General features: G+C 40.2%; 2 protein-coding genes across 4 annotated transcripts; one reads left to right on the top strand and one right to left on the bottom strand.

Moving 5' to 3' along the window:
- Nucleotides 1-4,703: 4,703 nt before the first annotated feature.
- ZC3H12D (zinc finger CCCH-type containing 12D) lies at nucleotides 4,704-20,063 on the top strand. The gene is made up of 6 exons (XM_074818724.1): nucleotides 4,704-4,741; nucleotides 8,613-9,052; nucleotides 14,078-14,217; nucleotides 15,225-15,459; nucleotides 17,090-17,196; nucleotides 17,812-20,063. Exons 2-6 carry the CDS (start codon nucleotides 8,682-8,684, stop codon nucleotides 18,858-18,860), a joined length of 1,902 nt encoding a protein of 633 aa, XP_074674825.1. The 5' UTR covers nucleotides 4,704-4,741; nucleotides 8,613-8,681; the 3' UTR covers nucleotides 18,861-20,063.
- A 13,766-nt stretch (nucleotides 20,064-33,829) lies between these two features.
- TAB2 (TGF-beta activated kinase 1 (MAP3K7) binding protein 2) lies at nucleotides 33,830-102,725 on the bottom strand. 3 transcript variants are annotated; one of them, XM_074818721.1, is made up of 8 exons: nucleotides 102,344-102,723; nucleotides 57,107-57,182; nucleotides 54,392-54,581; nucleotides 47,518-49,030; nucleotides 40,249-40,409; nucleotides 39,498-39,591; nucleotides 38,103-38,183; nucleotides 33,830-35,879 (listed from the first exon to the last, which is right to left on the bottom strand). In XM_074818721.1, exons 3-8 carry the CDS (start codon nucleotides 54,491-54,493, stop codon nucleotides 35,734-35,736), a joined length of 2,097 nt encoding a protein of 698 aa, XP_074674822.1. In that variant the 5' UTR covers nucleotides 54,494-54,581; nucleotides 57,107-57,182; nucleotides 102,344-102,723; the 3' UTR covers nucleotides 33,830-35,733. The 3 variants fall into 3 exon arrangements, with proteins under 3 accessions (XP_074674822.1, XP_074674821.1, XP_074674824.1); XM_074818720.1 differs by lacking the exon at nucleotides 57,107-57,182; XM_074818723.1 differs by lacking the exons at nucleotides 39,498-39,591; nucleotides 57,107-57,182 and having other exon boundaries at nucleotides 102,344-102,725.
- Between the last annotated feature and the right edge of the window lie 453 nt (nucleotides 102,726-103,178).

Here is a 103,178-nt window from a genome sequence, read left to right as displayed (position 1 = left end):
AGAAAACAAAACAGTACAAAAAACCCCACCTTCCTCTATAATGTTGAGAATAACATTGAAAATGTTGCACCAGAAAGATCAGTTTCTTCACTTTCACATAGCTGGAGCCTGTTTGAAGGGGAACTGTTCATGCTTTAGGCTCTCTGTTCAGACGTTAAAGGTTTAAAAAACAGCTCCTTAGAGTTTTCTGTTGGATTCTCTTATCTCTAACAACTACAAAATACGATGTAGACTCTGTAAACTGTTGTATTCCATGGAAGTTAAAGACCTATTTTTGTAGTCATGCATTGCAGTTCCTTTAGTTCTCTGTAGCTCTCTGTAGACTTGCGGTGGGCTTGACCAAAACCATGTTATGAATGGGGTCTGGCCTCAAAGCACTAAAGGCAAGTGAGAAAGGCTAGGGTTTTGCAACAGAGATCTCCCTTTAATCCCACAGACGTAACACATCAGTGGAAGCAGCATAAGGGTTGTATACAAGTGGCTGGCATTCCAGGATGGGTGACACAGTAAGCAGTTGCCCAAAACCATTCATGATAACCCTGCGTTCATCCTCGTGTGTGCTCTCCCTGATGGTTGTCAGCCGCCTTGTTGATGGCTTCCTGTTTCTTTTCTCAAAGATCATGAGTGTGTTCATGAAACTCCCTGAGCATAAACCCAGGTTGTGCTCCAGGTGGGTTAGGAACCTAGCAACATGTAATTGTTCTTCATCAAAATCCTGTTTTGGCACGATGACTTGGTGTGTTTGCTCTTCCTTTGGGATGTGTGCCCATGGAGTTGTTCTGTGTAGCCCCATGCATGGATGGAAGAGTGTGCAGTGTGTCTCTGGTTCTGGGCTGCCAAGAATCTACTCTCTGTAGGTAAAGCTGACCACTTGTCAAAAAAACCCCAAACAACCACCCAAACAACAACAACAAAAAAGCATCAAAGCACACACACACCCCCCCCCCCCTTAGTTATTTGGACAAACATTTTAATTGCACATTTAAGAAGTTACATTCAACATTTTCAAGAAGTTCAGAAGCATTTCTGAATCTGTTGCTGCTCTTATCTTTTTTCATCTCACCCTCCTATAGCCTGATGTTTTCATGTAAAATATGTATGTTAACAGGATTACAGGTTTTGCTTGTAAGCTTCCTAGAGCATGGATAATGTCTCTTAGCAATCACCTGATGCATATGCAGGAATAGCATTTGAAAAATGTTAAATTACACTAAGGTTTATGTAAAAACTTGCTACAGGGCAGTATTTTTGTGTAAAACTCTTGGTGTGGTTACTGACAGAATGTGTTTTTTTTTAAGTGAGCAAGCCAGTATCATCTTGGTTAAATGTGGTAGCTATGTTAAAAGGCATCAGTAAACCGTATTAAGCTTTAGGTCTTCCAAGCGTACGATAAATCATTGAAGCTGAAAGACAGTTCCAAGAGCTTTCTGAAATTTTAAACTGAACAGCAGTAAACTTTTGAACTTGAAACTTGGTTGGGACTTTCTGATTGTAAAAGGTACTTTTTATTATAAGCCCAGTGGAAAACACTTGAGTAATAGCAGTATCTTTTAATATAAAAGGCAGAGGAAAAATATATTTTAGGCAAAACCAAGTTGGGATCCGGCTACATCAGATTAAGATGGGATTGTAATTTTCCAGGAAGTAAAAGAAGTTACCCTTGGCTGTACTATTGAAATCAGTTGTTCTCTGTTCTCTCTGTTCTGTGACCAGATGGAGTGCTCACTGCTGTGGCACAGTTTTGGGGAGGGAGGAAAGGTGGTCATTTTGCTGAGCATGTAAAAACACCTCTTCCAAAGATACTGGCTCTTGACCAGCCTGAATACAGGATTGCCCATCAATAACTGATTCAGCACTCTAGCAGGACCTGATAAGTTAGTGATATAAATTCTGGGGGGTGAACACCTGTCTCCAAGTCAAAATTTCCAGTCTCCAAGAAGGAGAGAATTTCACTGGCAGAAAACATCTAGCCTTTGTCTAACAGTGCATAAAAATCATATTTAAAATAGGGAGTGTGGCTCGTACTGTGTAACGGTGACTTGTTCTTCACGAACCAGGAGATTGGATAGAGGGAGTATGGCTTGAGGGTCTGAGCCAAGCCATGCTGAAGGCAGTAGGGAGATATTCTCGCTTGAGGCAGGATGGGGAATGTATTAGTTCCAGGAACTGTTTAAAATATTCCTGGCAATAGACCTGCATTTGATTAAGCACTTGCTCTATCCTGACAGTCTTCTGCTGGTTAGGGGCAAAAGATTTTTCACAGTGATACAGGCCACTATGCTTGTTTGGTTTTCCTAGCAGGTGAACTTTTTCAGATGAGGAAGACTATAATAACACTTTTCTCTGGTGCTGATGCAATAAATGAGTTTTCTTTAGCAAAGCAAATAGCTCACTGGGGCACGTAGACCAAAACAGCTGTGGTGTTCCACACTGCCAGTTTCAAGAGAATGTTTTTTCCATAGAAAAGTCTAGCACCATCAGCAAAGTGGTTTTGTACAGGGAGCCTCCTTGAAAGTCAAGCTTGGTCCTCTCCGTAGCCTCCAGGAGCTGCCACAACGAGGGTGTCTTGCTTTGAGGTTGGTGATGATTCTTTCTGGTGAAGGTCTAGGTGTTTCACAAACCAGTAAATCCTCAGTCTTCAGCTCAACATAGGAACATCCAGTAGTGGGGGGATCTTCCCCTCTGAAAACTTCTCCCACTGCAGCTCCTTCTCTCTTGAACATAACAATGCCATTGAGCCACAATAAATCTTTGTGCTGAGAAAACTCAGCGTGCTTGTCAGTGCAAGGGAGCACAGACTTGCTGCTCAAATGACTGAGCGAAAGGGTTTGAGACCATCTGAAAAGTTAAATATGATCCTTTATCTCTCATGATCTTCTGTCTTTCAGCTAGTGATCACCTAGGTAAAGGGTCTTAACAGATTTCAGGAACTGGGTAAGGATCTTCCTGGCTGACTACTATTTGAATGATGTTGAATCTTTCACTAATGACTTTTTACAGTAGATGGGTTTAGTCATTTCATTACAAATGAAAGATGAGTGCAAAATTCTTTTATCTGATTTTGTTCTCGTTTCTTTTTATAAACTCTTGTTTGTTCTTATTTATGTAGTAAAAAAAACCATTTTACTGAGAAGTAGGAGTTAAAATGATACTATACAAGGTCGTATGCTTTGGTCTGTTGCCTTCCCGGATTATAAATAACGCAGCAACTTTCTCTTTCCTTTCTAATAGTACTGCTCTGTGGTGGTCTTGTGATGAGGCATGTGGCACTCTGCAAGTTTAAATGGAGCAAGGCAGATCCTTCTTCTCCAGGGATGTGGAATCAAAGGCTCTGGGTGTTCTCCTGTTACAGCTGTTCCAGCAGCAGAAAACTAACATGTTTCTTTAGTTGTGACCTTAGGAACACTTTCCTATTTCTGTAGCCACTAACCTGCCCAGCCAGACCTTTGTGGATCAGAGGAAGTTTTGTGCCAGAGGCAGGACAGATAAGGGGGTGTGCTCCCCTTTCATCCCGTGCCCGCCCAGGAAATGCTTTACCCAGCAGCAGGGCAGTCTGGGTCCCAAAGGGTTCGCGGGAGCCTGGGTGTGATGCAAAGGCATAACCATCGACTGAAACCAGCTGGGAAGTGGTGGTGAGGCTGGTTTACCAGCAACCAGCCTTTGGATTAAACAGGATGCCACTACAAAGGGTTTGAACACCCTGCTGCCTCCCATGGAGTGTGCAAGGGGGGAATTTCTGGCCAGGAAAGGGTAGCCCTGCTCCAGTGTGTCACCTGTGACAGTGACAGAGGTGCTCTCCTTCCGCAGCAGGGTACCCCCACCCTCCCCGGCCCTGTGGGCAGAGGGCATTGTGCCTGCCGAGCTGTCTGCAGCATCCAAAGGGGCCCAGAGGTTAACCCCTCCTTGAGACTCCAAACCTTCCTGCTGCCTAAAAGTGTATTTAGGGTGTGTTTTTTTGCAGCAAGGTAAGGAACAAGCAGAGGAAAACCTCAGGTTTCTACTGGGAATTGCCTGTCGGTCTTTGCTGTGGACAGGCTGCATGTCTCTGAAGTATTTTTTGATCAAGGCACCAGTAGGTTAGAGGGTTTTGTTTGGGTTTTGATATTTTACTGTAGTCTCCCAGAGCAGATTCCCTCAGATGTGGAGGTCTTTGAATCAGACTTTGAAATATTAGGTGCTAAGCAAAATGTTGATTTTTTAAAATTTTTTTTTCCATGTGTCCCTGAAGGTCAGAAATTTGCCAGATGCGGGGGGAGTGAGGCTGAAATAACTTGGTAAAGCATCCCTGGTGGAAAACTTTTCACTTGCTCTGGAATTCATATGCCATTTTCTTACTGCCTGGTGTTATGGATCCCTGCCAGAATGGGTTTGACTAATCTTTGTCTGTGACTCAGAGCTGAGATGTGTTGGGAACCTCTTTTTTTTTTTTTTATTTTAATTTTTTTTTTCCTTTTGAAAAATGAAGTGAAAGTTTACCAACCTGTACAGTTAAATTAGAGCTCAGTCAGCCAAATGAGGAAGTAAAACCTTTCTATAGAATGAGCTCTAACCTGCTCACTGCACTTGTTTGCTCTTAGTTGACATCAGCCTTGCCATAAAGCCTCTAAATACGGGCTGACAACTTCCTTGTGAGCCTGGTACTGATCTGAATCCAGCTTCAGGCTTGCGAATGGTGGGACGATATTGCTGGGACGCAGAGAGAGCAGCTGTCGGGTGAGGTGCAGAGCAAGCGGGGCTACCTGTGAGTACAGCTCATTCTCTGGGGTGTTTGGTTTTATTATTTTTGGCAAATGTAGCAGGGAAGGTGGGGAAGAAAAAGGCAAATCTTAGTCATCAAGACAACAAATGGCTGGTCTTGTTATTAAGAGTTTGTCTGCGTCTCTAATTTCTGAAAGTAAAAATTCTTATTTTTCTGAAAGCAGAGCAGCCTGATTTCTTTCAGAGAAACAGCTCATGGAAGGGCTCAAGTGGGCTGACAGGCTCAGGTGATTTGCAGTGTGATTCTCAGGGACAGAGGAGGAAGAAGGGGTGGCCCAGACTTAAGGTGTGAGGGGAAACACTATTGTGGCAGGGAGCTGTTGCTGTGGTTCTGGTGTTACTTGGCATGCGTGCCTAGTTTAGAGAAGACTCAAACCTGCTCTGTCTTGACCAGTGCTAGATCTGGCTGGGACCATGTCCCTTCTGCCCCTGCTGAGGCAGGACAGGGCTTTGGAGGGGGCTTTGAGGAGTCCCAGCTCCCTCTGAATCAAGCTGGTCCTTATTGTGATTCTGTGGCCTCAGGCTGCTGGAGGTGCTGCTGGAACATACACCTGCAGGGCACTGGAGCCTGCTCTCACTGTTTGCAAGTGGAGCAGAGACCTGGTGGAAGGACTAGGCAAAAATTATTAATGTCATTCAAAATGAGGAATTAGTCTATAACCACTACTTTTTTTCTGAGTTTTCTGAAATTTTACAAACATTTCAAATTATTATTTTCTGATCTTCCAAATCTCTCAAAATATAAAAAAGACACAATACTTTGACAGGTGTCTCAATTTCTTGGTCAAAAGTAGGTTTTTTTAATACCTAAAATGTTAAAGCTAATACAGAATTTTGGAAACATGACTAAAACCATTCCGTGTGTGTGTGTGTGCGTGCAAGAGGGGGCACAACCCCAGAGACAGAGAGGGGTGCTTTTTAAGCTAGAACATAGGATGAGCACTCAATTATCTGTGGATAAATTTATCCTGGAAATGAGAAGACTTTGACTCTCAGTGGAGGGAAAACAAGAGCAGCTTCCCAACAGGGTCTGCTGAGGTAAGGAGGGGAAAGTGGCAGGAGGAAATCTAAGTAGTTTGAAAATGAAGGTCATAAAGTTTATAAATGGGATTTCACAACCTGCTTGTCTGTGATAGCAAAAGCTGGACTCTGTGGTGCACAATTTCTCCTCTTGTCATATGTTTTTGTGCTGGTTATAAGCAACCAACTGACCTGTTGGATTTGGAAATGCTCCTGACTGTTTACTAATGTGTAAGCTAGTGATTTCATTATCCTTTCATGCTCTCTTTAGAAGGGTGACCTCAGTGTTGGCTGTGACCAAGCAGAAATCCAGCGGTTAACTGCAAAACTAGCATGTTGCTGGTGATGGCTGATACTGCAACGTATCAACCCTGGGCAGCAACCCAGAGCTTGGTGTTTCCCACGTGTTGCCCCAGCTTGCCAAGCCACAGGGTGTACGGAAAGGCCAAGCTTTGCAAATGCTGCCTCTGCGTGCCAGGATGCAAAGTGTGCAGCCATGGTGGGCCACGGGCTCGGGGCTTCCTGTGATGGGGCTGGAAAAGCGACGTGGTGAGCAGCCTCCATCCAGCATGTGCTCACATGTGCTGCTGCTGGGGCTGTGAGCTGCACACCACGAGATGGATGTGGCCTCCACACCCTCTGCAGCTGGGAAGCTGCCTTTGGTAAAGTTCTGAAGGCTTGATTTGAGCCTACCTTCCAATGAAATCCAGGACAAACATACACACAACACAGTGTGATGCTAATGTGGGAAATTGCTCTGATACTAAAAAAAAAGTGCCAGAATAGATAGAAGTACACGTTTAAAAATTAATAGTGATGGCTATTAAAATATGTATTAAATATTTCCAACATGCAGACAGATAGCAACTAAAATTTTTCATTTACCATAATTCATTAAAATAATCTAGACATAAAAACCAGTCAAGTAGTACATGTTACGTGTTTGGAGCCACTGACTGCCCATTTGGAAGCAGGGTTTGCTACACTGCTAGCCCAGTTGTGTGTGACAGCTTCAGTATAAAGACACACAAATGAATTTCAGTTCAGAGAGCAGTTATTTCAAAGCTGAGAAACCATTTCAGTAATGAAAAAACAGGCAAATACGTTTTCATCTTCAGTCCATGAATTAAAACCAAGGATTAGATGTAAAAACTGTTACCCTTGTGGATTGTACTGTGAGTAAAAACAGTCAAGCCCACTGGCTACAATAAACAACGCTTTGGTTTAGATGGAAAAATACACATGGTAACTGCATTCCCCTTATGTATCTACATACTTAAGGTATTTTTTATTTTACTGATGCTATTTGCTACTTTTAACAGAGTGACAGATTTCTTCCACAGAAGAATACCTGGAAGTTATAAGGCTCCAGAGAAAAGTAAAGGTCAAAGTTGTATGAGGTGGGGTTATAACAAATTATCAGGTTTTCCTGCTGAACTAATCAGTTTTAAATTAACTGAACCCAATGCAGATTTCTTCCCTACAGCCTGGGGGGCTCATAATGCCTCAGGGAGGAGCTGCACTCAGGCTCCTCTCCCATCTCCAGTACCTCTGTGCCTTCCTCCAGATGGTTTTGGCTACTGAGCTCCTGGGGTGGCCCACTGCTGGGCAGGGAGTGGCTGGCAGGGTGCAGGACGGGCTGGGAAGGGGAGCCGGTGGGTGCAATGTGGTTATTATGGCTCTGGGCTCGTCATGGAGGCAGTTGTTTGCTTAGCTAATTCTGTGTCATTTGCTGACTGCAATTAGTGAAGGGAAGAGGGCCACCCTTACGTCCTACATGTGGGTAAATGAACCAGCCACAGCTTTTTTCCAGGTAGCACCAATAATTGCAGAGATATGGCAAGAGAAGCTTTGGTGCAAGCATGCCAACTGTGACCAAAGATGTTTGGCTTGATGGGTGAATGGTGACCGTGTATGTCCTGTTGTCACCCTTGTTGGGCTGAAGCAGCTCTGGGTATGCCTGTGTATGCTGCCCATCACCTTCATTTACTGGGTAGACCAGAAACGTAAACAGTGCAGTTCTGGAGAAGCTTGAAGTAGCTTTCTGCTACTTCTGCACACTCATTTCTGAATTTCCAGTTTCTATTGACAATAAATATAAGTGAAATTGAAAACCACTTTTCAGATTGTCTGCTTCCAGCCACTGCCCCGACAGCTTTCAAAAAAATAAGCTGTTTCTCTGAATATAAAAGTCCTCACTGAAATAACAAATAACATGAAAAGAGTAAGTCAGGCATCATCGGAACAGATGAGTGACAGAATTTCATAAGGTATGTCTGTGTATACACACAGACAGACACATACTAGGAAAGATAAAGCTATAAAAAAAAGTTCAGAGTTCCCAGCTACTTTGCAAACAACGTTCCCTTAAATCACTCGATGAAATTTGCTATACTTGTTAAGTTGCTATGGCATCTGCGCTCATCCAACAACATTCGACAGATTTTTATCTGTGGCTCACAAACCACACTGAGCAAATTGAAAATCCCCGGTTACACCGTCCTTTGTATCATTTCCTGTGAGATAAGTCTGAAGAACAAACTTACGCATACAGCATGTCTGTGTACAGGCAGGCTCGCACAGCTCATGAAGTAGGATGACACCTGTCTGACATAACGCCTGGAGAGTGACAAACATTGCATGGGACACTCCAGTGCTTTATAAAGAAGAGTGGACCAGAAAAGCGCTTTAATGCTTACAGAAGACTGCACAGTCTCTTCAGAGAGAAGACAGCTGATCAGATAGCCTCTGTTGTGCACTAGGTGAATAACTGGGATTGCATGTTCTTCCTTAACGCTTGTGTTTTGCTTTTTCTGATCTTTTCCTCCCTAAAGCTGATGCCTGTTGGACAAGGCTGGGAAGACAGGAGCACTGGGTTTAAAGGAACGTAAACGCCTGCTAAGATGGCACTGGCCAGCTCACTTCCTAGCAAACCAGTACCACCACGCTCCGGAAAAGTTTCTATGGCCGAAGTAGAAGTGCACCAGAGCAAGCTGGATTTTTTCTGCAAGCTGGGCTATGGTAAGCAGGACATCTGCAAAGTGCTGGAGAACCTGGGCCAAGAGGCCCTGGAGGATGATGTGCTGAAAGAGCTGATTCGGATGGGGAGCAAACCTCAAGCTGTGGAGAGCCAGGCGCAGCCTTCCCTGCTAAAACTTGTTGCCCGTGGATCATGTAGCACCACACCAGGGTCCAAGTGGCTTGGAGAAGATGAAAGTGATTCTTCCAATTACTTGAGACCCATTGTGATTGATGGCAGCAATGTTGCAATGAGGTAAGCTCTGTTTCCTAAAAGGATCTCTCTTCTTCTGAAGCTTTTGAATTTTAAAGCTGATGGCTTGAAGTATGTTTTTTCTTCAGGTGAGAGGTGCATTGATGTTATTGATGTATAATGTATGAACCATCACTTATTGCTGTTCTTTGGCTGAGGCACAGCTTCTAGGGACCTGCTGTCTCTATGCCCATAAATGCGCACGCCAAATGCAATCACTGGCTCGCACTGCATTTTGACCTTTTATAAGCCAACAGCTAGCTAACCACTACCGTTTATGGCAGTATGATTCAGCAGCTCTGTCTCCCTTTTAGTTCACTATTGATATTTCCCTGACTTTTCAAATGGGTACCTAGGATTTCTAAACATATATGCTGAGGTGTTTCTGGGAAAAACTGATGAACAGATAGGCAGGACAGCCCAACTAACCTAAGAAGGTGAGGGAGAATAAAGATGGGCGACTGTGGTTCCTAACAATATCACAGTTGTACTGCTTTGGCTTGCAAACAAACCCCAACAGTGTTCTGGGCTTGTATATTTTTGTTGTTTTTTGGTTTGGCTTCATTTTAATGGAAATACCAGGAAATTGATAGTTGACTTGTACTGAATAGTCTCATTTCCTCCTTAATGTCATAGCAACCCATCCTGGCCAGTTACATTTCCTAAGCAGTGTCCTGCCACTGTGCAAGCGCTCTTACTGATGGGGAGCCTGGCACATCCATGCGGATGGGAAGTCCAAAGACAGAGTGGGTTGGCCTCTGTTTACTAGAGCAATATGAACAGCCAGAGGCACCAGCAGTCAAGTGTCCAGGACGTGCTGGCTGTCCACCGGTCTTCCCTGTAACCATCCCTGTCCACTAATCAGGGCCAAGCCTGTCCCTGCAGGTTGGGACAGGGCAGAGGAGGGCTTCCTCCTTCGGTTAGCTTTGGTGTGAGGTGAGAGGTGAGGTGATGAGACCACATCCTCTCTGGTTAGAGGGCAAAGTGGAGAAGCACATCCAGAGCAACTGGAGACTAAGCAAATTATGCCATCTCCTGGATGAAGGGAGAAATCCCATCTGAAAACGAGGGGTTCCTCGGTCAGGGCAGCTCATGAGGAGTGAGAAATACACAACAGAGCTAAATTGCTTAGCCTTGGCTGGGCCATGAGCTCGGTAGCCAGGTGTTAGGATCTCCTGCTCCCATTTGTATTTTCACCCTAGACGCTTCTTAGAGTGTCCTTCTTGCCTCACTTCAAAAGAAATGAGCACCCATCCAGGCAGAGTGGCTGAGCTGAGCAACTACCCTTTCGTTGTGTTAGGGACAACACTACCCAGACTGGCCATGTGCTCCATTCTCCTGGCACAACCTTGTCCTTGCCAATTCACCAGGGCTTTTCCAGAGCAGGCAGAGGTGGACAAGGAAGAGAACAGCATTGTTTCCAAGATGGCAGAGGATGCACCCTTGCCACTGAGCAGGAGGCCCAGAGTAGGTTGGTGGCTAACGAGATAGATAGTCCGTGTTTTGAGCTTGGAGTACTCTGGGAAAGCTCTGAGAGCATGCCACTGTGCCAGCCTGCACACAGGAGCTTGCTAGAGAGATTATTTAAAACAAACGTCATTATAGGTATGTACAGTAGATGGCTTGAGCTAACATGGTGTATTGCTTTCCTAGACCACATGCCCACCTAAATGGGTTTTTAGGAAGCCACATGTGCTTCTGGCATGTAAAATTTAAATCTTTTTGTCGAATAGTTTCGAAAATGTGAGTCAGAGAGATGGTTGGTTGGTGTTCTGCTGTGGATTCCTTGTCTTTCACCTAAAAAGCATTAGAGGAATGTGAAGTACTTTTGAGTTTCAGAAAGGCAAAGGTTTTACAGCTCTTCTCAGACATTCCCAGCCTCTGTCTTGATAAAGGTAAAGACTTACTTGGATGATGGAGAAGATTACTGAGCTTGTCAGTTCAGTTCGTACTGAACTGACACAGCCTGGAAGGAGCTGCTTTCCTTTCCTGGATGCCTTTCAAGGTTGTGCTGAATGGCATTTACTTTGGCTAATGGGACAGGCTTGGTGAGTGCTTTTGGTATCCTCGTTTTAATTTTTCTGGTTTGTGCTGTCAAAGAGAGAAGGGCTGTCTTCAGAATTCAGGGAAAAGGGATGTTAGGTTTCCTTGCTGGGAAAAGTTCATCATCATCAACACTAACAACCATAAAAGTGCAGGAGAAGCAGCAGTTTAGGGATGAAGCTGTCAAAAAGGTGAAGCTTGGAGAAGCAGTTGGCTGTGTGGAGAAAAATATCTCAAGTACTTGTATTTCTATCTTAGGGTTGGTGTTTCCGGAGCACTTCAGAACTGGCATTGAGGGCCCATTGCGGGGTGTGAGGTTTTGAAAAGGCTGTATATGCCTCAGGGTAATAAAGCAAGTGAGTGAGTTGGCAGTCTCCAGGCATCAGTCAGCCTATCCATAGAAACTGAATGGAAAATAACCTTGCCTTCAGCCAGTCTCACTAGTCAAGCATCTCAGTACACTTTGCATTTCCATCGGATATAATGAGAAACTTAGCTGTCTGCCAGCCTGTCCACGGGAAGCAGGCAGGATGGTTTAGCAAGGCTAGTGGAAAAAAGTAAATGGAGTTATGCTAATATGAAAAGGGAACTGTCATAACCTATTCACTGCACACCGAAGAGGCTATCTAGTCTAGTGCTTGCGCTTACACCTAGTTTTTAAGCTGTGATAGGTACAGTGGCCTTTTCCTAGGCCAGTGGGGAGGGCCTGCTTAATGCTCTCTCCCTTCTGCCAAAGCTGTGGCTGATGCTGTGTCATGACCAGGTGGAGATGGGGCCATTTGCCTTTTTCAAAAGGAGTTGCTTTGACTAAACCTCTTCTCAAAGGGGTTGGAATTGCACAATTTAAAAAGGAATCACTGTTTGCTAATGATGGATTAATTGCCAGCGTCACAGTGAGGCCAAATTTCTGCTTCAGTTTGAGAGATGGGCCCTGCTGATCTGTGACCCAAGTGCAATGATGTACCCTGTTGCTGGCAGGAGAGTGATGGGACTGAGTTATGACAGATCAGTTATGGTCCACGGACTACGGGGGTGTGTGGGAAAGGTGACTGACAGGAGCCAATCTGTTGTCACACAACACAAATTCACCATGCAGGGGCAATGTAAGGTTTTAAAGCCCCTGCTCTGTTGCATGGCAGACGTTGGTGTTCAGTTGTCTCAACACTGCAGCGCACAATGTGTGTACATACTATTCTAGGTACACATCCCCCAGGTTTGGCTGCAGCAATGTAGCAGCAACTGGATTAAGTGATAATGCTGAGAAACAATTACAGGTGCCTCTTCTCACTTGTTCTGCTTGGCCTTTTAGACAAACCGACTTGTTCTTGAGTGCTTTACCTTCTGCACTGGGGGTACATCTAGGATTACTTTCCTAAAGCTGGCAGAGTTATATACATGAGTAGCCAATGTTAAAGCAGGCTGTCGCTGAGCTTTTTTTGGGTCATGGCATTAAAGATGTATCTAGACTTCCTTTTAAAGGCAGTTACCTGAAAAAGTCACCTAAACTTCCAATTCACCTGTCCATGTGACTTTATACCTATCCTGGGTAGAGCCTATCCTTTAAAACCAAACAAAACAGCTGGTCTAGAATGGAGATTAGATATGTCAAGCACTTCAGACCATTTATTATTGGTGAAGGTTTCTTAAGACTTCCTATTGCCTGGGTATCTATTAATAAACAACCAGGTTTCTTCCTCCAAATTGTACTATTTTTCATTTGTGGTCACCATTTCAGCACTGAAACTTTTATTAGGTGTAAAATGGAGCTTTAGTTATGATGCTGATGTATGCAGAGCCTAGAGATGAATTCCTGGGGGGTGGTGGAGGGAGAGGCATTTAAGACTGCGGCACTGTCCTCAACTGGTCTGTCCTGCAGGTAGGTGTAGTAACCAAGAGAGTCATATACAAGAATGTTTTGCAGAGGTGAAAGCCCGAGTGAGATTGTGGTGATATTATCCAGAAAGCTCAAAGTACAAGGATGAGGTTTCTGTAGATACTGTGAGGGCATTATCCATTTTAGGACTTTGTGTAGAGTTTATTTTTGTTTCCTTGTGCAGAGGTAGTTAACAAATTACCTTCCTTTACACATGCACTGCACTGTAGTAAAAATTTTAGATAAGCAAATGACAAGCAGTAAGAAATTTCAACGGGGGGGAGAAACTTAGGAAGGATATCACCCCTAATTGTTTTTCCTGAGGTTGTTTTCTGTGTCTTGCTCTGAATATTGGTAACTCTTCAGAACCTGCCTTGCCTGCATCCTCTGCAGCTCCTATCCTAGCGCTTTCCTACCTCTCTATGCAATGAAGACAAAACCCACCAACTAGGGCAAGATAAAGATGAGCCTGAGGTGCCTGTGGCCATCTCCACTGAGGTCTTGTCCCTTTTTTGGTGGATTAGGTTCTCCATACTTTCCATCCTGCCTCTTACAGTATTCCTTCCCCCATAGTTTGACTCCTGTTTCAAAAAGAGGTCAGCAACTGAATGACCTGTGATCACACTTGCAGCCACTTCAGACATTAAAGTTCCTAATGTTGTTGTTACCACAGCAGAAAACTCCCACATTTTGTTTCTCATAGGAGAATCTTGTGGGTTTCTGCTTGTGCTGGAAGAAACTCTCACTCCTCAAACCTTTATCAGACAAGGCACATAAAGGGTCTGACACAGCCTAAGATCTTGCTGGTACTTTAGGACCCAAGTTCATCCAGCTACAGATGGAAGCAACAGGCTTGGGTAGCAGGCAGGTCGTAGAAATGGGGGATAGGATACCTCTGTTCTTACATATCCAAACTGCTTCAGATAGCAAGTTTCTGGATCCGCCGGAGGAGGTGTTTGGATCTGTCCAACCAGGACACCCTGGCAGGTTGTTTTCTAGAAAACTGGTGAATGACACGGAAGCTGTTTATTTTGCCTTTTAATTACTGGCTCAGCTAAAGAGAACTCTAAGCTTCTTGGAAGCTTTGCCTCACCATCCTTCTCCTTTTATAGTCACGGAAACAAAGAGGTATTCTCCTGCTGGGGGATCCAGCTGGCAGTGGACTGGTTTCGAGAGAGGGGGCACACGTACATCAAGGTTTTTGTTCCACTCTGGAGAAAGGAGCCCTCTCGACAAGACAGTCCCATTGCAGGTAGGTTGCAGTCCTGGGCATAATTTGGCAACCACTGGGTGCAAATGGGGTGTGAAGAGTCCAGTACAGTTTTGCCCTGTAAAGACAAGCATAGTGCAAGTTGTGTATCAGGTTTCCATCATTTAAATTAGTTATTAATTTATTGCCGCACTCTCCTGGCTAGCAGCTAAAACTGCTTACAAGGCTTTGTTACATTGCTTTGAGCCTTCTGCTTTACAAGCACAAGTTGCTGCCAGCTGAGTTAAAGGAGTTTGTCAGCTCGCAATGAGTCTGCAGAGCTTTTAAGGCCAGCCAGAGACAACATCATCGTTGCACACATTATGCAAAGGTGGCAGTATCTGAAACATTCACTCCTGCATGACTATTATCTGTTAGCCCATTATCCCGATAAAGGAGGTACATGGGTTCCTCTTCCAGGAGAAGGAAATGCATCAGCTGAAGACTGTGGAGGGTGGTGAGATTCAGTTTGTATGGAAGTAAATCTCTGAGACTTGTGCCAGCAGCTTGGTGTCTGCAGATGAGGTGGCTGGGGATCTGCCTTTCTGCATCACAGGAATGACGAGAAGTCAAGAGTGTCCTTAATAGCAACAGAAGAAGTTTGTTTGTTTATTTATTTATTTTATCAAGCACATTTTATCTCCAAGAGAAGCTCATATCAGGGCTGGTTATGAACCTTCTAGCATCTAGCAGGGTAAAAAGGGCACTACAGGGGTTCAGTATGCCTCTGGTGTAAAATTCAAGCCATCCTTTTACAGATAAGACTTAAAAAGCAAAAAAAGGGTCTCCCCAATTTACAAGCCGATGCTTTTGTAAAAGACCTAATTTTCAAGTTACTAAATAACCACCAGATGTCAGTGCATCTGAAAATCACACTGCTGTAAGTTGCCTAAAGTGCTGAAACATCTTTAGATTCCTGTAGGTTTCTACACATGATTGAGACCTGGTCATTATTAATTAAGTAGTTTATCTTTTTTAAAAATGTTTTTCCTTTCTATTTCTGCCACCAGATCAGCACATTCTTGAAGAGCTTGAAAAGCAATCAATCCTTGTGTACACCCCATCCCGGAAGGTGAAAGGCAAGAGGGTGGTCTGCTATGATGATCGCTATATAGTGAAAGTCGCTTATGAGAAAGATGGAGTGATTGTTTCCAATGACCATTACCGGGATCTCCAGAATGAAAACCCTGAGTGGAAATGGTTTATTGAGCAGCGACTACTCATGTACTCTTTTGTCAGTAACAGGTAAGAGACAGCTGTTAAACAATCTTGAATTGAAACATTATGGGCCAAGTCAACTCTGACATCAATGCACCTCCCACCAGTAGCAGAGTACGTGAGCCGCCTTCTGAAAGGAATCCACCACAACTTTCTTATCTCATTTCTTCAGTTCCTGTTCCCTAAGCTTTGGTCTTAAGCCCCCCCATGTCACTCTTCAATGAACTTCTCTATTTGAATGGCAGCACTAGTGACCAGCTTTGCTTCTTTCCAATCCTATCTGGCAGAATTTTTAATTCCCCTGCAAGGCAGAACAGCACTTTTTCCTGTTTTTGAAATCATAACTTTCTAGAAGAAGAGAGACAAGAAGCTGGTCTCTCTGGCCCTTAACCATCCCCCCTGGGGAAGGTTTTGCCTAGGGCACTTGCGCCGTGCCTGTGAGGCTGAGCCGTATGCTCCTTAGTCTGTATGTACTAACCTTGTCTGAGTCTCCTAGTAGCAGAGGTGTTCATTAGCCATCAGTTTGGCTGGGGAAATGTACTCAGAGACATCCAGTACCACAGACGAGTGCAAGTGGAGAAACAACCTCCGTGGGTCAGGATGGAGACTTGGCTCTTCTGCCACCAAAATCAGATGGCAGTGCTTGGCACTGGGGTTCAGGTTCCCTGTAATGTTCACAGAAATGTAGTTGCTGAACATCAGCACACTGTATTTCTCGAAGCTCCAGTCCATTAACTCCAACTACCACAAGGCTTCTTCCCTAGTTACTAATGGGTTACAAATATTTATATGATATTCTCCTTCCTATTTCATAGGGATTGCCAGATCTTTTCAGAACCCTTCCCTCAGAAAGTCTAGCTGTTACTGTGAAGCCCCTTTGAATAGGTTCAGCAAGACCTTCTTGCACAGCTTTGGGAACCTCTCTAAAACCACAGCCTGAAGTTGGAGGTTTCAGTCCTGTTATGTGGATAACCAAATTCCCTGAGTGTCTGTCTTCCCCTCCTGCCCACGACTCCCTTCATCTGACAGAGAGTTGTTTCATAGGTGGGTTGCAAACAAGTCCAGAGATGCTAGTTTTCTTCCTGAAGCATCACATTCAGGTGTTGGCACAGAAGAATAAAGTTTTATCTGAGCATTTTGCAGGCCTTGTAGCTGGAAGCCTTTACTGAATCCTTGAAAAAGGCTGGGCTTGTTTATCACACCATGTACATGATCAGCTGTAGCTCTGAATTAACTGCTGGCTTTTTAAATGTCATTCTCCTACAAGTATTTAGTAAGAGAAAAGGGAGTTTGCTGTGGAAGGGAGCTGATGGTGAGGATCGCAGTGCTGGGACCACACAACAGTTTGCTGCTGCTGCTTCAGAGAAAAAGGAAGGGATGCTGCCACGGCTGGGGCTGCTGGCTGGCCAGAGCTAGGCCAAGCCACCATCCCTTTCCAGTTGTTCTTTTTTCCTAATGACATAAAACTACACGAAGCTGAAGCATCGTTGTCTTGGCAGGCAGGAGGGCACTCTGTCTAGTAACACAGCCTGACTCATGAAGGCCAGGCCACAAAAGAATTACAAGGATTTTCCATCCTAAGTTTGTGCCACAAGCTGTGATGGCACTTTAGCTCCAAAAGCTCGAGGTATTTCTGTTACCCCTGTGACTTTTTCAGGTTTATGCCTCCTGATGATCCGTTAGGCCGGCACGGACCCACTCTTAATAACTTCCTCAGCAAAAAGCCAGTGCTTCCTGAACCAAAGTGGCAGCCTTGCCCCTATGGTGAGTTTCTCCCCTGCTGTGAACTGCTGCCCCTCTTCCTCCTGCCCCTTGCTTCCCAGCAGCACTTTCCTTCAGCTAAGGGCAAGCACTGTTGCCATGTGCTGTCCTGCTTTGTGTGGTAGGGACACGGGGTAGGGCTGCTTAAAGGTGTGATGCTTTTTTCCTCTTCTGCTTAAGTGGCTTCAGCCTTCACAGCTTTTCACTTTGCGGAGTGGACTTGGGAAAGGCCATCCAAACACTTCCCCTCCTTCCCCTCTCAACAGCTTTCCAGTCATGTGCAGGGTTCTCAGAGATAAATCCCTGTACCGTTTTTTAAAGCAACCCTTTGTAGCAGCAGGTCTCCCAGCCCACTGAGTGCAGCAACCGGAACATAAATGAATTTCAGACGCTTCCGAAATAGCAGAAACTTCCTTTCCCTGCTGCTTCACCCTGCTATTTAGGTCAGCAATATTTAAATCTGGGGTCAAAAGTACTGAATTGGAAAATAGCACTTCCCCTTGTTGCTGTTTGTCCTCACCCCACCCATGCAAATGCACAGTGCTGGGGAGAAGTGATGAGTACGTTAATCGACAGGGTGCTAGTGACAATCTCCTGTTTGTTTTTTGATTCTTTCAGGTAAAAAATGCACCTATGGCAATAAATGCAAATTTTACCACCCAGAGAGACCACATCAAGCTCAGCTCTCGGTTGCTGATGAGCTCAGGGCCAAAACAAAGCTCCCAATAAGCCTGGGGAAAGAGGAAGATAAGCGTAACTGCTCACCATACAGGACCGGAGGAGAGCCTGCACCCTGTGACGCCTGCACAGGAACACTGCGAGATGCCAGCGGCTGCGCAGGGGCTTCCTGCTACCCCGGGTGGTCCCAGGGCAGCTGTCCTGAGCAGCCAGCCAGTGCCTGGGCTGGTGGCCCCAGCTCTGACCTGGGGCTGGACCAGCGGTTGCTCCAGCCAGAGCTGCTGCGAGACCAGCCGCTGCTGGAGAAGATGTCAGCGCTGTCTGTCAGTGACAACACCTACGGCTACAATTGGTCCCTCCGTACCTCTGAGGACAGGGAGGGGACAGACAGCCCTCATAGCTGTGCTGACCTCAGGCACAACCCCTACTCGCTCCATCACCCCCATGGCTTGGACCACACCTGCTTACCGGGATGCCCTTTCCAGCAAAGGGTGCTCCTGCCTGTGCGGGGTGGGATGTGCCCAGACCACAGTTGGCCTCAGGAGTGCTGCAGCATGCGCGGGATGGGGCGGAGGAGCCCCTATGTCCCCGATGGTGCTCAGCACAAACAGGCCCTGGAGACTCAGCACCATGTTTTGCCGCAGGCCGCGGCTCTTCCCCCTGACCTGCTTCACTTGTACAGCGAGCACCAGGTGCAGCAGCAGCAGCAGCACTGTTTCCCCAGCCAGTCCCCCCAGCAGCCCTTTCTGTTAGACACCAGCAATGGACTGGGCTTCTTCCAGAAAGCCCCTGCTTACCCCAATGCCCCTTATAGTGACTACTGGCCCACCCCAGCTGCAAGGCCACCCTCTGCCCAGCAAGCAAACCTACACAGGGAGCTGTGCTCCCTTTTCCCATACAGTGAGGTGAACCACGTCATGGCTTTGTACCCTGATATCAAGGATATTGCTAGCTTGACTTTACTGATCCAAAGACACAGAAACTTGTGAAGCCTCCAGATCAAATCTTTCCCAACAAGCACACGTCCTGGCGCAAAAAGATGCTACTAAGTGTTATTAAAGGACTTTATAGCAAGGGTTAGAGCTGTTCCAGGAGCACAAGTATAAGCATCCATGGGGTAGCAAGTCAAGGCAAAGGCTGCTGCTCACTGCCATGGGATCTCATTCATCTCTCATGGAAGTGAATGGGAGGGCTCAGGGTAACTGGGCTGTCAACATTTGAACCTCATGGTGACTGGGTTCAGGATGGCATAAATCTTCATTAATGCCTTAAAACACTAGACATGTTTTTAAAATCCTAACCTGTTGTTCAACTACAATAAAAGGACCATGCTCCATTGTCCCCAGTAAAGGGCTCTCCATAGATCCCCCATGACTACTTGCTCAGCTAGCAACAAAAGTAATTTGGCCTATTTCCCCTAACACAGAAGGGAAGAGCACATAGACAGCTGTGCTCTATGCTAGAAGGTGTCTTTGGGCCCATGTTATTGCCTGATACAGGCCCAGCCCTGTACCAGTGAGCTTCCAAAGACACAGCCCATGTTTATAAACCAATGCTGTGAACAAAAAGTCACTAGCAGAGGTGGTGGAGGTACACCAAAGCACTTGAAGATAGCTGCAGGTACCGCTCTCAGGGATCATGCACAACATAGGTCAAAGCAGGGAAGTCATCTTCAACATAAGTCCTGATGTGGACTGTGTTCAGGTTTGTTAATTCAAAAAAGAACAAACCCAGATGATGCCAACAGGAAAAAAAAAAAGCTTTAAAGTATTTCTGTTGTATTGAACAAGAAAACTATTGTTGACTTAACCCTTAATTATCAAACATGGCCTCCATAATGCAATTATACAGCTGATTTATGATTACATTCAAACCGTGTTCTGTTGGGACATGTTTAATTTTCAGTAAGCTGTAAAGCTGCTAATCTCTGCATTATTCCACTGAATTCTTAAGGTTATAATTCAAAGATTAAGGTTTTTGGCATTATACCAAAGTTAAAGTACGTCAGTATGACATGTTTTAAAAATGCTTTAACACATTATAAAATGGTCATCTAGAACATTGTTCTGAATAATGTTGTCATTTTTTTTTTAATTTTCCATTCCTCTTAGCACTGCTGCTTCACCAAAGCCAACACTCACATAGAATTTACAAACTCTGACCCTGCAGTCTCTCTGTTAGGTTCTTCTCTAAAGTGCAGTTGGTGATGTCAGTCCCGGCAGGAATTAAACATGGCCCTGAGTGACAGCTCTGAATTCTCTTGCTTTCAAAAGGTGACTAAGGAGTAGTAATTTACCTTTAGTGACATTATCACATAATATTTTTTGAAAGTGGTGATAGTTTGACCTGTTTCCCTCTGGAAACCACCAGCAGCTTTTTGGTGGTGGCATTTAAAGAATCTTGAGGAAATAAGTATACTCTATCAGTTCAATCTCTTATGGCCATATGGCTGGCTCAAAGAAATGCTAATTTGGCTTTTGGAAGTATGATTTATCTTCACAGAACATGACAGTTTTTTCCATATGTCATGAATTTTCCTCTAATTATAGACATAATATATATAACTAGATCACCAAAATGGCTTATAAATTTATCCACTGCATATTACATAAAGATTGGAAGTGACATTAAAACAGAACTACGGAATAAATGCCCTGTGCAATGCCATCCTTAGCTGCACTGAAATAGGCCATGCACTGTACTTAACACACTGAAGTGACCTGAGACATTTTGTGGATTAAATGCCTATATTGTGCCTATGCAAGGCTGGGCTCATTGGCTTGCCTAACAACCTGTACCAGAGCTTTCCCAACTACTGCTGCACACATACATATGCTCTCAGAGAAAGTGAAATGTGGAGTGGAAAAATACCTTCCACATGCTCTGTTTGAGTAAGTCCCAAATGACAGCATTCAGAAAATATACACACAGCAAATGAGCAGGATAGAACCATACATGTCAACATTTATTTTTGTGTCTGGAATGTACATTACATATTTCAATACAAAAAAACATTTAAAATCTATAGGAAAATTGGCACGCTGCCTTTATATAGTGCCCTCAGCTTGCCAGAGACATGTGCATGAGCTTTTCTCCTTTTCCTTTGAGGATGCACAGGAATTTGGTGGTTGTTCAAAATGCTCTCTTGATGTTTAATAATTTATTTTTCTTTCATTTCTGTCTTATTTACTGGGGAATCTTTCAGTAAAATACATAGAATGTGCACTCTGCTGAGAAAGTGTCTGAGAAAATAAATCAGACCTTGGCACTAAACAGAACTTGATTTCTCTTGGCTCTTCTGCTCACCAGAGGGTTTTTTCTCATGGAGCTTTTGTTTGAAGGGCAGCTCAGCAGCAGTGCTGTGTCACACTGCCTGCTTGAGAGGAGTTCTGCTGCTGGCTGAGAGCCCACAGAAAGCACAGGCTGTTCTGTTAGTTCACCACAGCACAAGCATCTGGGACTCGGGAGTTTCTGCCGCAGAGCCTTTTACACTTTCCAAGACAGGAGGATTTCTTTTTGGCTTTGTCCGTTCCTGAGTTAAGGGAAGGGGCTGCTAAGAGAAAAGGAGGTAGCAGCTTTTGCACAGACAGGGTAGGAGGCTGTTGCTATTTGGTATCTCTGTTGAGTTGCATCTGAGTCCAGCTCTTGCTGCCAAGTTGAAAATGAATCCATAAATCCCAACAGGCTCAGAAAGCCCTTGATGTTCTTTGCTTTTTGGTTGTCAAGACTCCTTTAGAAGCAGCTGGAAGCAGTGGGAGCAATCCTTCAGGAGACAGGCTGCTTTCCTAAGGGAGATTTACAGAGTTGCCAAGTTCATTTTAAGATTAAAAGTCATAGAAGAGAATCCTCTTCCCTTCTCTACTCTCACCCTTTCCCAAAAAGTTAGGAAGCCTTCTTGTGTGAGGGGCTAGGGAACTAGATACAAATAGCTCACTGAAGAGTCTTGGGTGAAAGTCACTCCTGCAACAGCTCCTCAGCATAGAAAGGGGGGGAAGAGGGTGGTCCTCCACACCCAATGCAGTCCTGGGCAGCTCTCAGTACTTCCCCTCCCACCTCTTCTTAAATATAGAAATTTCTCCCTCAGAACATTGCTGACAAAGCCACTGATTTGGTGAGTTTAGATACCATAAGAATTAGTGCCACAAGACAGTCTATGAAGTAGATAATAATCTTGCTCTGTATCAAATGCTTGTATTTGCCAACTATTCTGAGAAATTTTGCTAATATTTTAACTCACTTCCCATAAGAGCTGGCACAATTTATAGGCAAACATTTGAACTAATCACAAACAACTAAATAGAACAAGACAGGTTTCATAGCTTCTCTCCTCCTTAAAAAAACATTGGATTGCTAGGGAAGAACAAGCCTTGTACTTCAAGGGTGACATACCACCTCTGCAAGTAAAAAAAAAAAAAACAACCCAAAGCCTCTAGTGAAAGCCTTTAACAGACAGACTCCTACATTGGACACAAGTCCTTTACATATGTATCTCTAAGACAACAACTCAGATATTATCTTTCACCTTTTGCATGGACTCTCCCCAACCCAGGAGTCAGAACATCTCAGTTTTACTCCAGGGTAACTCATTCACTCTGCCACCCGGCTCTGCATTCACTCACATACAAGACAACTGTAGTATTTACCTCCTACGTGCTGGTGGGACTGGGATGCTTTGAACTCTTGAGAAGACCAGTTTAATATTACAGCACCACTTGTCGTTAGCATTATTAATAAAGTGCTATGACTTGCCATCAATAGTGAAAGGATTTTTATAACATTTTAGCCACATCCCTTCTCCACCCTGAGTTGGGCTCACTGCCTTGAAGTCCTGCAGCAGGCTCGGAGGAACTCTTTAGTAAGATGTATTGATATGCTGACTTGGCAAACGCAATCAAAATGGATGTACAAATGGAGCAAAGCTGCAAACACAGTGATTTGTGGGGACAGCACATGCAAGGCAGCAAGCCAGAAGGTTAGGACAATGTATGCAGGGCTGGCAGGCCTTTGAAGACAGTAAGGAAGTTAAACGATGTACCTCTGCTGATGAATGGCGGCATCAGAACTGCTCACCATAACCTCACTGCCAGCTCCTCCTCTTTGGCTTTCACCCCCATGTCACAGAATTTCCCTGGCTTCCCTGATTTTTACACATTTTTTTTCTCCCGTTCTTGCTGGGTTCAGGATTTCCATCGCACTCTTTATGGAGTCAGTAGCAAAAACACACGCCCCCACCCACTGCCACCCCAAACTCTTGTTTCATGCTCCCTTCACTTCCCTGCTCCCCCCCAACCTGGGTGCTCACCTCCTCCCTTGCTGTGTCACATACTCCTCCCACTCAAGCCCAGATAGCATCCTCTCTCTCACACCACCCCTGTCCTCCAGCTGAAGGGTTTTTCTAGGGATTTAAATTTTTTTTTTTTTTAATATTGTTTGCTTGGGTTTGTTGTTGTTGTTAAAACCATGACATAGATACCTTTAGCCTGGCAGAGATCCGATATGCCCAGGCTGTTTTCCCATCATACCTTAAAGCAGCCTTCCTAGAAAAAGCTGTTTGGGGAAGGAAATGGAGGCAAAATTACATTTACAGGTGCTTGTGCTGACTTCATACAGCATTCTTTTCTCTCAGGACCAACCAGAACACTAGCAGAAACTCAACCAATCTTAAATCCTACTATAAAAGCAACATTCATCCTTCACCTGCCATCACCAGGACTGTACATTTGAGGCAGTTACTAGTACTACTGGTTTCATATGGAAGACAAATGGGCATTGGGACACTGGATGGCAGAACAAAACCATAAACTAGAAGCAGGCAGCAAAACATGGATGGCATAGAACAAGTCAAACTGGACAACTGGAACTAAGTTTTCTCACAGAAGACCAAAAAGGTATTAAATCAAAGTGAAGAAAGAAATGTAGAGTTCGTAGAAGCCAGTATTGTATGGTATGATAATCCTTGGACGGTTACTGCTGTGCAAAGTAAGGTTGAAAAGGGAAACTGCCATCCATCTGCACATTTGCAACACTGAGCAAAGTGGGGTCCAGCTCTCCTGTGACTGTCAGCTTGCTAAATTTAATATCCATAATTTATGGATATCTGCAGAGACTCCAAACAACTGAGAAAACTGCTAAATAAGAAGCAGTATCAACTATGTTAACTGAATGAACTACAACATTGAACACACAGACAAGACAAAGATACCATCACCATCTGGCAATTTGGTTTCCAGATTACACCTAGTTTTACTACAGGAATAACGTTCTCCTCAAATTGTCAGCAGAAGAGCTGCAGAGAAGAGAACTGCCTAGCAGGACTAAAGGGCAACCAACACTTGCTGAGGGGGGTAGCAGGAGGAGCGCAGAGGAACGTGATGGCTTGTGCCACTTGAAATGGTAAATGGCAAAATGCACTTCCTAAATAAAACCACGTTCTGCAGCTCCAGGGAAACCAAAAGCATAAATGCCACGCTAGCCTGGCAAAGGCTGCAGTCCACTTGATCACTGCTCCAAAAGCAGTGCTAAAGAAATTTTTAGCAGGGAAGCAAACTTGACTATGATTTGTTATTGCCAAAAAATACACAGCTATTGGCAGACAATTATAAATGTTACACAAAACTATCATCGGAATGAGAAATACCGAGTTTTCCCCACAGGAGGTCCTGTTAGGAAGAGACAGAAGGGAATACAGAAGCTTGTAAAAATGTTATTTCCAGCAGGGAAACATTCTCGGAGAACTTCAGCATGTGAATATCCTTTTGCTCATAATGTAATGTATGACATGTGGTAGATTTGGAGCCCTGGCTTCACTTAAAGAAGCAGATGGAAGATCTTTAAACCTTTAGAGCATCTTTCTTAGGTTACACAGGTCGTATTTAAGCCTTGCAGAAGAGGAAAAAAAAAAAGTGAGTCAAAATAACAATTTTACGGAAAAAAGGGCCAGAGAATCCAAGTTCTAGATGAGCAGAAAAAATACTCTCCAATGGCTATTTCTGTTCATCTTTTATGATACTGATACACAAATGGGCATTGTATTTGGGAGACACTGGTTTAGGTCAGCCTCTGCACTTTGCTCTTTGATGTTCTAATGTTTGTGTTTGTCCAAGGGAGCTTAAGTAGAGTTGTTGAAACAAAAAGTATAAACAGCCAAGTGGAATGCCTGTAGGAAATGTCTAGCAATTGACATCTGTAATACATACATCAATAATGTATTTTTAAAAAACGTGATGGCCAAGTCTACCACAAGGTGTCAATGTGGTAGCACTAGAAACAGGATTTGCTGCTCCAGGGCTGAATTCTACAAGCCAGTCCCATCCACTCTGGTAAATCCCATCAGCAGGGGTTGCGTGCACTTCATCTGTATGTCAAACACAACCGGACAGCACACATTGGAGGGCTGTGCTGCGGAGTTTCGGCTCTGCTCGGTATGAAGACAGCTTTGCCCGGGCCAGAGAGGCTCGTGCAGGTTGAAAGAAATTCATGTACCTGCAAGTGAGGCTTGATCACACCAGCTGAATTAATTTCTGCCACCTTCTGCTAGCTGCTGCTTCCCACACAGAGCTGAAACACACTGCATTGTTAAGCATTCACACTGCATCTTAACTTTAGCATGTGTTTTATGTTTAAGCAGCCCTAAAAGGGTGCATGGCAGCTCAGTTGGTCTTGGAAGCTGCAGCACCATGTCAGACCGTGGAGCAGTGGGAGCTAAACACAGTATCACTTGAATAACGGGTTTCAGAAAGGAGGCATTTTACAAAATCCACCCTTTATTCTGTCTTTTTATTCTCCCCTCACCTGCAGTTCAAGCTATGGCTGCCCGGACATTGGCGGCTCAGGATTTATCTTGGCTGGGGCCCAGGAGCTGCTGCCAGGCTTCACTTGCAGGGCAGCGGCCCTGGGAAAGTCACTCGGGGTTAAGTTTAGAGTTCCAGGTTGGCACATTCTTAACACAAGCCAAAAATAAGTGTGAATGGGGATCAATTTTATGAATTTGCTGAGCTGCCAATTACATTTTAAAGCCGAAATCTGAAACTAGGTTTGCCAATTGGATAAGTATCACAGCCAACCCTTAGACAGAAATTAATTGGAAAAAACAGTTTCTCTTCTAGTCCAGAGAGCACTGCCTTACAAATGTTATCTCTAAAGTCTTTCCAGGTATACTTTGGACATTACCTGTCAATCTGAACACAGGGGATTTTTAACTAATTAGGTTTATTATCTTGTATATGTGTCAATCAAGAGTTAGGCAGATAGACAACAAGCATCCCAGGCATGCAACTGTAAGGCAGCATTAAGCGGGGGGTGGGGGGGTGGAGAAAAGGTTCTTCCAAAGCAATTTAAAATGCAAAATTTCCCATTGCATTCCTTTTATACCTTCTTTCCTTGCATTTTTGGGGATCAGGGTCACCACAGCTGTACAATTCCCCAAGGTCAGGTAGCTGGGTTGTACACCCACACCTCCATAAAACTGAAAATAAAATTCTCCGCTAGCCAGGTGCTCTGCAACACAGCATATACAGTCTTGAGGTCACAGCTATCTGAAACCTGCTTGCAGACTTGTTTCTAAGCTCCTTGCCAGAGGCACAAATAAACTCCCTTGGGTCCAGCTATCGCATCACCAGTGCAGCAGCAACGTTGGCTTGAAGGCAGGATTTCCTGAGCCTCCCAATGGAGCCTGTATTTGCCCACGGGCCAGTGATGATTCCCAATGCTGTGCCATCCTCACTTTCAGGCCTGCTTTAAATACTGCATCTGTGGTATCCAGATCTTGGCTTCTCAGGGCTCCATCTGTAGTCTTTTTTATGTCTGGAGAAAGCAGTTTGTTCCATTTCAAGCAATTGCATCATAGCCGTTAGAATATTACAGAAGTTACACATACCTTCTAGACTATCGTATGGACAAGAATCTGCAAAAACAAAAGCCATCGCCATTCTTCTTGCACAACTTCTAAAGCAAATCTTCCAGAGGACACAGACAACGTTATGATGTATACATGTTACATCGCACCGATACAGAGCTGGGATGAAAAAGGACCCACAACCTGGGCTGCACGCAGGGTTTTGCTGGAACATTTCCAGGGGTGCTGCTGTGGCCCTGCCTGGAAACGGTGTTCTCCAGTACACGACATCTAAAGTGCAGGGTAACCTGTGCTGAAAGCTGCACACAGCTGAAAGCAAAGGTTCCCACAGGCTGGCTTTGACATGATTCTGAAAGAAGTAGAAACCACTGGCCCCTCTCCTGCCTGCCCAGGGATGAGACAGCTCTACCTGGGGTTAAAAGTACAACAAAACACTGCCAGCTCAAGGTTGACTCAGCAGCTCATGTGCATTACATCAAATCCTGTACCATCAAACACACTAGCAGAAAAGTCAAAAGAGAACAAGAAAATACATGGTTTGGGAGCTCCCCGTGCCCATACCATGGCATAAGCCCTCACAACACTGCAGCAGGCTTACCTGCTCCAGACTGGAAAGGGCTAAAAAGGCAGGGAAAGAAAACTCCATCAACCCAGATATTGGAGGCTGATGAAAAAACATCTGGAAAAGGTCAGTGAGCATACTGGCTTGTGTTACTGTCTGAGGACACGCAGAGAGAACTAGCTGTGCCCCTGTCCTGACAGCTGGCAAGCACCCTCTCAAACCACCAAATAAACATCCAGAAGCAGCCAACAGAAATTGCAGGTATAGAGCTGCTTTTGTAGCTAAATACAACAGAGTAGGGTTTCAGGGTGGAGAATACCACAGAAAAAGCAAGCTCTTTCAAACACCAGCGATGGCTGTTGCTTTAGAGGATCACACAGGAGTTGCTAACAAATGACTAATGACAGACAAAACAAGCCCCTGAGCGATCCAGTTTATGCCACCTACCTCAGGCCCTTATCCACAACTTCTTTACTGCTATGTTTTACTTGTAGGTCTTTTATAAGTTTGAAGTTAAATGCTTTTACTCTGAAAAAAATGAAAATAAAAACAATTAGGTTATGGCAGTAAGAGCAGAATCCAATTATGCTGTGAAACGAGCTGTGTCACCTTTCTGAGACCTGGCTGGTGTAACAATCAAAATTCAGGGGGAAGGAAAAAAAAAAAAAAATAAAAAAATCATCAATCAACACTTGGTAACATCTTCCTTTCGCCCTCAGAAGTAGAAGCCCTTCCACGCTAGTGGCCAAGTGATGGGCAATGCTGAGATTAGCCATTCCCTGACACCCCTAGGGAGGGTGTGTGCCCTTCTGATGCCAGAACACAGGATTCGGAGCTCATTAATGGCTCCACCAGAAATGGGAGCATTACGGAGCCCAACCCTGTAAACTAGTAATGAGGCCACTTCCAGCTGGGGGGGTGATGCAGTCCCTTCTCCTAAGCATTATTAACGCATTTAGTCTTAAAGCCTCATGAGATGAATTTCACATGTGAAATTAAAAGATACTGAGTTGAAATCACCACATAGCAGCCTACCACCTTCTGGGGCAGCAGAACTAATAGAAGTGTTCTAAAAACCAAGAGAAAAGCATGGTTGCCATGGGGTGATAGACATGTTCAAGCCAGATCTAGATGCTGATTCATGTCTTGAACTAAACTGCTGTATGCAATCAAAAAAATCAACAGGTCCAATCCCAGTATCAGGACATAGGCATTGATCCCAGAAGAGAATAGGATGAAAAGATAGGAGAGTATCAAATAAGTGAAAGAAAATGAAAACCAACGTGAAGCAATAGAACAGGAGATGGATGATATACTTTTCAACAAAGCTACATAAGACATACCTTTGCACGTTGCTTATCTTATATCCACTTTGAACACAGCTGAGCTCTCAAAGTGGGAAGCTTCTGAGCACAGCTATGCCTGACAGTTGTTTTGGGTGCCGTTGTAAATCATGTGAATAATAAAGTATTTCCCTCCATCACCTCACTCTACTGGTGCTTCAGGAAGCATTGTGAACTGGAACACATCACAGTTGCCTTGAAAAATGGTAAAGTCTGTTTTTCAGAGCAGAACTACTGATAAGTTTGGAGGGTGGAGCTTGATGGCCAGGGTTGCGGGGCTGGCAGAAAAGTACTCCCTGGTGAGATCCACTGGGGCAGCTGTAGGGTCCATTAACAAAAGGAAATTTAGCCTCAGCCTTGCTAGCTGGCTGTTCCGTTTCGTGTAGTCCAGTCCCAGGGCCAGAAGTGAAGCTCAGAGGGGAAGAACATTGGTCAGGCAGCACAGCACTTGGTTTCCTTAGGGGTTCAAAAAGCCTAAGCAATTTAATTTAAAAGTATCAAGCTCAGCAGAAAAAAACCCCACGTTAGTAATCATAATTAAAGAGGGAAAGCTTTTGTCATGTCCTTCAGCTCAGAAAAAAAAAGTGAGATGACATTATTTTCTCTCTCATGTGCAGGGCAGCTGTGCCAAGAGTTAGGAAGGGTTTCTAAAGCCAAGAGTTACGCTGCCTTTTTTTTTTTTTCCCTTTGCTTTTTTAAACTTAAGTACAGCAGCAGCAGCTTAGTTGCACCAGCACAGCATGAACATCTAGTACACAGCTCCACTTCTTGAAAAGCAGGAACATGGATAGAAGACATGCAAAGAGGTAGGCACCTCCAAATGCTTTCACAATTGCAGGGGAGTTGCACAAGAAAACACTGCAAAAATGAGAAAAGTCATGTTGCTGCTGTGGAACAGATAGACAAGGACCCGGGAATCTTTCTCCAAACCACCAAACAAGTCTGTGACACAGCATCAAACCACATTCAGACTTCAAGTTGGATACCCAGTGACAACATCCAACATCCTCTCTCTGGGACAGCAATTTTAATCTATAGACTTTAGCTATCAAAAAGTGATTCCTGCAGACAGAAAAGATGCCTCATGACAGCCTCTTCGTAATTGTGTCAGGTATCTCTGTCGGAAGTGGGTAAGCAGCTGCGTACCAGCCAGATGAGGCACTCCAGGGACTCACTTCCCACTGTCCTTTTCTTAGGAGGGCCTTGTGAACCCTTCCTTGGCATGTAACCAAACGTGCCAAGCAGAGACCCTGGCACGTGATGGAGACGCAGCTGTCATGTGAGCCAATATACAGTGGTAACACCTGCATTGCTCTTGTGTAACGGGAAACGAGTTTTCTGTACCTCCTACAGAAACTGCACCTCCCGCTACCTCTGAAGCGAGCCTGACAAGTCGGCCATCCTCTCCTGTCAAATGCATGTAAATTGAATACCCTGATACTGCTGTTCCCTAACCTTACTGTTCCTCTGCTGACCTTACATAGCACTGTATTGTACAAGTCTGCAAAGAAATCACAGGATAGAAACATCTGGCCATCATACCCAGGAACATAATGCATCAAACAACTCAATTCACCACCACAAACCCACGGAATCATCCCTGATGACTGGCTACATGATGCGATAAATGCATTTACTTGTACCAACAGACTTTTGAGGTACCACAGACCAAGCACGTGATGAGTCTTCATGGCCAAACATGCTATGGATGTTATATTCCAAGTTCCCAACTCTTAACACTTACAGTCTTTTCAGCTTTGAGGCCTTATGTTTGCCACATTTTAGTCTGCATGTTACAGTGGGGTGCAAGAAAAGCAACACCACTTGCTTCTACATGTGAAGAACAACGGACAGAACGTTCCTTAGTCCATTTCTTCTATGTCTCCATCACTGTATTTCTTAGCCCTGGATCTCAATCACTTGTAACAGAAATTTGAATTTAGGCAAAGCTTATCAGTCACAAGCTGGATGTGGTCTGCTATCTACTAAGACAAAAATTACATAAAAAGTGTTTAATATAAATTTCTCCCATTCCATTGTTACCCAAATCAACTACATCAAAATTGTGTTGGTACTGTGCTCCTATAAACAATGAGGAAAAAGTGGCATGCAGTCACAGAATTTAAAGCAGTAACACAATGCACAGCCATAAAAAATGGAATTAGGTTTATACCAGCATCTCAAATTGCTCATTTTAGTACCCAAATTGATATACTACTATTCTTCTTCAAAATCTGCATTCACATGCAATATGATAGTGTTTTATTATTTTAAATAAACTTGCAAATAATAGGCAGTTTCAAGTCACGTAGATGATAATTTTGGCTCAAAGTCCTCTGTAACTACATGTAGATATCTGCAACTGAAATAAATGAAAAAAATGGGACATTGGGAAAAACAGTCAGCTGAACTCATGCCTGGAGCAGCATTGCACTGGCCAGAGATTGTTACATTTTGGTTAAATATTAAGAATATCTGCATACTTGATGAAAACACTTATATCCACTTATACTGCTGGGGATTAACGTGTCTAAAGTCTGACTGAAGCAAGCACTTCTGTGAGTTCTACCAGTGCTGCTTCTGAAGGTGGCACTATTTGAGAAACTCTACTGTAGAAGCAAGCATATTACTGGTAGAGAACTGCTCAAAGAAAAACAAAAAACCCCCATAGATAATTGTATCAAAAAGAAAAAATGTCCAAATTTAGTATGATTGCGTCAATGTTCATCACCATTCCCAAGTGTTCCTGTAGCATGTAAGCTCGTAATGGAGCCTGAAGCCCTCATTCATACTAATTCTTCCTGTTCTCTCACCCTCCAGGATTTTTTTAGTTTACACAACATAAGCACTCAGAAGGCATTTTTTACTACATAAAATCAAAGACTGTTCCTCAAACTTAACAATAAAAGAGCTATTCAAGCAGTGAGGCTTGAAAAAGGAACACACTAATCATTCTACTCCATACCAAGGAAAAGAATCAAAAATGTAAAGCTAATTTGTATTTTCTGTTCAAATTATTTATCTCTTATTTGTTAAAAAAATCCTTGTAAGTCAAAGCATTTCCCTGCTAAAGTTAGAACTAAGTATTAATAAGAGTTGCCATGGCTTCACAATCTATACTACAGATGCTGTTAACTAACTGTATTGAAAAGTTTCTGCCACTGTTTTATAGCAATACTCCCATTTTAAAATACTGTAGTACTGAAAAGGATAAATACTCAGATTTCAATACTTTGCCTTTTTTTTTTTTTAAATGCTTGTTCTACATCTTTAATCAAGTCTTCATTTAATTTGTGTCCAGGCTCCAAATATACATCCAAGGTAGAGTAATTTGACTAAGAAATGCAGCACTGATAAGGACACTTTTCTTACAATGAAAAAACGTATTCTCCCTGGGCATCTCCAAAATACACTGAATGCAGACGTTTCAAGATCACAAAACTGATTAAGCTCACACAAATAAAACACACACACACAGACAGGCACAAATACTGACCATGCAGTTTTAAAACAGATCTACCATTAGCTTGAGACTGAAGATAGCAAATCTCACAATTAATCTGAATTTCAGGGGTGCCACACACAACCATACTCCTGGGCAACAGAACAGCTCTACTGACTGGAAACTGCAGAAGACAAACGTTTTTCTAATTTGTCTAGAAAGCTAGCAATGTGAACTGAAGTCAGTTCCACAGAGCTGACATGACACAGCAGCCTGGTTACCAGCTCTTTGTCTCAGTTTCACTGCCCGCACTTCTAAAGTTATCCCAATTCTGAAGCTTGACCAAATGATAAATATTTCACACATTCACAAAAAATAAAACAGGAACATCTCTAAAAGACAAGAAGTGTACTTCTGCTAAAGAGTGAAATAATCTGTTTTTCCTACAATTATAGAGAACCCTGACAAAGACAGTACAGAAATGTAAAGTCATAAATCAGCATCCAAGATAAACTGACATTCACAATACAAAGATTAACCTTACTGTAAATGATTCATTTTTTGTATTTTCTTTTTCCTCATAGAAGATAAAAATTCAGCAGTGAAATCTAGTTCTATTTCATCCTTCAAAATTTAAACCCTTAAAAACTCACCCTTCAAAAACATACAACAGTGATTTGCCAATATACTGGTATCAACTTGAAGGAAGAGCTAACGATACACGTGACCTGAAATACATGAAGAACATAAAATCCATGAAGGTAAAAGTCTGTGGAACAGACAACACTGGAAATGTCATTTCTCTTGTCCCACTATTCCAGGATCAGTTATTGAAAATACTGCCTGGTACATTCTCATAGTAATGTGTTGATGGCTCTGCATAGCTAGCTGGAGCTGGGATGTAAATATTCATTTTTTTTCCTTCAGAAAACAAACTCTCAAATTAACACAAGAAAAAGATCAATTACACATTTAATAGGATGAGCAGAATTCCATTTTACCTCTTTCCCCAAACATGCTTTTTCCACCCCATAGCTGATCGGAGTTTGTTGTTTGCTTTTTAAACACAGCTGCCCTCCTCACTCCAAACACTATTTTTCATACAGCAGATCAAGGCACTCCAGCTGATCAATCTGTGTTAAGGAATGTTTTTTGCTGGATCTGTAGTTAATCTGTTTATAGATGCCCCCTGAAGGGCTTTCACATGGCATCACTGTGTCTCAGGAAAGCCCAACTCCATGTACCAAATGTCTGTCTAGACAGGGTCGAAGTGGGAAAGACATGTCCAGGAACACTCCACATCTCAGCACCATAATATACATAGCACCAAAATACAGTTTAACCATATTAATCCTTAAACTGTGCTTATATTAACAGTACACAAAGTACATCATCTATTACCTTGAGCAAAGTGGTTGCCCATTTTGAACTAGAAAAATATTTTAAAATCATAAACCCTTAAAGCATGAAGTAAACGGGGCCTGTGTTTAGCTTATTACTTTATGAATAAGTGAATGGTTCTTTGGTCAGGACACAATCTTGTCAGTGCAACTTCATGGAATACATTCCTTATCCTTACTGAATTGAACAGAATAATGCATGGGAGGAAAGACACAAGAGTCACAAAACAAAGGTTTAAATAAAATCTCTGGTCATAAGAAATCAGCCTACTTTTAATACTGTTAATGCTTATTATTCCGTTGAGTATTCTGTTGCTCCACAGCATGGAAAAAGCAAACAAATCACAAACCCAAACGTTAGAATATAATTTTTTTTTTAATTTTTATAAATAACTTATCTGTTACAAAGGCAGTTTACCCAGCTAAATCACAAAACCATCAACTCAAGATATCCAAATTAGGTTTTATTAATAAACAGGTAAAAACTGATTTGTCAATCTTCACATAGAACTGCAGATGAAGCTGAAAAACAAGGCCTCATTTTATAAACAAAATGCATTGAATGCAAGTGCTTTGGGTCTACTGCCTAATTACCTGGGATTGGCATTTTCTTCCCACATAAAAAAATGCAAAGCCTTCAAAACAAAGGCCTCTGTGCATTCACATAGATCACTTGTAAAACTCCTAATAAAAGTGTCCACTGGCAAATGTTTACAGTGGGTGACAGTCTACTTTGTCTCTTGCTACATTGTTAGCACTCCCTCCAGCCTCACGCTAAGTGCTGCTACATAATTCTTTGCGTGCCGTCTTTCATGCATACTGTACTGGAATTCCATTTTCTTGATCTCGGTTACATACATCCCCGATCATGTGAATATTTTCCTTAAAAAAAATAGATAATCAAAATAAAGAGATGCTTGAGGTTGCTTCAGTGTTCAAGTCTGTTTGATTTCTCTTTTCCAGCCTTTATTTCAGTTGTCCTAAATATTGCTATCCTTGTTTTCTATAAATATGAGACTTCACCACAAAGTCAGGTTTAGAAACTGGCTGCCAAAACAGGAAAGCATTTAAAGTCCTTGAACAAAGCTGTACGATGCTGCTGCTGTTGATTTTGGCACTGTATGTACTTCCCCAATGAATCTCTCTTCAGGAGTCTGCAAGATACCCAGCAGATGAAGCAAGCTTAAATCGGATGCTGATCTGTTGGTGGGTTGAAAGTTTCTTAGTATAAAGTTTCCTCACGCCAGACAAAATGCTACCTTGTGTCACCCACCGTAAAACTCAGTGTACAGAGTGAACTATATGCATAACTCTTCCAACTTTTCCTGCATTTTTACCACGCTGCATCTGCAGGTCTTCACAGATCATCAGCATTTACAAGAGCAATGTACAGAATGAGCAGAGGAAAGCTATTTTGTGCATAGTTTCTTATTAATGCTCTTATTTTAAGGCATTGCTTCTCTCAGATAAAAGCTTAAAAAAGGGACATGATCGTGCTTAATCACTTAAAGGGAAAAAAAGAAAGTTAACAAAAAGACTATTACACTATACATACAGAAGTACAAGAAAATAATAAAGGTGAAGAAAAGAAATCACTTAAAGCAGGCTCTAGAGCTATGTACAGTAGGAAAAGCTTTGGGGTATTTCACTGTGTGTATTGTACAGACAACGCATGCAGTTTTTCCTTTTCATCTTTAGATGTGATTGTACTGATTTCTGGCTTCACAGAGATGTTTTCAGGGAAGACAAGGCAAAGAGTACCACTGATTTGTGAAGTTCTTCCCTTTATCGAAGGCACTATGTGGCAGCAAACAGTTTAAACAGGTAAACCTTGTTCCTTTTAGATCTCCTCCGTGCATGTAGTGTTTCACTGAAAGGTCTGAAAACAAAAACGCTAGCACTCTATTCCTTTCCCCTGTCAAAATTCAGTAGTGACATCGGGGCAGAGAAGAGGATGGGCAACACCCAGGCACTGAACATGGTGTGTTACTGGGATACTGGTAATACTGTACATGGTTTAGGCAGCTGGCAACCGAGTCTTTCAGCAGATTACCTTTCAGCTGATCAAGTTCAACTGCCTGTGACACAACGCTGAGGTATTACTAGCTCTGTGGGCTGACATTTAACATTAGCAAAATACCATCTTGTCACACCTTCAATTTTACAAAATCCTATGCATAAATGCTTTTTTTGCCCCCCAGTGACTGGATAGTTCCTTGTACGTTCGCTATGGTTTTACAAAAGGTAACGGGCCTGTTGGCTCAGAAATGCCTGGGCATTTCACACTGTTCACAGCGATTTAAGGCCGGATGATTTAAAAAAGTACAGGCAGTACAACTCCACTGAGCTCCCTCATCTTCATCTGTGTCTGGAACAGTCTTTGGTGTTTTCACAATGGACCTCTGATCTGTGACATGAAAGAGATAAGATAAGCAGTTACTAACCAAGAACAGCATGGAAAGAATTTTGAGATGATTTTTTTCAGTAACTGAGAACTATCTTGTTCCTCTGAGAACAGCACAGTTACAAGTGACAGAGGCAGCTTTTTACCACCCCCTTGACTACAGCTTGATTGTAAGTCAGCCAAATGGCACAAGGTGAAACTATAAAAAGCAAGTTTCCCATCCCCTCACTCTGCTTTCTTTCCTTCTGGTCTCAGTTCAAAGCTGTTGCATGAAAGGAGATAGAATTTAGAAATTAATCAGCACAGGAAACATGCACAAGATTTAGAAGTCTGAGGTCTATGGAGCAGTCTAAAATTCATTATAACAAGAAATAAGTGCTCTGTAACCTTTTGACATATTTAACATTTTGACTCTAGAATGAATGTTATGTGAGCAGTTCTTCCTCAAACCAGACAAGCAATCAGATACACCAAAGAAAAGTCAGTGCCTAGCTCTGACATGCTACAGAGTAATCCTCCCCAGCATACAAGTGCGTCCTTTTCCATGATGTGTTAGACAACAATCTTCAACTATTTTAAAAGAGAAAAGATGAAAAGAGAAGAGAGGTGAAAAAGATGAAGAGTGACTTCTCAAGTTAAGGGTTCCTGGTTTAGGCAACTGCAAAGTCTTTTAGCCAATGATCTCAACTGGAGAACATCTTGTTAGCAACTAGTCAATTGCAACATGACAGCAACAGCTTTCAGGAAGCACAATGCTACTGATCACAACTGCAAACAATTTTTTCATTTTTGTGAACAGTGGTAATTCTGGCTTAAGTTACAGCCAACATCATAGTTAAACTGAAACTTAAAATGAACTGAAAATTAATTAACTGAACTGAAAATTAACTGAAAGTTAATGAAGGACTTAAATACAGTAGTGATACTTTTTAAAAAAGAAAGCAAGGAAGAAGAAGGACAAGAGGGACTTCAGAGGTTTATAAACCAGTCAGGGTTAAATTTGCATTTTCAAGATAGGTTGTTTCAAATTATTAAACACTTGAATTTGTGTTTCTAGAAGATGAGTCAATGCAAATGTCAACAACTAGTCACAAAATTAAAATTAATTTTCTTCTTTGATAGGTTAGTTTTTATTGACTGTAAAGGGAACTATGTAATCGATAGAACTTCTGATAAATTCTTCATAGCTCAGCTGCAAAATGTGTCTAATAGGACTGCATAAGGATTTAACTTTACTCAGTATTTTCACTAACAGCTTGGATAATGAAGGACAAAAGAACCTTATAAAGCATAAAGAACAGTATCAGTTTGGAGGAGTTACAAATAGTCTGGATGACAATAAAAATCCAATTTATCCAGACCATTTTGAAATACAGAATGGTCAGAAATCCTAAAATGAGATTATGTAAAAACAGTTACTGCACACTACAAGGACCAATCACACACACACGTATATTACATGGAGAACTTCCCTGGACAGAAAGACTGCACAGAAACATTAGTGGATTATCTATATCATTTGGTGGTCTGCCTTTAGGCCATAGTATGATGCTGTTGCAAACAAGTTAATTTCATTCTCTGTTTTATGTAACACACAAGAGGTAATTATTGGTTTGTTCAACATCCTGTTAGGTCAAAAGAAAAAAAGTAATGTGTGAAACTTAAGGACAAGCAGAACATTCAAGACCAAGAAATTCAGCAATATTGACTGCCCTACTGGGCAGCATCCCTTTCCTCTTCCAACTATCTAAAACTATATTTAACAATAGTCAGAAAAGGCTTTTATGTAAATCATTAACACAAATTCTGCAGTAGCCAGGAAGTCCAGGCAGGGTAACCAAACTGAGTTATTGTAACATGTAAATAAATCCACTCTTCACCAAGTACAACGATGAAGACATCCAAGTGAGTTTCACCCCTAAGCAATGTATCTCATGCTCATTTTTATAAAAAGATGGGATGCTTCCATTTAAACTACTTCCCAACATATTATCCATCTTTAAACATACCCCATTTAATATATTTCCCTTTCCTGAATGTATGAATAAAGAGGAAACAAGAGCAAACAGAAGCCTATTCACTGCCAATACAAATAAAACGCAATGTTTGTATGCTTTTGAAGTAATTATTCCATAATCAACATTTAAACTAGATTCATAGAATAGAACTTGATATTAGATGCAAACCAGATAGTACTATTAAATCCAAATTTTACCAGTACAGTACCTTTGGGTTTTGGTGGCACCGGACCAAGAAATCCAATATTATCGTAAAAATTATGAATAGCGCTGGGATTAAAATGTGGTCCTAAAAATAATAAAAAAGAGAAAGTACAGCAGTTTTAAAAATAAACTTGGATAGGAAAGCATATCAGGCTTTTTTGGCAGTAATTCTGAAACTGTACTATTATTCACTTATCACCTTTTGTATCAAGGTGTCAATAGAGACCCAAGTGAGATATTAGTGATGTCAACAATACAGCTGAAGAAACTTATTGCCCAAAATATACAATATAAAGTCAGAAACAGAATCCAGCAGATTGAACTCCTTAAATATATTTTTTCTGCCACTTAAATATTTAACAGCATTTTATTAGCATCTTTTATCTGGCACTTTTTCTAATTGTAACTATACTGGAAGAGATGTGCTATCTGCTATGCAGCATATTATATATGATTAGATGTAATACTTAGAGGAACTCCTAACTAATTTACTGTAACAGATATAAAAATCACATGCGATTTGAATATTCTATTTAAGGTCCAGTTTAGTGCAGCATTGCATTCAGTACACCTGTCTACCTTCTCCTTATCCGCAGGTACATCATCTGAAGGTGAAATTCCATGGCTCAGGACTGATCTAACAACTCACTGCTGTTGAAAGTGGAAAGCATTAGTCCCTTCCCTCTCACTATCTCAGTTCTCCCTTCCCGTGCCTCTCCCTCACATCAGCTGTAGCAAGCTTTTCCAGTAATGCAACATTTTTTGCTCAGCTAGTGAGCAGAATCAGCTCTGCAAAGGGTCTAAAAAGCTAACACAGAGCCAGAGCACAGTAAGTGGCAAGAGAGGGAAGCAGGAAGAGAGAGGGACCTCTTGTTGGCAGCTCTTGAATTGGCTCAGCTGTCTCAATTTCAAGCTCATGACCAAAGGCTGTGTCCCTGAAGGCAAGGGAAGTGGAAGAAGGAGAGCATGCTGGAAGTCACAACTGTACTTTATATTTGCTAATTTGAGCAGCTGACTACAAAACAGAAGAAATGGAAGAGAGAGATGGACACATATGTATGGCTGTATCATTCAGAAAACTTCTCCTTCTTCTTTGATACTCAAATAACCAGATCTTCCCCCCAGCATTTATTAAATAAATGGCATCACAAGTTTCTTTCTTCTTAGCCAAGTATGAAATAGGAATGACCATGGGATTAGGAAAATCATAAAGCCAGCAAAAACAACAGGCTCAGAAGACAATTATTTCCATGGTTTTATTCAAACTAATGATGATTTTGCAAGTAGTGTGTATACCCATCATTTATAACACAGATGCTTTTGATACATGCAGACAGTGAAAGAAGAAAGGAAAAAAAATTAACATTTACAGTTGCTGATGTACTAAGACATACTGTACCTCTTGCTTGAAAAAGATCAATCTCTTTGGTTAGGCAATCTATGTCTATCTGCAGCTGTCTGTTGCAACTTCTTAACTGTTGCATTTCTTCCAGCTGAAAAAATAAATCTGCCTGTTAGACTAAATTTTCCCATTTTATTATCAGTTATCATTCATGCATAGGTAGACAGTATTTAGTTATTTCAGAAATGAAGATAAAAGAATCTTGCCTTATAATGACTTTTAACTGACACGTAATTTTACAAGATCTTTCAGACCCACAGAATTCTTCTCTCTCAGACTTCAGAGCTGAATGAACAACTCCAGACTGTGGTTAGGATACAGCCAATGGTCCACCAGATTAATGGCTGATCTTCTGGCACTGAAAACTTGTGCATTAATCAGTTTCTTTGAGATGGGTATATGCATGAAGACCAAAAAATACTTTATGTGGAAAGCAGTATGAGTATTAAGTTTTAGTCTGAAACATTAGGTGATTACACCTTTAAGAACATCTGGAAGGACTGCCAGGTCAAACCTCTTGTGACTGCCTTTAAAAGCAGCACTTCACAAAGCAATTAGTGAGCTTAAAGGTTGGAGTTAAATAAGGCATATTTAGTCTTTACTCTAAACTACACTGTTTACCACTTTAATTCTAGCTATACTACCTGTCACTAGTATATTGTCAATAGATGAGCAACTGTTCCTTTAATTTATTGTGACAGACCACATTTGTGGTTTAGGTTTATAGCCTACAGACATTTCAACTTACTGATGGAATTTGGGAAACAGAATTCGATCTTTTCAGGCGCCTTCGTGTTAGATTATTCTCCATTTCATTGACCTCTGATTTTAGTTTATCCAACTTTTTCTTTTGAATTTCAAGTTCTCGTTGAAGTCGCTCCATCCTGGCCTTCTGGTGTACCAGTAAAGCTGCAATACATAAAGTCCCATTTTATCTACTTTATTATCCTTCACATGGCAACATCAGATAAAGATGAAGGTTAGTATTCTTTTGGGAAAATACAGATAAAAACATTGCTACAGATTGCTTTCCCCTTCTTCTCACCAGATGATCTCTGCATAAGACAAAGTCTTGTGTTTTTTAAAACAGCACAAAACAATTACAAACAAGCAAATACAATGAGAAAGTCATACAATGTAACAATGACCATGCAAAATTCAGCTGTAATTTGTAAAAATCTTTTGCAAGAACCCAACCAATCTACAAGAATGACTACCAGAAACCAAGAGACATGACTGCAATACAGAGCACTATATATGCTACATAAGCATCAAGTTTATTTTTATTGCTATTTAGATTGGAATATAATCCAGTGTTCTTGTCATAGCAGGAGACATCAAATGAAACTAAACCAGGAAGTACTACAAGCAATACTGCTGGCAAACATCAGTTATATTTATCACAGAGGCTGGACTGTATGCCATTTTATCTCTAAACTATGGCGTAGAACCATTAGCTCAGCTTCGAATGTCTAATGCTGCTTACTATTTGTAAAGAAAAATGGCATGAGGAGACCTAACTTAAAAATGATGGAAGTTATCATTTAAACCACAGCTTTTTAAAACTATAAAGAACATAAGCAGCAGAAGACACAATCAAATTCATACAATTTAAGGAGTTTATTTCATTAAAGGTAGGTATACTATTAAATATCACCACATGAGCAGATAACATTGCTCAAAGCAGTAATCACCTTCTATAAAAATGAAGTATTTCAATTAAATAAACCCAACAATCATTTCAACTTCTGCACAGCAATTCATTCATCCATTAAATCACTAATTCATAAAAACTGGGGTCAGTTTCACAGACTACGGATACCTTTATAGCACTGTGGAGATTATAAAAAAGTAGCAATAACGAGGTATTTTAAAAAGACTGAATTTGCCTCACAAAGCATTTAAGCAAAACTCTGGCTGGAATGAGATGTTTAATTCCCCACCATTTCTTCAGGTACCAAAAAATCAGAAGCACTCTGCTTGGTTAGGCTTCCTGAGTAGTAGCAGAATTAAAAAGAAAAAGCACATCAAAAAGATGCAACTTTCCACTTCTTTGGCAAGCAGAACTGCTCTCTGCTGCAATTCCTGCCTATTTATTCATGCACCATATTTTGTCTTCCAGAGGTTCTTCAAGAGGAGAAACCACGCCAAATTATTTTTGTAAGTGTTACAGAACCGGCAAGGCCTTGCTGAGATTCAGCCTAGTCTTTTGAGTCACACGAGTTCAAAAGATACTTAATGACAAAGCTGCTTGAGCTTCTGCTTGGTTTTGTTCAATTTGGAGATGTTTGCAGAAATGGGCACCTTTATTTGGGACAGCCAATAGTCACACTATAAATACATTGAGCTGTGCTCATATGTAATATAAAAACATAGTAATTGAAATCCCAAGATTTTTGTTGAAGACTTGGAATCATCAGGTAAGTAGTCCCAAAAGACAGCCTCCCTCTTGAAAAGCCTTTTAGAAACAGCTGAAGGAACTTTTTCCCATTTACGAACTCCAGGAGTTACAAATGTGGCTGCAACTATAAAGAAAGGAAATCAAAGACTACTTTGCCTCTACTCTTGCAGGGAGAACACACGCCCTTTTCCCTTCTACATGTTATTTCTACTTTTAGATAGCGTCTTCCATTTTCATTGCCTTGGTATATTACTGCTGGGGCAACTCCTCGAAGCTCAGGTTATTAGTACTTGACCTGCTGCAATACAGCTGTGCTCTACCAACCAGACTCAGAACTCTTCAAACCTGTCAAACTATGGATGCAGGGTGCTGGTGAGCAGCCAGTATGCTGGACATGGTAAGCAAGGAAGAGTGCTACCAGAGTATCTCCAGGACACATGGCACAGCATGGACTCAAGAGCAAGACTGCATCTCTTGAGGACTTTGCCTGCCCTGCCCCACTCCTCTTTCTTTTTTAAGCTGCTCTTGTAAAGGGAAAAAGCCCACAACTTCTCATTTCAATGTTCTCCCACTTCTGTGGTTTAGTAATTAAGTTGTCATTACGGAACCGCACAGGGAGCGGAAGGCACTGATGGATGCCCACAGCACGATTGCATGCTCTTAATTTTCACATCACTTTCCAGACATGATCCAATCTATTCTCCTAGCAGCAATGTGACTACTTCACCATTTTACAATTTCAAATCCCAACAGATTTTAAGCACACTCATTACAAAATTACCATTATGATTGAAGAATCACTTGATATTGCTATGCTAAACTTCTACTATTAAAAAAGCGTGGATAAGGAACTGGCAAGACATTAGTTTAAGTGGTGGCTTTCACATAGAATTTGTAATTTTGCTTAAATACCAGTTTGGCAGCTGTAGAAAAAAAATGGGGTGAGGAATACAAAAATCTCCCCATATTCCACTGCAGTATTTATTAATGGAAAGCAGTAATTTAGGTATTCAGCTCCCTCTAGTGTTGATCAAAGCAAAGGAAATCGTTTCAAAAAACTGCAGTGCATGTCTGAATCTAATGCAATTCAGCTACTAGATCTAGTTTACACTGTCCATGAGGAGACATTTAATAGCCTTTTTGATAATCCTGTGCTTCTTGCAGGAAGGGGATTCCACCTATGCAGGCAGCATAGGCACACCCAAGTTTATCCTACATAGACTAACCTGGAGTACAAGCCAGAAAGCCTCAGGCTTGTACTTGTTTAGTCAGACATCATCAAAAAGAAGCTATTTACTGTAATCACTCTACCAAAAGAAGTACAAAGATTGCCTCCTTGACTTGTCATTATTGTACCACAACCAGGATAGATTTCATGTTTAACTTTTCATTATATGCAAATAGGGTACTATGGACATTCAATTTTTTCAACTTCTGCATGTTCACATTCAGCAGATTGGCAAGAACAGTACACTTCAATGCTGTGGCAGGTGCCAGTTTCCTTTGACATTCAAAGTGCACATTTTCCACAAAAGGGTCGCAAATCATTATAATTACAGGGAGCATGGAAGTCTAGAGGACAAAAGTTCACTATTCCTTTCCTAGAGACCTACTCAAACAGGTACTGAATACACTTGTAAGTTTGAAAAACGTATGCGTAATTGTTTTCTCAAAGCCTCTGTGAATCTGAACTTTAAACAATTACTGCTTTAGAGTGTCTTTTGTTATTATAAGAGTTTCTAAGAAAAAAGCTCATCTTTTTCCTTAGAAACTCTTATAATAACAAAAGACACAATGATTTCACCCTAAACTACAGGCCTATGAATTTCTGAAATGTCTTAGTGTGCCAGATATGGAGGAAAGGGAATTTCTGGCAATGCAATTACTCTGTGGCAGTAGGTTCACGAAATTCTCAGGGGACACGTTCATGCACATTTTCAAAATCTGTATTTGAAGTGGCACAAAATTCAGTTATTTACTACGCATTTAATATGCAATTTCAACCGTTCACATTGATCTTTTGTCCTCCCTTTCCAGTATTCTTCTAATTTAATCCTTTAAAAAGAGCATCAAGAGTTGGGCTTGATATACAGAGCCAAATATAAGGCTGGTTTTTTTCTTAAATCACATGATATAATGGGCTTAAGGCCTCTTGGAGCATGGGACACAGCTGTATCTCATTTTTTTTAAACATCTGCAAGGAATGGTTAGGATTTTACGAAATTTATTTCCTGCAGCTTTTTTTAAAATTTAAAAAAGCTCCAAGAAACCAAACCAAGAACTGTGCAAAACATCAAGTAAACTAGTTTATCAATTAACGTATTTACATTAAAAACACAGTGGAAGAATTGCTGAGTAAACATACAGCCACATACATACCTATAGTTGGTACAAATGATTAACTCTAAGCATACCATCCCCTCTCCAAGTTAAAGAGAATAGTATGAAAAAATCAGTCAGTCAAAAGACAAGTAGTATTGAATTAAGGGATTTAAACTCCCTGGTATGAAAACATCAACCTAAAAATTTTATTATACAATTAAGTATTTTCTTGATAGGATGCCTGCCCATTATACAGAAAAGCTATACACAGAAAAAGCAACTATTGATTGTTTAGCCTCACTATTCAACATATGTCTGCACGCATAGTGAGTGTACATCACAAACATTTCTGGAGTACAGAATGTTCAGTTTCTAACAGGGTTTTTGTTCTGTTTTTCATCCATAAGACACTTTATACTAAAGTAAATTATATATTGAAAACTAATTGTATTATAAATGGAAAGCTCTTGTTAAGTAATGGGAACTGATACTCCTGTACACAGACAGAACTGATACTAAATAATTAGCATAAAATTGCATCATCTTTTGGCTGTTCTTTTGGACATGCATCTAGCATTACTTTTCTCATAGCATTATTAATTCTTATTGACTTCAGTAGTGGATGAGTGCTCTCAACACTTCCACAAGCAAGTCCACAGTACCTCAAACTGGAATCCTCAAAATCAAGAAACATCAATTAGCAACCACTTCCGAAAAGTCTGGTGACAAGTGAGTTTCTCAGCATCACAGTGTCAGTGGCAGAGATACAGCCTAGCATCCCAGGGTAACTACAGTGATTTTATCCGAGCAGTACCCTACTCCTTTTCACATCGTATAACCTCCAGTTCTGGCAGCAAACCAGACAGAAATCTCTGGCAGCCTTCTACTGCACACTGTGACTTACTTGAGAGGAAAACCAGAAATTTAATCACAGGAGACTGGAGTGCCTACACACACCATAACTGAAGTAAAGCTTCTCAGGTGGCAGGCAGCAGCACTTGCAGATAGGTCCAACACACCTTCTATTCTCCTGGGCTGGACCATGCATATGAATTATTTCACTGGAACAAAGTAAAGGAAATCTCCTTCGACACCAAAGCAACTCCACCTTCCACATTCCTTCTACCCCAAGCCAGTTTCAGTTCTCCCTGCCAAGATAAGGAGCATTCTGGGCAGAAATGGAAAAGCTGATGAAAATACATTTTTCTCTAATCATGGCCAGAGAAACTACTCATCTGTTCTGGCCAAAATTAAAATGAGACAAGCACCTAGTATGGAAGGTTTTTTGCAGTCTGGTTAAATTATAAGCAACTTAGAACATGGCTTCACAACAGAAAGCATCAAGTAACTCAAATCTCTTTCAGTATGTAATAGAAAAAAATCCCACCTTGTAAGTAAAGATTCAAGTTTAAAAGCAATAACTAGGATTTTCAGATATCAAGATCATACAAGTCTATCACACACTTCTCAACTTTCCAAAGGTTAAATAACAAAAATTTTAAAAATACTGTACTTGTTGCATCAGAAATGAAGCAACACATGCCAGAAATCCCAAACACTTCCAAATGTAAAGAAGTTCAGAAGCATGAGTGTATTTTATATGAACTAGTGAAAGACACAGGATGGTGTTTCCCCATGGTCCCTAAAGCTGTACGAGCCCACATCATGAACCTACACTTCATCTAAAAACCGCATCTGTCTTGGCTTCAGGAACAAGTGGGCTGCACAGCAGGTATGAGTCAGACACTGCTTTTGAACTCCAGGCTGCATAGCAGAAATGGGCATTGCAAGCTTGCCTCAGCTTGATAAACTGGGTGCTGATACCCGCAGCCTGTAGAGATTGTGCAGAAGTCACATTACAGTAGCCATCACCACCAGGGGTACAAGAGATGAAGAGCTAGAACTGGTAGAAGTCAGTCCCATCAGAAAGGGACACTCTTCCCCAACAAGTACCTAAATGCAGAATGCCTGGGAACCAAGTCCATAATCTACAAGAGTATTTAGAGCCTAAGAACAAGGTTTTGATTGCTTAGTTTCTGGGTATCTAAAGTCTTCTAGGACTAAAACAGTGAGCCAAGTCTCCCTTCAGAGTAAGGAAAGGGAATGACACTTCTAGTGGGCAATTTGTTTAGCTTATCTACAGATGAATCATTTTCTGAAGTTCTTTAACTCTTCATTGACCATAAGAGACAGTCTAGGATGATTATTTTTTTGGTTTTGACACCTAAACCTTTAGACACTTGAGTTATGATGGATTATTCTCTCAAAGATATAATTACATCCAGAAGTAGTACACAAGCTACAATCAGTTTTTGATCTACTTCATTACTATAGTACTCTAGATGAAGACCAAGCTTCCAGTGTCCTGATCACTGTACTTAACTTACACAAAGCAAAATGGCTAAACTGATCTGAAGAATGTTTAGAGTGATCATGGAACAAACCATTTTTTTAAATGCTGGATTGTTTGCTAAGTCCAAAGAGGACCAGTAAGGCCAACGAGAAATTATTTTGATAACCTATCCTGCATACTGCTTAAACATCCTAAGACTCCTTCGACATCTATATATAAAAAGTCCACAGAAGGGTTAATAAACCATCAAGTTGGCAATAAAAACATGCAAAAACATAAAACCAGAAGAAAAAGATTAACAGGTTGGGTTGTTGTATAACTTATTAAGTTTTACCCTCCCATTACCACTGATCCTTTAAAATAGCTTTCGTTGGTGCAGTGTTCCTTCTCACATTTTATAACGTAATAGAAGTATCAACACTTTAAGCATTTTATTGTCAGGCACACATTAGGAAACATGAAGGCCAACACTTCGTCCCACTAATTGCTTTTGAAGTCTGCTTTTCTTGCTTCTTAAATAACACTCGGAAAAAGAAAAAACCCAGGAACATTATGCAATGGAAATAGTATCTCAACTAATTAAAAAATCTGCCAGTAGACTCATAACTAAATCATTAGGACAAACTGAACAAGCTTAGATGTTTCTTTTGGAACAACATAAAAAAATGAAGATGTTATGACTCCACTTCATTAAGCAGATAACATATCTACTTAAGACAAACCAAAGAATTATCTCCAAGTATTCAGTTACATGTCTTCACCATAAAAAGAAATCTATGATTTGCTTATAAAGCTTTTTTATTTAGGAAATGCAAATGAATGCTAAAGTTGAAGACACTACATTAACATCACAAAGGTTATCAACTGTCTCCTGTTCTGTAATCTACATATTGAACTGACAACCTGGTTGCAATCTCTACTATTTATATTAAGAATATTACCTTGTGTGTAGGCAGCATCATCAGATCCCATACTCAATTTCCGTGCATCACTGATCCTATCCACATGTGCTAAAACAGGGTCAGTAAGATGCTGGATACCCTCTGGTTCAACATAGTGATCAGGAAGGTTTAGAAGGTTTGTAGGTTCAAAGGTTGGGGACACTACCCCTGGGGAAACTGCAGGGGGCTTATTTGGAGAAACTGTAATTTTAAAAGTATATTTTGTGTTAGGCTGCGTAACCACCACTCGAGGAGAGGTTGCAGTGGTGCTGTTGCCCACTGCTCGACTCTTGGGTGGATGGTGATGAATAAATGCAGGACCCATGCTTACTTGACCAGACATATTCCTAGAAGTGGTAGATACTCCAGGATTTGTCGATATGAAAAGTGTGGGCTGGTTCCGCACAACTTGATCATCTCCTGTTGTGGCATTTGCTGAAATGTAGACCTTGGGCTGACTGCGTGTGATCACTTCATCTGTATTTGGAGGACTGGCCGATATGTAAACAGTGGGTTGACTTCTACTTAATGTCTGGCTGTTGAGGGAAGAGGGAGTAGTGGAGGTGCGAGGGCCAGTTGAACGCAACTTAGAAGAACTGTTTCTCTGCGGTGGTTCAAGTTTGATTTCAATTTGGTTTTTGCGAGGTCCTGTGGATATATTCTGAATGTTGTATTGGCTATGAGCAGAGGATTGTGAGCTACCAGATGAATGAATCATAGGTGCTTGTGGAGTAGTAGGAGAACTGATAGGCATATAGACATGAGAAGTCTGGTGGCCTTGCTGATTTGGCTGCGTCGAGTGTTGTGATGAGGTATGTGGCGTAGTACTGGATGTAGGAAGAGTAGTCCAGGGACCTGGCTGCGAAGGCTGGTAGACTTGCTGTGGGTGCATGGGATTAAACTGAGATGCCCAGCCTGGCTGCTGCTGTGTTTGTCGAGTGGTACCACTAGGAGCTGTGATGTAAGGCCTAATATAGATAGAATTTCCCTGTGGACTGTTAAGTACAGGAGGAGGTACACCATGTATGTGCAAAGACGTAGGGGTATTGCGACCAGGCTGAATATTTGGGGCTAAAGTTACCATAATGGGGTTGAATCTGGGTGTTTGTTGAGACAAGTTAGATACTCCTTTGCTGCCTAGGTGAAATCCAAGATGCTGCCCTGGATTAGGAGTACTAACTGTATTTGCCATCCCGAAGACATTAAATCCTTGTGGAACTTGTGCAGGTGCTGTCTGTGGTTCCTGCTGAAACAGTTCATTGTTGGACTGACTGGTTTGAAGGTGTCCATCACTAACGCTGTGAGCTAGAGTCCTACTTCCATTCATTCTACTTCCTTCTCTTCCATGGTGATACACGTTCTGTGACTGCAAATCCAAATTAAGAGATGTCATGTGATTTCGTAGTCCAGGAATCCCAGAATCATCCGAAAAACCTAGGTCTCCTTCACCGTAGAGATACTTTGTGCTCTCCTGAGAGAGAACTGCACAACAGGCATCCAGATTATTGTTATTCTATAAAAGACAGACAAAAGTTTGATGTTACTGATAAAATACTGTCACGGATATATATGCATCCAATCATCACTGAAAAATTAACATTATAGCATCAAACAAAGCTTTAGGTAGTTGGCTCACATAGCTGCTACACATGCACAAGGGGCTTGCATGTGAAGCTTACTATTTTGAGAACAGCAACTCTGTCACTGGCATCAAGGGCAGAGGTCTGCACTGCTGCTGAAGTAATGACAAGGAGATCCTGGACCTTGACAAGCTAACACCATGCAGTACAATACACCTTGGATGAATACTTTTGCTATTCCTTCTCAATTTCGGAACAATCTTCAGCAATGGCCAAGTCTCTGGCTTGAGGGGGGAAATAATGGAAGGAATGGATTCACAATACCTGCACATTACTGGTTAATAGCTTAAACAGAAAAATCAAAATATGTGTTTATTTTAAATGCTTTCCCAAACACTTCACTACCAGTTATGCATTATCTTCTCCTGCTGAAAGTGGAAAGTGAATCTTATGCAGAGAAGAACATGCTGACCCAAGGAGTTGTACATGACTTCAGAAGAAATGTAAAAATTCAGTTTATACAAATACAGCAGGATTACTCTTTTGCAAGATGAAACTATTAATGGAAAACCCAGGGGACATTTGTATTTTCATTTTAAACCACTGCTTGCAAAGTTTTTAAATACTTACATTTGTACAGAGATACCTTATAAAACCTGTAATAGGATGACTTAGAACAAAAACCACAACCTAGCTAATTTGCTTTTTAAGAACATTTCAGAAGCAAACTGCTAATCCCTCTTCTCTTTTTCCATGTTCAGTAATACTGTACTTGGATCTTCCCAGTTTAGTTTCCTACATAAGGACTTTTAGAAAAGCATGAACATGCATCAGTGGCATAATTTCTTAATATTGTGCTCTGTCCATATCACTTTTCTTACAGAACTCCCTCTACCCCAACCCCCAAGAAATAAAGGTTAATACTTTCAGCCAGAAGAGCACCTGTTGAGGCCCAGATGTTATTAAAAATAAATAGGCATCAAATTAATCCAGCACACAGAAACAGTTACTAGAAAGAATGCATATATCAAGTAAAAAAATTGCATACGCCAAGTAGTAACATTCTCAGTTAAAGAATAACACAAGCAAGATAAATTGATCCATGCTACATGCTTCATATCAAGTTACTTTTGTTAAACTAGCAGACAGTAGTTCTTATCCTTCAACCAGGATGAGAGGTCAGTGTTGTGCTAACATAGCAAGACTGTCTCAACCTTATTGATTTACCAAAAAAAAAAAAAAAAAAAAAAAAAAAGAAAAAAGGACAGACATAACTGAAGTGGGAGAGAGACAAGGCTAAATGCCCACAAGACTGAAACGATATGTTCATACAGGCCAGATGCAGTTTGGAATTCTTAAAAAAAAAATCCCACAAAAAAACCCAGCCACAAAACCTTTTAAAATAACAGGATTCCCTAAAGGCTATTTAACTAGCCAGCTGTATATAAGGATTGTTGCAGAAAAGTCTTGAGAAATATGAAAATGGGTTAAATTGATAGTATGCATATTGGCTCTAGTTTGGAATAAGCACCAGAGGACAAAATAATCAAATTAAGTTAGTAGCGAAGAAAGGACTCACACACGGACAGAACAGTGGGTAAGAAAAGATAAGAACAATAGCCTTGCATTTGTTGCAAAGGAGAAAAGGGAGCCAGAAAAGGGAAAAAGATAGGATGCCACAGAAAAACAAGCTAGAAAGATCTTAAAGGCAGATTTTGCATGAACTTAAGTGAATTAAAATTATTAATAGAGAGGCCAAAAATACCAAACCAAAAAGGAACAGGCCGAGCTTGCAAGGCCCTTACATTCAGCTTGAATGCATTTCTTTGGACAATTTTTTTTATTCTTTTTTAAGACCGCATCCAATCAATTCCAAAATTTCAGTGACGTCAATGAGCAAATTGGAGAACTCAAAGGGGAAATAGGGGCACATGGAACCCCTGGCATCTTCTGGCTGGCAGAGGCAGAGTTTCAACCGCTTCTAGCTCTTTATAGATCAGAGAACCGGTTGATGGCAGAACTGAGCATATTCCAGCAAAACAATACCCCTCATCTTAGCTCTGCCCATGTCCCAACTGAGTTTAAAATGTTGATACCCTGAAAGAGAAAGAAAAAAAAAGAAAGAATAAGAATGTTGGAGGGAAATGAGGAAGCAAGGAGAGGACATAGTCTTGAGGAGCAGGAGGTTATAGAATGCTCCGGACACAAAAAAGAACAAAAGGGCACAATGTCCACAGACTGGGCATGCTGCAGTGACTCCTTCAAATGAGGAGGAAGGGAGAGCTGAATGCAGGAGCCTTGTTGGGAAGAATGGAGGGATGCAAAACTTTTCAGGAACATTCAGTTCTGTCTGCCCAAGAAAGCAATAAAACTTTTTACTCCCTAGATTACACAAGGTTAAGTTTCATCCTATTAGATTTTTGGTGGTTCTCTGCTTTTAAGCATACTATATATTGTTTAGATATTTCAACAGTGGGCTATTCACCTCAAGACATCTGTATACTCTGTTTTTCATTATAAGCATAAAATGCTATAAACCTTCTTTTAAAAACAAGCTGAAAGTGACTAAACAAATTCAGAGGACTGAAGTACCTATATAGTTTTCTTGCACAATTCACAGTGATCCAAAGAAACTCTTCTTGTTATAAAAGCCTCTCATCAATATCATTATAAACAGCATAACTGCTTAAACTCTTTTAGGTTCTCTCCTGGAATATCTTATACTTCCTAGTTTAAAAACAACTTTACCCTGACACATGACGCTTGCACAGTAGATATTGTGGGCGCAAGGCCAACGCACCATTTCTGATACCTGATAATGAACTGAAGTACTTATCTGACCTAAACCACAGTTACTGCAATTATTGGGAATTCCTTTCACTATGCTCAACTACAAGGCGGCAGAACTTGGGATTCAGACACTGTTCCAACAGTATTGCAAACACATGCAAAAGTATTCTCAAGTTTTGCTTTCCAATCCTTACTGCCAGTCCAACTGCAAAATTTGTTGGTTTAAAGGGGTCGTGTTAGGCTTCTTTAAAAACAAAACAAACACAAACACACCAAACCCGCGCTCCCCCCCCCCCCCAATCCCAGATTCAGAGAAACCAGAGCTCATGAAATTCAAAGAACCACCAACATGACAGCATTCTGTGGTGAGTCTTAGGTCTCAGTTAATAACAAAAAAGGTAGCTTTCTAGTATAACAATATTGCACACATGGAACATTAATTACCCTACAGAATTTCTGAAAGATCCTGTTGTGAAAGCTGACCTAAAACACTCCCTCAAAATCTAAACCCTTCTCCCATATCTTTGTGAACATATGGGATGTACGGTATCTTTTCTTCACAGTTAAAAGGCTTTTTATAAAAAAATAATCCACTGTATTCAATGTTATGAAGACTGCTGAGTCTCTCAAGACCCAAGCACTAGCTTTTAAATTTATCAAGAATTACATTCAAAAGGTGATTGCTGATTCATTCACTCTGTCAAGTCCATTGACCTTGCTCAACAAGCAGTTCTCATGTTTGAAGAACAAAACTGCACTTGTAATATAAGAATTAGATTAGTCCTACAGAGAACCAATATAAAAATGGTGGTGTACAATCCTGAGAACAAATACAAGCAATTCATAGCCTGGTTCAGTTCCCTCTTCAGCTAAACAATTAGAGAGAAAGGGCTGAGGAAAGCTTAAAACCTCATGAGACCCAAGCAGAATTTTGCCCTCTTGCAAATCAAAAACAATTCTCTCAAAGAACTGCTCTTTTCACAGCTCCTTGCTCTAGTATGAAGAGTCATGATAAAGTCTTGAAACTAGGAACATTAAACTGTCACAGTCACACTTCTACTCCCAACAATACAAACACTGTGTTTAGATGTATGTGTGTGTGTGTCAAACATACACAGGTAAGTATAAACATGTATTTTATAAACAAAAATACATATAAAAAGCAAGACAAACAATTATGATATAAAGAATGTTGAATCATAACCACAGGTGTCCTAGCCATAGTCCAGAGACAGCTAGCTTCTGGGAACTCATGACCCATCTTTTTTCCAATCAAGTTGGGTATACTGATGATCAGTATGAATATTGAGACGATCCTGTTATTATCCAGAGTACTCCAAGTTTGAAAACAGTAGATAATGAAAAAAAATCCAATCGGTATGGATACTCTGGGATCACTGGAACATGCAAAGCAAACATGTTTAAGCAACACAGTTAAGCAAGTCTACCAGCATTTGTTAACTCTAGGCATTCAGGTGTCCCTATGTCAGGCTTTGGATGGGCATATTAATTTATCTGCTGAAGTAACTAACAATGTTATAGAGTGGAATTTGATACAAAATATGGACGTATAAGTATTCTTATGGGTATATAAGTATTCTTATATATGTGTATATATATTCTTATGGGCATGTAAGTATTCTTATAGTGGCAGCATAGAAAACAGCTGGAGGTAGAAGTTGATGATACGGCCTTAGCACTAACTGCAGTACCAGACAAAAATGCTTTCGTTACTTCTAAGCCCAGTAAAAATCCACAGATTAGCAGCATGGACTCCAAAGCTACAACAAAACAAATGAAGCCCATCTGGCAGCCAAAGCGCCGGGAAGCACTGGGCAGAAGCACACCAGTGCATCACACCCACTCAAGTCTAACCCAGTGGATGCTAGGCTACACACACCTACTCCTGCCCAGTTCAGGCTGACATGCCTGCATGACACTCCTAGGCTCCCCTGCTGCAGAATGTATGGAAGGCCTCCAGCACTGGCTCTGCAGGGAGCTGGGAGTGGAAAGCAGGGGGGCCAACCTGCTTGCAGACGAGGGTCCACTTAAGTACCTTGAAGCCTGATGGAGAAGAGGTAGCAAAGTTGCTTCCGGACCTGCCCTGAGTCTCAAAGCAAAATAATAATAAAAAAAAAACAGCTGCATTTTTGTAGCACTGCCTTAAATTGTCTCTGCTGGACTCAAGATGGCTTTGCATCCCTCCTTTTGCCACAATTAGTTTTGGCTCTGGAGATGGCCAAAAGACATGAGCATACTGATTGGCGAGAAGGTAGTCTCCATGCACACACTGATGTACAGGCTGGTTTACCTTGGGCCAACCATGATTAGACATGGAAGAAGAGAGGCCAAATTAACACTGTGCAAAGAAATTGGCCATGTACATTTGCCTCACTCAAAAAGGAAAACAGAAAGAAAAAACCTGCTATCAAAGGAGACACCCATATATAATGCTTAAGATAAGCAACACTGCTTACTTGTACAGTCATTAACAGAACACTGACCTGTAACATGCATCTGGATACAACACCTTCAGGTACCTCAGGAAACTTCTGTCGCAGGTCATGTAAAACCTGAATATCAATTTGCTGGCTTCCTTGGGCCATTCGTATATTGCCTGGTCAGGATTGTTTTTCAACAGGCAGTTTTAGGCCTTAGTAAAGGGAGTACTCATCTCTTCTGTCCCAGCATTTTCTGGAAGAGGAAGGAAAGCCTTAAGACAATGAAAGCAGGCACTTTTGATGTAACAAAAACCAGTGAAAAACAACCCCAAAAAACAAAACACACACACACAAACTCCCTTTTCAATTATGAAATATAAGTATATTTTATGTCAAGATTTTCCCACATGACATCTCTGGCTAACTAATTGTCCTTCACACACTCATAACCTTCAAAATTGCCCATTTATAGACCCATCTCCCGAGCAGTTTCCTTCTATCTTGATTTTTATATTGACATTACAAAATATATTAAGAATTTTAAAAAATACTTGATTTAGCAAAGTATTAAAATTCATGGTTTTAAGAACAGCATTTTAACTTATTTAAATCACAAGTAAACACGAAGAAGTCCACATCAAAAATAGAAAGATATCGTTCATTCAGCTTGTGAGCGTACCTACACTGTTACCTTTACCATCACTGTTATTGTTTACTGTCAGGATATTGTGGCTAGAAGCTCAGTGTTTCTGAGTTTCAGGATTTATGAGCAATAGTTTACTTGTTTTTCACCCAACGTACTTAAGAAATATTCTAAGATTATGACTAGAAGGAAATAAAACCTATAACAACTCAGTTTTCTTCAACTAATTCTGTTTCTCCTTTGAAGGAAATCATGAAGAGTTATAACAAGATTATATCACAATCACCCAATCAACACACTTATACAAATTATCTGTCCTGGCCATATGATATCCATAGACTTTTATCAAGAAGAATTTCTACCAATTAAGTTTTGAAGAATGTACCTATGTGTTAAGTAATGAAATGGTATCTTCTTCGTATTAACTACTATCACAAATAAACGTGTCTGACTTGGAGTGGGGCAGCTTCAAGAAGCTTCTCACAGAAGTCATCTCTGCAGCCCCATCCCCCGCTACCAACCCCCCCCCCGCCACACACATACGAACCCAACATATTAGTTTTATAAAAACCCCAAAGTAGTCAACTCTAAAATTCATTTACTTCTTAAATTAGCAAGCCTTATTCAAACATCTCTATCAACTTACTCACTTTCTCCTTCCCTTCTCTATCTGCTTCTCTTTGCCTCATATTCAGCACAGCCTACTAGCCCACTTGCTGACTCAGGGCAACCAGCATCAGAAAACTGCCTCCAGTATCAGGTTGCACCTGTATGTGCTGCACCCTGGATCCCATCAGCCCAAGCTCTTTCCCAACAATCCCACGGGCACACTGACTTTGTCAGTGAGCCAACATGCTAGTGTTTCTGTACTTCTATGCACTAAAAGGGGACTAGTGGCAAGTTAACTGGGGAGCATTAATCACAATTTTCTAGTGCATTAACACTACCTGTGATTCAAATGTAACATAGTGCAACACTACAACTTATCTAGAAACTGCAAAGATGGAGAAAGACCTGCAAAGAACTGATGGGAAAGCACAAAGCACATCAGCAGGGATGACAAGACAGGAATAATATTATTCCAGGACCACTGAACCACTATATTATATACTAGTCCTGAACCACTCTATTATAAGACTTTATCAACTCCTACGTCTTCTCTGATCTGAAAGTCAACTGGTAATTGGCTTGAACCACAACACCTGCAATAATAGCTGAACATGATCTGAAAAGCAACACATTAACCAGTTCAACTTTTCACCAACAATTTAAGAAAAGCTCTGAAGACAGAAAGAAAAAAACAAAACAACCCAAAATACGTATTACTCTGGAGACTCCATCTATACACACTACACGCAGGGAAAAACCAACTTGTTAGCTAACAATAGTGAAGACTGAAATATTCAAGTAAACATCTGCTCATTTTAGCCCCATAAATCCCATCTTCTCTGATGTAATCACATGTAATTAAAAATACAAGAACAGAAATTTATGTTAAAATAAACAGAGATGCTTCGATAAAACAGATCACAATCCTACCCACAATTTTTAATGTACATAGCACAATATTCCACTACTGAAAACAGTACCACAATTTCAAAAAACCTTAACCTATGACAAGTACCAGCCAAGACTGCTAGAACTAGAAACTCAGGTTATGGTATTCCTTCCCAGAATACACATTCTGTTTATCTGATTATGCAAGTTCCACCTCCCTTCTCTTTGCACACTTTATTAACTATTCAGGAGCTAGGAAGCCTGGTTCCCTTCAGACCTGTATGATTTAAAAAACAAAACACTGAAAAGAGGTGACCAGTATGAAGATCCATGAAAACAGCAGGCATGACAGGATTTTGTGAAAGTCCTACACAAGTAAATTAGAAGTAGCGAGCACACATTTAACACTAACAGTCACAGTATAATTACAGTTTGATTAGATACACACCAGCACTAATCCTGCACAAATTTACTCTGCACATACCAAGAGTGCTATCTCAAAGGGGTAGAGAAATATCAAAGGCTACATAACGTGCCCTGCGGCTGCTGCTATCAGTATTCAAGATCACTAATTTAAAGGTAGCATGGATTTGCCTAAACAAGCTGTGGTCATACTTTAGACTGAAATTTAGACATACCTTAGAGGCCTCAAACTGCAACACTGGACAAGCAGAGGAACAAAATATTTTGTTTTGAGCAACTCAAGCTATACATCTGAAAAACAATCACATGCAAAAGCCAGCTGAAGCAGCAAATCTTGGCTTAGACAATTGAAAAGAATCACCCTGGCCAGAGAGAAACACAAGCAAATACCTCATCTGAAACAAAAAGCAGTAATGTGTTTTCTACTGGGAAAAGTGTCAGGCTTTTACTCTGTTACAAACTATATTAAACATAACATTAATATGGTTAAAATAAGAGATAAGAATTCCAAAAGTTAAAATGAAGTGATGAAACACATCTTTAAACACAAATTCAAGTACCAGAGTTCCTTTCCCCTCCCACTTCACGTGCATTGGTTAGTACAGTGTTCAGTATGTACCTATACTGTTAAAACGATGCAAAAGCCCATTCACGTTTATTCAGGTTTAAAGCAAGCAATTTATAAATGGAAACAAAGAATACTGTAAGAGTCCCTGAAGTCTCAGAGCAAACAGCTGTTCCCTACAGCAGATCTGAAGGAAGAGCTGACCATCCAGGCAGGAGAGCAGGCCTGGGAGCATGTGGCTGCACACACTCCCCTGAAAGCACCTTGAGCTTGGATTGACAGGGACTGGGGATCACACTCCCAACTGCTTAAAATACAAGCCCTCGGACAGAAAATGTGAGCTGGGTTGACACTGCTCCGAAATCTTACATTTTTAAACTCTGAAAAAGTCAACTCTGTGGCAGTGGTAGCGCAATTTTAAAAATGAATGAATCTATGCATCCCTAAAAACACACCCTTGTTATGTCTTCAATGGTTTAGAACACTAGACAAATCAGAGCAGTGACAAAACAGTATTGATCTTACACTTTTTTTTTTAAGAAACTATTAAGAAAAACACTGTTCAGCAGAGAAAACACACAAAAAAAATCAAGCAAATAATTCAATTGTTTATCAATAACCGTACTGCAGTGCTCCTCTGAGTAAAATTCAAAGCTGGCAAGATCACAGCAAGTTCAGAAAAACACAGGAGTCTATTAACAAGAAGGGAACTGGTTTACCTTAGTTCAGTATCACCCCTCTTATACTGAGTAGCCCAGTAAAATTAACACTAAATAGTTAACCCCCACTCAAGCCTTCTAAGACCTCTTAATTTTTTTCCAATTTATCTAACCTACATTAAAGTAAACCCTACCACAACACACTACATTATCAGAACAGTAAACTCTATACTCTCCATCTCAAATTCTCTGTGCAGTACTAGAAAGTTTGTATTTACTCTTTATATAAATTTCCATCTTTTGTCTGATGTATCAGATTGGCAAAACAGCACCTTCATAGCTCTTACAGCAAAAGTTGCAAGGAAACAGATTCATTCATCCACTCTTTTAATGAAAAACACAGAGTAGATTAAAAAACATTTAAAACCAGAAGAACATTTGCCAGTGCTTAATTTCAATAAAATACTTTGCGTTCTAGCTCATTTTTCAGTGTCTGTAGTCTTGATAAAATACACAATGACCACACTTTCCATTTATTACTCCAATAAAGCAAAGTATTACAATAATTACCTTCAAATTCGAAGAAATGCTGCAGAGAAGCTTTACTGCATCTTCATGAGGCATGAAATGACTTATTGGGCATCATCCAATGTTTTCAAAATCCAATTATTTGTTGGTAGCATACAATACTTGAGAAACTGCTTATTTTTATTTTACTACTGTACTTTTAAGTTTTGGTGGCTTCACACCAAGACGACGCATGCAGTTAGTGCTGGAAGAGCTAGAATTAACATCTACTCTATCGTTTTATTAAAATTACTACAAAATTTTTGTACACATGCATCAACTGTGTCAACATGGTGGAACACGATTATATTTACTGCAGTATGGGTGAAAAGAAACACAAAAGGCTCTGCTCCCCCCATCTTGATTCACAGAGAAATATACTGCCTATGGGACTGAGTATATCCACTACATTCACAAAAAAGGTTTTTTCCCCTTCAGGTTCAATTACAATAGGTGACTAATATGGTTTCACAATATAGCATATGAAAAATGCACTTGTATCATATGAATATTAAGGTCTCACTCCAATCATCACTTAAGAAAAATCTTCTGCAGAGCTCAAAGATATTTAAAGATTATTAATAAACTCAGATTAACCCTAAGGAAGTCTGAAGTGGCAGGCCAGGAGACCTCATGAGGCCTCTCTAGTACACACAGATTAAAAGTTTTTTTCCCAATTCTTGATGTTGAAAGGAACTATAAAAAGGACTCAGCATCCATCTTGCTAGAGGAAAGCTTAAAGGAACTGAAAGTCACTTTGACAGATGCATGCCTAAGGAACAGAAATGTAGTGCTGTTGTCAGTCACGGAACTCCGAATCCGGCAGCAGGACATCCAGAATATTGTTAGAATGTTATATATATCAGTAAATAGGCACAAATGCAAGAGTGAAGAGCCATGACTGCCAGTAAATAGACTGTAGAAGAAAAGGGTACCAACAGGAGGTAAGGGAAACTGTTTGCAGCAACATTTGGGCTTCACAGACTCAGGCATAAAATAAGGGCAATACAGCATTATAGAAGTAAATAGAAGAGAAATCTATTCAAGAAATTAATCATCAGCAGAAATGAAATCCAGCAATGGTGACTCTGAGAAAGAACTCTTCCTAAAACCACTACAAGCAGAGTCTACTTTCAAAGGAAAACGTTTAAATACTGGAGTGCAGTACAATATAAAGTTATTTTTGTAGTAATGTCCATTTACTAATCCTTTTACATACTGCTTTTAGCTATTTCAAAACACCATTCAGTGTGACTTTATACTGCTGAAGAGACACATGCACAAAGAAGACCTTAGTGCTCACTTACGCCAGAAATACTAAGTAACTGGAAGAATTAATTAGCTGTGTTCTTTTAAAGACTACTGGCAAGATCCCCAGATAACTTAAAAGACCTGGCAATTGTAACATGCTGGAGCTCCTGTTGAAGCTTTATTCTGGGAAAACTATTGATATGAAAGTAAACAACGCGTCATCTTCCAAAGGCTACTCAAGAACCATGAGTACCAGACACAAACTGCTTTACTTGTTTATTAAAAAAACTCAAAGATGGCTTAATGTGAAATGATTCAGATGCCGAGTACTAGGCTGTTATAATGCTAGTCCAATAGCTAGTCAATACGTTTTTAAATCTCCTTTCTTCTAACAGAGTACATGTTCAACAGATCAGAGACATTTTTTCAGTACAAACCTTAAGCTTAATATCACATTGACTTTTCAGAAAACACTTATAATGCAAGTATTCTTCAGATTTTATGAAATAAAAAAACCTGATTTTATGAAATAAATACACCTAACAAAATCTAAACAAAGAAGCTGACAGTCTAGAATGTTATCTGCACCTCTTGTTCATTACTAATCTCTTCTTACTGCAACTTCATTTACAGTCCATGCCATAAGAAATATCAAAGGTAATTGTGCAAGTATTAGTATACCTGCTGTATTGAACAATTCCAGTTGACCTTATGATGCACTCAGTGACTGAAGGCCCATTTATGGACAGCTACCACTCTGGAAACTGACTTTGTGAGTTCAAGAGAACAGCTTTTGGAAATATGCAGAACACTGCAACAGTAAACAGCATGCTGTTCACCTTCCCAAAAATCAAATAAATGAAACCTTTATATCTGCCTTTATACTTCAGCTACATCTAATAAGTAAATTGCTCATGTTTTTCCATAGTTTTAATCTGATCACATCTGATCTGTGTTTTACTCACATGGTTGAAAATGCTGTAAAAAAAAAAATCCATCTAAAAGCTTATTTTAGAAACCTGGCTGTAAATATTTACTAAAAGGGTGCTGTGAATGTAGAAAAAAAGAGGACATTTCCTTGTAACATTAATGGTGCAGATTACAGATGTTGTGCATACAAAGACTGCTGTAGTGACAGCAAATTGGATGCAACAAGTTGCAATGCAAGACCAGTAGAGGTTGCTAAAGTGCCTGCTGAGACAGCAGCCAAGGGATTTCCGGCATTTCTTTTGATGGATCCAAGAGGTGCAGAAACACATCTGAAACAGATAAGCAACTATAAAGATGATTGAAAAAAACTCCAAACCCACAAAAACTAAGAATACAACTACCCTCTACACTTATCTCCGGTTCCTTCAGCAGGACAAAGAAGTTCCCCAATCCTCCCAAACTATTCACCTATCCACTGGACAGCTCAAAAAAGGAAAACCGTCTTCTCCCCTCCCCACTTCATGCTTGCTTTCTTGAGCAGTACCTTACCCCATATATTTAGCTACTTTTTCCCTGTTATCTTATCCAAACATCCATCCAAGCACCAGGTCAACAAATATTAAAAAAAATTCTATGGATCCTGCTTTTCAGCCATCAAGTGATACATCAATTCTGATGTATCACTTCAAGCCTCTTAAAGGGGGCCTACAGGAAAGCTGGGGAGGGACTCTATCAGGGAGTGTAGTGATAGGACGAGGGGTAATGGTTTTAAACTGAAAGAGGGTAGATTTAGATTAGACACAAGGAAGAAATTCTTTACTGTGAGGGCGGTGAGACACTGGAACAGGTTGCCCAGAGAGGTTGTGGCTGCCCCCTCCCTGGAAGTGTTCAAGGCCAGGATGGACAGGGCTTTGAGCAACCTGGTCTAGTGGAAGGTGTCCCTGCCCATGGCAGGGGGGTTGGAACTAGATGGGTCTCTGAGGTCCCTTCCAACCCAAACCATTCTGTGATTCTATGAAGTTGCTTATTCAACTGCAGGCCAATCTTAGGTCACTTGCCATTGAGGATTTCCTTACACCAAACAGATCAAATTATGATACAGATATTGCTGGCATTTCTTTCGAGAATATAATGTCGTCTCTGGTCTATACTTAAGACTGGTAATCACATTATCAGCTTATGAATCTCTATCCACAAAACACCCCTCCTAAGTGGGATCTCATTCCTCTGGCAGTAACAAGCATTGCAAGTTTATTGCCAGTTTTATGTGTCAACACCCTCCCTTAGAATTAGGTTACATGTATATTTTTTTTATCCTTACTGCTTGGAAAAAAATATTTAAAAAAAAATGAGACTATAAGTGCCATATTCTCCTTTTGTAACCTGCCTCTCCAACCTCTAACATACTGATTTCCATACCTATTAGTCCTTCTTTTCCTTCCTCACCTATATCTCCAAGTCTTTGTTAAGTGTGAGACTAGAAACTCCCACTACATGTGCCTAGTAAATGAAGGGAAAAAAAAAAAAAAAAAAAATCAAGAGCTACCACTGCATGTAAGGCCAACTTTCCTTAAAGAAATAGGTTCCTAGCTCCAGGGAGGACTACACAGCTTTAAATATAAAACTGACAACTTGCAGGCAGGAAAAAAAGAAAAACCTAAGAATAGTAAAACCAAAATTGTATGAATCTGAGAAGCTACAAAACAAAATAAATTTAGAAATTAAACAGCAAGAAATAACAAAATAGCCTTTCCCCCCTTCATCTAACCCTAATACACTTTTTCAGAATGCTTATAGGGAGTCAAATGCCTGAACACACAATTTTTCTTAAAATTAAAATTTAGAGTAGTTTTTTAATGGAGAAAACACAAAAACAAGAACATCCTATCACAGAGTCCCATATTCTCTCTGTGAAAAAGATTAAGTAGTGAAATTATAGAATATAAAAGCTTACACTAACATCACTAATGCTTTAAATGCTTATTTTTAAAGAAAGAGTGTGTGAGAACTAGATGATGGAAACAGGATTATTAAGTAGTCCTAGCAGAATTTTTCTAAATCATTACTCAGCTTTTCCATGGCTATTTTGAACCATTTCAACAGTCCTTCAACAGTATTTCTATTTAAAACAGAATAATCTTCTTATTAGAACAACAAGTTATCCTCCACTCACTACCATCCATCTACTAAATAAAAAGAATAATAATAAAAAAATCAGCTTATTACAATTAGCTTCTGGTCTCATTCTCAACTACTCTGTGTTGTTCTGAATTCAAACAAGAATATGAGAGAGGATATAAACCTGATTTCATCACATGACCATAAAACTGAAAAAAATCCGAATTACAAATAAGTTCTCCCCCATACACACTATTGGTTTGGATTAGATCAAAAGACTCCTATCAAATAATTAATGATGAGCAAGATCGGAAGAAGATGGTAAATTGCAACAGTTCAAAGAAATAATCTGTTCCTATGGAAAAATCTATTTTAAGTGACCATAACTGGAAGCAATTCATACACCTTGAAGCACGAGTTGGTATTTTTTCTTTCTCCAGATTAATTACAAATATTTATTTCTAGAAATGAACTTTTATTTAACAAATTTCATAATGTCTTTTTAACTCCTGACCTGAATAACAATGTACTATAATGGCTCCCACAGCAAAAGTGAACACATATAAAACATGTAAAGATGTTTAATCTGCCAGATATTTCCCTGGAAAGTATGAGCACTTAGATAATTTCTTTTTCAAGGAAAATAGTTGGGGTTGTACTTTTTTCATGTTGCACAAATAAAAAAATTAGGTGTGGGGTTTTTGTTTGGGTTTTTTTTTTTACTGTGAATTATTTTAATTCTTGCTAGGTCAGCCATGCCAACATGCACATTAAGGGAGTCTATTAATGGATTTTACATAAGTTGGGTTTTCTTTTTTTTCTCTTTTCTTTCCTCCTCTCTTAGACAATTAATTAAAAACAAGGCCACCTTCCTCTACTGTGGGCCATTCCATGGATTCTACCAAAACATAGTTGACTTTTTCATAGCTCAGCAATACATTAGCAAACTTCATACATGAGCACCGTAAAGATGAGGTTTCTCAGATCACTGTAATTCATCAGGAAGTTTTCTCTAATGAAACCATACATCACAACAGTTATCAAGCTTGACTCGAGCTACTGTTACAGTTGACAGCTTGAAATTTGACCTGTATTCTCTGCAAATCATGTTAACAACAGAAATCTGGATTTGAAAGCTTTGAAATCTGTAAATAGGGTTTCAATTCATTTTTACTGGAGATGAAGTAGAGGTGAGGAAAGAAAAGCATCTCTAAAATGGATGAGAAGGCATTTTGAATTTTCTATGCTTATTCTCAAGGGCACACCCCACTGTTTAAGAGCAGTACTTCTTATGTGCTCTCCTGTCCATACAGTTCTTCCAAAACCACTAAAATCTTGGAATCACAAATTAGCCTTCTGGTTAAGAAGGGAATACACCAGTCCTCCGCCCAAATCAAATTAATCTCACCAAGTTGAAATGAAAAGGTCACAAGAAGAAAATCTAAGCATACTATTTTTCATCATTTTTATTCCCTGATACAGTGACAGTGCAATTAATTGCTATCAAATACCCAATGATTTGTTAGGTATTCACATAAATCAAAATAGGGCCTCTACCCCATTAAATTACACCAGGAATACAGGTGAAGATAAAAATCAAGATGACTGAATGCTATGTGTATCTTTAGTACTCAGAAACTTCTAATTCTTGGATCGTATAAATTTATCACGATGAAGCGTTTTCTCCACCTGAGAAGCAATGGTATGTTTTGCGTGACTTGCAGCACCTGTTTCATGGCAATTGTATGATGTCATATGGAAATGAAGTAGACAAAGTAAAAATTCCATTGCATAACCCAGTCAGGGCACTTTTGTCAATTATATTAATGAACTCCATAGTAACTCTAAACTGTCTGTATTAAGAGTCCAGCCTTAGCATCCTTCATATCAGTCTTACTCAGGTAGTCAATTCTCTCCACCTTTAAGCAGATTTATTCCCTTTTATTCTACACATACACAGGTTTACTTCCATTTGTCAGCTTCCCAATGAATGAAAATTCTATTATTAATTCAGGGGAAGTTGAAGTAGCAAGTATGAACCTTCAACATCCACAACTATGACTCTATCAGGTTTCTTCCACAGATTAATAACATGAGAGCGCTGCAAAGTATGTTCCACTTTTTTCCCCCTTCTGCACCCTCACGTTTCTGCTACGGCTGCAACATACAGCTTTCATAAAGATAATCCTCCATGAGCTTCCCTGGAGTCTCCTGTCAAATGTAGGTATTGCTATTTTGAAGACTATGCATTATTTCTAGTGTAGCTGTTCTGAGATTTGGAGGAAGAGAAAAAAAAGTAGACTAAAAGAAGCCAGTCAGAGAAAGGCAGGAAAACACACACCTATATGACCAGTCTTTATTAAAAAATAGTTTGAAAACAATGATAATCTACACAGAGCAATATTTGCTTGTTATTTTTCTCTTCTTTTCAACTTACCTGACTAAATTTCCTTTAAAATCTGTTGATTGATGACTGACAAATAGAAAAAATTCAAAGCCTTCCTAAAATGAAGTGATGATTTTGAACAACCAGTTTAAATCTAACTAGATGCTATAATCTTACAGATTCTCTGATCACAATGCACACTAATATAAGAACGTAAGAAATGATGAGTCAGATGAACAGTCATTTTAGCTCAGTATTGTCTACAACAGGGACAACAAAAAGTGATATTCAGCAACAACATGTAGCCCTCAGCCTTTTTGTAGTACATTCCTCTCATTCTCTCAGTATATACAACTGAGTGATTAAGGAAATTAGAGAGCAGATCCCTGTCTATTCTCTCTACAGACCTTTTGACAACATATTAATCAAATTCCTTCTCTTAACCTGTTGAAGTCATCTGCCTCCACAATACCCTGTGGCAAAGCATTCCAGAAGTTTACTACTCCATGCATTTAAAAGTAATAATAAAACCCACAAAATCTTCCTCAGACTCTTTCTAACCAGTTGTCCTATAAACTTCAAGTGCTACATAGTTCTAAGATTACAGGATTTGATAACAGTTCTGCATTCACCACCTTCATGAATTTGTAAGCTTCACTCATAAATCCTCCTATAACTCTTCACCTCTCCAAGCTGGTAAGTCTGTCTTAAGTCCCTCCTTGAAAGGCAAGAGCTGTCATCTTGATTTAAAAAACAAAAAACAAAAACAAAAAAAATCTTCTTGCTACCTTCTAATCCTAATATATACTCCCTGAAGTATGGGGACCATTAGCATCCAGTAGTCAAAGAGGGCTCACCATATGGCTTTACATAGGAACAAAAAGACACTATTTCTCATGTCCTCAGTACCTTTCTGATGACGCCCAACACCTCTGCCGGCTTTTCTGGCTGCTGCTGAACATTGAGCCAATAGCTTCAAGTAACTGCCAAGAATCCAAGAGATCTCTTCTGAATTGTAATGAGAGTACTGAATATCTTATCTGTGAAAATCAAACCTATTACACACCACCACAACATTGCATACTGGGACTTTAATCACCTATTCCTACCCCTCGCTCCCACCTATGCTCTTCCTTCTCCATATTTAGTTCCCTAAATGTCATTAGCTCTGAAAGCCTAAAACATTTTTGAATGTTATACTACCTCCTAGTTTGTTGAGTAGGAGATAGCTTGCTAAAGGCTGCAACAGAAAGAAGAGTCAGAGTCACAGTCAACAAAGTCCTTAGTACTTCAAAGTCAGAAAAGTGTTAAGCTTGTGACAAAGCCTGTTGTACATGCTGGTTATGACCACAGTAACAAGTAGGATAACAAGCACCTGAAAGCGTTAGTTTATTTCTATCCCCCTGCTTTCATGAATTTTTATCACTACACACAGAACAATTCTAAAAGGAGCTGGCTCCTGAGCAGTTTGTAAAGTTCCAGCTTTAATATCTCACTTCAGTCCAAATCAGATCAAAGTCTTCCTTGAAAAAGCTGCCCCCTAAAAAGCTGTAGATGGTCAGGGAACTTGCCAGTAACCTACTGCCAACAGCAGCAATAAAATGGACATGAATGACAAGTTCATTCAATAGCTTCAGGAGCCTCTACAATAGTTGACTGTGGGCCAAAGGGGACTACCCTGTAGCTTAAATACACAGAAGCCCATCTCAAAACCTCTTGGCTCCAAAGACCCTCTCAATAGTATGAAACCACATTCCAATTAGACTTGGAGCTGCAGAGCTTTCAGACTTCTGGCTCCACCACTGAAAACCACAGTCCAGCATGACTGGCTGCTTCAGAGCTGTCAATCTGAACTCTAGAGTCATTAGTCCCATAGTAGTTGCACTGAATCCAGGTAAGATTCAGTTTATGCTTGCTAAACCCATATTTAATTTAAAAATCTTCAGCTAAATGAAACAGACATCTGATGAAACAAGAATCACCATTTCTAGAGACATAACCCTAGATATTTTCCATACTTTTTAGTAGCAATCTCCTAGTTTAAAAACAAGATAGCACACAAACTAGATATCAAACCTTTCAGAGGAGACTGATGCACAGGATTATTAGCTGAAGAGCCACCATGGGACATCACCATATAGGATGCAGCATACAGGAAGAATATGATGGTTTTTGCTCCTAAAAGATCACATGACCAGGAATACCTCAGGCTTCCTCAATGTAAAGCTCTCTTCAAAATGATACATGAACATTTTTAGAAGACATAAATACAACTTATCAATTAGATGGAAATATAACAACCATTTTAGATGGAAACAGTTTGAAACTGGATTTTAAAAAGCACAGAGCATCAAATCCACGTCAACATAAAGAACAATTCCAGGGTTTCGTACTGAAGAGTCAGAGTCTGTGAAACAATGTATTTATGCCTTAACATACAAGCATTGTAGAGATTACCTTTTATTACACCTTTGCTACAAAGTTTCTCACAAATCAAAGTTATGCATAACTTGCTTCACGTTACTTCACCTATCTTAGCTCTCATTCCAAACCAAACAGCAAGAAGTGTCATCACTTCAAAACTAAATAAAAGTACTGTTACCCTTCTCAGTGGGAAGACTGTATCAGAAAGATACTTCAGACACAACTGGTTTGAAATTGAAGTAACTGTCAGATTTATCGATGAAAAAAGTTTTGGAAAAAATCTTCAATTTCATAACTGAAAGTACATTACCATTTTTCCTGTATTGTCAATTGAAAGATGAAAGAATGCAAAAGGCTGAAGAAGTGCTAAGTTACATGCATAATATAATGCTGTTGCTCTCATTTATAGTGTTAGATGTAAAATTATCCTACTGTTACATTTCCACAACAGTGCAAAGTCTAAGAATGAACTTTGTGCCCTTTTAATATGTTCCCATTGACAGTATTATCATATTGCTTCAAAATGCATATGAGAATAAACAAGAAAAGCCCTGTTGTGCCATGTTTTAGCTACTTGCCTAGTAGTTCCATTTCTGATATGTATTTTGTGTTACTCAGTTCTCAGCAGGAAGCTCTGGAAAGCCTCCATACACAGGCAAATATCTGAACTTCAGCAGTTCAATACAGAAGTCAGCAACATCATCACAAACCTCAAAGCTTCCATTATGTAAACCAATCTTACAGTGGTTTTGCTTATGACTAGACTGGTATTTGAAAGACTTCTGTGTTTCATACTGATACTAAAGCAAGTACCCCTAAAAAATGCTAAGAAGTTCCATTATCCTACAACTGTAAGCCAGAAATGAAGCTAATCAGAGATCAAGGGATATTTTAGGGGTAACATTCCAGAATCGAAGTATCTCAGTAACTGCCCATACCTACAGACAAACAACTCTGAAGAAGGGTTAATGGTTTTAAACTAGAAGAGCGTACATTTAGATTGGATGTAAGGAAGAAATTCTTTATGATGAGGGTGGTGAGACACTGGAACAGGTTGCCTAGAGAGGTTGCAGATGCCTGTGGCAGGTGCATCCGCCCCATGAAAGCAGAGCTTCTTGGCTGCTGAAGTGCAGCAGCTCCTGGCTGCCTTTGTTCTCAGGGCTTCGCAGTAACCGGGGCCTTTGGCCAATGGGAGCCGCTATTGACTACAGGTCAGATTCGGCCTGGGTATAAATGGAGTCCCCTGGGGGAGCCATTTTGAGCTCGTCCCCTGGAGCAGCACGCTGCGGTCGAGAACTCTCCCCTTGGGTCAGGACACTGCCCAAGAAAACTCCTCGAGGGGCCCTGGGTCAGGATGCTGCCCTGAGCAGGTCCTCGAGGTTGAGAGCCCTCACTTGTTAGGTGAGTCATAAAGCGTTTTGGGTTGACGTTAAACCCTAGGGAGTCGTGCTTTGTTCTGCATTTTGGGTTGCCGTTAAACCCTAGAAAGTTGTTCTGTTCTCCTCTCACAGACATTCGAACCTGTAATTTATGGAGAGCTAGTTAATTGTGTTAATAATTAATTTTTTATTTTTGGTGGTTGGTTGTTTATTTGAGAGCCTTCATAACAATGCCCCCTCCCTGGAAGTGTTCAAGGCCAGGTTGGACAGAGCTTTGCGCAACCTGGTCTAGTGGAAGGTGTCCCTGCCCATGGCAGGGGGGTTGGGACTAGATTATCTTTAAAGGCCCCTTCAGACCTAAACCATTCTATGAATCTGTATCAGTGACATCCAAACCAAAGATAAAAGAATTGCAGCTAACTGCATCAAAATCTAATGCATTAAGTAATGCCTCAAGAGGTTTTTTTCCCTACAATTACATGATGTTGCTGAAGTCAGGTTCTACATCAAGTTGTATGCATACAATTACATTAGAAAAAGATTCACAAAAATCCTAGTAGTATCAAGGTATGTCAATTATTTTCTTATTCTGATTATATGCTGTGCTCTTTTTTCTAATCCATGCATTACATTTTTCCTTAGAGGAAAAAAACTGCTTGCTTATAATATTGACCTAAATTGTTGTTTATAGCACACCTAATGTATCCACAATGAAATTTTCTGAAACAAAAAAGCTCACCCCAAATATTTTTTAAAAATTAAGATGAAACTTTCCTACTGCTTTGACTGAAAACATTAATTTATGGAAAAAATTTGTAAGCCATTTGCATCTTTCTTAGGCACACATTACGTACAGGCTATTTCCTGGTTTTATGCGGAAGTTTTTTCTAATTATTTCCCTGATTTCATTAAGACAGTATCCATTTTTTGCTTTTTAATTTAAATTTCTGTTTCTTAGTTGTGCAACCCAAGTCTAGACAGTGACTCGCTTTGGCACAAGCTGGCCACTACAACATGGCCCAGCAAGACAGTGGTGTTGCCTGTCAGGAAACAAAGGTACAGGAAGCAAAGATCTGAAAGTCCTACTCCAACAAAACCTGGTCTCATCTTTAAAAAACTGACCTACCCAGGATGGGACTGAGGGGAAGGGAAGGAGGGAGAAAGCCAAGCCGCAAGATACTAAAAGTTATTTTTCACTGGCTGCCAAAATATAGGCTATGATTTATCCCCTTCTTTCACATCTCACTGCCCCTTTTTTTTGTTAAATTTCAAATGTTTATATGACTAGAGAAGGAAACAAAGGTGAGTACATACTTCAAGTTCAGGACTAGTTGCACCTTTGACACTCTCTCCAATTCTTTCTAATCCAAATAAAAACTTACATGTTCTTATATGGAAGATGTTCACCTTTGGCAAATACGTGTGTGCATGTGTGTGTTCTGTTCCCTCTAGGTCTGCTGAATCTGATTAAACCAGGTAAGTAGGTAACTAGCTGTGATTTAGACAAGCAGATGAAATAAATTCAGAAGGTGATAGCACAGTCCCACATGAGTTACAGTAAGCGTGGCAAGTGATTGTCTAAAGGCTGACAGTTCAACTCTCTTACTGAGGATGAAATACAAGGGTAACTGTAAGGGTATAAGGGAATATAAAGCATATAAGGCTAACTCTTGCCATAAGCAGAAGCTGAAGAAACAAAAATGCTAGGTCTGGAAAACTGATTTGGAGATAACTACCACCTCTGCTCTAAGACTTACAAGAATCTTATTTTCTTTGTAATGTTCCCAGAATAGAGTCAACCAGTCAGGGATCTCTCTATCCTTCATTTATTCTATTCTCTAAGGGTTGTTACTACTGCAGCAAGGGCAACACTAGTGCTAGTGCTTTTGAATGCAGTTGTCATAGCACAGTGTCAAAATCTCCTTAAGCCATAAAATTAGGAGGGAAACTTATTTTACTAAGTTTCAGCCAATGAGATTATCCTGGTTTACCCAGGATAGGGTTAAGTTTCCCCAGCAGTGGGGGGAAGCTCTAGCTGGGTTATTCATATACCATGCTGATGTCATCTCCTGGCGCCCAAGCGTGGCAGAACGGGAGAGGGAGAGTCGGTGCCCACGTGTGTTATGCCATCTCTCTGTTCTCACTGCTGTATTGGTAGATATCTTGCTCTGTTCATTGTTATTACTGTTACTGTTATTGTTGTTGTTTGTTTTTGTTGCTGTTGCACTGTTGTATTAAACCTCTCCTTATCTCAGCCCCGAGGCTTTGTATTTCACTCCCTTTGTGGGGGAGGGGCAGCATCCGCGTGGTCTCAGACCCTGGCAGGGACTAAACCACCACAGAGATGCAGTAACATTTCACAAGGCAAGCAAGAGATATATCTAGCTTGAGGAATTCTCATTACCTAGTTTTAAAAATGAGCTTCTGACAATAGGTATATTAGAATAACAACAATTTTAAAGAAGTCTTTTAAGTTCTCATTTCCTTCTACAATAAGGCTACTATGAACAATAAAATTGTATGAAGAATATTCCTGCTGGGTCTTTGCCCTCACAGCCATGTTCATCACATTTTTACAAAGAGCCACACCAATGCAATAACTGAGTAAGAGGCCTCAAAAAAGCAGGAATGTACCAAAGGCAAATTAAATCTAGCTGGGATACTCTGTATTACTTATAAATTTAAGGGTGGTTCAGTCATATTACGACAACCAAACTCCAGAAATAGTACCTACTTTAAAATATATCTTGCTTTTAATTATTCTTCATTTGTATCTTAAATTGGTGTGTAGTATTCAACAGTTGATACATCTACTGCAGAGCAGACTGACTATATTAACGGTGACTTAACTCAGTAAAGACTTTAAATACACATCCACATAACTTCTGAAAAAAAAAATCCCTAAAACAGCAATCAAGCACTGGGAAGTTAAGACGAGTAAGAAAATTAGTAACATCACAATTAAGCCACATGATGTGTATTTGCACGCACATCACTCAAGTCCTGCCTAACATCATGCAATAACGCCACAGTAATGCCAGGAATAGAATTGGATTTTAACACATTGGAACGCAACCAAAGAGACAGTTTTTCTCTTATACTCCAGCTCATTCATCATCTTTCTTTCGCATTTCACTAGGCAAAACACTACACTTCTGAACTATGATATCTTTCAAACAGTCTTATCAACGCAGCCTCTTTGCTGATCTCATTTTAAAACATAGCAGCAATTCTAACTTGTGAAACAACAAGAATTTTTCCAGGTCATGGGGTCAAAATCTGATTCCTCACATGCTAAGCAGGCACTTAGAGAAGAATACTAACATTTTGCAAAATTTTATAGCAAGGGGTCTCATATCTGTGGCAGTCATACAACCAGGGACTGTCAGCACTGGTACACAACATGCACAAAAACGCTTTATTCAGCTTGCTGAGCCACAGTCATGTTGCATTTCACTGTGATTCAGAGACTACTTTTGAGTATGCCTGGTTTACACAAAACACCGCTCAAAAGAAAAGAGAGCTGGAAGCGAAAAATTCCTGAGCAGTACTACTGGCTTTAGAGGGGTTATCTGCTCAGAGAAAAGCAAAAAGATACCAAGGATAGCTTGAGCAATAGTATTTTGAGCAAGTCTGTAAGCTATTAAAAGTTACCAACTGTATGATTTAAGAGCAAAATAAATTCATCACACATCACCTTCAGTGTTCTTTCCCATACAGTATAAACAGTTACCTGTATGTAAAAGTGTACGTTACACACCACATACAAGTGTAGTTTGAAGCTCTGGTGGTGGAATCTGTGGCCCTATTTACATGAAAGTCATTGCTCAAAGCATTAAAATGGATCATCACTAACCCACAGCTGTGTGTTTGGACTGTTAGTGCACTGCACTAGAAGAGGAAGGAACAAGCTGTTTTACTTCCTCCTAGTTGTCATATATAGTTCTCACCACACAAGTTTTTGCTTTTCAAGCCACTGAATTCATATCCATAGTTTAAGCCTTCATTACCACAAACCAAATCCTTTCACTCATTTAAGTTGCTTGACTTGTAGTCATAACTCAGTATCATTATTAACCGGTCAATTAAGATTAAACTCTGGAACTACCACACCTGGTATATCAAAGTTTCCTTATGAAACACTAATATCAAAATCATTCATGTAATTTAAGTAGATTTATACCTGACATGGTATGATGGTTAGGATAAGAGGCATTCAGGACAGCCTGAGGTCCAGGTTCTCTCAAGGATAAGATCCTGCTTTTCTCTCCATTAGTACCTGGGCTGGCACTTCCCTTTTCTCCCTTGAGCAAGTGCTTGTATGAAAAAATTAGATTACTTATTCAGAATACATCTTAGTCTATCTAGTAATCCCATTTTTTTTAGTTGGTTAATTTTAACCTAAATCAGTTTCCCAGCCTTGTTCATCACTGCCAATCAAATGCTTGTGCCAACTGGAGCAACAGAGGCTGGTAGAAGCTGCACCAGCTAAAGTCATTCTCAGAACTATGATCTGAAGATGAAAAACTACTTCACAGAATGCTAATGCTTGCCTTCTTCCCTAGGGGAAAAAAGTATTATTTAATGCCAAAGAAAGAAGCTTTTGGAATGTTTTTTAAAAGTACATCTAGCAAGACAGGTACTTTATTCTCATTTACAATCCAAAGGAAAGGAACACAAACTTAACACTTCAAGAGCTTTCAGCTAGTGTTTTCAATGTTACCCACAGTATACATTATGTGTGGAAGATTAGCTAATTGCTTTTAAAATCTACTATTTACAGAGAAACTGGAAGTAGCTTTGGACTGTTAAAGAAAGCATCATAAAGAACACAAATAGTTCTATTTCAGATATACCAGACTTGAGAAAGTATTCAAACAGTTGCTAAGCAGCAGCAGGCATCACATCAGATTTTACTGTTTCACTGATCATATGTTAGAGAAAGTTTTGCAAAATCATTTATGAAAATATTTTCTCAAAGTAACTATCTAGTCAGACTTCAACAAAAGTATAGTTTGAGAATTTATTGACCAAATGCTGCAACTAGAGCAAATACTGATACTGTTAGTGTCACAAAGTAACCCATATCTGTATTTCGATAGTCTAGAGCAAAAGAATAGAGAATCAAATAAAAAAGAAAGCTTTTAGATTTTGGCAGTGAGCTTTTCCCCTATGGACAGAACAGGCTGTCCTCACAAAACTAGTATTTACCAAATGTGGCTCAATGATCAAATTACACTTTCTCTGGCATTCACCAAGCAGTGAATGCATGTGTCACAAAAAGCCACAAGGAATCCAAAAAGTTTAAGAGTAACTCCAAGTGACTCTTTACTTTTGACATTATTCCCTCTACTTTCCACATACTCCTTTCAGAAAGTGCTCTCAGTTCCCTGCTCTGTATGCAAAAAGTGACTTATTTTATATATTCGTATTTCAAGAACAAGTAATTTCAATCAGATCAATTAAAATAACCTAAAAATAATCAAGTAACTTCAATAATTGGTCCAGGATAGTAATGATACTGATCATAAAGTGTCAAATGCAGGACCTTTCTTGCAATTCAGACTGCCAAACTAAGAGAATGATTTACAGCATTATGCATGATAAAAGAAACAAAAAGTTGCTAAAAAGACAGTTGAGCTCATTCAGATTAAGGACTCCACAGGTAACATTAAACATACTTTTCTTGAAGATTCATAACTTTCCTGTTCTTTGTTAACTAAATAACATTTATTTGAGCAAACTAATGCAAAATAGTAATCTCAAATTTTACCAAAACAAACTATTTAAGGCCTTTCAGTAATTTCCCCTTTACCCCTCAAAAGAAAACACGACTTCAAAATATTTTAGCTAAAAATCTACTGGCTTCAATAGAAATGAAAGCTGGCTAGTCCTAAGAGTTTTCTGATTTTCAATTCTTCAAAGTAATTTCAGAATTAACAATCTAGCCTACTTTGCTTTTGGAGAAGGAATAGAAAAAAACCACCTCTGAATATATATGCCCCAAATCTCTAGGAACCTTTTCAAACCAAGTACAAAGGCCACTCATTGTTGCAGACAATGCATTGCAAACAATGAAGCTCCAGCATTAACATTATTAGATCTGTCAGCTGCCTCCTGTAGCCCAAGTCCAGAGCACAAGCTACCCTAGCCAGGAAAGGACAGAACCATCTTGAGTTGATTTTTTTTTTTGCTTCAATTTTCAGACTGCTTATGAGGAACACCCATCAAATCCACTATTGCTGTTCGCACTCACTGTGAGGGCAAGATTAAGTGAATCTTCCCTCATGAGATGCGAGATCTGCACTGCAAGTTAATTGTCTAGCAGTAATAGCCAGCCTTGCATGCTCCTTTACTAACGAAGTGCTTAGAGAGTTAGTATGAAACTATGTGAGAAAGTTGAAAAGACTGAAAGCTTCAGAAAGAGAATATATCCTTTCTTCTCCCTCTACTCTGCTCCCAGACATTGCAGTTCTGTCATCTTCCTTGCTCTGGCCATGATATTTGTTGACCTCTTCTCCAGGTCAAATTCAAGTGATTAACCTATTAGAAGACAATACTTTTCTTTTTGTTGGGATTGTTCTTTATGCTTCAGTAGCAACGAGCTGCCGCATAAGCTCAAACAATCTTGGGGACATTCACCCATATCACATCCAGCAGATACTAGGGCACACTGGAAGATCCTGCCTTGCAAAAAGTCTGGAATTGCATTATTCTGAAATCAAAGATTTCACTGCTAAACTGAGAGGAACAATGAAAGAGGCTGACATAAATTACACCCACTTTCCAAGAACTGTAATTAAGGATCTGAATTACAGATCCTCTAAGTGTGGCTACACCAAAAGCTGAATTTGGATAGTGAGTTATGAGCCATGTATTATTTTAGCAGCCAGCATCAAATCAGTGGTATGACTGCACCATTTGTATATTCCACTCCTATTATCTCCCTGTGGGACTGCATATTAAACCAATTCTACAACTAGAATAGGTGCATAAAAGTGGTGACACATTTGGAAAACATGCAAAAACATATTCTAGGAAGCACCAGTCTCGATTTATGCAGTCTCAAACAGACTGGTATTGCATAATCTAAGTCTGTTCTGTCTCAAACCACACCCAACAGTATCCCTGATAAAGCAGTATTGATCTGGAATGTTTTCTAAACTTGGACCTACAACTCTGGAATACTCTGCAATAAAGAACTTCTCAATTTTCATAAACACGCTGAAAAATTTAGGTTGGAAGAGACTTCTGGAGGTCAACAGCACAGGGCCTTGGCCAGCCAAATTCCAAAAATCCCCAAGGATGGAGATTCCACTAGGCTTCTGGAAAGCCTCTTCCAGTGTTTACTTACCCCACTAAGAAGAACTTTTTCCTTATGTCTAACTGGGATTTCCCTTGTTGCAATCTATGACTTACATCTTGTTTTGCTCACCACCTGAAAAGGGTATACCTCCCCCATCTTGACTGTAATTCCCATTAAAACAATTTAAGACTATACATAAGCCCACGTTTAGCCCTCTTCCCCACACTGAAGATGCCATTTCCTCAGCCTCTCCACATATATCACTAGCCATCTTCGTTGCCCTCAGCTGAGCTTGCTCCCGTTTGTCAGCATTTCTTGCAATAGCAGGCTCAAGACAGTCAGATGCATCCTCACAAGTGCTGAACGGAAGGAATACTCACATCCTACAACATGCTGGCTATGCTCTTTCTTATGTTCAGTCTGAAAAGCCCTTTTGCCTATGCTTTAAGACTGACACATTGGGAAGTACTCAAAAGCCCATTTAGATTCACAGCTGCTGTCTGAAATAACTTGACACTTTTACAGCGCCTTTGCATCAGCAATTGTATTCTAAAATAGGTAAAGAAGGATAATAATTAGTATAGAAATACTTTCTCTCTACTTTTACATGTATAGTACTTTCAACATTTTAATGTACTTCTGATTATTTTGTCAACACACACACACAACCCGCAGAACCGGGAGAAAAGAATTCAGTTTGACAGCTGCCTACTTAAGAAACTGAAGTGGGGGAAAAACACACAGAGAAAATGAAAGTTATGGGGCTGAATATGCTATGAAGAGCTATAGGAAAAATTATAAGCCTCAATGCATTATGTGACGCTGAGCCCAAATTAAATTCAAACCACTGTGCCAAGTGTTTAGCTGCTACTGTTGGGCTCTATGCAGATCCTTAATCAGTAGCTTATGTGAACCCCAGCTCTTTCTTCCAGAGACCTTTAGATCCTTTTCCACTAACTAGATGTTTACATGTTTCAGTGGAATTAGCTCCATTTGAGTAAGACTTATTTCCTTCTAGCCCAGACAAATGTCTTCTCTCTATATTGCAGAGAACTCAAATATTTGAAATTCACATTTTAAAATGCCAAAAATCAACTCCACTGCTAACAATATTTTCACAGTAGGAAAGTTTTAGATGCCAGTATAGACAGTGGAAAACCCTTTTCAATATCATATACTGAAGTTCTGAAAAAATTGTCAAGCCCCACATCTTCCCATGTCACAGCAGCTGGCAGATCTGGCTCTGCCTTTGCGGATAAATGCAGGATGGCCATCTAGTGATTAAGAGAACAGTAAACCTCGTAAGTGAAAGAACATACAGATACCAAAACCAAATGGTTTCAGATGGACTTTTAAACTTCATTTTCCCCCCACTGCCTTGAAAAGCAGCTTCTTTCCAATAAGGAATGGAAACTGCTACACTTTCCATAAAATAAAAATTACCACCATGTTGCAATTGAATGGTTATTTTAAATGATGTGGTATAGTTAATTCCTTATGTGGAAAAACCCCCGATTAAGAGTATTTTGAAATGCTGTGGCTTCCTCTTATCCTACAGATCTTCCAGAAAGCCTACTGATTAGATTAGTCTTGAGACAGAGACATGCAATCACTTTTGGTCATAACATGAGAAGTCCTCAGAACAAAAGCAAAGACAACAGCCTATGAAATAATATTGAAAGACTACACCTCCTTTGAGCTTAAATGTCTTTCTACCTTACCCTTAAAGCTATGTTCAAGCGGTAAAGGCAGTAATCCGCCATTGGAAATGTCACATCCTCATTCTGACACTGCCAGAGTACCCTTATACATGTTTTAAAAAAGGAGAAGTTCTAGTGATTGGGCCACTGAGGGAATCAAACAGCATAAAATTCCAGGCATCCCTGGAACCTGGCCCAGTTTGCAGATGAGGAGACCTCCCACCCTCTGTTATTATATAATAGTATTAAAGACACTGACCAAGACATATTAGCCACTTCATTGAGAACCATGGGGAATAGATACAGCAGCTTGATTGATTGGTGTGTAACAATAAGTAACTCAGTCACATCTGGACAAATTTTCCAGACTGTGCAGCATGAACTTTGATCATACTGTGCCCTTTACATCAATGAGAGCTATACAGGTATAAAATACATGACTAATTTTAGTCGCTATAAGAGAGGCTTAGTGACACTGACCACAGACAGCATCCAAGGAAGCAAGTAGAACACAAAGAAAGTCTTCCACAGAATCCACTGAATTTGTCATAATGCAACACAGGTTATCATAATAATTTAAAACCAATAAACCTACAGCCATTACATTTCACAATGTTAAAACACATTCTGAAATATTGACACTTGCTTCATTGTTTCAGCTAGAGTAAACTCAATCCCTTTTTACCATCAGTGAGTCCTAACAGGACTGATTGCTCCAGCCAAATCAAAACTAAATGCCAATACCAATACTACCAACTTGAGAGGCAAGCTACAGGCCTGTATCTTTCATGAACAAAATAAATCAACATACTCTAGGACGAACTCTACCACGAACACTGCCGTTTCAGTTACATGAATTCAGAATGAAGAATTATGAAACGCTCCTAGGCCTGGGTTAACAGTAAAATTAGTATGTTAATATGAGATTAAAATATATCCTGTCCACTATAATGTTTCATAGTAAAAACTAATTTAACAATAAATTACTTGACCTCTACAACAATAAATATAACTTGCCTTTTCAAAAAAGTATTCCTTGTATCTCAATTTGTATCATGAGACAAAAAGACAGTTGTTCTCATAACTTCCATTTCTATAAAGAAAACTCCCTGACAAACAACATTGGAAGTTAGAAATATATTTCTTATTGATTCAAGAGCAAGGGAAACTACTATTACAATGAAATGCGTTGCCCATATGCCTTTTTCCAACTTTAGAAGAAATTCTACATAAGTTTCCTTCATAGCCTCCAAACTGCTGCACAATTTTTTTGAATATCAGTGATTTTAGCAATTTCACTCTAGCACAGATTAGTAAGTTTACCCACGTATTAAAATTTCTCTTCAGTGCTTAGGAAAGCTACAAAGAGTCAGCAAAAACACTCTCTACAAAGAACAGATTTGTGTTTCCTTTCCAAGCCACAAAATGTAGAAGCCTAGGAGCTGCTTTTTTTCCCCCCTCCATTTTAATGAAACCTTAAACTTTGCATAATTAGAAAAAGCTCTTTCTAGTTGCTGCCATAGGGATAGTGAACTCTTAAAGAAATATGCAAAGCACAAGTTTCTACTGTAACACTACCTTACATTTCTCAATCAATTTGTAATTGTTTGCCATTAACATACACAAGTAACATTTGATAAAAACATTTAGAACACCAGTTTGTTTCAAAACCTAAGATTTCTCATTGTACATGTATTACAAAGCCCATTCCAGACTGATATTTGGAAGTTGAATTGGGCAGAAGGCATTCCAAACACTAATTACCAAATGAAATCAATGAAACTGTTTTATAGCCACATGTGAGCTTAGATATTTATTAACTTGAAGAGATTAAAAAATAAAAAATACTGTAGCATTTTTTTAAAAAAATCTTATAAATAGACTATTAGTCAATTGTGATCTAAGGAAGCACCCCTTAGCTGAATGGTACCTGAATACAAAGAAATGTAACAATAGTTTTAAATTATTCTTCACTGTGTATCGTATGTAGCAATTTGCAGAATTACAAATTTTAAAAGCAAAGTATAAAAAAATTCAAATTCTTTAACTATTCCAAGTAAGGGAGAATGCTTGCCTTTTTTCCCCCCATTTATAGCATGAGACTGAGAACTGAAATAAATTGACACCTAAAATGACAGAAGAACGAGATCAGAAAAGAAATTAAAGAATCTAATTATCTGAGCGCAGGACATTGGACAAGTAACAGGCGAGCCCAAATTTCTGGACAAAGAATCAAAACATTCTGATGCTTTCTTTCTCAAGTAGACCCATAGCTACATAACCACCTTTCTAAGTGTGTGTATGTCAAAAAAAGGAATTCTTAAGAAATCCCATATTATCTCCTGAAATATTAAACCTCCAGAGTTTTTCACTTCTTATTGTATCTACTCAAGAACTGTGAATTTCATTTCTTGTAAGGCTTCCTATTGCCCTCACCTTCAAATATAAAGATTGGTATTAATCTTTCATCATCTGGAGGAATACTGATGTGGTTAAAGACGGAGTACATGTAATGTTGAGATAGTTGCTTCCAAGTAGACAGCACAAATAAACAGAGGATGCCTTGATTTTATAGTTCTTCTATTTTTTTAATAATCCATAGTAATTCAACTCAGTTTATATAAAAAAATAACTTTTATAAAGAATTGACAGACATATATTGTATATATTATATATTTTGACAACACAGAAGTATGAGAACAGAACCCACAATTATCCTTTTCTCCATTCCACAATCAAAATAAACTGTACAGATGAAAGCTGCATCTGTGTGAGGAATATTTTGGCAGCATAGTACAACTGTACCAACAAAACACCTAGAATACACAGATTAAGCCATAGGCTATAGTTTCACAACACTTTTTCCACTGCAGTACCAGCTTAAGCAGTCCTCATCCATCAGCTGTGCTGGCACAACTGTTTGTGCAGCTGAGCAGTGAGGCCGGTCAGGGAATCGATCCAGGTTAAAAATAATATTTTTCTGATGGTAAATTCCACAATCTGCTTTGCTGCATAGCCACCTGGAACATTAACTAGTTATACTAGTGCAACTGAGGGGCATGGCAGGAATAAGAAGCTAAGGTCAGGGCAGCTCATGCCAGTGCTGACATGGAAAGAAATGCTCATGAAACCACACCCTTGGTCTTTAAATGTTTTGGCATTCCCTGATTAAGCACATTATCCAAATAGCACAGAATAAAAGAGAAGAATACTACCTCACAAATGTGTAAAAAAAAAGTGGAGGAGACTTCCAGCCAACCTTCAGGAAATACTATGCAAGGGCTGTAAGAAATTCTCTTAGAAAGTACTATTTTTTAAATTAGAAGCTGCAAACTGCCCCACTTTCCCCCCCTTCCCATCATTCCCTGTTTGTGTAGAACAAGTGTATTCTACCAGTTACCATTTCTTTCACTAGTTCACACACAAAACCTGGTATTGGATCTCTGCCCTTCAGGCAAACAGGCAAGATGCTACTGCCTTTGTTCTCTTAACAAATCCTGGACAACAGAAAAGGAGGAGAAAATAAACTGTAAGCTAGGACAGTAATATCTGTTTACAGCACCTTTATATGTAAGCACATTTTCTGTGCTATGAGAAAGTAACTGCAAGACTAAAAAAATACAACTCATCTCACAATACTAGCTACACTGCTTGTGTAAGGGCTACACCCTAACTCCTCAGTAAGATTTTCACCTTCAGCAGCAACAGTCTTTCTTTTAGTGATCTGCTTTACTTCAACTTTTTCAGTCCAAAGGAAATACTGGATAAACATGTCTACAAGGCCATGAAAAAGTATGAACCCTTGCTGGCTGCACTCTATTGATATAAATGCTTTCTACTCTTGGGGACAAGAGCTATTGGCATACAAACTACTCAAGTTATCACTATATGGACAAGGCTTCCAGACAGAAGCTGGTTTACATCGTATTAGCATGGCATGCGAGACACAGGGAGCACACACCTGTGTCTCAAACCACGTTTAAAAGCAGCATCCCTGGCACATAATCTTCCTCCTCCTTCTGATTACAGCACAGTTTTTGAAAGGATTGCAGCCGATACCCAAAAGCAAGTATATACTTTTACTTAAAAGGAAAAAAAAACCAAACTAATTTTGGGAACAGTATTATTGAAGTTCACATCTTATTCACACATACATGCTTCACGCTTAGGCAAGTTTCTGTATACATCTCAGAAGTTAATGTCAAATGTATCTTTTCAAATGTTTAAATTGAAAATATACCAAACAGCTAAGTCTGACTTTTGTAGCTTCTTTCTATGAAATTGCTTAAAAGTATTCATGAGACATTTTAATGCTATCAAAACTTAGAGAATAAGGGAATGCACTTTTTTTACCTGCTAACCTCAGATGTTTACAATCAGATTTAATTCAAAGTACAGTTTAGAATTTCAGGGGAGGAACACTGTAATTCAAGAATGATTCTTATAAAAATTATTCTGAATTACTATTAATGCCAAGAATACACTGTACTCTTTCCAGCCATCACTGGGCAGAGCGTGCTTCTCAGATGGATCATGAGCAACAGATCTTGTTTAGTATTTTGACCTTTCATTAAACTTCCAACAGATATTACAATATATCAAAACCAGTAACAATAATAGATGAAAATCTGGTGACTCAGGACTTTTTTTTTTTAAAAAAAAACCTCAGGCAAGATTGAATTTAGCATGAAACACCGACATAGGCTTAATTCAGGTTAAGACCGAGTTACCCTCTGTCTTGAATACTACTTCTCCCACCATAGATGCCTATCCTCCTGGGAGTTAAGGTTGTGCAATTCCAAATCCATTCAGATAAAAACAGTAGCCAGAAGTGTGCAATTCTTCAGCAATTAAGAGGCACAAAATGATGATAATCAGTGTATTTGTCAGGTTAGACCAAATGATCTCAGACTACTGATCATCCTGTAGCGTAACTCCACAGTAGTCTATACTGTAAAGGAAACACTGCACTTAAGTCCTGAGACAGCAGGCTGCTTTCTCATCTGGTCTGAACGCACCTATTCAGGGGTCAAGTTTCACCCCACTACTCAGTTACAGGGTGAATTCAGATAAACTCACAGTTAAACTAAACTGTAGTCTGCGAGAGCCCATGAACACAGAACTTTATTCAGGTACTTGTTCTAGCAACTTATCACTGTTGTATAAGACCAGGTAAGAGTCATGACTTTTGATGTGCCCAAATACATCATCTAACAGAAGTATTAGCTCTTGATGCACAAAAACTAAAATGCGTTATTTAAAAATGTACGTTTCTTCTTACACAAATCTTACCATATCATTATGTTAACACAGATGCACCTAAATTAATCTGCCTTCTCAGAAGATCCTACAACAGGTAGTTGAGCAAACAACAACAGCTCGCTGTCACTCCAAGGGGTTCCTTTCCAAATACTACCGCAGAGCTCTTTTGGCAAGTGTCCCCAGGTGAAGTGCTCTGCATCACAACAACTTCCGCAGACGGAGTTCAGAGATAAATCCTTTAACAGGACGCGGTCTACTAAAAGCTAGCAAGTCATCTTAAGTGAGCTTTCTTCACGTTTATCACATACCTGTCTTCATTCTTCTGCCGCCCCCCCTGCCGCTCCGCCCAGTTCAGCAGGTCGCTGCTGCCACCTGCCGGAAGCGGCCTCGCTCTCCTCCTCCGGCTCCTCTGCTCGCCCGACACTTCAAAGAGGCAATGCCATTTGCTTGTACCGCAGAAAGGTATTTTTCGGTGGGTGAGTGGGAGCCTGGATTAGTCTCCAGCAAAGAGAGCTGGCTAGAAGCGGGAGCTAAGAAACGCCAGTACAAGCCCACACGCAGGGGGAGGGCAGAGAGCAGGGATGCACTGCCCTTGTTAACAGGAGTGGACTGCTCGACTGGCACTCTAGTATTTCCAATTATAGGAGCGAGCAGAATGACTGCTGAACAGCCAAACAGCATGTTGCTAGATATAAATCAAGTGACCGCTGCTACTGCTATCATCAACAAATATCTAACCATAGCAATATTGCTTACAGAAGCCATAAAAAGTTGGGTTCTCAAGCCTACCACTTTCACACACACATTTAAAGACACTTGAGCCTTTAAAAAAAAAACGCTTAGCTGACTTTAGGTACCTTCTATAATTCTTGGTCTTGCATCATTTTGTGATTAAAGTGTAGTCTGAAGTACTGAATTAACATGAAGCAAAGATCACATATATTTGATGCCAAGCTTTCAATGAATCTCCCAAGAGTTAAGACAAACTACTCCTTTGTCAGCAATTGGGCTAGCACCCATCAGCCTGGTAAGAGAACAGAAAGTAATCTCTGAACACCAATTCATCTTTCTACTAATCTCCTTAAAATTTGAATTACATCCCCTGAAGCTGCAAGTGAACTAAGGCAAAGACACAAAAATCAAGTCAGCCCAAGTGTTAGATATTTCATGAACACACCCACAGAACAGTTCAACCCCAACATGAAAAAAAAAAAAAAAAATCTGTTGTCCACATCATGAAGCAAGAACAAAGCATACCAAGCAACCGAGCTGTACAGGTATCTGGTAATTCACAAAAATAACAGTTTCAAGCTTGGCACCAGACATGCAATGGTGATACTTTTGCTCAGATCCGTATTTTATCACTCAGTTGTGAAAACCTTTCAGAACATCAAATTTTCAACTGGATAGTTTTACAATTGTAACTTTACAACAAATGTAATTTTACATCAATTATAGTCATCATCAGCACAAAGCTGCCTAGAAGTGTTTGAAATTCCAGTTTTAAAAGAAACTCAAAAAAGATTGCCACAACCACATAAAAGTGAACTTTGCTTTTCTGAAAGGCTTCAGGCAAGAAAGAAACAAGAAATTCTTATCAGTATAATTTCTGTTTCTCTCTTTCACTTTGCTTCATTCAAAACAAGCAGCAGTTATACCCTTCAGTGTAGCAGATTAAGCATTAGAAGCTAAATTTTGGAAAATTCTAAGGTATATGGGAAGACACTAGTCTCTCAAGTCTCTGCCTGACAGCATGGAAGGCAAAAGAGTAAAACCAGTCTAGAAGGTTAGGGCTCTGAGCAGTGATACACTCAGCACAGACTTTCAGTTTCACATTCGGCAGTAAGGCTCTTCTACACGTTCTGACAATTTAATCTGGCTGAAGGACTTGGAAGGGAAGGACCTTGTCTTACTCTTGCAGCCCTGTTCTCATTTCTCTCCTGTTTTCCCCTTTCATTTCCATATCACTCACAGTCCACTCATTCCAAAGATTAAAAAAAAGGAAAAAAATAGAAGCATTCAAAATTAATCTAGAAAACACTGAATTCTTGTGGGTTTTGGTGTGTTGTGTTTTTTTTTTTTTTTTAAAGAGATTCTCCCCCAAAATTTTTAACCTTGAATTTTTATACATGCAGTCTATGTTCAACAGCCTTGAAGGACAGAAGCTTGTGTTTTAAGAACATTCATATTCTGACTTCAGGATCTGGGGCTCAAAGAACACTAAGTACCATGCTGCTCATTGAAAAACCACTAGAGCTGGCACAGTGTTTCTTCTGCTACTTGTTCCTGTCATTTCTTAACACATCTCCTACCAGTAAACAAAAAATACATTCAGAAATCACAGAAAAAAATATATTCAGAAACCAACACTTGAATGACCCTACATCCCTTTTTCTCCACTCTCTCATCTGTTAAAGACCAACCACAACAAGAAATTTCACTTTCCAATCATAATAGAAATTCCACTTGCTACAATGAGCGAGACAAAACCAGCTACAGATATAGTTTGAAATCGATCTGTCACTACAGGCTGGAGGAAAAGGTTAAAAACAGGTATAGAAAGAGCACAGTAGAGATGCCCTTGTAGGACACTCAGAAAAATGAAGAACAGAGGAGAAAGGTCCTGAGAAACAACCACTAATGAGAAAAAAACCTCACATAGCAGACACTTAATTAAACTGCAAACTTTTGGAGGGGGATAAGTGAGTTGTTAATGCCTAGCAGAAACAGCCTTTGACTACCCTCTGCAGTATTCCTTTAACTTATGTGTTATTGATATAAATCCTACCAAGTACTGTTTACAACTGCAAGGTCCCCAATATAGAAGTCCATGTGCCTACAATAACTTGCTGATCCTGTTCTTAAAAACTGCATCTGCTCTTGAAAGATAATTTTACTGGCTCCTTTGCTAAAACTCTTATCTACTTGAAAACATAAGATACCAGCATGACTTTAGGGCTCAAGGCTCAGTCTCTCCCCCTCTAATTCCAGCAGTCTTCAACATTTTAAGTTTCGTTCTCTCAGCTCAAGAGGTGACTGAGCTGCAAAAAGAAAATTGCCTCAGCAGCTACCTGAAGTTGGATGATGGATTTAACATGAAGGGACAATAAGAACAAAAGAAGTCCCTTTTTTGTCAAGCAAAGAAAAAACACACACACAATCATAACCAAGAGCAGTAAGAGTCTCCGAACAGACTATCAGAGAAGACCTCCCCATCACATTCACAGTTGTGCAGTCTTATGTCCCTGGCTTGCTATGTCCTCAAATACTGGTAAAAGCAAATGTCTGTTCTCCATGCATGACATTAAAGGTAAAAATAAACAATGCATATGGAATAACCTTTAATTATGTTACTAAGACATTTAAGTAATTTTATCACAAATACCTGAAAACTAGAATCATGGTCCCTTAACAGAGCAAAGATACTTAGAACATCACTATTCCTAACTGCTGAAAAAAAGAGGGAAGAAATTAAAAGCCTCTCCCTTATGAACATCTGTAATCACCAGGCTTCTTTTAAAAAAAATTAAATATACCAGTGACAAAAAGCTACCAATTCCTTCCCCTCATTTAAAAAATGAAGAATGAACCTGGAATGAGAAGCATCATGAGACCTGAATCTAACTGTAAGAGAGATTAAATGAATCACTTAAATCGAAAACTAGTTTGTTCAGAATATCCAGACACAAAATTAGGTTCTCCAGCTTTTCAAAGAAAGTAGTCTCCATCTTCCTCTTTACACCATTCACATACTGCATATTCCTTTCTGCTCAAGAAGAGCTTCAATTAAAATGCTTCGTTCCAGACCATACCCCTTTGAAACACTCGTACTCGTTCAATCCAGAAAATAAAGTCAAGTATATTAAAATGTTTCACACAATTAAAGTATACCATGCAAAATGATTGTACATGTCAGTCTAAATCTTTAGATTTGACTGAAAAACAGGTCAGAAAAAAATATTTCTTTTTGAAATGTTAAGTTTTTTTGAGGTAGAAAACAACTGGCTAAAGCAATCAGTCATAGGTTTCTCTTATTTCAATGAAGTGAAAGCAGATTTCTTCTAATTTTTGGTTATTTTAAGGATTTGGGGAAAATTCCCATGTAAGAGTTTATTCAAAGAGGTCATCTTCTGAGAACAGCAGGCTTAAAGATATAGTGTAATAACGAAACTTATGATTAAAAGATACATCTGAAGACCAAATCGAACATGTCTTCAGTTTTGTCCGTTGATGTACTTCATTTCACCCACACTTTCCTGAGAAAACAACTACAATTATTAAAGAAAAATACTTGAACTTTCCTTGCTAGGCCTATAATCTAAATTGAACTCACCCTTTTTTCATTTTGCCACACTCAAAATTTTTTCCAGTTACACTTGGAACTGGCATAGTAGGACAAGCCTTGAGGCAGTATCAAACCCAACTCTCTTGCTCTCCTCATGCATGACCAGTGATACCTTGTCCTGCAGCCTTCAAAATGGTCAAGTCTCTTATGGTTAACTCCCATTCCATAGCAATTTGATCAGCTGAGAAGCGAGTAGGTAGAAGGAGGTTCATGAGCAAAGAAAAAAATCCACCCAGTCCTTGAAAATACACTGCCCATTTTCAAAACACTTCCACCTTTTGTAATAAATATGACAGTATCACCTATCACTACAGATTAGTAAATACAGAGTGAAATGTGTGACCACTCCCATCAATACTGATGAAGTCCCATGTCCTACTTCCCACCGAATTAGATGTAAGCAGAATGAAAGGTCTGAAGCAACTGGACCAGTGGGCTTGTAGTCAGACAACAAAGCAGCTAAGTACCATGAGCTCCAACTTCTCTCCTCTTCCCTAATTATAGATCAAGCAACTACAGGGCAACTTCTACACCCTTCTCATTTACCCTGCGTGACTCACCTTGAACACATCTCAGTTTATTTCATGAATGAGATTTAATTTCCCATTAACCCTCACGTTACTCTCTCCTGGTCAAGGAGCACAGAGGATTGTGTCACACACACTTTTACTTCTGGGCTGGTTGAATATTTTCTTTTCCATTCTTCTCCTCTTTACAAAACTCAAACCATTTCTTCAATTGATAGGAGAGGTGTCAGTGGTAAATCCAGTGTTTGGGTAAATACCTACTGAAAGCCAGACTGTGGCAAAAAAAAAATAAAATTCCTTTTTCAACTTAGTGAGGGACTTGACTTGTTTACTAATATATCATTTACTCATAACATTTCAATGACAGTAAGGCTGGGTATTTCAGCCACTCCTTAAAATGCAGCTTCAAAACAATTCAATACGGCCACTGTCATTCCTCCTGCTCCCAGGCATGCATTCCCCCTCTCCCTCCTGTGATCTAAGCCAATGCTGGCACTCATCTGATCCTGCAGCAAGCCAGTTCATGGAGCAAAATGGGGGGGGCGGGGGGGGGGGGAGGGAAGTAGTGTTAACTTTCTGCTAGTTTAGCTTTGAGTCAGATGAATGCCAGTGTGAATGCAGGGAAAGAAGCAAAGCCAACTTAACACTGATTTACAAATCACACCTGTATTTTTTCCTGAGGGCAATCTTGGAGGAGAGGGAAGAAACCAAGGTTTCAAACACTGAAAGAGACTTTTCTGATTTTACATTACCTTAGCACTAGAATAAACATTTAGGAAGTTAAACATCTAGCCCAACCACACAAGGCTGTTTCTGGCAGCTGTTACAAACAATGATGTGAGCCTGTAGGGTAAGAGGAAGGAAGAGACATGCAAGTTCTACAGAAGCAACACAAAAAGGGTTAATAACAGCAAACCACTTCCTTGAGTTGTAATCAGCTAATTGGAAACAACTGTATTGAGAGCACCTGAAGTGAGAGCAGGTGGAGAAGTTTCAGAAAGACTGGCAGGACACCACCAAGACAGACACTACCACCAAGAGGTAGGGAAGAAAGACCATCAGCTATTTAACACAGTACCATAAAGAGAAGAATGGCCACAGATGTGCCCTTTTCTGTCTATCCTCTTCTCCAGAAGAGGAACTGAGGCCTTGGACATGAAGGGTGCCCATATTAGGAGGCTGTCTACAGTTGGGCTGCCATAGTTTTAGGCTAACAGAGCTTGACTTTCTATCTAAGTGCAGTTATTTTCACCTGTGAAAGTACACTGGCTGAAGGTCCTAGGGTAACTCAGGACTTCTTTGACAGAATAGCTGCCAGGGAAAAGGGGGAAAGAAAGGGAGAAGCATGGTCATAGAAACTGTGAGTTCTTTTCTCTTTCTTCTCTGTTAGTTCCCAAACTAACATATGTAAGGACAAAACCAAGACCACCATTGCAACATTTGGGAGGAAACCTCCAGTTTCCACTTATCTTCTGCCAACTTCACAGCAGTAGGGAAAAATAAACAAAAATCCATTAACCTGGGAAAAAAGCCTACACTGAGATGAGGTAACAGATACTGACAGGCAAGAGTCAGATAGAAATACTCATGGTGGTGCCAATACAACTTTTTTTTCTGTTGCTTTTCTTCAAGGAACATATTTTATACACAAGGAGGGAAAAGTAACAGACAGATGTCTAAACAGCTGTTTCTCTAGCTCCTATTCAGATTTCCATACTTCTCCTCTAGAATAGAACACAGATTTCTTACCTAGGAACTGATAATACATAATTTTAAAATTCACAGTTTTTCCTCTAAGTTTCCCATGTCTCACTATGAACTTTCTTCAAAGAAGAGAAGAACACTACTTGCACTCCAACCATCTGTAAAGTAAAGAAAGATGCAATCGCTGCACTGCCTGCTATGTACGAGACTAACACCACCAACCCTTTTTTCTGCAGTTTACTCCACACAGGATTCAGGAAAAAGAGATTAACAAGAGAAGAGGAGAGGAAAGCTGAGAAGAGTTGAAATGCCTCCTGAATTCAAGGCTTCTCAATACATATTGTTTCCTGCTGTTACAACCTTTAAAAGATGGCTATTAATCCTTTCACAAATTGACCTATCTTCTACATTTTCTACCTTAAACAGTATCTCCTTACAAAGGTCCTAATGCCAGATACAAACTAACAAGACAACTACATACCAAAAGGAAAAAATTAAAAATAACCTGCTCTGAAAAAGGCAGATGAGGAAAGTAACAGAGGGGAGTTGAGAAAAAAGTAGAAAAGATGCCTCGTACCGTAAGGTGAGTAAAGACCTTTTAAACTGATACGGTCCTCCACTTTGTCACACCGCTTGGAACGAAAAGAGACTCCCACAACAGCGGCATTACATTAGACTAAAATCCATGTAAAAAAATCCAGTACATTCGCAACTAAGATTCTGTCCCCATCTTATCCCTATTCCAAGGCCCTTTCTTGCAAACTATGGATGGGGTGGGAGGAGGGGGCAGAGGGAAGTGCAGGAATAAACCATTGTTTAAAAAGCTAGAAATCAAGATTACACTAGCATCTAGCAGCAAAACCAGAAAAGGGTTCTCTCTGAAAGTAACATACATGTATTATTAAACTATGAAATCTAACAAATCTTTTTAATTACAGAACTGCCAATATTTTGGATACATTAACACATGCCAAAAGTAAAAAAGTTAATGCATAACTAATCACTAAAATGACAAATTTTGTTATTAACTTGCCAATCATTCTAAAAAGGAGATAATGTTCCCCTGCCTTTATTAAATACTTAATCTTCCCACTCAGATTTTGACCTTCCCCTCTGCTTTCTGGATATTGTATCATCTTATAGCCTTTAACTAAGAAATTAGCTGTGTTTTAGCTTTCTCTTTACAACTGGAGTTAAACACTGAAAATATAAAAAGTACATACAAGTTAGAAGAATCATTAAGCCTCAGTGTTTATCTTCTAACCATGGATATAGCCAGATACCAGGTATTTTCAGCAAACTGAAGTAAGAGCTGAGATCCCATCAACTATCAAACAACTCCATAGAGGAAAAGTAACTCTGCTAGTCTGGATAGCTCTTCACAACTTAGATGTACTAATACATTTTCTGCATTTGCAACAAAGATAAGAGGTCTGTTAATAGAAGTAGACTGACTTTGGAAAGTTAAGATGAACACTGTTATGCTGATAAAGTGGCAAAGGATTCATAACTATTATAACTTAGCTTCATATTTCAGAAGGATTCAATTTTTCACCCATTCCAATTTTCTAATGCTTGTCCTGCAAAAATACTAAGCCACAGGTTACAAGCAGGCATAATTTAAAAATGCAGATGTGGACCTTTCACAGGAGCTGGAAAGAACAAAGGCATGAAAAAACACTTGTGCTTTAACTTTGTGATAAAAGCACAATTTTTTTCCCCACGAATGAATAGCAAAGTAAGTATTATTCCTTCCAATTACATATAGTTCCATTCTCACAATAAGTTCAGTAAGGATGCCAAAGTAGTGACAATAAATCATTAAGTTCAGAAGGTAAAGCTGCACTGCTAGGCTTCTCCTAAATCAATTTAAAATCCTAGCCAATATATGTACATCAGAAAACAAAGCTACAAGAGCCAGAGAAGCTGTACTGAAATAGCAAAACATGAAATGAGAAAAGTGCTTTTGGAATTGGTGAATTTTGACAGTCTGAGAAGTCACTGTAGGCATTTCTGCAACATTCATTGACAGTGCAAGGTGATGACTTGCCCTTATCACAAACAGGCAGCAGCTTGAAGTCACACAGACAAAGGTGAAATACTATTTTGCTCCAAGACTCCTAAAAACCTCAAACCAGAAAATAACTAGTTTTTAATTAACAATGTCCCATACTAGTATAACTCTGGATGTTCTTCTAGCTAAAGTATTTTTTTCAGTATGAACTGTATTATGTTGAGGCAAGTTGCAGGTCTCAAGATCTCATTTGCGTTGGCAAGAATTTCCCCTCTCATTGATGGGGAGTGGAAAAAACATTCCAGAGAGTTGCCATTGGCTCTACACTGAAGAAACACAAGCTACAGTTTGGCCTGTTCTTTTGGCCAGTTTCAACAGGAAGGAAGCCTGTAGCTCCATCAACTCTGCTAACACCATTAGGTGGTACTTTGACTTTAAGATACTCTGCCACAAGGAATTGAAACTAAAATTCACAAGAAATTTCACAATTAAGCAAAACCAATATAACAACACAACCAAAAAAACATGAAAGAAGTAATGTCAAAATTCAGCACTTAGATAAGGCTGAAACACTTGTGTTTTATACAGCATTTTATACACAGATAGACATTTATATTAAGCTTTAGCTTGAAAAAGTTGTTAGTATCTGCCAGCCTACAACCTGAACACACAGGCCAGACTGGAACATAACAGTAGCTGCCGAAGTCTACCCAAAATCTGCAATTTAAAGAAAGAGAACATCTACACACTAATTTTAATTTACTCATCTTTAAATGAAGCTTTATATTCACTAATATGGCTGAATAGCAGATTGTAATTTAATAGATTCACCAGTTTCCTCTCATAACCATTAAAGGTTATGAAAGACTAACTCTAGGCCAGCTCAAATAATACTCCCCTGTAGTACACAGGTGAAATGAGAATATCTTTAGAAAACATGTTTTGCTATCCCATTTTAACTGCATCTTTCCTGAAGTGTCAACCAATGCTGCACTTTTTCTAAATGGTTCTATCTTTCTTTCCATAGTTTACACACCTCATTGCAGTTATGTTTATCTATTAGCCACTTTCACCAGTTTCAATGGGTCCTGAATTTCCTACTGCATTGCAAAACTGGACTGCAATATTTAAAGACTAAACGCCCAAGAAAAACCTAGACATTCTTACTGACAAAGAGAAGACTGCTAGGATTCTTACAGGCACCATCACTTAAAGCTCACTAATTAAAACATGCCTGTTAGAAGCATTTAAGACTCCTTGATTATCTCCAGATAACAGCAGAAAGATTACTGTTACCATCTTCCACCCAGGTAGGCCACTGGTGAAGATTTTACACCACATATGTGGGTCCTGTGGTAAAGTCAGTTCAACTAGTTCCTGTCCTACTTTTTCAAGGGCTAGCTTTTAATTTGCACCATTTCGGCAATTCAGCTGGTGACCCTAGAAACAGCTGCAGTGCCACAGTGGGCAGAGACAAATTCTTGAACTGGTCTTCCTGCTTGTCTATCATAGCACCACTCTTAGGTCTACAGTTTCATGAGAGGCTTTCTTCATCAACAATACCAGCTTAATAAATTCTTCTCTCTTATTCTACTTCTTTGCCATACCTCAGCATTGCAGAAAAATGTACTTGTGGGATCATACTATAAGCCACATCAGTGAACTAAGGGGCAAGGATGGCAAATCCATTCACTGTCACTGCTGCAGTGCAAAACATCCCCCTCAGTGTGAAGTTATAGGAAACTACTGAACTGGTCTAACAGCTCCTCAGCATGGAAGGGTTAGTCTCACTCCATGAGATCACCTGAGACAGTTAAATAACAATCAACTTTTTCTGGTTAGTTTTCTAACCCCCAGTACAGAGACTGACCTGGCTCACAGACAGATGAGACAAGTACCAGAGACCAGCTGCTTGTGTCAATGAAAGAAATCTTCCCTGTTCAGTCACAGCAAACTATCAGACTGGCCCCCAATGCTCACAAATGCTTGCATTCTTCCATTTTTGCTTTTTGTTATATTACTCCAGGAGTTTTTAATTTACATAGAAATACTGACAAAAGAGTTAAAGCATTCCATTCACAGCAGCAAAGGCATGTTTTGTATCAATAAACTAAAACTACTCACCCAAATCAAGACTGGAGCTCTTCCAGAAAAATAACACCATTTTGCATGTGTAACTGCAGCTACCCTAGCAACTCTGCATGCATACAGCTACATTATGGAAGGATGACATTCTTTCATGCATCCAAAATGATGCAGCCATGTTGGTACCATCCACAGTTTTGACAAGAAGACTGAAGATAAGAGATTACAATATCAATTTTTTTTCACTCTGCAGTATGCTTATGAACACTACTGGGAGAACTGATATTTTCCTTTCAGTCTGGAAACCACAGGGGTTTTCAACCCCATGCAGGGGAAAAAAGAAACAAATAATGGGTATTTTTGCTAAACCTGACTGCTTAACACATCACCTGCTAGAAACAAGACACTGGAGAGAACAGAAATTTCCACAGTCCGAATGACAGTTCTCTCCTGCTGCTTACAATTTATTTTATTCTTCACCAGATACTGCGGAAGAAGAATCCAAAAAGCATTGCACTTCAGGCCTGGAAAAGGAAGATCAAAATGTTCTTCTCGTAGAGCAGCAAGAACTAATTCTTTAGCGACCCCTTTTACACATACATTCGTGCTAAGTCTTAACTCACATATGCAACAAAGTAAGTTGCTTAAAAATTTCCCAGTGGTCAAATTTCTCCTTGCATTCAACTCATTTTACAAAAAAAAGTTCTCATTCTGACTGAAGTCCTGAGTGTAAGCATCATAGTTGTGATCCACTGTCACAACCTTCAACAGAATTCCCAGCTTTGATACACCTAGCTCTACCCTAAGCAACTACCAATAGAATACAAGCTGGTGAGGGACTAACTCAAGTAATTTCATAATTCTTTTATGAATCAGACAAATCTTAAAAGTCATGTGTCAAAACAGCTAAATGAATTACAGCTATTAAAGACAGTTTTAATTAATTTTTTAAGACTGGCAGAGTTTAAAATGACTGAAGAACTAACAGGAATAATAGATGAAAGATAACACAAATACTTTGCTAAATGTCTTTGTCTAATCCAATATATGCATCTTGGTAAACAAACTTAATTATTCATAGGACTTGCAAAGTCTTCTGGGACTAACTTATTTAATAAATATTTATACAGTGCCTTGCACAAAACAGCCTAATCCAAGTCAAACTCTGTAGCCAATACCAAAGCATAAATAAGATACAATAATCTGGTATTGGCAATTATTCCAGCAAGACAGTTTGAAATACACAGTTTGAGACACACAAAAAAAAATCTTATTCCCATTTACCAAAGACAAAACCAATATTTAAAAAAAGGGAACAAGACACCAAAATTTTAACATAAGCAGCTTCACAAGCCAGTGTGAAACATACTGCTTTGTACTTATCAACCTAAAATGCCTTTTTAAGCATACTTTTGCTGAGCCCCTGGGGATTCCCTGTTCCCAGGCTTAAACCTGTTAGATTAAAGAACGCTCTCTAAGAAAGATAACCTACCATTCCCTTCCAAAAAACAAATGTTTGTCCAACAAATGGAAAGTAGCAGTTTGAACCAGTTGAATGAATTGAACGAAATCCAAGTACAGAACTCATGACACTCTCTCAGGAAAGTCTAACTGGAGCAGGGGCAAACTTAGCAACTGATACTCTGAAGAGAAAACAGAATGAGAAAGAAATTACAAGTGCTGAACTGGTCTCTTAAGAAGAAAAAAAAGTTTCCAAGAAGAGAGATTAGAACAAAAAAGAATGCCAAAGAGAACTATAAACGAGAGGGCACTAACATTTCGGTTGTAAAGTATAGATCATATATTGGCTAGGCAAGGGAAAGGAAGAGTGAAAAAAGGATATGAATGAACAGATCTCCTCTTTTCTAGCTCACCTACAAATACGATAGGATGTCAGTAAAACAGTGGTTGGAGGAGATAAATTCTGCATGGGACAGATTTTTAAAGAGTCAAGAAAAAATAAACAGAAAAAAATATGCTGTAAAAAGACCAGAGAGTACTGTAAAAAGAGGTATGTACCACAGCATGGACACAGGAGGTGGAGACTTTTCTTAAGGGTTTAAACACAACATGAATTGAGAAAGGATACAATTACATGCCACACTGTACAACCTTTTTTTTTTTTTAAGTGTGCGCTTTTTTTTTCTCCGTAGGTGAAACCAGTTCATAATTTTTTCCACCTGGGGAAATCAGACTTAGGACTTACACAGGAAAAGACTTTGCTGCATTTCTACCCTTCAGTACAAAATAGAAATTGATCCCCCCCCAACCAGCTTCAGGAAAACGGATGATTTATCTGGATGTACATATTAGTCATAGCTTCTGAGGCACTGGATCAGTAACAAGTACTAGTGCTCACAGGGTGGTTAGATTCTGAAACTTTGTGTATTCAGTTAGTTTACCCTGCTGAAAAAGACATTCTGAGAACATATTGATAAACATATGGATCAACAGCTGAGATTTTTCTTTTTTTTTTTTTTTTTTTTTTTTTTACACACATTCAATGCAATTTCCTTTGAAAAATGCGTTCTACAGCCCTAACTTTGACAGCCTCTAAGAAATTTCCTAAGAATCACTCCCTGAACATATTTATGCTTGATCTTTCTACAAGTCACCCATGAAAATACCTGATAACAACAAAGCATCTTCTTGAACAATAAAGATATGCTTCAGCAAATTAAAAGCTTGCCATTATGAGTCTTTCATATCTGCCAGTGATTTCTTATCCATTTCTACTTAGCATTATCTACAAAATAGAGGTATACCAGATAAGTACTTATTTCAAGATTCAACAAACTCCATAAAAATCTTTAGTCTATAATAAATCTATAAGAAAAGGGAAGTGACTTTAGGCTTATTAAAACAATTTGATACTACCATGGCTCATCTTCACAGATAAATCTATTAGACCTGGGAGGACATTAAATATACCACTGGATGAGACAGCCCACAAAGGCATGACTGAATTATACTGTTAGCATGAGACAAACATCTAAATCACATTATCTAAAGAAACTATAACTATATACGACATAACAATAAAATAATGCTTTGGATAATGTATTTTGAGAACAGCATGTATTTCTTATGCAACTTAAGTAACTCCTCCCTTACTCATACACATTCTTGCCCCGTGCTGCTACATGCTCTGAAAAGTCAGTCTAGGTGTTCGGGCAATCGTGTCAAATCAGAGCCATACAAACACAAATGCAGGCACAGCAGAAGAGGCTCCGTACGCGTGGAAGCAACAATATCACCAAACATCTAACAGCCACCTCACCCTCAGAGTTTCTATCGCTGTAGTCAAAAGCGTGCCGCTGTTACAACACCATCTTAGCAGCCCAGCAGTCTGCTCAGCTACCTACATACCTCACCCTTCATCTTCTTAAGAACCTATTCTAACATAATTGTTTAGTAAACCAAAACTGTCAGCTGCTTCTAACCTTCCTCTTAAAGGCACTGTCCCATAAATAGCAGAAGTAACAAAGTCCCATTTCCCATAGATTTGCATCGTCTCAGCCATGCCCCCATATTCCAAGTAGTCACATTCCACCTCTATCCCAGATGCCTATTATCTTACCCCTCTCTTCCAAGCACTAGCCACAAGATACTTAACCTCTCATGTCCTTTAACTACTGACTGAAAAAAAAGAGTACTGCACTTCATATCTTGTTCTTACCCCACAGACAACTGTTTGCTGGCCAACTGGCAGGCTAAATACAGGTATCTGCTAAATTCATGCAAAACTTTCCCCTAAAGAGATGATCTTACTCAATGAAGCCATCAATTTTAACAAAGCTCGTTAAACATTATTAAAATGTAAAAATCTTTGAGACCTTGCCCCTTGGCTAATTTCTTTGCTGAAGTTAGCTGATGACTCAAAATTTATTGAGATACAGGATTACAGAAAACATGACTGCTCAAGATTTGTCTTTAGAAAGGTGAATTAAAGATGGTTATACACTACACAAATATATAAAAATCATCAGCAACTCTATTTCTTTAAAAAAACCCCACAGAATAGGTTCATCTCAACATCTTATCCATGTGAAAACAGTTGATTCTAAACTCCCAAATTAAAAAAAATTTCTTTTCTAGCATGTCTAATTAACTAATGTTGCTTGAAGAAATTGCATTTACACATTCTATTTGTCCTTTAATAAGTATTTGCATGTTCTGACCATTTTTTCACGTGCATTTTGAAGTCTCAAAGATAAAAAAGGCTTCTACAAATTTTGTGAAAACTGGCAGCTTTGTAGAAAAAAAACTTGAATTCATGCCTTCGATGAGGGGAAAAGCAGGTGGAACTCTGCCTTCTCTACTGGCAGCTCCAGCAGTCCAACCCGCCAGCATGCACATAGCACCAGACTTGATTAATTCTGGAACAAGCTTTAGATACTTAGTATTTGAGTGTTTATCTAACTTAAGAAAATCAAAGTAGTGAGCATACATAGTGGCTTTGTCCTGGTTTTGGTAAATTCTAGCAAGCCTAACAATATCATGACTAATAGGTGCAGTTTTGTTTGTTTGGTTCTTATTTTTAAAAAACTCACATATGCAACCTACAGAAATGTATGGGTGTTTTTACTACTGTGTGTTCCTAAGTTAATGCTTTTCTAAACACTAAAGGGAGCACAAGTTTTGCATCCATTCTGAAACACCAATTTTTAAATAATGGAAAAATTAAATTCTGCTCATAGTACAACCAGAACCTGAATGAGTTTTAAAGCACTCATCATTAAAGAGTGAAATTTGATCTTCATCTGTGCTCAGAATAGGAAAGAGCTATAAATTTTCCATATTGCTACAGAAATTGATTACACATAGCATTTTTCTAAGAATATAATGCATATTTTAAACAAAAGAATCTTTTTGTAAAATTCTGTGGCCAGACACTAACTTAAAGTTTATTTAACACATTATCATAAGCTATGCGTAACTTCTTGCCATCAAAAAACCTAACACTTTCTAAAATCATTAACTATTTAACTACACCTTAACTGCACCTACAGCAACAAGAACATCCTGAGTGATGGCCCTTATTCAACAACAGACATGTTCCAAGAATATCAGGATACCATATACAGAAAACACACATCTTTCAACTTTAATTATGTCAAACTATTTCACTTGGTTTCACTAGAGCTTGATTACTACCGATTACAGAACACCAAAATCCAAAGGCAGCATAACGCAAAGCTAGACAGAACTCAGTAAACATCTGTGTACTGTTTGGAATACCTTCTTGTGGGAGAGTTGGAGCTTGCCGATCAGTTCAATAAAATAAGTTCCTAATTTTACTGTAATTAGGATAAAGGTCTACAAAAAGTTTTGTCAGGAAAACCATTAATATTACATCAGTGATTTTTTGGTAAGCATTCTCAAGAGAGGGTGAACCTGAAACAACTATTACACTGAAACCTCTGACTACAATTAAGAGTTTATAAAAAAAATTATCCAATTGTGACTATGACAGCCTTCTTGTTCTCAGCTGTATTTAAATCAGTTTGCTAAGCAGTGTACAAGATAGTTTAGAACATCCACCAGCATTTCTCCTGTTTGAAATAGAAAGTGTATACTTTTCCAGTTGAGATAACCTACTATGCAATTAAAGAGAAAAAACCCAACTTGAATCACTGTATACGTTAGTGGGGAAAAAAGTTAACTTCCATTTCAATCATTTAAATATTTGAGTTTTGAGTATAGCTTTAAAAAAATCCAGTTCTGAATCACTGGAATTTTTGTTCTATTTCCTGTAAAAGCACCAACAGCAACATCGTTCAGCATTCCGCTTGCATCAGTTCAGAAAAGATCAGCCTGATCCCTCAGTCCTAAATTTACAATCATTTCATAAACCTGAGGTCACATCTGACCAACTTATTTCTTCCAGTGTTTCCAACCATGGAGATCATGATAAGGAGGAGGCACTTGCAATAGGATGAAGAGCAATCTAGTTTTACGTTTCAAAGACACTCTCATAAATAGTTTGCTAAAAGCTCTTTAAGCTCCCTAGGAAAAAAAAAAAGTTTGCTGAGAATAATGTCTTCAACAGATGACAGGTTTAATTCTACAAGGTTTGAAAAGCACACCAGTTATCTGTAAAGCCAAAGACCATTACAAAAGAACAACAGAGGACCTCAGCCTTCAAAGCAATGCCATGGTGAGAAAAACCACTATCTTCTTCCATCCTGTCACTGCTGGAAAAGAGAAGTTTCTACCAGGACACTGTCATAGGAACAATGCCCATTTTCAAGAATTCTATTTTTGTATCAGCAAATTTAAAAAGGAAGAGAAAAGAACCCTTTGACTTCTCTTGATGTTGGGAAGCAAAATGGTTTACATTTCATCAAGTCTTTGAAAGCTGGTGTAAGCAAGGGTAGCACAGCATAGCAAGAAGATGGCACTGCCCCTACACATAATGATAGGGATGATACTTTATCAAACATCTCTCGGAAACAAAATTAGGATGACCCAAACTGATTATCTCCTCCAACAGCCTTCTTCCCCCCTTCACCTTTCTCCTGTGAAACAACATAAGAAAAACCATCAAGACCTTCTCAGGTTTTAAAAGAAATTGAGTCAGCTCAGCTGCAGTGCAAGCCAAGGTACTACCTACAGGTGAGTATTTGTAACTTTAACATATGGATAACAGCCACAAGTGACTAAAACTTCCATTTAAATTGAAGGGCAGAACTTAATGAAGCTGATGACACACGTCTCCTAATTTGTCAGTGGAACTTCCCTCATGCCAAAAGCAGATACCAGAATTCTGAGGTTTGACAAAACCCAATTACAGTAATACAGATAAAGAACAAATAATTGAAATGCATATATGGAATGCAAATGCCTGGTTATCTAGTAAATCATTAGTTGAATGCTGAAAATTATTCCCAATTTCAGCAAATCGTGGCCAATCACGAACACAGTGCTACTGCTATAGAGTCACTAGCCCTCCTTATTGCAGTGCATGTACAGTACCATTTTGGTGGCTAAAGTTATGATACAAAACAATTTGAACAGTCTAAGAGAAAGACATATGGCTTTAAAACATCTTCATAACTCAGAGTACTGAAAATTATATGCAACATCATTTTCAGCCTTCTACAGTTCAACTTCAGAAACAGCTTTATTCAGTCTGTATCAAATACCCTAAACTTATGATGACTAGACAACCACACCTGAAACTTTGCTAAGAAGTATTCCTTCAGAATTGCTTTAAGTATGTACTTACTATCATTAATACAGAAACACGTACAGGTCTTGGGCACAAACCAGGCTCTGCTGAGCTAGCAGGTAAAGTACAAAGAACACAAGGTCCCTGCTCTTAAGGTCTTGCTTGATCTAACAGGACTGAGCTTTTTAAAATCAGACTTTCAATACAAGCCTTTCAATGAATGAGACAAGGTAATACACACCTCTGTGTAGTGTTCCCAGGTCTCTCAGAGACAAAACAGAACAAGAGAAGAAGAAAAGAAGAAACCGTATGCATCTCCTCCCTTCAAAATCCCTCTTATCAGAACCATTTCAAGAATTTTTACTCAATAATTAAGCTGACTTGAAGAATGGAAACTAACGTCCTAAATATACTATATATGGAACGGAGCCCAGCCAGCCCCCGCAAAGACACCGGGCACCAAAAAATCGCACCTCTGACGCGCTGTTCTTCATCCTCAAATGGCGGAGCCTCGCCCAGCGCCCTCACACCTGTCACCTGCTAGGCGCCAGGCCAGCCCCCCGCCACAAGGCGAGCCCGCTGGCAGGCCGCTGCCGCTCCCCCCGGGCCGCCGCAGCCCCCCGCCGCGGGCAGGCCGGGGCCGCCGCCCCTCGCCCCCTGACACGAGGGCCCGCCGAATCCCTCCCCGCGCGGGGGAAGCTCCGGCGACTCGCGAAGGAAAATAAGTTTCCATCTCTCGCCGGACGCCCCGCTGCGCGGCGGCTTCCCGTCCCTGCCCTCCCTCCGCTCCCCACCCCGCCCCACCACGCCGGGATGAGCGGGGTGCCGGGGGCTGCTCCCGCCCCGCGCACAGGCCTCCCCTGCCCTCGCAGCGCCCGACGGGGAGGACAGAGGCTCAGGGGGCGCCGCGGGCCCCCTGCCCCTCTCAGGCCTGCGGGCCGGGCCGGGCCAGTCCCCCGCGCCTCTCCCTGCAGCCCCCGGGGGATGGGACCAGCCCCGCCAGGAAACCAGCCCGGGGAGCTGCCACCAGGCCCGCCTCGGCGGGGTCAGCCTTACCCCGCTGCTGCTGCTGCTGCTTCTCCTCCTCCTCCGCCTCCTCCTCCTCCTCCGCCTCCCCCACCACGGCAGCAGCCGCCGCCACTACCGCCGCCACCAGCGCCGCCGCCGCCTCCGCCCGGCAGGGGGGACCCCGCCGACCCGACCCGCTCCGCAGCCTCCCGCCGCCGCCGTTCCGCTCCGGGGGGGGAGGAGGAGGAGGCAGGGAAAGGGGGGGGCCGTGCTGCCGCCGCGGGCGGGAGAAGCGGGGAGGCCGGGGGTAAGCGGGGGGGTAAGTGGGTGGGTGGGTGCCTGCGGCGCCGCTCCCGTCCTCAGCTGGAACCGCTCCGGCTGCGCGTCGCTCCCGGCCCCCCCCTCCCCCCGCTCGCTGCGCTCCAAATCAAAATAGTGTCACAATATGGCGGCGGCGGCCCAGCATCGCGAGATCGAGCCCCGAGCGCTAACGGGATGCGGCGCGCGCCAATGGGCGCCGGGGGGCGGGGTCTCCCCGGGGCGGGGCGTGGCGTGGCGGGGGGCGGGGCTGCTGCGCCGCGCGCGGTGCGGACGGAGGGCGCCAGCGCCTCCCCGCCCCGCCCCGCCCACCCCGCCGCACGCGCGCAGGGCGCGCGGGGGTAACGGGTGCCGCCGGGGCGCCGGCGGACCCTCCCCCCCCGCTCCCCCCGGGCTGCGAGGCCGCCGGGGAGCCGCGGCCGGGCCCGGCGACCCTCGGACACCCGCGCCCCGCCCCGCCCCTTCAGCCCCTTCCCCTCCCTCGCCCCACCGGCTGCTGTCCGTGGCCACCGCTCCGCCGGGCCCGGCGCCAGGGGAGGGAGGCGGCGGCGGCAGGGGGTGGGTA

This window comes from Strix aluco, chromosome 3 (assembly GCF_031877795.1).
Source record: "Strix aluco isolate bStrAlu1 chromosome 3, bStrAlu1.hap1, whole genome shotgun sequence".
Taxonomy (NCBI): Eukaryota; Metazoa; Chordata; class Aves; order Strigiformes; family Strigidae; genus Strix; species Strix aluco.
Note: the sequence above shows the minus strand (reverse complement) of the source record. Positions and strands in the feature narration are given on the sequence as shown.

Bases quoted from the DNA above. Each gene is read 5' to 3' on its own strand.
- TAB2 (XM_074818721.1), bottom strand. From the start codon at position 54,493: ATGGCCCAAGGAAGCCAGCAAATTGATATTCAGGTTTTACATGACCTG. The intron at 49,031-54,391 runs GTCAGTGTTCTG...TGTCTTTTATAG, and splicing joins TATCCAGATGCATGTTACAG to AATAACAATAATCTGGATGC. The intron at 38,184-39,497 runs GTACAGTATGTC...TATTATTTTTAG, and splicing joins TGATCTTTTTCAAGCAAGAG to GACCACATTTTAATCCCAGC.
- ZC3H12D (XM_074818724.1), top strand. From the start codon at position 8,682: ATGGCACTGGCCAGCTCACTTCCTAGCAAACCAGTACCACCACGCTCC. The intron at 15,460-17,089 runs GTAAGAGACAGC...TGACTTTTTCAG, and splicing joins TACTCTTTTGTCAGTAACAG to GTTTATGCCTCCTGATGATC. The intron at 17,197-17,811 runs GTGAGTTTCTCC...TGATTCTTTCAG, and splicing joins GTGGCAGCCTTGCCCCTATG to GTAAAAAATGCACCTATGGC.